This window comes from Camellia sinensis, chromosome 4 (genome assembly GCF_055761805.1).
Source record: "Camellia sinensis isolate YWXY chromosome 4, ASM5576180v1, whole genome shotgun sequence".
NCBI lineage: Eukaryota > Viridiplantae > Streptophyta > Magnoliopsida > Ericales > Theaceae > Camellia > Camellia sinensis.
The window spans coordinates 66,331,261-66,461,275 of NC_138964.1; the positions used below are offsets into that span (position 1 = coordinate 66,331,261).

A 130,015-nucleotide genomic window follows, 5' to 3' on the forward strand; every position below is an offset into this window, starting at 1 on the left:
ACTATGGTACCCCTGTATATATATATATATATATATATGTGTGTGTGTGTGTGTGTGTGTGTGTGTTTTCTCTCTTACTTTTCTCATTTCAGGGTTGGAGACACTAAGACACACAGACATCTCACTCTCTCTCCTCCTCTACGTCGCTCGGTCGCCTCTACTCCGTCGCTTGGTCTCTCCCTGCTCCGTCGTCTCCTCCTCACCGTCGTGACCTCCTCCTCTTCCTTCTCCTTCGTCGCCTCCTCCTTCGGCAGATCTGAGTAGATCCCCGTCGCCTCCTCCTCCTTCTTCGTCATCTCCTACTTCGGCAGATCTAAGCAGATACCCGTCTCATCCTCCTCATCCTCCTCCGTCGCTTTCTCTTCTGAAAGATCTGAGCAAAAATCAAGTTTTTCTCCTTTTCATTTTCCTGTTTCTATTTATTTTTCAATTTGATATGTTTTTTTCTTAATGGAGTTCTAGAGATTATTAGTGGAATTAAAGGCCTTCAAGGCTCCTATTGGATGTAACTTGGATTTTGTGATGTTTTGAAAAGACTGCTCATAAGAAGTTTTCAACATACCATTTTTTGGGAGTCCTTAGTATTTGTTCTGATTCTGCTTTCTATTTGAGAACTTTCCATCAAATGTAAGGGATAGGTTGAACAAATGGTTGTGGAACAAGGATTTCTTTGATTCTGATTCTGATTTCTTTGTTGTTGATATAATCTGTGTCTATGTTTTGGTCGGGGAATTTTTGGGTTTGGGAAAACTCGATCGTCGTTAGGGGACGGGGGCGAAGATGGTGATAGGTTTCCCTCGGGGATCGGGGTCGGGGACGGGGACATTTTTACCATCGGGGATCGGGGATCGGGGACGGGGAGTACGATCCCCGGCCCCGACCCGGCTAGTTGCCATTCCTATACATAAGGCTTCCTTCCTAGAGAAGAAATACAATTAGTGGAAGAAGTGTAACCCTCCGTTTGGGAAGTGGGTTGACTTTTTGGCTTTTTGACTTTTTTGGCGATTTTAGCTTGGGTTAAAAAGTTTGGTTTGGGAAAGGCTATTTAACTTTTTGACTTTTTTGTGAGAAAAGAGTGTAATGATTATAGGTTGGATGTGATGTTTTGTTTGTTGTGACTAAAATAACCTATTTTGTCTTTTGTGATTAAAATAGCCCCAAACTTCCTTGCCAAACGGAGCTTAACTATCCTTTTTCTTCAATCACATTAATTGTGTATCTTGTGCTATCATTTGCCAATTTCCTACTTCCTGACTAAGCCAATTATCATCATTTTATTCTTTCGTTTTTGCCAATGTTATGATCAAATAAAATTTGAAAAAAAGTAAACACATTTTTATTAAGGGCCATTTTAGAAGAGCAAAACAAGCAGATTTTTTATTTTTTTGAAAATAAGCAAAAAGCTACTTATTTAGTTTTTTTTTTTTTTTGAGGGGGGAAGACCAAATAAGCCAGGACACAAATTTGCCAAAATATCCCAAAGAAAAACAATAAAAAATTTGTCACTAAACAAGGAGGGTAAAATGGTAATTTTCAGCATGTGCAAGAGGATATTATGAGAATTTCACAACATTCAGAAATGACGTGACACCATATTTTAATAATTTATAAAAAGCAAACAAAAATAATAAAACAACACTTCACAAATGAGATATGATTAATGATTGAGGCCTCAAATTTTTTGGCTTAAATTTGGCTTAAATTTGATTTTTTTTTTGTTTTTTTTTTTGTTTTTTTTTTTTGCTAGGTTGATGCTTTGCTTGTTATTATTATTATTATTATTATTATTTATTTTTTTTGTAATGTATTAGCCTAGAAAAAAAAAAAATTTGCATTCGAGGCAATTTCGAGCCTCATTTTCGAGGCCTCAATCACAGCTCATGAGATATATAGCGGCAATTTGGAAACTTGCTAAAAAAGTTATTTTTTTGTTTTTTAACTTTTTTACAAAAAAAACACCAGAAAGCCAAAAAAATCGTAAAATTTAGTATTTTACCAACTTCTCAAAACACTACTTCTAGATAATGGCCTTTTTAAAACTTATTTTTTGATTCGTTTAAGATGTGAGTTGACTTTTTAACTATTTTAGCTTGGAGTTAAAAAAATCTTGTTTGAAATAGACTTTTTTAACTTTTGTGAAAGAAAAAAATAAAATAATTATGGTTTGAATTTGATATTTTTTAGACTAAAAAATTTATTTTACCTTTTTGTGGCTAAAAAATCTATGTCAAACCAGTGCTTAAACGTCCTAAAAATATATATATTTATATTTAAATTATTTTCACTTCATATCAGATACGGTAAGAATAAATATGATATATTCAAACCGAATTGCAAAATATTGCCAAAGCCTTAAGCTAAAAGCGCCACTATAACCTCAAGGGGTTGGCAAAGCAATTTGAGACATGGGGTTTTGGGGTTTGCTTCCTTTAAATCTCAGGTTCAATTCTCCCAATTAATATAAAATTCTTGAGGCTACACACTGCAGAAAAAATCTATTTTGGAAGGCTTATTTAGACTATAACAACTGAGTTTGGTGCGTGAAAGTTTACCTAGTATATCCTACATAACAACAAAAAAATGTATATATATATTAAAAATTAAAAAAAAAAATCACTATCTTAATTATTTGCTATTAATTGCATTTATTTATCTCTGGAAAAGTCAAAGGGACTTTTCCCAAACTAAGCCAATCCACTAAGGCCTCGTTTGGGGAGTGGTTATTTTAGTCAAAAAGTCAAAAAATTACTAAAAGTTGTCACATTATCTCTCTATTTTTCTGCACATCTTTTCGTAAAAAGTCAAACGAGGCCTTAAGCTTTTTTCCCAAAAGCCTAATTTGGCGGAAATTCTCAGAATAAACTGAAGCGTGTTTACAAAACACGCTTTCAACATGTTTTTGGCAGAAATTCTCAGAATAAGCTGAAGCGTGTTTACAAAACACGCTTTCAACATGTTTTTGACCCAGGCGCACAAAATGAATAAAATTGTAAAAATGTGGTTACGAAACACGCTTTTAATTAAGAAAACGCTATTTCTATTAGCGTTTTCAAACATGAAAACGTGTTTTGAAAACACGTTTTCAATAAAAAATAAAACCACATCAGGCACTCACACTCTTCTCTCTCTCTCTCACACACACACACACTCACATCAAACATATATAATTTTTAATATATATAAATTTTATTTTATAAAATTGAGACCAATATTAAATATATATAATAATAATAATTTATAATAGCAAATAATAATTAACTATATAAAAATGATTACTTTTTTACTTTAATTCTTAAAATTTATTTTTTTTATTTTAAGGTTTAAGATTTAGGGTTTAATTCTTATTTTTTATTTTATTTTAGGGTTTAGGGTTTAATTCTTAAAATTTATTTATTTTTATTTTAGGGTTTAGGATTTAGGGTTTAACAAACATATATAAATTTTATTTTATAAAATTGAGACCAATATTAAATATATATTAGAATAATTTATAAATAAAATAAAAATCAACTATGTAAAATGATTACTTTTTTACTTTAATTCTTAAAATTTATTTTTTTATTTTAAGTTTTAAGATTTAGGGTTTAATTCTTAATTTTTTTTATTTTAGTGTTTAGGGATAAAATTTATTTTTTTTATTTTAGGGTATAGGGTTTAATTCTTAAAATTTATTTATTTTTATTTTAGGGTTTAGGATTTATAAAAAATAAATAAATTTTAAGAATTAAACCCTAAATTCTAAACCCTAAATCCTAAACCCTAAAATAAAAATAAATAAATTTTAAGAATTAAACCCTAAACCCTAAAATAAAATAAAAAATAAGAATTAAACCCTAAATCTTAAACCTTAAAATAAAAAAAATAAATTTTAAGAATTAAAGTAAAAAAGTAATCATTTTTATATAGTTGATTATTATTTGCTATTATAAATTATTATTATATATATTTAATATTGGTCTCAATTTTATAAAATAAAATTTATATATATTAAAAATTATATATGTTTGATGTGAGTGTGTGTGAGTGATGTGTGTTTGTGTCCGAGAGAGAGAGAAGAGAGTGTGAGTGCATGCCACGTTTTCATGTTGTGCTATTATTTAAGCTTGAAAACGCTAATAGAAACAGCATTTTCTTAATTAAAAGCGTATTTCGTAACCACGCTTTTACAATTTTATTCATTTTGTGCGTCTGGGTCAAAAATATGTTGAAAGCGTGTTTTGTAAACACGCTTCAACTTATTCTGAAAATTTCGGCAAACTAGGCTTAGTTTGGGAAAAAGCTTAGTGAATAGGCTTAGTTTAGGAAAAACCTCAAAGCCGAAACTCGTGTTATCTGTATCTCATTTACTTTGAGGAGGTACACCCATCTCTCTCTTCTTCACCATTTTACAATTTTTATATTGATTGCATTTATCTATTAGAAAGTTGATACCATTTGAGAAAGAATTATAGTAGGAATCTCAAATAATCTATCAAATTTTTTACTAAAGCTCTTATATAGGTGTGGGACCCACACAAAGGTGTTTGTGCGGTTTGTGTAGATCCCACATCCATGTAAAAATTTTGATAAAAGATTTAGTAAATTATTTGAAATTTATAACATTTTCCAAAAATGCACAACCTCTCTCTCTCTCCTTCATTTATGATTTACCTCTATACATCTCATTTACTTTTGGGAAAAAATTCAGAAGACACCCATCTCTCTTTTCATCATTTATGATTTCATTGTGGAAATAAAACTAAATCTTCAATCCTCAAAACGGTCATGACATCGGAGAAGACCAATTGAGAAAGATGATACTCAATTTGCTTTGCCTAAGCCCTCTACAAGTGCAAAACCCTTTGCTTTGCCTGCTACCTTGTCTCGTCCTTCCCCCTCACTTCTGTTTCTAAACACCCCCTCTATAAGTCCACATGTTATTTGATTTTTGGGTTTTGAACATTTTATTGAAGTTTGAACGGTCCTTTTTTTTCTTTGTTCTTGAAAGATCTTTTAGGATTGAAAGATGATTTTTTGGATTTTGAAAGGTGTTTTGGTTCTTAAATGATGCTAAAGGAATTGGGAAAAAAGATGAGTGGTCGGTTTTAACCACCGACCGAAAAAAATTCAACCCCATTTGTTCGAATTCGTTGACATTAGTTGCCTTCTTCATCCCAAGGTGATCGATTCGATTAACGGTTGTGCAGCAAATCATACTCGACTCAATGTGTGAACACCCCTACAACAAAGTGCAGACCAAAAAAAATAACATACAAGCTAATTGAGCCATTCTAAATTTTCAAATTCAAATTGACACATCAACGTGAAGATTGGAAAATCAATCTTGTAATCCAGAAGGAAAAGAATATGGATATTATTTTTACAATCATATGTTTCCTCTTTGGGGAGGGAGAGAGGTGGGTAATGTTAACATTTACTATATGAAAGTGAAATTTGAAAATATGAAAATATTAAATGGCATCCCAAAATTATGTTGAAACAATGCATTGCTGCAAAGGCTATGAATTCTTTTGTGAAACACACCCCTTCACAACCAGCCTTGACCAGAATAGCTCGCGTCTCTTCACCTCATCCCTCGCATAATTCATTTACACAGATTAGAAGATAACCCACTTGACTTGCTTGATATGTGTAACTACATTAAATAAATACTCGAAACTATTTAAGAGAGTTTTATAAATAAATACTCATTGGAACCAGTGTTGGGTGATCTATGATTGAATTTTCAATGTCCAGTCCAAATTATAAGAACAATAATCCACACCAGAATCTGGAAATCATTGGAATGCACCCAGTTACAATAATGCCAATTGCTTCTGTAAATATGATGATCACAGCATGTTGATGTATCAAAATATTTCAAACTTCAAAAGGTACAGCAGAGTCGAGCTTCACACGATTCAGTCGAACAGTTCCAAGAATGTACTCAGGGAGCTCCGCCTCTTCTTTGGCCTAAAAATATAGCTGTTGTCAATACAAAGCTCTGTATGGCACACATGCTTTCATGGCTAAGAATTGGAAAGCAATTGAAATCAAGTACATCAATCAAAAATGGGAAAAACACATTTCTACAAAAATAAAAAAGAATGAAAAAAGAACTAAACTATTTTCGATCAATTTTGCAAGTAAACTATTTTAAGAATGAATCATGCTGTTCCAAATTAAAGAATGATAAAATCTATTAACTATTGTTAACAAGTATGGAACTTTAAACTTCCTTGTTTTACCATTTTGAGATTAATATTGAACATTTTCCATTAAGCTTTTACCAAGCATGATTTGTCAAATTCACCCAAAAAAAAAAAAAGCATGATTTTCAATTACAAAATTTGCAGACAAGATTCCTTTCACAATGTAGAGCCATTTAAAAATTAAAAGTTGCAATTAGATAGATTTGAACAGATTAAAAAATAAATAAAATACTATTGTTTGAATCTTGTGCATTCACTACACTATGAGTTAGCTTTGCACAGTTGAATAAATGACTTAATAGGCTATATTAAAGCAGATGCCTAACTAAGGTGGAAAGCATTTTGTCTTAGTTAACAGTTAGCAACAATATTAATGTCCTAAAGTTCAATAAAAATGGTATTACAAAATATGACTAGACAAAAACTAAGTGAAAAAATCAATCAATAAATAAATATATAAATAAAAATATTCACAGTAGCAATTGACATCCACATAAAATCCTCATTGTTTGCATGTGAGCTGGCTACCCAGAAACATATATATGAACTATAGACTTCTGTATGAATTTATAGATGCCTTGGAAACAAATGCAAAAGCTGCAAGACTTCTGTCCCTTCATTAAAATGCCATTAGAGCCCAAAAAATAAAATAAAATAATATTAAAAAGAAGCTAAGGCTGCATATTTAAACACCATGAAGATAAAATCCTTCATTTTAATCTAAGACAACAGATGAGTAGTCCTCTATCCTTTGCTCATTTATTATTATTATTATTATTTAATGTTTTTTGGGTTCCCCAAATGGCATCAGAAACCAATCTTAAACTTTCACATAACAATTTCTGAAATTTTATGAAGCATGGTCATCTACTATTTTATTAAAATTGTTGGTGATGAATTTCCTTTTCTGAAATTCTCTAATTTGTGAACGTGTACTTATCTAGATGATGATTAACTGCTTCAAAATTCTTCATGAAAAAGTAAAGCACTTACATATATGAACTTAAGAATACAAGAAGGCAAAAAAAAGTGATATTCCCATAAAATATCATATAATTGACCAATTAGTGGAGTAATGTAGATCTGCGGTACATAAATTGAACAATAGAAGGCCAGAGACACCCGGTAACTAAACAAACAGAACAGGAAGAAAGTCATCATTTTAAGCTGGTGGTAGGATAAAGTTCTGAAAGTGGCTGACACCACTTACCACCACACTTATCAACAAAAAAAGCGGGAAAAACAACACTATTACCAACAAACCTTAAATTACACCATTTTTCTTTGCCTTACATACTTCCATTAAAGTTTGAACAATTTTTAACTCATACATTCATAAATTAAGAGACACCTCTAAATCTTAATATTTAGGTTCATGCCAAGAATTATCTAAACTACTTTAACAGTATTTATAATAGCTCCCTAACTTAGGAGTAATATTGTACTTGGTAAAGAACAAATGGGGCAATATAATAATATAATAACTGATATGCATGGAACGAAAAGTAAAGTATGCTGAAAAATTTCAGACACTCCCCTTTTTAACCAGGCCTCACAAGTAAACTTCTTTTTCTTTTTTCCATTAGGTACTGCTTATATCATTTTTAAAGCACCCAATATCTTATTGTCCATGTCACATTGGAACCAGAAAATCATCAAAGAGAAATGGAAGATGTTTTTTGAACACAACATAATGCACCACATAATTTTGAAGCTAAGATATAACAAACTCAAAAGATCAACAAAGTCTCAACAAAATCCACAGCTTAAGGAGAATATTACTTGCACTTGCACATAATATTGGAATGAAAAGCACAAACCTCAATTAGAATTGCAAGATCAACAACAATGCTCGTCACATATCCAAGGACAAGAGTAATGACACTCCTTGCAACGGATGATGAGCCAATGTCCACATCAATCTGCAAAGTAGAAGCTCATAACAAAATCTTATTGACCTGATGATGCACATGTAAGAAGCAGCTAAATAAGCAAAGAGCATTTACAATGCTCACTAGCTTTTGAAGGCATTTTGTGTAGAATCGAAAACTAGACCAAAAAAAAAAGGTAAAGTGACTTTAAAATAGTGGAAGATTTGCCCTCAGATTATCAGGTCCATGTTTTGGAAGATTTGCCCCTTTTTACCTATTTCAAAATAAGACATGACTTTAATATAGTGTATTCATAAACCCTATTCACATTGCTCTGTGAATTTCTCCTTTTGGGACGTCAACTAAATATGGTGAATGTGATCTATAACAACCATGTTTACCTACAAATATATCAACGCAAGAAAATGTAAAATATATGTGAAGTATTTTTTTTTTATAAAAAAAACCACTTAAAGACAAAAAAAAAAAAAGAGACAAAAAAAAAAAAAACACGAAAATGTGCTGTGTTTTTTTTTTTTTGTTATTTAGGGGTAAGTGAGAGGGGGAGAGAGGAGGGGCCTTGGTTTTTTGGGGTTACTTTTTGATTTTGAAAAAATGGCACAAAATGATGAAATTGTCAAAGGAAAAGTTAGACATCATTCCAATATGGATCAAATTATATAATATACCTATGGAATATTGGGATGAGGAAGGTCTTAGTAGAATTGCAAGTTCTGTGGGAGAGCCCCTCTATATGGATAAACTCACTGCACAAGGCAATACTAAAATCTGTGTGGAGATCAAAGTAGACTCACCTCTCCCTACTGATTTCATAATCAAATGTGACGATGAGGTTATGGAAGTGAGGGTTTAGAACTAATAAAATGCATATATATGCCATTTAGCCAGCCAGCGAGGGAAGCAAGGGTGCAGAGAGAGTACTATTAGTGAGTCAGTGAGTTAGTGGTTAGGATATGTATGTATAGTATAGGAAGGAGGGGGTGCGGAATGTGAAGGCAGCATCAGTGGTGCAGGCAGTGTGTCGGGAAGTAGTAGTGGTGGGTAACGGACATTTAGCCAGACAGCCCTAACGAAATCTAACAACAGTTCCCCCTTTAAAGGCGTTTTGTGTAGAATCTAAACTAGACCCAAAAAAAAAGGGTAAAGTGACTTTAAAATAGTGGAAGATTTGCCCTCAGATTATCAGGTCCATGTTTTGGAAGATTTGCCCCTTTTTACCTATTTCAAAACAAGACATGACTTTAATATAGTGTTTTCATAAACCCTATTCACATTGCGCTGTGAACTTCCCCTTTTGGAATTACGTCAACTAAATAAGATGAATGCGATCTATAACAACCATGTTTACCTACAAATATATCAACACACCATTGTATGACATAATTAGTAACCAAAGGTATCTGCTGTTAGCCATTCATGTTGCATCAACACTGATTATCAAATACAAAAATCCTAGCCATTACAAATATTTGGTGATGAAATTATATATTTCACTAGTGATGTTCCTATCAGCTCAACATCTTCCATGTCCTAGGCGAGACTCCAAATTGCTACATGCCACCTTATGCATAGATATTAGATACAGTCATCTTTTCTTCTAATGACGACAAATTGCAGCATGTCATCTTTTCATCTAGGAACTCACAAGAAGTTGGCATTGGAGGTATTATGAGATATAATAGAGATTACAGCTCTTTTGGGAAAATATTAATTCTCTTGAAAGGCATTTGGGTTGCTACTCATAAAACAGTTTCCAGCAGTGTTTTGAGGGAGATGTAGATGCTATTGTAGGACGGTTAAGACATCAAATCCTAAATTCTTGGCATTACGAATCATTTTACTAGTAATTGATTTTGGATATTGTCATGGTTTTATGGCACAGAGGTCAAAATGGAACCTAGATCAGCCAATGAGGGAGCTGATTACTTCAGTGAGAAGCAAATATCCATGCCCACATCACAATTAGGGGTCAATTTTACTCCCCTGAGCTTCCCTTGTGGTTGTTTAAAATTACAAGAGTCTAATTGGAATTCACAGGGCTTTCAGGTTGAAATTTTATATTCCATCATGATGATGGTGATGGTGCTAAGGATGCAATGGTTGGTCCAGTCAGTGGTAAAAAATTGGGCTGCCAAGCATGAGAAGATGAGTTCAAATCTAAGAGCAGCCAATTTGTAAAACCTTAAATTCATATAAACATGACCATATATAAAACTAAATTGTAATGAAGGATTGCCTTCAAATGCATATTTCAATTTTAAAACTCAACACCTTCTAGATAGCAGATATAATGATTCCGGTTTAGACCCGACCCATTTATTGTTTTGGACCCGGGATCCCTTGTCTTGAATGGTTATTCATGTCCTTATTTATCTTATTCCTTGTTGAGTTGGTCATTTGAATATTGTTGTTGCGTTTGGAACAGGTTAGGAGTTGGTTTTTCAAAAGAGTTATTGCCCAGGTTTTGGCATGTTCGCTCGAGCAGTCTTTGAGATCTCCGAGTATTTTTGCAGGTTTGCAAACCTTCTGGGAGCGTGGTGTTCTTCGCTCGAGCGGTCTTTCTTGAGCTCGAGCGGTTTACTTTTGTCTACAAAACTTTTAGGAGGGTGTCATTGTGCGCTCGAACGGTTACTTTGTTCGCTCTAGTGGTGTCACTTATTGTGTTTGGTCGCTCAAACGGTCTGCATGTATATCAGTTATGAAAAGAGACTTTTTAGATCACTTTTTCACTCCTCTCTCTCTAAGCATTTCAAAAACCCTAAACTCATCTCTCTCTCTCTCTCGTTCTTGATTTCAAGTCCCAAATACACCATCATCCGTTGATTCCTCCACCATTGTCCTTTGGAAAAAAACGTAGAGCTCACCTAGAGCTTCATTTTAATCGGAGCAAAGTTCGTTTTCGGCTTCGTCAAAGTTTCATCCTTACTTCCCTTGTCTTCTAGCTTTGAGGTAGGGATTTCTTCGACCTTTAGTATGATTTTTACCTTGGTTATTTGTTTATATAAAGAATCTAGTGATTTGAGGATTTTGGGTAAAACCTAGGGTTTGATTTTGAAATTTAAAAAAGGAGTTTTCAAATGGATTAATGGAAATAGTTGTGGGAATGTATTTATAGTTGAGCTATGTTAAAGTGGTGGATTTTATCATTCAAAAATCGATTTTGGAAAAAAAGGGTTTTGTTCTAAAACCATGGGTATTTGGCTTGTGAAAGGAAAATGGAAAATGATGCTGGATTTGTAAGATTGGATCGAATGTGATGTTGATGAGAATGGTGGACTTGTATATGTAATATCACTCCCATTTGAAAATGATGAAATTATGTTTTATTCGGAAATTATCTATTGATTAGAAATATCTGTTTTGGGCTATCGGTGGATGATAACTTTGATTGTAGTAGAAACTGCATAAGGATTAGATGTATTGAAACTAATTTCTTATCCATATTGCACTAAGCATTGTTGCATACTTAAAAATTAAAAATGTATTTATTTGAGAAAAATGGGTGAACACCTTGGTGAATTTGGGTAGGAGCGTAGTTGTGGTTATTATGTTGGTCTGTGTGTTCTTGGTAAAAGTTTAGAAACCCGCACAGTTAGGTGCCGATCTTTCCGATTAATACCGATAAAATGGCTTTGGTAGTGCTTGTATAGCATACTAGCAGACACGTATCTAAAGATTTCCAGTGCTTTGTATCCATTGCACTGTTTTCTGTTATAAAAAATTTATTTTCATGAATTGGTATATAATCTGGCATTGCACGGTTTTGAGATGAAAATATAAAATGTTTTGGCAAATGACATGCATGTGCATTCACCTTATGACTTCGTCAAGATTCATACACAAGTATTTTTACTGGGCTTTGACTCACCCTATGTGGAAAACAACTTTCAGGTATTGATGACATGCCTCCACCAAGGTCATAGTTTGGAAGAATTTGGAGCTAAGAGCTTCCTTTTGTTGATTTTGATGCAATTATTTTGTACAAGCCTAAGGCTTAAACTGTATTGAGTTAAACTCATTTTGTTGTAACCAAGTGTGGTCTTGGAAAGGTGTAGCCATTAAGGCATTAATTTACTTATCCTTTCATTTTCTCTCTCTCATATGTGGTATATGCTATAGATTCAATATCTAGGATTTATGAATTTATATTCGCATATGTCATCTTTTGTACATTGCACTTATATAAATGAAAGGTTATCATATTGAACGTGTTGTTATTTATTAAATGTCGTGAGATGGTTTATTGTTATTATTTCGGGGCATTACAGTGGATCCCTTAAGATAAGGATATTTAAAAAAACAAAAAAAAACCCAAAAAAAAAAAAAAAAAACAAAACAAAACAAAGATGAGGATATTTTAAGGGAAATAGAAAATACAACAAAATATTTATTATGGGACCATTAAGAGTGACACTGCTGAATCTCTTGGTTGTGTTGGATAGCTTGATATATATTGTTTGACCCATTTCCAAATAGCTTACGCTTTTGGGACACTTGGTGACTTAACATGGTATTGACTCATTTTGCATTCTTTATTCTCTCTTGATGTTTGCATCTCCACATGTAAGATGGGGTTGCATGTGAAGGAGTGAGTTGGATAGATTGATAGATATACATTGTCGGGTCCATTTCCTAATAACTTAAGTTTTGGGGGCTATTGGCAACTTAACAGATTGAACACTAACTACAAAAGAGAAATGCAGATTTAACCATTGGTAAAAATTATAGACAGGTAAGAAAAAAAGGAACAAAGATGGACCAAAACGAGAGGAAGATAGTGAAACAAGGAAGGGAAGAAACAGTCTAATCACTTCTCCCTTCTACTTACTCTACTAATTAAAACATTCATTATATAAGTTCACATTTGACTTGATGTGATTCCAATACGAGACATACAAGATAACTTTTGTATTAAGATCATCACTGTATCTAACAAAAGGGTGATAAACATTCAAGGATGCCGGAATTGAATCTTATTACCTCTAGGAAATTGTCTTGTCTAAGGTATTCACAGGTAACTGCTTTCCCTAATATGCAAGCTTTTGTTCCAACAGCACGCTTTACCATCCAATATCCCTGTCAATACCATTTGTTACTCAAAAACAAGACAAGATAAGCTCGCTAAATTACACATGGTCTTGATACTGGAAAAAAAGTTCGTACCTCAACAATTCTTGGAATTAGTTTAAATCTTGAATCACGAAACATATCGGACCCATCAACAAATTTACCCAACAAAGAATTTTTATTTACAGGCCTATCAGCAGCATAGTATAGAACCATGCTGTAGTTAGGTCTTGCTGGAACCTGAAACAATGAAACACCATAGTTCCTAAATTGTTGATTTAATATTTTTAGCACGAGAAAAATACAAAATGCAAAATGATAGTATTTCACATTGTGATTGACGATTATAAGTAAAGGGCTGTGTGATACCCTAACGTAATGTTTGTTTAAAACTGAATAGTGAATACTGTTGAATGTTTAGAAGAAGTTGAAGAGAGAGAGAGAGAGAGAGAGAGAGAGAGAGAGAGAGAGAGAACGAGAACGGCTGCTGAAATAATATTGAACAAAAACTTAGGGTTCACCCCTTACACACAACTATTTATAATAATAATAGGAAGACACAAATTACATAACTACCCTAACACTTAACACTCCCCCTCAACTTGGTGCAAAGATGTCACTCATGCCCAACTTGCAACAAATGGGGTGAAAGACATTACTACTAAGACCCTTAGTAAACATATCCACCAACTGATTTTCAGAGTGGACAAAAGGCATACATATCAAACCCTTATTCAATTTCTACTTAATGCAATGTCTGTCGATCTCAATATGCTTAGTCCTGTCATGTTGAATAAGATTGTGAGCAATACTTATGGCAACTTTGTTGTCACAGTACAGAATCATGGGTTCACTACATTCAAGCCCTATATCACTTAGCAAGGATTGAAGCCATATCAGTTCGCATGTACTATGTGCCATAGCTTTGTATTCTGCGTCAACACTAGATCTAGATACCATTGCCTGCTTCTTCCTAAGCCGTGTGACCAAATTTCCCCCTACAAAACCACAGTAACTGGAGGTAGATCGTCAGACATGTATAGAGCCTGCCCAATCTGCATCTGTGAAGTGACCATGATTAGAAAACAAAATTCTTTTTCCAAGAACGGATTTAAGATACCTCAAAATGCGTTACATTGCATCCAAATGGGTCGCATGAGGATCATGCATAAATTGACTCATTATCCCAACTGCATAGGCAATATCTGGATGAGTATGTGATAGATATATAATTCTTCCCACAAGTCTTTGGCATGGTTATCAGAATCCCGATCCGGATCCGGATCTTACGATCCTACGATCTTACGATCCATTTGAGTACAATCGATCCGGATCGTGTAAAAAACTCCTTATAGGTAGGATCTTTCGATCCTGGTAATGGGATCTTATAGGATCGCGGAATCCCGATCCGAATCCGATCCTATCCGATCCAATTTACAAGCCTTGTTTTGTATTGTATGACATATTTTATTGTAAATTTTATGTTTGTTGTCTAAATACCAATTTGTGTGGTCAAAATAAAATAATAAAAATTAAGTAGTATTGAATCAAATAGACTAAGAAAAACAAACTAGGAAACAAATATTCAAATATTGCGGTAATTTAAAAAAATTAAATAATCGAAAAAACAAACTTAGCTTTAGCGGAGTCTAAGGAGGGTAAGATGATTGCAAATTTATCTTAATTTTTGGAGAGATTATTTTTGTGACTTGAATCCACTCCACCAGGGATGCTAACGACAAACTTTATCATTCGGTTAAGTTATTCTTTTGAGTTCTTAATCTATTTTTATATCAACTTTGTTAAATATTTTTTCTTCACTTTTTGTGCATCATTGTAGATTGTAAAGTATTTTGTTGTAGAATTCTTCTTCTTCTTCATCTTCTTTTTTGATGAAATACAATACTTTTAGCATCGAGTTTTCTATTGTATAATATTATATGTACATTTTACATGGAGTATTATATTTTTCACAATATCTTCACTTCTTTTTAATAGAATATAAACTCATTTTGTGTATGCTTTATAAGAAATATTAATTTAAATTAAATTATTATGTAATCTGTCTTTTTCAGTAGGATCTTACGATTCTCGATCCGATTCCACGATCCGATCTTATAAACACCTCTAACGATCCAACGTAGGATCCCGATTTTAACAACCTTGGTCTTTGGTACCTTTCCTTTGTTAGAATGTGTTAGAATATTTCTTATTTTATTCTGATGAATATTTAGTATATTCTTATTTTATGCCTTATGGCACTTCTGTAATTATGATGATGATTTAATATAAAAGGGGATGAGATACCACTCATACCTCTAATTTTTCCTTGCTAAAAATAATATGCTATCAGAGCCACTCTAAAACCTAGGAATCACAACCCTACAGCCACCTTCGCACCACCACCAGAACACCACACCAGACGCCATTCCCCTAGGGTTCCAACAGGATCAATCACAGTCTCCTAGGGCCCCGACAGGCTTTGTCGCACTCTTCTAGGACTTTGGCAGCCCTAGCCACAGCCTCCTAGGGCTTCACCGGCACCCTAGGGCTCGTCAGAGCCCCCTGTTTTTCACCCAGGTCTGTCGACAAGCTTGGAGTTCAGTCGGGTGGGTTTTCCTCCCTCCTCAGGCTGTCGACAGCCACTCAGGACCTCTCTGCTTTAGTCGGCTCTCTAGTTCACATCGATCCTCTCATCTCTTTGGTTGAGTCAACTCTCTATCCTAGTCAACTGTGTCGGCTCTGTCTTGGGTCTAGGTTGAAGTCGTTATTCAGTGATTTAATGTAATTTTCCTTCTCTCTCCTTTGTTTTTCCCTTTTCCTTTCTGTCTTCACAAAAAAAAAAAAAAAAAAAAACCTTAAAAAAAAAAAAAAAATGTTCTGTTTGGTATATTTCCCATCTTCCGGGTTTGTGATTAGACCAGTGTTTGTTGTGAGAGTTCCTTAGTAGCATATTCATGGCAGAATTGACTAGTGAGTCTACTACTTCGCATACTCCTCAGGGCCCGAGTCCTTGTTTGCCTACTACTATGGCTGATTCCCTCAACCCTGGCCAAAAAATCACCACCTCTCTCTTTAATGGTCAAAATTATTAAGCGTGGTCACAGAGTTTGACTATTTTTTTGAAAAGCAAAGGGAAGATGGGATATGTTGATGGGCGCGTTCAAGCCCCCAGTTCCACAGATCCAGGTTATGATCAGTGGGAGATTACCAATTCTCTTATCATGGGCTGGTTGATACATTCTATGGTTTCGGAGATTGGTGAAGGATACTGGTCTATGGACACAACACAGGATATTTGGGAGGCTGTGGCCACTACGTATTCCCGCAAAGGCAATTTTTTCCAGACTTTTGAGTTGCGACGCTCCATTGACCGGTCCGTCCAGGGTGAGATGACTATCCTCGAGTATTTTACATTCCTTAGCAATGGGTGGAAGAGACTTGATCATCTTCAGGACTACAAGCCTGTGTGTCCCACTGATTCTGCTGGGTACTGGAAATTTGTTGAACAAGTGCGGGTCTTCAAGTTTTTGGAAGGTCTGAATATGGAGTTTGATCCTGTTAGGAGTCATCTGCTGGGTATGGATGTGCTTCCTTCTCTCCAAGAAGCATTTGCTTATGTGCAGAATGAGGAGAGTCGACGTTCTGCTATGCTTCCGCCTGCCTCTTCTGATCGATCTGCCCTGGTTTCTACACCCTCTTGAGATGGGGATCGTGGTTCTCGTCCTCCTTCTGAGAAGGATACCCTTTTCTGTGACTATTGTCGTCGTCCTCGCCACACTCGTAAGACTTGTTGGAAGTTGCATGGGCCGTCATCTAGGGGTCGTGGAGATCGTTTTGGGTCCCGCGGGGGTCACTTGGGTCACTCTAGAGGCCAAGGGCCCAATGCCCGAACTCATCATTCTGATACAGTTGAGCCTTTGTCCCCCGCTCCGGCTGTTTCCTCGGCTGATATTTCTGGGTTTTCTACTTCTGAGTTATTAGAGGTTGCTCTTCGCTACTTGTTAGACCGTCGGGCATCTAGTTCATTTTCAGGTAACTTTGCCCATTCAGGTAACTTGGCTTCTTCTACAAGTGCTTTCCTATCTCATCAAATGTTGCCTTGGATTATCGATTCTGGTGCTTCCGATCATATGTCTGGGTCGTCTGATTTGTTCTCCGCTTACACCCCTTCTTCAGGACAAGATAAAGTTAGAATTGCTGATGGTACCATTTCTTCTGTGTCAGGAAAATGTGTAATTCATGCCACTGCTTCCCTTCCTTTGTCTTTTGTATTACATGTTCTCCATTTTAGTGTTAATCTTTTATCTTTGAGTCGTATTACGCGGGACTTGAATTGTAGTGTAACCTTTTTTCCTGATCATTGTCTGTTTCAAGACCTTGTCACGAGGAAGATGATTGGCAGTGGTAGCAACGAGAATGGTCTCTATATCCTGGATCAAGCAGACAAGCGGGCTCATACATCCATCCAGTTACCATCTACAAAGGAAGACCTATGGTTGTGGCATCATCGTCTTGGGCATCCATCTTTTTTGTTACTTAAGCATCTTTTTCCTTCTGTTTTTTTGAAAAATAATGTTTCTAAGTTTCAATGTGAGTCGTGTCAACTTGGAAAACAACACCGAACTTCTTTTGCTCCTTCTATTAATAAAAGTTTAGTTCCTTTTTCATTGATTCATTCTGTTGTATGGGGTTCCTCTCGTTTTGTGTCTTTAAAAGGTCACCGATGGTTTGTCACCTTTATTGATGATTGTTCTCGGACCACCTGGGTATATCTTCTGAAGGACAAATGTGAGGTTTTTTCTGTGTTCCAAAATTTTCATAAAATGATTTGCGCTCAATTTGGGGCGGTTGTCAAAATTTTGCGTTCTGACAATGGAGGGGGATACATCGACTCTGGCCTTGCCCGTTATTTTGCCACTCATGGTATTATTCACCAAACTTCGTGTACCAATACCCCTTAACAGAATGGTGTTGCAGAGCGCAAAAACCGTCATCTTCTTGATATTACGCGTTGTCTATCCTTTGAAATGCGTGTTCCTAGATCATATTGGGGGGAAACTATTCTTACTGCAGCCTTCCTTATCAATCGTTTGCCTACCCAAGTCCTCAACATACACACTCCTCTTCAGGTTTTGTTAGGGTCCCACTCGTCTGGTTTCTCCATTCCTCCCAAAATTTTTGGGTGTGTGCTTTGTTCATAACCATTCTCCTTCCCGTGGTAAGTTGGATCCTAGGTCTCTTCGGTGTGTCTTCCTGGATTACTCTGCCACACAAAAGGGCTACAAGTGTTATCATCCCCCCTCTCGAAAATGGTTTGTCTCTGTGGATGTGTCTTTCTTTAAGTCTCAGTCCTACTTCTTGCCCTCTTCGGTGTCCCAGTGCTCCCTTTAGGGGGAGCCTTGGTGTGAAGTGATTCCTGTGTCACTACCATCGGTGATTGAGCAGGTTGAGAATGTTACTGGTGACCCCGCTATTGATATTGAGAATGTTGAGTCTGAATCCACAGTGAAAGATGGCAAAGTTTATGTCAGGGACAAGGATAGAAAACAAGTTACTTGGGTACAAGAGACCCATTCGGATTCTCCACTGCTATCTTCTTCTTCCGATGAGTGTCCAGAATCTTCTTCTTCTGATGAAACTCCAGGTAACTCTATTATTTCTGATCTAGATGTTCCTATTGCTAAAAGGAAGGGGGTTAGATCTTGTACTCAACATCATATTTCTCATTTTGTCTCCTACACTAATCTGTCTTCTTCCTATAAAGCTTTTCTGTCTAAAGTGTCTTCTGTGAGTCTTCCTTCTAATTTTTAGGATACTCTTTCTACTCCTGAGTGGAAGCATGCCATGATAGAGGAGATGAGAGCCCTGGCAAAAAATGGCACTTGGGAATTGGCTGAGTTGCCTAAGGGCAAACGACCTGTTGGATGTAAGTGGGTGTACACAGTGAAGCACAAAGCCGATGGTTCTATTGAACGTTACAAGGCAAGATTGGTGGCCAAAGGCTTTACGCAGACTTATGGAGTAGACTACTAGGAGACATTTGCTCCTGTTGCTAAGATGAACTCTGTCAGAGTCCTCTCTCTTACCTCTAATCTTGATTGGCCTCTCCACCAATTTGATGTGAAGAATGCCTTCCTTCATGGAGATTTGGAAAAAGAAGTGTACATGGATATTCCCCCAGGCTTTGAGGATGTTAAAACTAAAGGAAAAGTATGCCGACTACCCAAGTCACTTTATGGACTCAAACAGTCACCTAGGGCTTGGTTTGAGAGATTTACTCAGGCTATGCTGCGATATGGTTTCAAACAGAGTCAAGCTGATCATACTTTGTTTGTGAAACACTCCTTACATGGTAAGACGACAGCTCTTATTGTTTATGTAGATGATATTGTACTCAAAGGGGATGATATTGAGGAGGTTCCTCGGTTAAAGGAGTATTTGGCTAATGAGTTTGAAATCAAAGACTTAGGTAGCTTGAAGTACTTTCTAGGTATTGAAGTTGCTATGTCCAAAGAGGTCATCTTCATATGTCAAAGAAAGTATGTGCTGGGTTTGCTAAAAGAAACTGGGATGCTTGGAAGTAAAGCCTGTGATACACCACTAGAGCTTGGACTGAAGCTTAGTGACGATCACACAGGCGAGCCTGTAGACAAAGGGAGATATCAGCGGCTAGTGGGTAAGCTTATCTCCTTATCCCATTCGCGTCCTGACATTGCTATCGCAGTGAGTATGGTTAGTCAATTTATGCATGCTCCACGTGCAATTCACTTAGAGGCAGTTATGAGGATTCTAAGGTACTTGAAGTCTTCTCCGGGAAAAGATCTCTATTTCTCTAACCATGGTCATCTTAGTACAGAGGCATATACAGATGCTGATTGGGCTGGGTCAGTCACTGATAGAAGGTCAACCTCTGGCTATTGTACCTTTGTTGGAGGAAATCTAGTTACTTGGAGAAGCAAGAAACAGAATGTAGTTGCAAGGTCTAGTGCAGAGGTTGAATTCAAGGCTATGGCTCAGGGTGTGTGTGCGCTATTATGGATTAGACTACTTTTGAGGGATTTGGGGATTCATCAGACAGATTCTATGCGGTTATACTGTGACAATACAGCAGCCATCAATATAGCTCATAATCCAGTTCAGCATGACAGGACCAAGCATGTGGAGATTGATAGGCATTTTATCAAAGAAAAGCTCACTAGTGGCGCTATATGTACGCCATTCGTGAGATCTAAAGATCAACTAGCTGATGTTCTCACCAAAGGATTAGGGAATAAACCATTCCGTGACATTCTTAACAAGCTGGGCATGAGAGATATCTTTGCATCAGCTTGAGGGGGAGTGTTAGAATGTGTTAGAATATTTCCTATTTTATTCTGATGAATATTTAGTATATTCTTATTTTATGCCTTATGGCACTTCTGTAATTATGATGATGATTTAATATAAAAGGGGATGAGATACCACTCATACCTCTAATTTTTCCTTGCTAAAAATAATATCCTTCTCCACAAGATCACCAACACCACTGCAAATATGATGATTAGTCTCAATCAACGAATCAACTAGTTTGTAGCCCAACATGCCAGTTTTCTCAAGAGAATCTAGAATGTACTTCCTTCAAGAAATAAAGACGCTTTTGTTAGACCTGGCAACTTCAATCCGAAGAAAGTAGTACCTCTACGGGCCAAGGTCTTTGATCTCAAATTCCTTGGCTAACTGCATCTTGGGATGTGTCACTTTCTCCTTATCATTACTTGTTATAACTATGTCATCCACATATACAATAAGCACTATTATCTTATTTGCATTGCGTTTGACAAACATGGTGTGATCTATATTGCTTTGTTTATACCCAAACCCCAACATAGCTTTTAGAAATCTGCCAAACCAGACTCGAGAAGATTGTTTCAAACCATATAAAGCCTTCTTCAACCTACAAACTTTTCCAACTGTAGACTGAGATGAGAATCCTGGAGGTACATCCATATATACCTCCTCCTCCAACTCACCATGAAGAAAGGCATTCTTCATATCTAGTTGTTGTAAAGGCCATCCCAAGTTAGTAGCACATAAAAGAATAGCTCGAATGGAATTCATCTTCGTTACAAAGGCAAAAGTTTCTTGATAGTCAATTCCATATGTTTGGGTAAATCCCTTAGCCACTAGTCTTGTTTTGTGCCATTCAATCATCCCATCTGTTTCTTGCCTAATCATGAACACCCACTTACACCCTATTGATTTTTTTTTTCCATTAGGAAGAGAAACCAACTCCCAAGTGTTATTCTTGTTCAGAGCTTGCAACTCTTCTACCATAGCTACTTTCCACTTAGGATCACTAATGGCTTCTTTCCAACACTATGGGATACACAGAAGACAGAGACAAAAAAAAGGCTTGATATGTAAAAAACAATGAATCATACGACACAAATTTAGAAATGAGTTGTTGTTCATGCTCTAATCCCCTTTCTAAGAGCAATAAGGAGACTCAAATCATCAACAATAGGACTATCAACAACTGGTGAAAAATTAGGCCGAGGATCATTACCTGTAGATTCAGTGGAAATTAGATGTAGAACTAGCATGAGGGATGATGATTAACTTGGTGGTGCAAAAGAAATCTACTCTTTTTGATGCTAGGAATAAGTCTTAAGATCAACCCGGTCCGATGTCAGGTTCTTCATCAATAGAACTCTTAGGCACCACCTCACCACAAATAACAGCCCGTTGAGTAGGAAGGAAAAAGGACAACTCATGCTGATATAACATTGCCTCATCCGCAATCTCATCTGTAATACTCTCCCGCCGAGGAGATAGCGGTGGACAAATAAAAAAAGAATCAAATTCACAAAAGGTGACATCCATACTAACATACACCTTACGAGTGTGAGGGTTATAGCAATTGTAACTCTTTTGAGTAGCATAATAGCCAATAAAGACACAACGGATAGCCTTCGGATCAAGCTTCCCACGAGTAGGAGATTGTAGATGAACAAAACAGACACTCCCAAAAACCCGAAGAGGAAGAGAAGCAGTGGGATAAGTCACAGGAAGAAGTTCAAGAGAAATTTGGAAGTGGAGGATACTAGAGGGCATACGGTTAATAAGGTAAGCAATGTTAAGAACAACATCCCCCCCAAAAGACTTAGAAACTTTCATGGTAAATAAAAGGGAGCGAGCAACTTCAAGGAACTGGCCATTCTTGCGTTTAACGACTCTATTATGCTCAGGAGTGCCAACACAACTAGTCTGATAAAGAATGCCATGCTCCTCAAGGTATGCTCAGAAAGCTCTATCAACATACTCAGTCCCATTATCACTCTGAAGAATTTTGATGGTAACATGAAAGAGATTGGACAATATTTTATGAAAAATTTGGAAGCACAAGAAAACCTCATTTTTAGTTTGAAATAAATAAACCCAAGTCACACAAGAATAACAATCAATAAAAGTAACAAACCACCGATAACTAGAAGTAGAAACCATAGGGGCAGGCCCTCTCCCCCCCCCCCCCCAAACATCGGTACGAATAAGTATAAAAAGAAAATTACTTCTTTTATTAATTGAAGGATAACAAGTATGTTTATGCTTAGCAAGCTCACAAGCATCACAAACAAAATTATTCCTAGGACAATCTCGAACAGATGAAGGAAAAAGCTTCTCTAAAATACTAAAGAACGGATGACCCAAACGACAATGCCATTGATGAAGGAGATGAAGAGAGGAGCTGGTAATGCATTGAAGAGCCTGACAGGACAAAGATAATGCAAGAGGAACAACATCTAGAGAGTATAGTCCACCTTGTGCTTTACCACTACCAATCATTTTTTCTGTAGCTAGTTTTGGAAAGACATAATGAGTAGGAAAAAAAGGTTACAGAGCAATTAAGAGTAGTAGTAAGGCTACTAACAGAAAGTAAGTTAGTGAAAAAGTTAGGGACATGAAGAATAGATGAAAGAGAAAGTAAAGAGGAATAATGAACTGAACCCCGGCTGGAGATAGAGGACAAAGTGCCATCGGTCATCCTAACCTTATCTCACCTAGAACATCGAGAATAAGAATAGAAAAGACTAGAGGCACTTGTCATGTGATTAATAGCACCGAAATTAACAATCCAAGGAGACAACGAAGATGTACTAAGTGCACTAGCAGAAATACCTGTGTGGGCAAAGTTGGAAGAAGCAGAGGAAGAAGGAGCTAAGGTAGATGAAGAATCAAGCCGAAACGTCTGAGAGTGTGGAGCTCATCCTGGGTAATAGGACCAATACCACCGGGGGCACTAGCAGTAATCTAGGAAACATGAGCTTGAGAACGAACACTTCTACCACGACCACGGCCTCGAGTAGGAGAACCATGCAACTTCCAACAGTGGTCCCTATCATGTTTGTCTCTTCCATAATAATCATACTTCAACCGATCTCGATCAACCAAGGAGCCCTTACTACCAACCTGTGGTTAACTAAGCTGAGTATCGCATGACTTAGGAGCTGCAACCAACGTAGGCCAATCTTGGATAGGGGTATGCACCATAGTACTACGTCGACTCTCCTCCTGCTGAACAAGAGCATAAGCCTCGTGCAAGGTGGGAAACGGAGAGCGGCCCAACACTTGAACACGAATCTGATCATACTCCAAATTCAGGCCAGCAAGAAAGTCATAAATACGCTCTTTCTCCACGGACTGCTGAAACATAATGGCATCCTTGGAACAAATAGCTTGGTAACTCTTGTAGTAATCAAGTTCCTGCCCCAAGCCACTCAACTCAGCATAGTATACCGCAAGAGAATGATCCTTCTGATCCAAGCCCCTAATCTTCTTTCTCAACTCATGGGCCTCTGCATCATTACCCTTTTGAGAATACATCTAAGCTGTAGCTGTCCAAATCTTGTGAGTAGAATCCAATAAGAGAAAAGTCCGACTAATGGTAGGCTCCATAGAGTTGATCAGCCAGGTCATAATTAAAGCATTCTCAGAAATCCATTGAATGGAGAAAGCTTCATCTGCATCAAGTTGCTTGATGCTATAGGTAATACAGCCAGTCAAACAACGGGTGGCGATAGAAAGACTACAGGAACGGGACCAAATCAAGTAATTGGTACCATTAAGCTTGACAAGGCTAATTTAGAGAGGACTATCACCAAGAGTCATACCACGACTCAGCCCACTCTCCTCCTTGCCCTTAGATGCCTGATCCTCGCTTTCAGCCATGTGATAAGAGAAAGAAGGTGCAAAAACACAAGTTGGATATCAAACAAATCTAGAAAACACCCAACCAACACAGCAACTCACCTTCAGAGGCTGAAACAGTGGAAGATTACCCCAGAACAAAGGAACCAGATCAACTTGAAGCAAGAAAACCAAAGCAGACCATTCAAAACTTAGAAAAATTCAAATTAAGTACCAAAAAATCTCAAAACATGGACAGCAAACCCCTATAGGGTTCCACTTGGCTCCCAAGGAAGAGAGGGGGAGGGAAAAATCTAGCCAAAAGGAGCTCAAGTAAAGACTTTCCAAAAATCACCCAGTTTTGATGAAAATTTGAAAAAATTAAAACACAAATCAAGCAATGAGCAAAAAATTAAAAGAAAATTATAGGGTATAAACCCATTAAATTTCGAAAGGAGGAATATGTTGCTCGAATACCATGTTGAATGCATAAAAGAAGTTAAACAACGAGAGAGAGAGAGAGAGAGAGCGGCTGCTAAAATAATATTGAACAAAAACTTAGGGTTCACCCCTTACACACAACTATTTATAATAATAATAGGAAGACACAAATTACATAACTACCCTGACACTTTACAAATACACTTCAATGGAAAATGAATCAAGTGTGTTTAATAATTACAATTTATACCACCACTACCCCACTATCACCATCAGCACCATCTCGTTGCCACCAACACCACTTTGCCACCACCACCAACATTACCCATACCCTACCACCACTACCACTGATCTGCAGCCACCACCATCCCATCATCACACAACCACCATTGCCACCAACATCACTCGTACCTTGCCACTGGTCTGCCACCACCATCCTACCATCACGCATGTTAAGTTATGTACTTGAGGGTATTAGTGTTATTGTACTTATTCTCTTATTATTATAAATACAAGTGTTTAGTGAGGTAAGAAACCTAATTAGGTTTTGTGCCTCCTCTTCCAGCAAATCTCTCTCTCTCTCTCTCAATTATTATGCTACAATTTCTCTCAACTATTATGCTACAGTTTTAACTTGATATCAGAGCAGGTTTTGATTTTTTGTTCTTTTATTTTTTTTTTTCCCTTTATTTTTTTACTCCTTCTGTTCTTGTTCCATTCCTGTTGCATAATGTTAAAAAAAAAAAAAAAAAAAATCCCTACCATGATTCACTAGGGTAGAGGAGTTCTCAGAAAAATTTTCAAAATTTTTTGGTCTTGGGTGCCTAGTTTTTCCAATTTTGCTTTATTTCTTGGAAAAACAGGCCTATTTTTCAATTTCTACCTTTTGGTTGTTTTTGCTACAATCCAACCCTTGGGCTGCCTTCTCTAGCAATAGACTGGGGGAGGAAGGCCCTCGGCAGGACCTGGAGAAGCCTGCCGAGGGGAAGAGAAGAAGAAGGAAGGGCTCTCGGCGCTGGTGGTGAGCTGTAGGGAGGCTGTCGGCATTGATGGTGTGGTGTAATGGGGTTGTCAGCTCTGGTGGGGCAGAGGGGCTGTCGGTTTGGCTGGGTGAGTTACAAGTTTTTTTGGAGCACTAGGGAGGCAAACAGGAACAGTTGTGTGGGATGGGTAGGGAAGAGGAAGAGAGAGCTTAGGTATGGCTTTGATACTATGTAAGTTTAGAGAAGAGAAAGAGATAGGGAATGAATGAGACCCCATCCCCTTTTATATTGATAATAATATGTAATTACAGGAGTGCCATTAGGTATAAATTATGGGCCAACCCATTACATCAATCAAGGGAAATTAAATCAAATAAGAATACAATATAACAAATATTATTTTCTATTCTAACACTATTGAAGATAGAAGGTCTACCACTGGCTATTGTACATTTGTAAGGGGGAATTTGGTAACTTGGCAGAGTAAGAAGCAGTCAATTGTAGCTAGATCGAGTGCGGAAGCGAAGTATTGTGCCATGGCACGTGGCATTTGTGAGTTGATGTGGCTTAAAATTTTACTGTCTGATCTCGGGTTGTTGAGTGATGATCCTATGTGACTGTATTGTGATAATAAGGCCGCTATTAACAGTGCTCATAATCCAGTTCAGTAGGATAGTACTAAGCACATCGAGATTGATCAACATTTTATTACGGAGAGTATCTAGTGGCATCATTTGTTTATTTTTTGTCACATTGTTTATTTTTTGTCACATCCAAAAATCAGTTAGGTGATGTGTTTACCAAGGGGTTGGGGAGTAATATGTTTCATCCTATTGTATGCAAGTTGGGTATGCGGGACATTTATGCACCAACTTGAGGGTGAGTGTTAAGTTATGTACTTGAGGGTATTAGTGTCATTGTACTTATTCTCTTATTATTATAAATACAAGTGCTTAGTGAGGTAACAAACCTAATTAGGTTTTGTGCCTCCTCTTCCAGTAATCTCTCTCTCTCTCTCTCTCTCACTCACAACTATTATGCTACAGTTTTAACTACGCAACCACCACTGCCGCTATCACCAATACACGACCACCCCCTTTGCCACGTCTACCCCACTAAAACACAACCACTACCACAACTATCACCACCACTCCACCAACAATATGGAGAGTGGAAGAGAAAATTGAAAATAAATAAATCACACCTCAAGTTTTAATGCTTAAATTATAGTACATATCAAACAGTTTTTCATATTAAAAATTCAGCATTCGATTTTCAGTGCTTAATTTACAGTATTCAATTCTATCAAATGGCACTAAAGAGGATGTAGACTTTATGTTATTTCATTAAAGGTATTCCTGTAATTTCTCAGACTATTTAATATAAATACATAGGTCGAGGGATGAGTGAGTGTAACTCATTCTAAAACCCTATTTTTGTATTACGTTCTTTTTCCCATCTTTTCTTTTCTACTTGCAACTTGGTATCCGAGCCTCTGATTGAGTCTAATCATCTTCATATGCACTAAAACTTCATATATATATATATATATATCAGAGCCAATTGTACTGCTAAAGTCAGCAACAGAGGGCTGAGGTAGACATCATCCTGACGCCATGCTGACATTAGCACGAACTTGACGTCATTGATTCCAGCTTATACCATTGGATTCACTTTCTCATCTAGGTATCATGTATTTTTTATGGAATTTTTTGAAGCCACTGGTAGGTTTTTTTTTTTTTTGGGGGATTTTTGCATCTTTTTTCAATTTACCTGCTGGAGAGTTTTTTGGAGGATTGATCACATCACACAGAATATATTAGTGTATATATTGCACATATTTGAGATTGTGTAAATATTCCGTGTAATTTAGCATTATTCGCATTTCCTTTTTAGTCTTAGGGTTAGAGTTCTATATAAGATGTTGTACTCTTTGCATCACAATTACAATTGAATATACAAAAATCATTCGGAAATCTTACACCCACCTCTACCTTACGTGTCGACTTTAACTTCAGGAGTCTAGAGGCTTTTCTAATGGTTTCGATTGACGCCCATGTGTTTTGGTATCAGTACACTTCTCTAAGGGTTTTTGGTAGGTTGTTTTCGCTTGGTAGTATGTCTTTGGCTCTATTTCTGATCTATGCCTAGCTCTATTGGTTGGTACAAGTTCTGGGTTAATTCTTGCTCAAAGTGTGTTTAGCCTGTGAAGTTGCTTTTTGGGTTCACTGTTTTTTGTTGGCTATTTTCTGTGAATATACATTGTGGTTGTGTTATCCCTGATTTGTAGACATGTCAAAAACGAGTACTAGTGTTACTAGTGTTGAATTGGGTTGGGACTGTTCCTGATAACCCCTCTTCAAATTAGTCCTTTTAATTTGGATGGCAACAAATACTTATCTTGATCAAGGTCTTGTGGTTTATTGATTTCTGCTTGAGGCCTCACTGGATATATTACAAGGGAAATGATGGAGCCGGAAACAGATGGCCCTTTGCATAGTCAATGGCGTTAAGAGAATTCATTGGTTATGTCATGGTTATTTACTTCTACACAACCATATATTACTCGTGATTTTTACTTCTTGATACAGCATGTCAGATTTGGAATGTTGTTTGCTCAGACTTATTCAGAAGTGGGTAATGATGCTTAAGTCTATGAACTACGAAAGGTTCATGAAATGAAACAACGGGATATGAAAGTTACCCAGTACTATGTAGAGCTTAATAGTCTTTTAGCAAGAGTTAGATTATTATCAGGATTTTCAAGCAAATTGTCCATCTGATGCTATCAGGTTTCAAAAATTAATTGATAAGGAGAAGTTTTATGATATATTGAACGTCTCAAGAATGCACAAAATAATGTTTCCATCTTGCAAAATCATTTGACGACTCCATTTGAGTTTTCACTGACTTAAATACTTAGTCCTATTTTTTGAGCCAAACTGTCTTCTAAAACATGTGCAGTTCTTTAGATATGCAAATCTATCTACACAATCGCTAGCTCAAGTGTGGGCTTTTTTTTTTTTGTAACTCTGCTAAATTTTGTAAGGAGATGAATTAGGGAGTTATCAAATGAAAAATTAGGATTACTACTTCATATTGTAAAAACCAAACAAATTAATTCATAGGACATGCATAGAATCTCATTAAACACAAATTAAGTAAAAGGAGAATAAAAAAGACGTACTTATACATACCTCAAGATTTAGAATGAGAATGAATGGGAGTTTTTTCCCAGCTTCTGACTGGAATTGAAGAAACAATGTTAGATACAAACAAAAACCATCCAAAACTTGATTTCTCAAATGAAGTACACGATTTCTCAAATCAAATTGGACCATTTTTCATGATGTAAGAAAACTTGTGTCTATACTTTCAAGATTAATAAACTATAGTTTGGAGATTCTTTGGTACTAAAGAAAAGTATATTAGAATTGGACTTTATAGTTAATGTGAACTAAAGGTAGTTTAGAAATTAAAATAATGCCAAAACTTTTATTGAATTTGATCTATTATTCTACGAATAAGTTATGAATTAATTTTATTAATTTCATTTAATAATTGTTTTCATAGGTGCTAACATAATGCCAATATTTCCTGGTTAATAGATAATTTGATAGTTAAGCACTTTTCTTAATGTATCAAATCTTAGATAAATATCTATAAATTTTGGTGTAGAGTAAATATAACAATAATTATTAAACCTTTACATCAAATAATACAACCACAAAATTATAAAGTATTAATTTATTATAATTACTATATAATAACGTAAGGAGGGGGAGAAAATGGTTCTAGGCCTCTTGCTTAGTGGGGGAGGTATTCACTTAAAAAATAACATTAATTCTCTGGATAAATAAAGTTAAAAAGGAGTCAAATAATAGTTACAAATATTTGTCAAAATAATAGTAATTAATAATAATAGCGACAACAATGATAGAAAAAGGACAAGAACAAGAAATTGAAAGGGCAAAAAAAAAAAAAAAAAAAAAAAAGAAGAAAGCAACGTGTTAAAAGTGGGACCATTTACATTTATACTAAGACATATATACCTCATTAAATAAATGAATGAAATAAAAAGGAGAAGAAAACAAAAGAAGTGAAGCGTGTCACACGAAGTTCAGAATGAGAGACGAAGAGAGCAAGTGTGACTGATTAAGGGTTTCAGTCTTCTGGTAAAGCATAAAGAAAGGAAGAAAAAAGAAAAATGCACCTAATAAGGACATGAACACCAGCACCAAGCCCTCAAGCTTTGATCTAAAAAAATCCTTTTTTGTCTTTTATCTTGTAAATCTAAGCTTTTAGTGAATCCAATTGTCATGTCAATCCTATCAAAAAGTTTCAACCAAAAGGAAGTTATTTATGTCGAAACAAACTGATGTTACTTGGAGCACAGATCTTTATAATAGTGAAACAAGAAAAAGAATGTGGTATGATAGGGGTAAACTTGTATAGATTACACTATTTGAATTTGAGGTACATCTAGAACAATTTTATTATAATAATTAGACATCGAATAATATAGTTTTTTTTTATTTAAAAAATAAATAAATAATCATGAACAAACACATCTTAAGAGCATTATAGACTATTTTTTTTAATTTTGTCCTTCCAAAACTCCACTCTCCCTTTGAAGGGGATAACTTTTCCTTCAGTTGCATGGGGTTGTTCTATACAACCAATTTATTTTTAAAAAAATCCATAAAAAGAAAAAAGAGGCCAATCTAATCATCACCAGTTATAAACTACTTCTCTTTTCATAGAAATTACCCCTCGAAGAGAAACAACAAATTCTGCTCAGAGTAGAACAAAAATTAGCAAGAGTGTCTTCGCCATATTCAAAGTCACAAAAGAAAATAAACACTGAAATCTACAGTTTCATTTACAAGTTCAAGTTTCCAAAAAAAAAAAAATAATAATAGTAATAATGATGATAATAACAAAATAAATGAAATAATTGAAAAAGAAGGAAGAAATACAAGAAGAGAAATGCATATATAAGGTGTTAGATATTGTCCTTAGAAGTCATAGGGTTTTGGAGTCCCTCCATGTGAATTTGCGATTTTATTACCCTACAACATCAGCAAAACTTGGCTTCTTCTGAAAATTGGAATAAGTTTGTAGTAGTATGGATACCAGTATTTGAATGACATGGCATATGAAGAAATTATTCCAGAATCTCACCTATCATACGAGCAAACTGGAAATTAGAAAATCTATCCCTTACCTGAACAAGAGAGCTGGGATGCAATGCAACCTTACTGATGCAATTTTCAACTTTAAACCAGTCAACTGCTATGAGCTTTAGAAGCGGATCTCCTCCCATAACCTGAAAAGGTCAGATACAATGCTATCAATTTCAGCAAAAGTGATTTTTGACCAAATCCCCAGAAGCTTTATTCTTCAAAGTGAAGAAAAAAAGAAAAAAAAGCACTTCCAACTGTAAAATTTACTGGAATCCAAATAAGACAACCTTTTTTCTAAGTCGTAAAATATTATAAAAATAATCATAGCATCATTGGCTATCTCAAGATTTTTCACATTTAACAAGATGCCCAAGAATTCAAATTTGGTCATGCTCTTATGCATAGCAATGACGAAGAAAAAGAATGCATCAGGGAAATGCAGGCCTTTTGGGGCCCATGATAGAAACTAAATATGAGAAATTTTCAAAAAAGAAAAAGATAATGCATCTCAGAGTGACAATATATTGAAACTACTTATTCGTCTCTGGACTACATTCAAACAAATGCAATCATTCTGAAGTACAAAAAAATACCCACCTTCGAATTATCTTTCAGATATGTCTTCCCTCTGATCATAAATCCTGTACCACTTGGAGATGTCCAACAATTAGTATCGGTCTCATCCTTCCCTTGGCACATGGACCCATGATAGTTGGTTGGATCAAGAATGATCGGAGGTACAGTTGTATCCAATTCCTTTTTCAAACCTGGAGCTGTATCCAAGGATAAGTAAAATGTTCCATAAACAGGTTAAGTCTAAGGGATAAGAAATGACATATGCATTAATACTTGAAGCTTTATGTTACAAGCATGGCACATAAGCCGGAACACAGAAATATCATCTGAGAAAATTATAAACGGCAACCATAAGATCAAGAATCACATGAGAATACCCAATTGTATATTAATTCAATTGTTTTCAAAATTACAAAGAAATCATATTAGGTAAATGATGAAATGATAAATAAAGCATGTGTTTGAGTAAACTACCAGAATGACCACTCCCTATATTCCATGCATAAGCTGTCAAGTGTCAACAGTCAAGTTGGACATAAGAAATCAAGAGAGTTTATGCATTAATACTCCCATCTATTGCAGCATATTTGCTTGTGACATAAATATGAATAGAACAGTCAATAAAAACACTTGTATAAATAACATAAACTAGTGTGACAAAATAGAAGTGGCAAAACTGGTTGATGTGCAATTTTATAAAATGTTTAATGAAGAGAAGGGGACCTGAAGTTCGCTTCAAAGCCAAGCCCACAATAGCCCATGAGATGTTTTTCAGCTTCATCTTTTTGTCCTGATAAAGAACATTAAATAGATTCAAACCAAAAGGCCTTCAATATAAACATCACTTAATGAATATGCATTAATCAAAAACTGACAGTATCCAATCTACAACAAAAAGAAAGCAGAAAGAACACAAACCTTATTGTCAGCTTCTTCTTCATTGTCACCATCTTCATCATCAGACGATGAATCATCAGCAATTGCATCATAGAACTCATCAGCAACTTCTGAATCCTCATATTCACTATTAGATGAAGAAAAATCGGAAATTTTTGAATGGACAAATGTGGTCGAAGATTCAGAAATGAGTGATGGATTTCCTCCGATATATTCTTTTAAACCTGGCAGATCACAACCCAAAAAACATCATTTCAAGTGTGATAAAACAGTTTTGCTATTGTACAGCTTACAAAGTATCATGGATATTATCCAGCAATTCCACAACATGATCTAGTAATGCATATATTGATGCTAAAAATCAGTTTATCCCATGAACCCATTCTTGTTATTCTGACTCAACATGATCTTCATTGATCCTTGATAGGGAACAATGTTCCTTTATATTTTGTATGAATTTTCAGGCTAAGAAGCATAGACATGGACACGCCGACACGTTAATTTTCAAAAAATGCAGGACATGACACGTGTGGGACACGCATAAAATATATAATTTTATATATTTATTATATGTTATATATATAAATATATCATTCAAAGATAATAAAAAATGCAATATGACACTAATTACTATAAATTTATATGTGTTTTGTTTTATTATCGTATCTTAAGTTGTTTTGTTCAAACTTATAATTAATTTCACATGTATCTAATCGATAGACACGTGTGTTTAAGCGATTGACATGTGTGTCCTCCAAGTGTCCAAAGAGTGTCCGGGTCTTTAAAAAAACTTTAAAAATATGACACGTTTTGAAGAGTGTCGGACACGTGTCTTAAGAGTGTCCAAAGAGCGTCGGTGTCCGACACCGACACGACACGGATACGTTACCTTCTTAGAAGTGTCTGTGCTTCTTAGTTTTCAGGTATAAACTTTAAAGGTCGTGAAATATTTTAGCATACAAGTATAATACAGCATTACTGACTCAATAGGGCGGAGAAATTAAACTCACTATCTTGTTCTTTCTTTCTTTCACTCCTTTCACTCACTTTTTAGTAGTCCCTATGAGAATATTGTAGATATTTTCTAGATAATATTCTATAGATATTGTAGATATTCTGGAGATTATGAGAATTGTTAGAATAATATTTTGTTTTATACTTATTCTATTTTAGCTGTCATTCGTTGTAGTTTCCTTATTATGTTTTTTCCTTATCTATGCCTCGAGGCTTTCATTGTAAGCTACATAATATCAATATAAAAGCGGATGATTGTCTCATCATTCCCTAAGTTAGTTTTCTCCCAAACAAACATGGTGTATCAGAGCCATAACTTCAAAGCACCGAGCACCATTGATCCTGGTTATGACCAATGGGAGACTACAAATTCGTTGATTATGGGATGGTTTATTCATTCCATGGTTCCTGATATTGGTGAGGGGTACTTGTCCATGGATACTGCTCAGGATATTTGGAAAGTTGTTGCCACCATGTATTCACGCAAAGAAAATTTCTCATAGACATTTGAGTTGCGTCGTTCTATTGAGCGATTAGTACATGGGGAGATAACTGTCCTTCAATACTTTACTTTCCTTACCAATGGCTGGAAACGTCTTGATCATCTACAGGATTATAAGGCTGTTTGCACAACTGATTCAATGGGTTACCGAAAGTTTATTGAACAAGAAAGGGTCTTCAAATTTTTGGAAGGTCTCCACATAGATTTTGATGCTATTAGGAGTTGTGTCGTTGGTATGGATGTTCTTTCTTCCCTTCAGGAGGCTTTTGCTTATGTACAGAATGAGGAGAGTTGTCGTTTTGCTATGCTGCCACCTACCTCTACAGAGCGCTCAACCTTACTTTCTGCTCCTCCTAGGGATGGTACTAGTCTGTCTTGTACTTCACCTAGTCCTTCAAAGAAGGATACACTGTTCTGTGATTATTGCGGCCAGTCGAGACATACCTGTGAGACTTGTTGGAAGCTTCATGGGATTCCTTCTAATGGTCGTGGTGACCATTCTGGTAGTCGTGGGGGTTGCTCCGGACGGTCTCGAGGGCACGGGTTTAATCCACATGCACATCATACCAATGCAGTAGATACTCCTAACGCCTTTTCAGTTGCTCCTCCTAGTGGTGATATATCTGGTATGTCTTCTTTTGAGTTAGAGGATGCTTTGCGCCACCTGTTGGATTGTCATTATTCTACTACTCCATCAAGTACATCCCCTTTGTATTTTGCCCATTCAAGTAACTTAGCCACTTCTCCGAGTGCTTTCCTAACTCATCAGTCTTTACCTTAGATTATTAATTATGGTGTCTTAGATTAGATGTCTGGGTCTTTCGATCTGTTCTCAAAATATAAGCCTTCTTTAGATCAGAACAAAGTTAGGATTGTTAATGGTACTATTTTTTCTATTTCTGAGAAAGGTTTAATCTATGCCACTCTTTCTCTACCATTATCTTCTGCTTTGCATGTCCTCAATTTCTCTATTAACCTTTTGTCATTGAGTCGTCTTACTCATAACCAAAACTGTAGTAAGACTTTATTTCCTGATCATTATCTGTTTCAAGACCTTATCACGAGGAAGATGATTGGCAGTGGTAGAGTAGAACATGGCCTCTATATCCTAGATCAGGCAGACAAGCTAGCACATCCTCCCATCAAGTTGGCCCATCATTCCATCAAGTTTCCAACCACCAAGGAAGACCTGTGGCTGTGGCATCAGTGTCTTGGGCACCTATTGTTTCTATTACTTAAGCATTTATTTCCCTCTGTTTTTACAAACAATAATATCTCTGAGTTTCATTGTGAGTCTTGTCAACTTGGGAAACAACACAGAGCTTCTTTTACGCCAAGTTTTAATAAAAATTTAGTACCTTTTTCCTTAATTCATTCTGATGTTTGGAGTCCATCTCGTGTTGTGTCTTTAAAATATCATAGATGGTTTGTTACTTTTATTGATGTTTTTTCTCGTGCTACTTGGGTATATCTTATGAAAAACAAAAATGAAATTTTTTCTGTGTTTCGTAACTTCCATCAAATGATTTGTACTCAATTTGGAGCAGTTGTCAAAATATTATGTTCAGATAATGGGGGTGAGTATATTGATTCCGGTCTAGTGAGCTATTTTTCCACCCATGGCATTATTCATCAGACTTCTTGCACCAACACCCCTCAACAAAATGGAGTTGCGGAACACAAGAATCATCATCTTCTTGACGTGGCTCGTTGCATGTCTTTTTCTATGCATATGCCTCAGTCTTACTGGGGGGACGCCGTTCTCACTACTGCCTACCTCATCAACCATCTTCCAACCTAGGTGTCGCACAAAAAATCTCCTCTCCAAGTTCTTTTAGATTTTGAGTCTGTGTTCTCTATTCCCCCCCTACCAAAGTCTTTGGTTGTGTCTATTTTGTCCACAATCATGCTCCTTCTCGTGGTAAGTTTGATCCCCGCTCTCTGAAGTGTGTCTTTCTGGATTACTATCCTACGCAAAAGGGTTATAAGTGTTACTGTTAACTTTAGAGAGGAAGAAGAAGAAGAAGAGTGAGAGAGAAAGAGAGAAACAACTGTCAAAATATTATTATTCAATCACAAGGTTTTACATCATAAGCACATATATTTATACTAATGAACACTATAAGTACCAAACTACCCTCACATAACACTTAACACTCCCCCTCAAGTTGGTGCAAATATATCTCTCAGGCCCAACTTGCAACAAATAGGGTGAAAGACCTTATGACTAAGACCTTTAGTAAATATATTACCCAATTGATCTTCGGACTTCACATAATGCATACATATCAAAACCTTATTTAGTTTCTCCTTAATGAAATGTCTATCGATTTCAAAATGCTTAGTCCTATTATGCTGAACAGGATGGTGAGCAATACTGATGGTTGCTTTGTTGTCACAATACAATGTCATGGGCTCACCACCAATGATTTCGATATTACCCAACAAGGACTGAAGCCATGTAAGTTCACATGTACCATGTGCCATAGCTCTATATTTTGCTTCTGCACTAGACCTAGATACCACTCCCCGCTTTTTACTAAACCAGATGACTAGATTTCCCCCCACAAAAGCACAGTAATCAGAGGTAGATACTCTGTCATCTATAGAGCCTGCCCAATCCGCATCTGTGAATACTTCTAGCCTTAAGTGACCATGATTAGCAAACAAAATCCCTTTGCCTGGGGCTGATTTAAGTTACCTCAAAATGTGATGCACATCATCCAAATGAGTGGCACAAGGCTTGTGCATAAATTGACTCACTATCTCGACCGCCGAGTGTTGGATAGATAAATCAGTCTTCCCACAAGTCTCTGGTACCTGTCCTTCTCCACAAGTTTACCAGTACCATTACAAAGATGATAATTAGCCTCAATGGGCGAATTAGCTGGTTTGCAGCCCAACATGCCAATTTCCCCAAGAAGATCTAAAATGTACTTCCTTTGAGAAATAAAGATGCGTTTGTCAGATTTGGCAACTTCAATTCCAAGAAAGTATCTCAATGCGCCGAGGCCTTTGATCTCAAATTCCTTGGCCAATTGCATCTTAAGATGTGTCTGTCACAACTATGTCATCCACATATACCATAAGCACAGTTATCTTATTTGCATTGTGTCTGACAAACATAGTGTGATCTGCATTGCTTTGCTTATACCCAAATCTCAACATAGCCTTTAAAAATTTGTCAAACCAAGTTCGAGGAGACTGTTTCAAGCCATATAAAGCCTTATTCAACCTGCAAACTTTGCCAACTATAGACTGAGATAAGAATCCTGGTGGTATATCCATATACACCTCCTCCTCTAAATCACCATGAAGAAATGCATTCTTCACATCCGATTGTTGTAAAGGTCATCCCAAATTAGTAGCACATGAAAGAAGAGCTCGAATGGAATTCATCTTTGCTACAGGAGCAAAGGTTTCTTGATAATCAATTCCATATGTCTAGGTAAATCCTTTGGCCACTAGTCGTGCTTTGTACCGTTCAATTGTCCCATCTGCGTTATGCTTAATTGTCAACACCCACTTATATCCAACTGGTCTTTTTCTACTAGGAAGGGGAACTAGCTCCCAAGTGTTATTCTTGCTTAGAGCTTATATCTCCTCTACCATGTCTACTTTCCACTTAGGATCATTAATAGCTTCTTTCCAACCCTGTGGGATGCACACAGAAGACAAAGATGACACACAAGCATGATATGTAGGAGACAATGAATCATATGACACAAATTTAGAAATGGGGTGTTGGGCACAAGCCCTAACCCCCTTTCTAAGAGCAATAAGGAGACTTAAATTATCAGCAATAGGACTATTAACTACCAGTGGAGAAATAGATTGAGAATCATTACTTGTAGGATCAATTGAAACAGGATGTAGAGCTGGTATAAGGGATGATCAATGACCTGGTGGCACAAGCAAAGTCTACTCTTTCTGACGCCGTGAATAAGTCTTAAGCTCAGCTCTGTCCAAACGGCCACCAATGTTAGGCTCCACATCATGTGAACTATTAGGCTCCTCCTCACCACAAATAACAATCTTCCGACTAGGAAGAAAAAAAGATAACTCATGCTGATATGACTGCTGATAGGACTCATCCGCATTCTCATTCGGGACACGCTCCCCCTAAGGAGATAGCAGAGAAGACATAAAAAATGACTCAGATTCATGGAAGGTGACATCCATACTAACATACACTTTACGAGTGTGAGGATCATAACATTTGTAACCCTTCTGAGTAGCAGAATAGCCAATAAAAACACACCAAACAGCCTTAGGATCAAGTTTCCCATGAGCACAAGATTACAGATAAACGAAACAGACACACACAAAGACTTGAGGAGGAAGAGACAAGGTAGAATAAGTCACACAAAGAAGCTCAAGAGGAATTTGGAACTACAGAATACTAGAAGGCATGCGATTGATAAGGTAAGCAGCAATAAGGACGGCATCACCCCAAAAAGACTTAGGATCATGCATGGTAAACAAGAGGGAGCGAGCAACGTCAAAAAGATGACCGTTCTTGCTTTCAGCAACTCCATTCTGTTCATAAGTGTCAACACAACTAGTTTGGTAAAGAATATCATGCTCCTCAAGGTAGGCCCAAAAAGTGCCATCAACATACACAGTCCCATTATCACTCCGAAGAATTTTTAGAGTGGCATTAAAAAGATTGGTCACCATTTGATGAAAAATTTGAAAACAAGAGAAAACTTTACTTTTAGTTCGAAGTAAGTAAATCCAAGTCACACGAGAATAACAATCAATAAAAGTAACAAACCGCCGATACCCAGAAGTAGAAACCATAAGAGAAGGCCCCCATACATCGGTATGAATAAGCATGAAAGGAAAAATACTTCTTTTATTATGCTTAGCAAGTTCGCAAGCATCACAAACAAAATTATTCCTAGGACAATGTAAGAAATTATGTATTATTGATTGATTGATATCTTACAAGATTGATAAATTACAATTCCTATACAATCTATATATTATGTATTATTGATTGATTGATATCTTACAAGATTGATAAATTACAATTCCTATACAATCTATATATAGAAGAAAATGTGGTAGTAGGTGTAGTGGAGGTGATAGTGGGTTAGGTGAAGTGGAGTGTGTGGTGAAGTGGAGGTAGGTGAAGTGGAGTGTGTAGTGGAGTAGGTGAAGGTAAAGATGGGAAATTCTAACAGCCCCCCGCAAACTCAAGGAGGAGAGAAACTAACCAACTTGAGTTTGGAGAGAGTAACAAAACAAGAAAATACATAAAAATAAAATAAAGATAGGAGACACTGTATGGTCGTGTCAGACCGTTGGTGAAGACACTGAAAGGTGGTGCCATAACGTGGTAGAGGACACTGGATGGTGGTGTCATAACGTTGTAGAGGACACTGTATGGTGGTGTCATAACCATGTAGAGGACACTGGATGGTGGTGTCATAACGGTGTAGAGAACACTGTATGGGGGTGTCATAACGTTGTAGAGGACACTGGATGGCGGTGTCAGACCGATGTAGAAGACAGTTTATGGGGTCATGTCGGACCGTTGTAGAAGACAGTTCATGTTGTGACAGTTTACAAAGTCTTGTCGGACCCATGAAGGAGCTAACCGGAATCAATGTCGGGACAGTTTACAGAGTCTTGTCGGACCCTTATAGAAACTAACCGGAATCAATGTCGGGACAGTTTACAGAGTCTTGTCGGACCCTTGTAGAAACTAACCGGAATCTATGTCGGGACAGTTTACAGAGTCTTGTCGGACCCTTGTAGAAACTAACCGGAATCTATGTCGGGACAGTTTACAGAGTCTTGTCGGACCCATAAAGGAGCTAACCGGAATCAATGTCGGGACAGTTTACAGAGTCTTGTCGGACCCTGTAAACTGTCCCGACATTGATTCCGGTTAGCTCCTTTATGGGTCCGACAAGACTCTGTAAACTGTCCCGACATAGATTCCGGTTAGTTTCTACAAGGGTCCGACAAGACTCTGTAAACTGTCCCGACATAGATTCCGGTTAGTTTCTACAAGGGTCCGACAAGACTCTGTAAACTGTCCCGACATTGATTCCGGTTAGTTTCTATAAGGTCCGACAAGACTCTGTAAACTGTCCCGACATTGATTCCGGTTAGCTCCTTCATGGGTCCGACAAGACTTTGTAAACTGTCACAACAACTGTCACAACATGAACTGTCTTCTACAACGGTCCGACATGACCCCATAAACTGTCTTCTACATCGGTCTGACACCGCCATCCAGTGTCCTCTACAACGTTATGACACCCCCATACAGTGTTCTCTACACCGTTATGACACCACCATCCAGTGTCCTCTACATGGTTATGACACCACCATACAGTGTCCTCTACAACGTTATGACACCACCATCCAGTGTCCTCTACCACGTTATGGCACCACCTTTCAGTGTTTTCACCAACGGTCTGACACGACCATACAGTGTCTCCTATCTTTATTTTATTTTTATGTATTTTCTTGTTTTGTTACTCTCTCCAAACTCAAGTTGGTTAGTTTCTCTCCTCCTTGAGTTTTCGGGGGGCTGAGGCTGAGGCTGAGGCAAAAAAACCTACGAGAGATATTCTGAGAGAGATTTTGGAGAGAGATTCTGTAACACTCTGTTTTCTGAGAGAGAGTTCTGAGAGAGATACTGTGTAACACTCTGGTGCCTAGAAAATGGCTTCATCGTCTTCCCGTGGGCTGCTCACCCTCTTTCCCGACCTCAACGAGTCAACAAGAGAGAGAACTGGTGCGGTGGCACTGGAATCTCAACCAAGCGCCCCGGAGTTTGCTCCGTTGAACTTTCCGATGCGGTCGGTGGAGCAAAAAATGGCGATGCAAACTGATATTGAGGCTAATCAGTATACTCTGAAGTCATGCGTGGAAACCATGACGGCGGTCACAAATTTGTCGAACCGGCTGCAGAGTAGGACAAATGAGGTACAGCATGTAAACTCCCAGCTGGCTCTGCTCCAACGCATGTATAAGGATGCGCGAGCAGAGATAAGCGTGCTAAGGGCAGAAAACAAGGAGCTGAAGCGGAAAGCCACCGTGATGTTCCGATTTGGAGGGCCGCCATATGCTGCAGTGGAGGAGTATGGGGGAGTGAACGTGCTCGGCGGCGTGGAAAATACGGAGGCAGCACCGTCAAGGGCCACTCAGGACGGAGGCAAGAAGAAAAGGCCGGCGGAATAGGCGAAGAAGTGATGGCGGTGGGTGGCCGTCTGCAGAAAAGAAAACAAAGCTTTCGGTGTTGTCTTTTGGTTTTTTTTTTTTTTTTTTTTTATGTAAAATTGTGATCGGGGTGGATCCCTGAGAGAAATAAAATATGGGCGGTTGTGCAAATGTGTAAAATGTTTTTTTTTTTTTTTTTTTTTTTTTGAAAGATATAATAATAATAATAATAATAATAATAATAATAATAATAAGAATAATAATAATACAAAGAATGGGTCAAAGTGGGAGGATGGAAAGAAATATTATTTTAGAGGATGGTGGAAATATATTGGTGGAAAGATATTATAATAAAAATATATATACATATTAAAAGAAAAGAAAAGTGGGAAAGAACGTGGGTGTGTGTGAACCTGGTCCCTCGGCTGCTGCAGTGTGGTGATATGTTGTTATTTTATTTTATGAGGGTGGCCTTGAGTGGAGATAAACAGAGGTGCTTCAGATGAAAGCAAAAACATCCCAAAAAGAAAAGCAAAAGCAAACCAAACACGCCATCACCCAACTCTCTCTCTCTCTCTCGCTCAAAATATTTGATCTGAGCCCTCTGTTTTTTTTTTTTATTTCAGAAGTGTCTCTTCTTGTTCAGAACTCAACTAGAGACACAAACCCACACCACAAACATCACTGTTTGTTTTTGAGGTTTCTAAAAAAGCTTGAATCTTTGTGGGTTGTGTCTGAAAAAAAAAAAAAAAGGTCCTCTCTCTCTCTCTCAAAAGTAGACCAAACTCTCTAAACTTATGGAAGAAGATGGAGAAGACTTGACGCCATTTTGGCTTCAAAGCTCCACCAATCGCCGGCGCCGCCGATGACTTGGGAGGCGGTTTGGAGGCAGCGGAGGAAGGGGGAGACGAAGACACGGTGGAGCGGCAACCGTGGCGGCCCCAGATGCGGCCGGACCACCAAGACCTGGAGTTGGAATCTTCACCCAGTCCAGGGCGTGATCGCGAGTGCCGAAGAGAGGATAGAGAGAAAGCAGAGAAGTGAAAATTTGAGAAAGATCGGTTTCGAACTCTTCGTCACTGCCATTGAAGAAGAAATTAGGAAAATTTGGGTTTGTCCAGCGGGCGGCCAAGGCGAGATTGCCGCCCGCCGGGGAAGCGAAAAATATTAGGTTCTAAACCTGCTCTGATACCATGTAAGAAATTATGTATTATTGATTGATTGATATCTTACAAGATTGATAAATTACAATTCCTATACAATCTATATATAGAAGAAAATGTGGTAGTAGGTGTAGTGGAGGTGATAGTGGGTTAGGTGAAGTGGAGTGTGTGGTGAAGTGGAGGTAGGTGAAGTGGAGTGTGTAGTGGAGTAGGTGAAGGTAAAGATGGGAAATTCTAACAGACAATCTCGAACTAATAAAGGAAAAAGCTTGTCTAAAATACTAAATGAAAGATGACCCAAACAACAATGCCACTGATGAAGGAGCTGGAGAGAGGAGCCAGTAGTGCACTAAAGAGCTTGAGAGACAAAGGTAAGGCAGGAAGAACATCATCCAACAAGTACAGACCACCTTGGGCTCTTCCACTGCCAAGCATTTTCCCCGTAACCAGTTCTTGAAAGACACAATGAGTAGGGAAAAAGGTCACCAAGCAATTAAGAGAAGTAGTAAGACTACTAACCGAGGTTTTAAAAAGCGGCCGCAACCGTTACATAACGGTTTTGGTGGTTACCGCCACCCGTTACGGTCGCTTTTGCAATGTGATTGAGATTCACAGGTGTGTCGGCCGTTGCGGCTGCCATAACGGTCGTAATGGTGTTGTAACAGCCGTAACAGCCTGTTATGCACCGTTACGTAACGGTTCCGAATTGTTTCTTTCGAAAAAACACACAAAAAAAAGCTGAAAATGGGAGGAAAATGGATAGAGAGAAGAGGGAAGATAAAGAGAGAAGATGGAGGAGCAAGAGATAGAGAAAGAGAAAAGGGAAGATGAAGAACATGTTATTGATTTGTTGAAACTGTAAAACCTATGCTATTCTATTCAGCTACTATCACTCAACCATTTTGTTTGTGTGCGTCTATTTATATATTGTTTAATAATAATAATAAACGTGGTCATTATCTATTTGCCTTAGTTAAAATATGTATATATATAAATTTAGGCTCTTATTTATTCTCTTACTTTTGCCATTGTATATCTTATATATAATAGTTAGTGATTGATTTTTTGTTTAATATAAAGTTATTAATTATTAAAATAAAATGTAAAAAACTCAGTTTATAGTGATTTAAAAGTATAAAATATATTGGATCATACTTAAAAAATTACAAAAATTGATCAATAGTTATTTTAAACCCAATAAATATGACCATGGAAAAAAAATATGCGTATCAGTAAGTTTTTTCAAATTATGCAAAAAATAAAAAAAATTCACAGTTCCGGTTACCGCAACCGTTACGTTACAACCTTTACACCCCGCAACCGCAACCGCGCCACCGCCACCGTTACGGCGACCGCAACCGCTTTTCTGAAGCTTGCTACTAACAAATAGTAAGTTGGTGGAAAAATTAGGAACATGAAGCACAAATGAAAGGGAAAGTAAAGAGGAACAATGAACTGAACCCTTGCCAGATGCAGAGGATACAGTGCTATCTGCCACTTTAACCTTATCTCGCCCAAAACAAGAAAAATTAAGAATAGAAAAGACTAGAGGCACCTATCATATGGTTGGTAGCACCGGAATCAATAATACAAGGAAATGATGAGGATCAGGATGAGTGCACTAGTAGGAATACCCGTATGAGCAAAGTTGGAAGAAGCAGTGGAAAAAGGAGCTATGGTAGGTGAAGAATCTAGCCAAGCCATCAAATGTCTAAGAGTGGATAGCTCATCCTGAGAAATAGGACTAATATCAACAGAGGTGCTAGCAGTAATCTCAGACACATGTGCTTGGGGACGATTGCCACCACCGCGACCACGACCCCTAGTGGGATGACCATTCAATTTCCAACAATGCTCCTTATCATGTCTGTCCTTCCCACAATAATCACACTTCAAGCAATCCCGATCAATCAAAGAACCTTAACCACCAAGCGGAGGTGGACTGGGCTTAGTGTCTTGGGGAGAAGGAGCAACAAGCAAAGCAGAACGATTCGGAAAAAAGGGGGGTGTGCACCTTCGCACTACACAAACTCGCCTCTTGCTGAATGAGAGCATAAGCCTCACGTAGGGTGAGAAACGGAGAACGACCCAATACTTGAACACGAATCGGATCAAACTCCAAATTAAGACTAGCCAGAAAATCATAAACACGCTCCTCCACGATCTGTTGAAACAAAGAAGCATCCTTAGAGCACACAGCCTGGAAGCTCTGATATTAATCCAGTTCTTGCCACAAGCTACACAACTCAGCATAATATACCGCCGGAGGGCAATCCTTCAGATGTAAGCCCCGAACCTTCTTCCTTAACTCATAAGCCTGTGCATCATTGCCTTTTTGAGAGTACATTTGTGCCGCAGCGGTCCAAATCTTATGAGCATTGTCGAACAAAAGGAAGGTTCAACTAATAGAAGGCTGCGTGGAGTTGATCAACCAGGTCATTAACAAAGCATTTTCTGAAATCCATTGGGTACACAAATCACCATCATCAACAGGTTGTGGATGGGTACCATCAATATAGCTAGTCAAATGACGAGCAGCAATAGCAAAACTGCAAGAGTGGGACCAAATCAAGTAATTAGTACCATCAAGCTTTTTGAAGAAAGGGACTATCACCAAGAGTCATAACACAACTCAGTCCACTCATGACCCATAGATACCTGACTATCACCTTCAGCCATATGATGAGAGAAGTAGAGTGCAGAATCACACACATGATATAAAAAAATAACTGAAAACAACTCCAATTGGAGACAGCAACCCACCACTAGAGGAGGAAACAATGCAAAGCAACAACAAAATACATCAAAACCAGCACCTAGAGACAGAGCACATGAAGAACTCTATGCCAAATCACTGGTAAACGCGAACAAGCCTCAAAAACTTTCAAACCCAGGCCACCCAACCCCTCTACAGGGAATTTCGGCTCCCAAGGAGAAGCACCGAAGTGAGAAATCAAAGCAAAACAGGGCCACAAATGGACTTCTAGAAAATCAGCCAATTTTTCCCAAAAATCAACAAAAAATGGTAACACAACCAACCAATGATCACAAAATTAAAAGAAAAATTTGGATCCCATCAAATTTCGTTCATGTGGGAATTTTATTTTATTTTATTATGGGTGATAGAAACTGGAAGTTACAAACATTACAGGAATTGAAAAACAAGGAAAAAAAGGATCCAATCTTCGAGGAGGAAGATAAGGTCTAATACCATGTCAACTTTAGAGAGGAAGAAGAAGAAGAAGAAGAAGAAGAAGAGTGAGAGAGAGAGATAAATGCCTATCAAAATATTATTATTCAATCGTAGGGTTTCACATCATAAGCACATATATTTATACTAATAAACACTAACACAAAGTACCAAAGTACCCTCACATAACACTTAACAGTTACCATCCTCCATCTCAAAAATGGTTTGTATCCATCGATGTCACATTCTTTAAGTCCCAGTCTTATTTCTTGTCCTCCTTGATGTCCTAGTCCTGCCTTTAGGGGGAGCCATTGTGTGAAAAGATTCTTGGGTCTTTATTAGTTCCTGGCTTATCATCAATGGTTGAGAATACAGAGGGTGAACTAGCTACTAGTGGTGGAAATACAAAATCTAATGAATTAAAGGAGGGAAAAGCCTATGTCAGGAACAAAGACAGATAGAAAGTTACTTGGATACAAGAGACCATTTCTAATCCTTCACTGCTATCTTCTTCTTCTGATGAGAGTCTAGGTAACTCGAAAACTCTTATTCCTCCCGAGTATACTGATCTTGATATTCTTATTGCTCAACGAACGGGAGTGAGGTCTTGTACTCGGCATCCTACTTCTAAATTTGTGTCCTACTTTAATTTGTCTCCTTCTTATAGAGCATTTGTGTCCAAAGTTTCTTCTGTTAGTGCATCCAATCATTTTTAGGATGCTCTTGCTATTCCTGAGTGGAAACATGCCATGATAGATGAAATGAAAGCATTTCGTAAGAATGGTACTTGGGAATTACTATCAAGAAATTTTTGCACCAATGGCTAAGATGAATTTAGTCTGAGTACTTCTTTCTCTTGCGGATGAATTCAGTCTGAGTACTTCTTTCTCTTGCAGCCAATAGATTGGCTGCAAGAGAAAGAAGTACTTTGACTGAATTTATCTTAGCCACTGATGCAAAAGTCTCTTAATAGTCTACTCTATAAGTTTGAGTAAGCCTTTTGCCATAAGTCGAGCCTCGTAACGCTCAATTGAACCATCCGCTTTGTGTTTCACAGTATACACCCATTTGCATCTCATAGGTCTTTTGCCCTTAGGTAACGTAACTTAGTTAATTCCCAATTGACATTCTTATGAAGTGCTTTCATTTCGTCTATCATGGCATGTTTCCACTTAGGAATAGCAAGAGCATCCGGAAAATAATTGGGTACACTAACAGAAGAAACTTTGGACACAAAGGCTCTATAAGGAGACAAATTAGAGTAGGACACAAAGAAATAGGATGCTTAGTACAAGACCTCACACCCTTTCGTTGAGCAATAAAAATATCAAGATCAGTATACTCAGAAGGAATAAGAGTTTTAGAATTTCCGAGTTACCTAGACTCTCATATGAAGAAGAAGAAGATAGCAGTGGAGGTAGGAATGGCAATGGGCCGGGGCGGGGGCGGGGCCGGGGCCGGGGATTACACTCCCCATCCTCTATCCCCTAAGGTAAAAAAATCCCCGTCCTCGCCCCCTCCCCCGATCCCTGGTGAGGAACCCATCACCGCCCCCGCCCCCGCCCCCGCCCCCTACCCCTAATGGGGATCGGGTTTCCCTGACCCGGGAAAATCCCCGACCCTTTTTTTTTTTTTTTGAATTTTGTTCAACACAAGAACAATGATAAATTTAATATGTTTTTAGTATGTTTCATCATCATCATCATCATCAACAACAATCATCAACAGCTTAAAAACAAAAAAAATCTGAAATTGTTACGCGTGCGTGCGTGCGCGCGCGCACACACACACACACATATATATATATGTATGTATCTATTAGATCTAAGAAAACCCAACAAAAAAAAATTAGATTTGAGAAAGCCTTAACAAAAAAAGTTATTATGCAAACCTTAACAAAAAAAAAATAAAAATTGAGTTGTTCTTACAGATCAAATCACAGAGAGAGAGAGAGAGATCATCGTTGAAACTTTAGATCAGGTCTTCAAAACTTCAGATCTCACGGCCGATGGTGGTGGTGGTGGTGGTGGTGGTGGTGGATCAGGATCTTGTGGTTGAGCCGGCTATGAAGGTTCGGTTGGTGGTGAGAGAGATCATCGTTGTCGAAGTCAAAGGTAGACATCAGAGACTAAGCCGCCATCAATAAGGCAGTAGACGGAGGTGATGGAATAGAAAGAAGAGGAGGAGAAGAAAGATAAAGGGTATGAGATGAGAAGAGAGAGGGAGAGAGAGAGAGATGAGAACGGTCTGAGGCTTGTGTAAGTGTGTGAGGTGTGTTAGGGTTTGATTTATATATATATACAGAGGGGTATAATAGTAATTTCAGTTCCAGGGAAATAGGGACGAGGACAAGGACAAGGACGGGCCGGGGCGGGGCCATGGTTGGGGAACATATCACCGTCCTCGGCCCAAAAATTTTCAGGGATTCATTTTCGAATACCATCCCTAGCCCGTCGGGGGTATTTTTCGGGAAAAAATCGTTCTAATCGAGGTCGGGGAGTCAGGTCCTCGTCAAGTCGGGTTCAAATTGCCATCTCTAAGTAGAGGGTCAGAGATGGTCTCTTGTATCCAAGTAACTTTATGTCTATCTTTGTCCCTGACATAGACTTTTCTCCTTCAATTCAATAGCTTTTGTATTTCCATTAGATTCTGTATTTCCACCACTAGTAGCTGGTTCACCTTTTGTATTCTCAACCACCGGTGATGAGCCAGGAACTGATAAAGACCTAGGAATCTCTTCACACCATTGTTTGATGTAAAAAAATGCTTTCTTACATGGTGATCTAGAAGATCAGACATATGTAGACATTCCTCCTGGTTTTGAGGACCATCACACAAACAGTAAAGTATGCTGACTTCGGAAGTCGTTATATGGTCTCAAACAATCTTCAAGGGCTTGATTTGAGAGATTCACTTAAGCTATGCTCAAATATGGCTTCAAATAGAGTCGGGCTGATCACACTTTGTTTCTGAAACATTCCTCACACGGTAAGACTATAACTCACATTGTTTATATGGATAACATAGTACTTATAGGAAATGATAGTGAGGAATAATCCCGTTGAAGAAATATTTGGCAAGAGAATTTGAAATAAAAGACTTAGGGAATCTGAAGTATTTCCTAGGTATTGAGGTTGCCCGGTCCAAGGATGAAATTTTCATCTGCCAGAGGAAATACGTCCTCGACCTGTTGAAAGAAACCGAGATGCTTGGGACTAAAGCTTGTGATACACCACTAGAGCCAAACCAGAGACCTAGTGATGATAGTGGAGCAGCCATGGTTGACAAGGGAAGTTATCAGAGACTAGTGGGTAAGCTCATTTACTTATCACATTCTCGTCCTGACATCGCTGTTGCAATTAATGTGGTTAGCCAATTCATGCATACTTCTCATGAGACACACTTGGCTGCGATAATGAGGATTCTTAGATACTTAAAATCTTCTCTAGGGAAGGGTCTCTGTTTTTCCAAACATGATCATCTTAGGGCGGAAGCTCATACAGATTCTGATTGGATAGGATCAGTAATTGATAGAAGATCCACATCTGGTTATTGTACCTTTGTTGGAGGTAGTTTAGTTACTTAGAGAAGCAATAAACCAAATGTAGTCGCCTGGTCTAGTGCAGAGATCGAGTTTAGAGCCATGGTACCAGGTGTGTGTGAACTCTTGTGAATCAAGTTGCTATTAAATGAACTAGAAATTAGTCAGACTGATTCCATACGGTTGTACTATGTTAATAAGGCTGCAATTAACATGGCTCACAATCCAGTTCAACATGACCGAATGAAACATGTGAAATTGATCGTCAATTCATTAATGAGAAACTCACCAGTGACACCATATGTACTCCTTTTGTGAAGTCAGGTGAACAGCTGACAGATATTCTCACCAAGGGAATTGAAAACAAATCATTTCATGATGTACTTGGCAAGCTGGGTATGAGAGACATCTTTATTCCAGCTTAAGGGAGAATGTTAGAATGGTATTTTGCTTTATTCTTATTTTCTATTTTAGCTGTAGTTTCCTTATTATGTTTTTACCTTATCTGTGCCTCAAGGCTTTCATTGTAAGCTACATATTATCAATATAGAAGGGGATGATTGTCTCATCATTCCCTAAGTTAGTTTTCTCCCAAACAAACAAGAATGTTGTAGATATTCTCTAGATATTATGTATATTCTGTAGATATCGTAGATATTCTGTAGAAATACTGTGTAGATATTATTTATGTGTAATATTCTAAAAATTATTTCCTTTTCTATTTTAGAGTTAGCCTAAGCTATAAATACTGTTGTAATTCTTCTGTATTTGATACAATGGAATATACATCTTCTCTTTTCCTCCGAAACTTTCAGTCTAACCTACAAAAAAACTTATTTATCTTTTCCTACCTAATAATTAATACATTTTAACACTGAAAGATAGATTTATTTGCTTCTAGTTAGTACAACTAGAGGGCTCATATTAAAAATAGAATCTCTGTCAAATTTCCCACTAAAGACACCAATCCTTGGAACCAAATTTTTAGAAGAGTCTTCTTCTTTCTAAATGGAATCTTTGTAAAATTGACCACTTTGGCCAATGAAGACATCAAACCAACATTTTTTTTTTTTTTTTTGATCAGCAACAAAAAAGATAAATTTTATTAAGGCCCAAGGCCAAAGAGAAGAGAGGATAAGGCATCCTCCACAATGAAGAAGAAAAAATACATCCAAAAAGACAACCACACCAAAAAAACAACCAAAACTACACAACTATACATCACAAACCGACACCCAATTTGAATCAATCAAAAAAAAAGGAATCCCTCGGAACACAGGACTTGCCGAGGCCCAAAAAGACGCCAAATAACACACTCTATCCCATAAATAATCTATATCCCTAGTTCCTCCTTCAAAAATACATCCATTCCTCTCCAACCAAATGACCCAAGAGATTGCAAAGACTACACTACTCCAAAGAACTTTAGCCCTCTTCGACCTTCCAAAGACTTGAAAATCAAATAATAGCATTTGAGCAAACCCTCTAGGAGCCACCCACTGTACATTGCCCAAACTAAACACCCTATTCCACAAAAAGTCCCGCCACCGAACAATGCAAAAAAAAATGATCCAAAGATTCTCCACTTTTGCAACACATTTTGCACCATTGAGGATTAAGATACCATGAAGGTCTCCTCTTTTGCAATGAATCATTTGTCAAAGTTCCCCCATGAACCAAAATCCACATGAAAACTTTCACCTTAAGAGGAGCACATGCCTTCCAGATCTTTTTGTGAAACAAAAACTGAGGTACATGCGGAATATCAATGATTTTGTCTAGAAAGGATTTACAAGTAAAAGAGCCCAACGAATGAATATTCCAAAACCAACGATCCTCCAAAATTAGAGACAAAGAAACATTTTCAAGCCTTGACAATAAAGATATCAACTCGGGAACTTCCCTATCATGAAGATTTCGGTAAAAATTAAAATTCCATGAACAAGGAGCCAACGAAGAGACAGCCACGGATGCAATAGAACAATTATAAGATTGAGAAGCTCTATACAAAAGTGGATAAGACTCAGCAAAGGACGAAGAACTCACCCAAACATCCTCCCAAAACCTTACTGTGTCCCCCCTCCCCACCCTCACAGAAATAAATTGGGACCAAATTGGATAAATATGAGAAATTGACTTCCATGGAGAACATCCATTACCCCTAGAAACCACCTGAGAGTCCCTACCATTAACATGCAACCCATATTTACTTTTGATAACTGCAAGCCATAATGAACCATGCTCAATTGGGAATCTCCATAACCACTTGCCCAGCAAAGTCATGTTTCTAGCCAATATATTACCAACTGCCAAGCCCCCTTTCTCCTTTGGTAATGACACCGTTTCCCATTTCACCAAATGGTCTTTTCTTCCTTCTTCCTTTCCTTCCCACAGAAAATCCCTCATTAGCTTTTCTATGGATTTTGCTACCTTGACCAGAATCTTGAACAAAGACATGAAATAAATAGGGATCCCACTCAGCACTGTCTTAACCAAAGTGTATCTACCCCCACGGGACAAAAGAGCCCTACTCCACCCATCTAACCTCTTACCTATCCTTTCCACCACTGGATTCCAAAACATTTCACCTCTTGGGTTACCTCCCAGTGGGAGGCCTAAATACTTCATAGGAAATGTCTCAATCCCACATCCAAGTAATTCAGCCACCCTTTGAATCAAACTTGAATCAGCATTAATACCCGCTACCCTACTCTTTTCTAAGTTAACCTTAAGCCCTGAAATTGCCCCAAAAAGCCTTACTACTGAAAAAAGGTTTGCCATTTGGCACTCATCCCCCATAGAGAAGAAAATAGTGTCATCCGCAAATTGCAAATGCGACACACTAACCCTATCTCTACCAACCTGTAAACCTTCAAACAGGCCTACCTCTTTAGCTTTGTCAACCATCCTACCTAACACATCGACAACCAAAATGAATAGGAAAGGAGATAAAGGGTCTCCCTATCTCAAACCTCGCGAGATCTTAAAACATTTCCTTGATTTACCATTAACTATCACTGACATATTACAAGGCGCCAAACAACCCCTAATCCAAGCTCTCCATCTCGTGCCATACCCTTTCTTGTTTATCACGAAATCCAAAAAGCGCCAGTCTACATGATTATACGCTTTCTCAAAATCTTCCTTAAATACAATGCCTACCTTCCCCGACTTCCGACACTCCTATACCACCTCATTTGCCACCAGAACCACATCTAGAATCTGCCTACCTTGCACAAAAGCCCCTTGTGTCTGAGAGATTGTATCTCCTAAAGAACATCTCAACCTTTTTGAACCTTACCCAAAATCTTGTAAAGTGATGTAATCAAACTAATGGGCCTAAATTCTCCCATTCTAATGGCTCCATCCCTCTTAGGAATCAAACATATAAAGGTGGCATTTGTACATAAATTGACCACCCCTGTCTCGTAGAATTCCATGAAAACTCTAACCAGATCCTCTTTCACCACCTCCTAGCAATCTTGAAAAACAGCCATAGAAAAACCGTCTGGACCCGGAGCCTTGTCCCTTTCACACTAAAAAAACTGCTTCCCGAATCTCATATTCCTCAAAAAGTCGCTCTAACCACATCGCACTCTCTTAATCTATAGGCTGCCATTCAAGTCCATCTATCCCAGGCCTGACAATATCATCCGCCGAAAACAAGTTAGAATAAAAATCAAAAACCCCCTGAACTATTTGCTCCTCTCTATCCACCACTACACCTGGCCTTACTTCCAATCGCTTAATTAGTTTCTTCTTCCTTTTCCCATCCGCAATTCTATGAAAAAATTTTGAACTAACATCCCCTTCTTTTAGCCATTTCACCTTTGCTTTTTGTGCCCAAAAGATTTGCTCCCTAAGAGTCAACTCTTCCAATTTCAAACCTAACTCCCTCCTCTCTCCCCTCAATGCCTCAATTTCACTCCCCTGCATGTCTAAAGTATCTATCTCCTCAATCCTTCGCAAAACCTGACACTTAGTTGATTCCAAATTCCCGAAAATCTCCCTATTCCACTGTTTCACATTCTCTTTAATCACTTTCAACTTTCTCATGAATTTATAACCCTCCCACCCCCTGATATGTAGCAGCATTTCACCACTCCTCGAAGGCCTCATTAAAAGAAAGATGTTCCAACCACATATTCTCAAATCTAAATGGAGCTGGACCCCACCTAAAAGGACAACTCTCACACATCACTGGACAATGATCAGATACCAATCTTGGTAATGCCTCCTGCCTGACATTGGGGAAAATCCCCTCCCACCCCAAAGAAAATAAAAATCCATCCAATCGACAACAGACCCGCCTTTCCCTTAAATTTGACCATGTGAATCTGGCATTAAAAAGAGGAGGGTCAACCAACTCACACCCTCTAATAAAACCATCAAAGTCTCTCATACTCCTATTGATTCCGTTCCCATTAAGCTTTTCTAAAACCTTCCTAACCACATTGAAATCCCCTCTTAAACACCAATTAGGATAACATAACCCAGATAAACCATATAACTCATCCCACCATTCCTTTCCTAGAAGGGCAATTTGGACCATATACCCCCGACAACCACCACTCACTGAGATCTAGATTCCTAAACCTAATTGACAGTGAAAACTCACCAACTATTGTTTCACACTCTGACACAACCCTCTCATCCCAAATAGTTAAAATACCTCATGACCTTCCCACTGATGACACAAAGGCCCACCTTTTATGCCTAGCTCCCCAAATACTCTTAATAAGAAATCTATCACAAACCTCTACTTTAGTTTCTCGAAAAATGACAATGTCAGGTTGATGTTTCCCCAAAAAATCCCTAATGATCCCCCTCTTCTTCCGGGATCCCAAACATTTTAGAACATTCTTGTTGTTCCAGTATAATGCTAAAAAAGGTGGGAGATTGTTGAGAACCTTGCTGAACAGAAAACTTTGGTACTTTCATAAAATCACTTTGGTTGTTTCTCAAACTTCCCTTCCAGTTGAAGAATCAATCAATAAGTGAAAAATAAACCTGACAACACATGAAACCTTCATACAAAGTTCATTTTGGAAAAACGAGGGTCAAGAAATTTAAAGTTCCTCAGATCTGACCACCAGAGCAAGCAATTTAGCCAATATGGCATCAACCATGTGTGTGATAACCTAAGAAAGAAATTGTAACGCCCTCAAAATAATAACAATAAACCCATCAATAAGACATGCGTTTACATTTAAACCAACTGCATTCCTTTCATTCATTAGATTACCAAGACATAAGTATTACATGTTAACCTCATAACAAAATGCCCTACGTGCTTACAGCTTTCCAAGTTAACACTTGGTTACAACAAAGAGTTCTAACTCGTTTACACATTAAGCCCTTGGCTTGAAATTACATGTAATACATCAAAAGTAAAACGACAGAACTATGCCCGCCACTAGCCTCCCAGCTATGTCCTTGGAGGTGGCATGCTTCCTGCACCTGAAAATGATATTCCCATATAGGGTGAGCCACAGCCCAGTAGAAATACACTAAACCAACCATGGACAATGACTAAAACGTTAGCAATTGATAGTTGGTCAACACTGATACAATCACATAAATTACATATTTATGTCACGACTTACAAGTCCCAATTACTTTTCATTTTCCCTTTTTCAACAAATAAGCATGCTAGCTCTATTATCATTTCCACAGATATGTATAAAAACTATATCTCACATTCAGATAAGCATAAAAGCTATATCCACATTCTCAACAGATATGTATATCAACAATATCCACAGATAAGCATACAAGCTGTATCCACACTCTACAACAGATATGTATAACCACAATATCCACAGATAAGCATATAAGCTATATCCACACTTCACAAAGATAAGCATATGAGCTCTATCTTCACTTCTCTAGACAAGCATATGAGCTCTGTCTACGGAGTTCATCCCCTATCTCCTCCCAATACCTATCCGGTTTAGAGGTACATCCCCTATCTTCCCCTAAACCGCGGAGTACATCCCCTATCTCCTCCTCTACACATAACGTATATAAACACATTGGTTCTATATACAATCACACAATACATACAATTAATGTATTCTATCAACCGTCAAGTTCCATGACACATTCCATTGATTAGTTTCCGTTTACCTAATCATCATGCATTGTCTACAACAATCTCGACTATCCTCCACCGATAGCCCAAAGCAGTTATTTCTAAAACAGAAAATAAATGCACAAATGGATATTCAATCAACATTTTATTTCCTCATTTCTCACCAATTAATTATCCCAATTAATTAAACAATGTAATTAGGCCATTTTCCATAATTACTATTTCAACCCTTAGGTCCCATTTTCATCAATGATTCAACAATCATTCCATTTTCTATGCCAAACATGCATCTAGGTTTATTATGAATAAAACCCCAACTTTTGTAAAATTACACAAAAGCCCCAAACTTTCACAAATTTACCAAACCAAGCCCAACATCTCAAAATACCAAAATTTAAAGACAAAACCCATAGAGAGGAGTAGGTTATCCCTACCTCAAATTCGGAGTCCCAAAGTAGAAGACGACAAAACCCAACGTGCTCCAAAACCCGAGATTTTCAGATTAAAATGAAGCCCTCGACGATCAACAACTTTTTTGTAAAGGCCAAAGGTGAGTAAATCACTCCTACTAGATCAAAACCTAGAGAGAAGGTAGAGTCTAGAGTGAGAGGCTCAACAATGGTGATTTTGGAAAAGTAAGAGAGAGAAGAGAAAGTGAAAAAGTGATTTAAAGAGTCACAAATTCGGGACTTTAACCCAGGTCTCCGCTCGAGCGTAAAACACCCCGCTCGAGCGTCCACTCACAGACTTCCGCTCGAGCGGCCAACCTCCCGCTCGAGCGCAGAATGCACTCGCTCAGCACTTTCGCAGAACCAGACCTCCGCTCGAGCTCCCAACCCTACGCTCGAGCTCACAACACTGCACAACAAGATACTGGATGGGTGTATTACCCGCTCGAGCGCCAACACCTCCGCTCGAGCGTACAGGCCAAAAATCTGGGCAACTAGTTTTGGTTTCTAAACTCAACCAACCTGTAACAAACCCGCCCAACACATCCTATAACTCAAATACGAAGTAAAAAGGATGTAAACAAGATAATAGACAACTACCAACATCCACGGACACATGTCCGGATCACTGTACAACAAGGGTAAACCCGGGATCGCTATAGAAATTTATTCCATGAAGATCATAGTTTTAATAGGTTGCAATCACCTATCTCTGGAGGTATTGGAACTGTCTGATTTGAACCAGTTATACAGAAGTCGAGCAAGAAATGACAACTATACTCAACCTGCCAATTCGTTCTAAAATGCAAAAATAACCACAGGAGATTGGTTCCACCAATCCGGTATCAACCATGTTTATGAAAATCTTTACAAAAAACTAAGTCTTCCATAAAGATCACAGTTTAATTGTTCAAAGCCACCTACTTAGTGGCTTCAGAATAGTCCCGCTTTCAACTCATTCACACAGAATTGGTGTTCAAAGCCACCTACTTAGTGGCTTCAGAATAGTCCCACTTTCAACTCATTCACACAGAATTGGTGTAAGTAGACCCACCTGCCACTTGGCTCAACATTGCATAAGGAACAGTCTTTTCTAACTTTGACCATCGAATATTCTTCCACCTGCGCCAGCCAACAGAGTGTATCTCTAGTATTTGTGTTACAAGACATCTTGTAAAATTTGAAGCAGGAGATGTGTTCAAACTTCTGATCTCCCATGTTGAAGCTGCAAAAAAATATCATACACATCAGCAGCAACCAACTATTTAATTAGAAAATACAGTACACACACTCGTTAGACCATATCCAACGCTTACTCAAATGTTTCATCAAATTTGAATTTGATGAAAAATGTCAACTTTTTCCACTCCAACCGTTTCATCAACCTCATATCAAATGAAGGCAAGGGCATATTTTTCATCAAATCAAGGGAGCTTTTATCCTTTCATCAAATAGGTGACCATTGGTGAACGACCAAGTGGATGACTAGCCAGACGACCGGCCGGATTTGATGAAAAGTTCCGCTCACCATTGGAGTGCATCATATCAGATCAAGCTTTGCATCAAATTTTTACTTACATTTGATGAAAATTTTGAGTAAGCGTTGAAGACGCTCTTATGCATTCAAATTATCAGTATGATTTTATGAGAGTACTTGTGACGTAGTACATGAATTGACAGCTCTACTAGAAGGAAGCAGGAAATACCATTAAGCGGAAAAAAAAATAGAAAATTGGTCTAAGATATGAATTCGATTTTAAAACATCGGAGCAGGGGAGAAACAATATGCTGGTAAACTGTAAAAGCACACAGTTTTTCATTTTTCAGATGCAATTTCAAAGGGTTTCTGAATCAATCATCGACATGTCTCATGATAATCAGTCTACTAGGTATGTCACTCATAAGCCAATAGTCTGTGAGAGAACCAATCATGTAATGGTAAGACTATCACCTTGAAACAGAGGTGGTGATTTAAAAGAAGATAGTTACAGCATAAATTAAATTTGTAGATTGACTAAATTGTATTGTACAAAACTTTTTTTTAAAAAAAAGTTCTTCCTTGGTTGGTAATAATTTGAGCATGGTAGATAGCTATGCTCTAGCTTAGGGAAGCAGTGTCAAGAGTAATTTTATGAAACTAGGGTAAATTTTAGTTCCCCCATCTAAAATAGGAATAGAAAAGCTATCACTCCTGAATCCTGACGGCTCTCTCACTAGAAAACAAAAACAAGGATCAGCAAAATCTGAAATTAAAAAAAAAAATCTGCATGACTATCCTTTGAGAGTCCTTTTACTTTAGGAAACATACACAACTATGCAGTGGAAATGTCACTTAATGATGACAACAGCTCAAACTGATTCCAGAAGACAAAAGTTAGGCAAACTTTAAGCAGCAGTTGAAAGCATTGAGTACTTGAGGATAGTATTATATTTATATATGATATAAACATTAAGATAGAGTACAAGGGAGCTTCTTACGGTTAATTTCTGTTCGTCGATATCCTGATTTTGGAGGGTACTTTTTGTGTACAGTTGGAAACTGCAATATCGCTGCATCAATAAATGCATACTACTGTCAGTCAACATACATGTAAAATATCTTCATTCTTTTTAACAGAAATTGAAATAATTTTTTGGGTGTCATCGTGCGTAAAAGAAAATTGAATTTTAGCATGTTCAACCAAAACCATTATTGAGGCCAATACCAAATTTCAAGATACATAATAGCAATATGTGAACTATGATAGAATCCTCAATAACATGAATCTTACAAATAGAACAGGCTGGGCTTTTTGGCAACTAAGACACCAAAAAACAGAAGAAAAAAAAAAATGAAGGAAAATGAAGCAGGTACAATAAAGAATTTTGTTCTGCATTCGAGGAACAACCAGCAATTACCAGAAGTGCTAGAATGTGGAAACAAATCACAAATATGACTCAATTTTTTAATCCAGACTAAAAATACTATACTACAGGAAGAAAATGCAAGCATTAAGGTACTACTGACCAACAAATTCTAAAGTAGGCACCATAGCTTGTTCTACTACTAAGCACCTTGATCAAATCAAGACACCTTGAGACCTTCCTAGTATAGATACAAAGTGCCAAGATTTCTTCCAACGTTCTACGAGTGGAAGGCAGCTCGTTGAAGATTCATAAAATTCAAATTTTGATTAAAAGAAAGAAAATTCTTCTGAATTGGTGTTACATGCAATGCATATAATTAGCCATAGCAGTCATGTAACATTTTCCCTTTAACTTAGTAGGACTCCTACAAACACACAACACCCCTAATGGATTTTCATTTCATTCACAATGCTCCAAGTCTATGAGCCACATTTTCCTCAATATCCCTCCCTCAAGAATGATTCATCGAAGATATTGTGATAATCACTTAAGAATCACTGGTCATCAAGTTTTACTCTATCTTCATTTTTGCTTTTAGTTTTGCTAAATTTACACTCAATATACTTTGTCTTTATCCTACTTAACCTAAAACCATGCACGTCTAAAGAATACTTGCATAGTTCTAACTTAGATTTCACTCCTATCCTTATTTAATTAACTAAAAATTATAATGTTTGAAAAGAACATACATCAAGGGATGTCTTCTTGAATGTTCTAGTAAGTTTATCCATAACTAATGTTAAATCAATAAAAATCTACTGGAATTGGATGAATAGGTGCATTAACCAGTCCCACTTTAAGACCACCAATTGCAAAAGTCCACAAGCCCCAACTCAACTGCTTACCGAAGACTCAACTCCACCACCATCTCTAACCTCTAAGAGCCACCGTTTATTACCTAGACAATAATGCTGCCACCACACTTCATAGTAACCTGCCTATTTGCCTCCAAAACCTGTCTCCATAAAGAAACTTGTGACAAGTATCTCATGAATATGATATCCATACCCAACAAAGCTTCATCGCCATGCCAGCCATACTATATAGAGAGAGGATGGAGGAAGTGATGGTGAGGGAACTTTGAGCCTACCTCATTGAAAGTAATCATATTGCTCCACATACACAAGATGCGACAAATTTTTGAACTTACCTTTATCCCACTAACACAAAAAACCTTGCATAAGATTGATACTTTCACCTGGTCCAAAGCCTCATGATGAGAATAAAATGCGAAGGAGAAAGGGTATTTCCTAGACACAACCTTCTAGAGGATCTAAAAAGACCAAAGGAAGAAGCACAAATTAGAAATCAAGACTGAGGATCAGATGTTGGAGATAACCAAGAAACTACTCTCTCTCTCTCTCTCTCTCTCTCTCTCTCTCTCTCACACACACACACACACACACACACATCTATTCAGGAACCCCTTCTTGCCAAGTAAACAGAGAAAAAATCAGTTCACATGACCCTCAGAAAATCTAAAGGTCATTGCCACTTTAGTCATCTGTCAACCAACTAAACCCAAGCATCCACGTCGTAGATCGGACCATTCTGATGTTAGTTTGTCCATGGCAACAGTATAATGGAGAAATGCAGCTATAAGCCTGTGATACATTGTGTATAAAAATGGCTATTGATAAATGTAATATTCGAATGGAGACTCTATTTTCCAATGTAGAAATAATAAAGGGAGAGACACTGCAGATAAAACGCACGTCATGATATCCATTGCATGTTGTTAAATGATCATACACAAAAGCAAACTTTATTACTGATTGATCTTTGTGGGGTGACACTACTTGTTCTCGATTGCTTTTGATTGATTTTATGAGCTTTGGCATTAGCAACAAAGCAAAAGTTTTATGGAAGAATAGTGCTTTACAAACACAAAGATTATACGGAATTATTATACAAAATGATGTGTCTTATTGTGATAGGTTCATTTAAAAAGATAAGGCTCATCATCATGAGCATAATTTACAAGTTTACCACTGCCACATCATTCTGGAAGTAAAATTTTGTATATGGTTGGAGCGCAATGGCAGGATTTTTTAGGATAAGTTTGATGATATTGACTCTTTATGTGATAGATTTTGTTATTTATCCTCTTTTTGGGCATCGATTTCTCCTCCTTTTAAGGGGATTCCATTATTTTTTCCTTCTATTGATTGGAGAGTGGAGTGTGACTTGACTTGTGGTTTGAGATTTTGATATGCTGGTTTTTGTTATTTTCTTTTGTTTTTGTCTTTGCTTATATGGACTCCCTGTCCCCTCTTTTTGTGCTTTTCTTTTCCTATTAATACTACTTTTGTTGCCGCCACCCCCCCCCCCCCCCAACAAAAAAAAAAAAGAAGAAAAAAAAAAAGAGTAAACATTCTTATGCATCATGCAATTGTTATTATACACATTCACATATAATAACTAGAATTCTAAAATCATGATCTCAATAGAAGTCTCTTACTATAAGTTCCATCTTGTCCTCGAAACCATTGCCTGGAGAAGACAAAATCCCTTTTAGATTGCCATCTGCAAAACATCTAGACCATAAGGTAGTGACAAAAGAAACAAGATAGAATTTAGAACAACTTTTACATGTTTAAGAAAAACTGATTTCCATAAATTAGTTCATTCGTATTCAAACACTCATTCTCATTCAAAGTAGGAAAAGAAGATATAACATGTGTGTTTACCAAGTCAAATTGCCTGTGAGCTCACAAAAGTTATGGACTCAGAATGGTAGGGCAGTTTGTCTTTTCATTTATTTGGAATTTCATTGTTTTGACAATTTCAATTAATTCAAATGGGGGTATTCCATTAATTACAAGTAATATTTAAGTAAATAGAAAGTTAACTGTGGGGTGTTAATAAAACCTGTGCCTTTAAACCTAGTTTGAAACAGGGTCGATTAGGCAACCCTAAAAGCCAACGTGTGAAGCATGCCAAGTGGCCAGTCGAGATGTTTTGTGTGGATTTTTAAAATTCCAGTACACAAAGAGACAATGATGAACTATCCCTGGCTTCCCTAGAGTCCTTAAGCACCTTAGAAACCTTGCTTACATATATTCATAGAATAATCTCATGATGATGAACTTTAATTTGTGAAAGCCTTCTGGTAGAATACTTATTTTTGTTCTTTTGTCCTCTTGTTAATATTTACGTAAGTTGAGGGTACGATGGTCATATTGCTATGTTAGGGTTTGTATATATATTTGGCTGATGTAAAGTTGAGAAACAATGATTATTCAATATATATAAAATTACTCTTTCTTCTTCTTCTTTTTCTTCCTCATAAATCCCAACCCTAAATTTCTTCATTTTAGAATCTAACTTGGTATCAGAGCAATCTATTCTTCTTCAAAAAGGTTTCTATAGACTCTGGAGTTCGATCTGAGATGACCGAGACGTGCTGATGTCATCAACCGTACGATGACATCGGCATGACGAAAGCACTATATGGACGGGTCTTTCACCCCTAGACTCAAAATTGCCTCCTGAGATTTATGGTGATTTTTGTAGAATTTTTTGATCATCCCTAATGTGAGTTTTCGATTTTTGAAAGTATTTCATGTTTTTTTAGACTTTTTCAAATCTGCTCTTAGGACTGTTTTTTGCTGAATCTACTTGCTGGAATTGTATCTCTAGGAGCCAACACTCCCTCCTTCAGTGTTATTTGCTATTATTTTGTTGATTTACTACTGTTGGGTTGATGTTTGATTCGTTTTTGGACTCTTTCGGGTACTATACATAATCGGCAGTGTTATTTTCCAACCTCTACCCACTGAAACTTACTGTATAGGGGCTGAAAATTATCTAGCAAGGTCTGGTTGATCTTAAAGTGTTGATTTGTGTTGGTGGGTTGACGTTTTTGGTTGAATTTGCGTCCAAATCTGTTTGGTAGACATAGGCTCTCCACTCATGCCTCTATATTCTTGGATTCTTGTTAATTGAACTATTTCCAGTGGCTATACTCATGGTTATAAGAGCTGATTGGTGTAGATAATTTCTATTTGCAAGATTTCTATTGCTTTCATACTCGTGTTGAGTATTTTGTGTGATTGATTGTCATGGCTGAAATTGAGAATAAGGCAATGGCCATGAGTAAAGATGATGACATGCCCAAATCTATTACTACCAAGAAGTTGCATGGTGCCAATTATTTAGCTTGGGTTCATGCTGTAAAAATTTTCTTACATGGTAAGAAGAAATCCCGCTTCATTAGCGAACTCCCTCCTACCACTTACGACAAAGCTTATGATGAATTGTGTAGTGATGATTCTTGTGTTATGGGTTGGATCTAGCATAGCTTGGAACCACAAGTTGCTACTACCGTGGAATTTTGTGATACCTCTAAGTAAATTTGAGACTTCCTTGCTGACTCCTTTTCGAATCAGAGTAATGTCTTTCGGATCTATGAGCTATATGAGCAAATTTTTGCTATGCGCCAATCTGGCCGGTCCCTTCCTGATTATTATAGCAGTCTCAAGACCTTGTGGGATCAGTTTTTGCAACATCAACCCTTCACTATTGATGTGAACAAACAGAAGCAACATTGGGAGGAGTTCATGATGGCTTCTTTACTCTCTGACTTAGATCTTGAATTGCGGGGGTTCAAGGATCAGATTCTTGCCAGTGAGACTTTACCTTCTGTTGCTAATGCCTATTCTCGACTGTTACGTTCTTCTTTGGGACAAGCACAATCTACCTCCGGGTCCTCTACCTTGTCATCTTCTGCATTAGTCTCAAGTAGTGTTGATCGTGGGTCTACTTGAAGGGGTTTTCTTGGCATATCTAGTCAACGGGGCTCTTATTCTGGTTCACGGGGTTCTCGTGGGCTGGTTCCCGTGGTGGTGGCTCCCGTGGTGGTTTCAGGGGTGGAGGTAGTAGTGGACCTAGTTCTCACACACGTGGTGATCGCAAGTGTACTCATTGTGGTTCCTAAGGTCATACTGAACCTTGGTGTTGGCAGAAGTATGGCAAACCTGACCATGTCCATCAGGTTATTGATGTTCCATCCTCACAGTCATCCTTGCTTTCCACTAGTTCTGTTGCTTCTCCAGTTGATAAACATGAGACACTCACTACTCAGATTAATGAGCTTACCGCTCTTGTCCAGTCTCTCCGACCTAGTCTACCTTCATCCTCTACCGCTACTATGGCTAGTTTAGGTAATATTGCATGTGTGGCTAAGTCCCCCCAGCCTTTGCTCCTAGACTCTGGTGCTAGTTCCCATGTTTCTGGTAATTCCTCTCTTTTTGATACTCTTAAATCTGTTGATCATACCATTATACTTGCTGATGGATCTTCTCGACCTGTCTGTGGTCAAGGTCCTCTTCATCCCACTCCATCCCACTCCATCCCTTTCCTTACCCTCTAGTCTTTATGTTCATAAGTTTCCATTTAATTTGCTTTATGTTAGCCAATTGACTCAAGCTCTCCATTGTTCGATAACATTTTCTCCTACATCATGTGTTTTGCAGGACCTCCAGACAAGAGGATAATTAGTTCGGGGCATGAGAAGGATGGCTTATACTTTTTGGACATTGAGACCTCTCTTCATCCTCCATCTGTTGTGTTGAGTGCTACTGTATCTCCTCTTCAGTGGCATTTTCGCTTGGGCCATCCCTCCTTGGCCAAGCTCAAGTTAGCTGTTCCGGGTTTGAGTCATGTTTCTCAGATTAAGTGTGAAGCCTGTCAATTTGGAAAGCATTACCGTAGTTCTTTCCCAGTCGTAGTGTTAGTTGTGTGTCTAAGTCGTTTGCTCCTGTCCATACAGATATTTGGGGTCCTTCTAGAACTCCCATTGTTAATGGTTTCTTTTATTTTGTTATTTTTGTGGATGATTACTCTCGGATGACTTCTTGTTCTTAATGAAACAAAGATCTGATTTGCCTTCCATCATCTCTACGTTTTATAATAAAATCTTCACTCAATTTGGCAAACATATTAAGATATTTCGGTCTAATAATGCCTTAGAATATGTACAATCTATTGTGACTACCTTTTGTGATACTCATGATATTATCCATCAAACTAGTTGTTCTCATACATCCCCTCAAAATGGTGTTGCAGAGCGAAAACATCGCCATTTGTTAGATGTTACTCGCACACTGATGTTTCATATACATGTCCCCAAACAGTTTTGGGGCGATGCAGTTCTCACCGCTTGTTTGCTTATCAATTGCATGCCGTCTAGTGTTATCCACCAATCTCCCTATTCTTTGTTACATCCCACAACATCTCCTTTTCCCTTGCCTCCTTGCACTTTTGGTTGTGTGGCCTTTGTCCATGTTCTTGACCCTGGTTTGGATAAGTAATCTCCTAGAGCACGCAAGTGTGTGTTCTTAGGCTATTCTTGCACTCAGAAAGGGTATCGTTGTTATCATCTTGAGTCACGTCGCTACTTTGTCAGTGTTGATGTTACCTTTTTAGTGTCTACTCCATTTTTTTCTTCCTCTGGGCAACAATTATCCACTGATCTTCTCTCTTATCATATGGGGGAGCCAGCCTCTCTCACTCCTACTCTTCCCACTTATGCTCCTTCCACATTCATTCCTATATCCTCTACCTCTCCTCTCGTTTCTACCCCTCCTTTGCAGGTTTATCACCGGTCTCAAGCTCGTCGCATTGTGTCTTATAACCCGACCAGTTCATCTCCTTCGTCTGAGGTCCCTGTTCCACCTATTGATATGCCATCGGATGACCTTCCTATTGCACTCTGCACAGGTAAACGAACTTGCACTCAACATCCTATTGCTAATTTCATTTCTTATGATCGCCTCTCTCCCGATCTTCACTTTTTTGCTTGTAGCTTGTCTAGTATTTCCATTCCCCACTCCTATCAGCAGGCTATGTCCATCTCTGGTTGGAAGCATGCCATGGATGAGGAAATGCATGCTCTTCATCAGAATCAGACGTGGGAACTTACCCCTCTGTTGTCTGGCAAATCTATTGTGGGTTGTCATTGGATTTATACTGTTAAGTATCTTCCTGATAGAACTATTGAGCGACTTAAGGCTCACCTGGTAGCTAAAGGCTACACCCAGACCTATGGTGTTGATTACTTGGAGACCTTCTCTCCTATGGCTCATCTTAACTCTGTTCGGATTCTTCTCTCTGTTGCAGTTAATAAGTCTTGGCCTTTATACTAACTTGATAGCAAGAATGCCTTTCTTCATGGTGATCTCCAAGAGGAGTTCTATATGGATCAGCCCCATGGCTATGTTGTTCTTGGCCAAGAGCATCTTGTTTGCTGATTGCGGAAGGCCTTGTATGGTCTTAAGCAGTCCCCTTGTGCCTGGTTTGATCGCTTCAGTGCTGTTTTGCTTGCCTATGGATTTCACCGTTCCACCTTCGATCACTCTGTTTTTGTTCATCACTCATCTACTGGGAGTATTGTTCTTATTGTCTATGTGGATGACATCATCATTTCAGGGAGTGACTCCAATGGTATTGCTGATTTGAAGTAGTATTTGGGACAACAATTTCACACCAAAGACTTGGGCCATCTTTTGTATTTTCTTGGGATAAAAGCTACCAGCTCTTCTCAAGGCTTGTTTCTTTCTCAACGGAAGTACGTTCTTGATCTTCTTACTAAGACTGGCCTCTTAGGCACTCGCCCCAATGATACTCCCATGGATTCTAGTGTCAAGCTTGATGGTGACACTGGAGACTTATTTCCCGATATTGGTCGTTATCATCGGTTGGTTGGGAAGTTAATCTATCTCACCGTCACTCGTCCCGATATTACCTATGCCATGGGTGTGGTCAGTCAATTTATGCATGCGCCAACCCCATTTTGTGATTGTGTGTCGTATCTTGCAATACTTGAAGAGTGCTCCAGGTCGGGGTTTGCTCTATCGCCCATCTTCCTCTATGTTTGTCACTGGCTTTAGTGATGCTGATTGGGCTGGTAATAAGACTGACCGACGTTCCACCTCGGGCTATTGCACTTTTGTTAATGGTAATCTTGTTACTTGGCGTAGCAAGAAACAGACTGTCGTTGCTCGTTCTAGTGCCGAGACTGAGTATCGTGCCATGGCTCATACTGTTTCTGAGATGCTTTTGGTTCAGTCTCTTTTCCAAGATTTTGGCTTTTTTGTTCCTACTCCTATGAGAATGTCTTGTGACAATCAGGCAGCTATCTTCGTTGCCAATAATCCCGTGTTTCATGAACGCACCAAACATATAGAAGTTAATTGCCATTTTATTCATGATCTCTTACTCCGAAAGCAACTTATGACCCCTTATGTTCGTTCTGCAAATCAATTGGGTGATATTCTAACCAAGCCGTTGGCTCAGTCTTCTTTTCATCGTTTATTCGTCAAACTGGACATGTTCGATCTCTATGCTCTAACTTGAGGGGGAGTGTTAGAATACTTATTTTTGTTCTTTTGTTCTCTTGTTAATATTTACGTAAGTTGAGGGTACGATGGTCATATTGCTATGTTAGGGTTTGCATATATATTTGGCTGATGTAAAGTTGAGAAACAATGATTATTCAATATATATAAAATTACTCTTTTTTCTTCTTCTTCTTCTTCCTCCTAAATCCCAACCCTAAATTCCTTCATTTTACAATCTAACTCCTTCTATGAGTGCTTCAACAAAAACCACAAATACGTCACTTAGGTCACTCTTCGTAGGGTTGAGCCAAAAAATTGAAAAATCACAAATTTATCCGATCCATGTCAAACTGCACAGTTTGATTTTCTCAATGCATGGTTGAATCCTGGTTCTTAAAATAGGCAAACCATACTTCACAGTTTGATTTAAATATTTATATATATGACACATAATAATTACTTATTTTTATATATGACATGATAATAAATACTATATTATATATTTTTCATGTGTCTCCCACGTGTTGTGTCCTACATTTTCCAAAAATTTTGCACGTCGATGTGTCCATGCCCATGTCCGTGCTTTAAGTTCTAAGCCATTTTTGTTTGTAAAATGATGGCATATTGCTTGATGTTTGGCATATTTTGTAATCATGCTGTGAATGATGACAAGATTTCTAAAAACCATAATTCCAAACTGAACCGACCTATGTTATACTGATTTGATTTGGTTCCAAATTTTATAGAACCGTAGGTAGTGGTAGTGGTAGTGGTAGTGTATCGGTCCTTGGTTTACTTCTAAAATGAAACAAACCAAACCATCTCACCCCTAACTCTTAGGTCCTACTTGGGAACCATGATTTTCAGCTAAAAAGCCAAAAAGCCACTACATGTTGTCACATCACTCTCTTTACTTTTTTGCACATATTTTCGTAAAAAACCAAAAAGTCAACTAAAATACCCACTTCCATTGGTTATTCCTACCAATTAATCGATTACTACTGAAACTACAAGAAGAGGAGATCTAGATAAGAGAAGGTGATCATATTTAAACCGTAGATAGACATGTTTGATTACTTTACCTTGAGAAATGTTGAGGATCATATGTACCATAGACAACATCATAGTGTCCATTCAACGAATCGATCGACTTTAAGTCACCAGTCAACATATCCCACCTGCAAAGATAATTGTTAGATTGGACAAATATAGTTATGCACCTCAAGAATTATGTGTGCAACTTACTCATATCTTTGATGTCGATCAACATTCAGAATCACCTCAAACACAATATCAGCATTTGCATTGACAACACCAACAGCCTTCACTAGAACACTTTTACCACTCTACCAAAAAATAAAAATAAAAAATAAAAAACTTTTGAAGCAAAAAGTAAAAATTTAACTGAGATTCTTCAAAATCTCTCCTATTCCAATTAAAGCAATATTATGATATCTAATCTCATTAAAACACAACAAAGTAGCTAGATGGAAAGATACTAACACAAAAAGCCCAATAAATTTCACAGACATTGACATGAGCTAGAAACAACGCATTTTGCATCTTAACATTTACCAACATATTAGGGGAAGATACATCATTTTACACAAACATTTCAGATCATTGAGGACAATACTTTAAAAAGAAGAAGAAAAAAAAAAAAAAAAGAAGCACAACTGAAACCCAAAAAGAATAATATTTTCTTCTACTCTGGCAACGAAAGTCGCTCTTCGTGTTCCTATTCCACATCATATTATACATGCTTAAAAAAATGTGGAGAATTTAAATGTTTCCTAAAAGGTGCAAATAAAAATAATTAAATAATCTTAGAATTAAATTTCATATCTGATAGCATGTCGTGCACAATGTTAAAAAACAAGAAGGGATAGAAGAGGTATAGAAAGTAATTGTAATAGCATAAGGGTTGTTAGATCACCACTAGTCCCAAAAGCTTAAGCAGTTAAAAAATGAACCCAACAATGCATATCAAGCTATCCACCACCCTCCCTCACATTCAACCCCATCATGGAGATGAAACATTCATTCATAGAGAGAACCATAATGCAAACGAAGAGACTTGAACCTAAGACCCTAGAAAGCACGGATACGGATACGATACGATACGGATACGGCGATACAGCAAAACCTAAAAAAGTAGGATACGGGTACGGGTACGGCTAGGATACGTTTGTAAAAAATAAAAAATAAAAAATAAATAAATTATTAGCAATGAGTTACACATAAGCACAAGAATGTTGAGAAATCATAGTAATTTTATAATGCAAAATACTAATCTTTAAGAATTGGGTATTAATTTAAGCTAATAGCTAGTTTAGTTTTTAAATTTTCAATAGGTCTTGCAAATATTTTATTTCAATATCAAGTCTAATATGTTGATATTATAATATCAAAACAATTCATAACTTGACCCTATGTTTTTTCCTTCTGCACTAGTCAAAAATATTCTATGCAAGTTTATTTTCTTATTTATTTATTGATATTTAATTTTACTATTGTTATATTATCTTATTAATCCTTACTTCTATGTAGTTATAGGGGACACGCATGATATAATGAAGATATGCCAATTTGATGACTTCTATTATTTGAGCTTACTATGTTATTTTTATAAAAAAAAAAAAACTAAGCTAAGTATTGTAAAAATATTCTATTTATTCTCACAATTATATTATATCATGATGTTATGCAAGAAATAATACAATTCTAATTTCGTAAAAGGAGTAATACATGACTTGGAAGATTTGATACTTCAAAATTAATTAAGAAGTATCCGATAATATGTGAGTCAGAGTATCCGATACTTCAAAACTAAGTATCCGATACTTCAAAATTAATGAAAAATTAATTAAGAAGTATCCGATACTTTTAATAAGTATCTGATACGTATCCGTAAGTATCCGAGGAGTATCGGTATCCGATACGGATACGTCTTCCTATTTGAAGTATCCGTGCTTCATAGCTAAGACCTTTCCAAGGGCCCAACCTAAGCTCAGATACCAAGTTAGATGACAACTAATCTCAAAACTTTAATGTACATCAAACTATCATATATGAGCAAAGGTAACATGACAATGTATATATTATAAATGTATGAGAAACATAACTTCCCGATTTTAAAAATGTTAATTAGGAGAAAACTAATTAACCTAAGTTACCCACCCAAAAAAAATTAACCTAAGTTTGATATTTTAATAGGAAATTTCTCCGGTGTGCAATGCAAACCGTATGCAACCTTACCACAAAATTACGTAAGTTTTCACGAACTTACATAAGTAATCTCACAAAAATGTGTAAGTTGAACACAAATTTGCGTAAACCTTAAGTTTTCACGAACTTATGCAATTTGTGTTCGACTTAGACATTTTTGTAAGATTATTTAATTAAATTCGTAAGAACTTACGTAATTTTGTGGTAGGGTTACATACAGTGTGCATTCCAAGCTACATGTCTAAAAGAAATTCCATCATCTAACACCGGAGGCTACTCCACTAAACTACGTAGTGTCGAAGGGTCTAACCTATAGATAGTGGCAATCATTATCTCCATTAAGCTTATCGGACCACAATATTGGCCGTAAGCCTACAACCTGGACCAAGCCCGTAAAATTGATCAATCATTTTTTTAAGCAAATACTTGGATGGAGTCGGTTTTGTTTAAGAATTTAAATCAACACACACACACACACACATATATATATATAGAGAGAGAGAGAGAGACGAGGAGGAGGAGGAGGAGGAGGAGGAGGAGGAGCGTGTCTCTCTAGAACTAGGGCCGGTGAAGGTGGTGGTGATGGGGTGGAGGCGAAGAGACTAGGGTTTGAAAGGTATGGGTGTAAGGAGAAGAGTCAATGGTAAGGATGAGAGTAAAACTGGTATTATGAAAATTGTAAAAAAATAAAATAAAATTTTAATATTTTAAGAGTGTAAGGAGATAGTTTTGTGGTGTAACTAGAATCACTCTTCTCAATATTCCTCTTTCTAGAAAATTTTACCAAATTGCCCCTATGGCTATAACATAGAATATACTCATAAGTGTAAAGTAACCATTTGTCACTAAGGACCAAAAAACCCCAAAGGGACCAAGTTACCATTTTACCCTTAGTTATCCCCAAGTTAATTTCTTACATGGAAAATTCAATAAAAAAAATACCAATGATATTCCCAAATGACCATTTTAACCCTAAAGGGCCAAAATTATCATTTTGCCCTCACAAGCCCCACATTCATTAAATATTCCAAATAGGCCATTTAAATAACTTAAAGCCTCTAAACATCATTAAAATATACATTTTAAGGAAACTAATAAGCAAAACTAACTTTAAAAAACATGTTAAAAATACCAAATCAACCTCATATCATGCCATCCTTTAAACTAGATCATATTAGCCCATGATTAAACTAACTACACCACTTTCTCCAAATTCTCTACACATTCTAGATTTACAAAAATCTCAAAGTTAGCTAAACAACATAATTTTTATAAAAAAAATATATAATATGCAGGGATAACAGTTTTTAAGGTTTAACCATGAAAAGCCCTAAGTTTATATTTTATGATTTTTCATATTTCATGATTTTATGATTTTAAGCAAAGCATGACAATATTCATATCAAAACTCATTAAATCTCATACCAAGAACACTTTTCAGGATTTCAACTCAAAATTACAACTCTAGCTCAAAATTAATAGAAATAGCATGGCATGAACATGTTCCCTTGATTTCATGATTAGGGTTTCAAAATAAAGAGATGGAAGCATGTGATTTCATGTATTAACCCAAACAAGGAATAAATACACAAATAAAGCATGCTAATCATCTTTTAATTAAGTCATGATCAACAAAATAAACTCTAATATGCTTCTAAGGTAAGAGAAGAGAGAACCCCTACTTGTAATGAACCTTTAATCAAGAAAATGAGAGAGATGAAATGGCAGGATGGTGAAGCTCCAAGAATACCAAGTTGTTCTGCAAGTAGTCTTCAAATCAAGCTCCAAAATGACAACCCAAGCACTCAAATCACCCACTAACTGGTGTAATATGGAGCCTAGCTCACTAATCTCTCACAACTCAACAATGTTGGACCAAAGCATAAAGATTCAAGCTTGAATTTGAATCTTAGAGAGAAGTTGAAACAAATTGTGAGAGAAAGAGGGAGGGGGGGGGGGGGGGGGGGAGACAATTTTGGTGGTGTGAAATGAAGGACAAAAGTCTTTTAGGTGGAAGACTACGGTTGTAATACTTTGGGTCTAAACCCGCCCCAAATTACCCGTATTCATTTGATGTTGGGCATGATCCTTTTACTCTTATGTTTAGATTGATTTGTTTGTGTCGTATCAAATACGTTGTTAATGTTTTTAATACAATGAATTGTTTCGAGAATTGAGAAAATGATGTTAGTTCTTGTGAATTGGAGAGTAGAAACCACACTTTTCTATGCAAGCAATCGATCGCCACACTTTCATTTTTGTTTTGACTAATTTTCAGTAGCTAGCAATTGATAGGCGATCGATCGCTTCGATTGTGTATATTTTAGACTTTCCAAACAGTAGTTAGCGATTGACAAGAGATCAATTGCGCAAGCGATTGCTTCTTGAGTAGAGACTAGCGATCGAGGGATCAATCAAAGCTTTCAAAATTTGAAAGCGATGAATCACACTTCAGTGGTGATCGATCGCCTGCTTGAAATATCTAGTTCTGCAACTTTATTTCCCTCTCTCTCATCATTTATTCTCTTTTCTCTCTATCTCTTTTTCCACTCTACCATAACTCACCATAAATCTCTAAGATTAGGAGCCTTAGAGTTAAAGAAGATCAAAAACCCGAGCATTAACATCATAAAGCTTGGTAGGGGTGCTCAGTGGATATATCGATTCACCCAAACTGACCGAAGCAAACCGATCCACTCCATTTTGGACGGATGCGTGATGACAAGCGGATGTATACAAATTGATTTTTCCCAATCCGCCTAGTTTTGGACGGATAGCAGATTGGAGGTTCCCTGGCTGCAATCGAACTGCAAGAACCCAACCAAATTCTATTTTTGAAATACTCACCTACTATTCTATTACTTTTTATTTATTTATCTTTCTTTTTTAACCTATACACAAATATAAATATATATATGTACACACCTGGGTATGTATGTATGTATATACTCTCTGCTTTTTGTAATTTGGACAGCTTCTCTCAAACAACTGCCAGGTAATCTCTTTTGGCTTTTCGCAGTCATTGTTAAGATAGAGGTTTGTTGGATTATTATCCATATTTGTAGTCATTATTTATAAGACAGATTGGATTGTTATCCAAAAAAAAATTTTTGTCGACATGTATCATGTTGAAAATCTGTCAAATGTAAACCGCTAAATCGATTTGTATCCATCCGTCAATCTGCCAATCCGACGATTGCGGATTGATTTTCTCCAATCTGCCTAATTTTGGACAAATGGCAAATTGGAGGTTCTCAGGCTACAACTAAACCGCACGCACCCCTAGAGCTTGGTGACTGCTTCACATCCATCATTCACGTTTCATCAATTTTCAAGTTTTTGCATTTCTCCTCTTCTCCATTTGAGGTAGCATTCTCTTTTATCTATGTAATATGGGTTCATATTTAGATATGTGGTAATTTCTTTACTCATCGGGAAATTTGTAGAGATTTAGAAATGTGCACGGTAGAGAATTAGAGTTTGACATTATTTGGTTACTTTTCTATATTTTCTTTACCAAACCTGTTTTCTTATTGTTTTATGGTGTGAGGGTACTCTAATTTGATAGAGCCTCAATTTTTTTGAAACCCTAATTTTAAGAAATTACTTAGTATTGGAAATGTTGCCTCTACTTTTGAAATTGAAATGTTAATGTTTCAAATTATGAGCTATTGTAGAGATTGAAATTGTGGGCAATTGGTGGAGAATTGCATTGTTGTAAAAATTACCAACCTAGGTGAATTGAAACTCATTTGGTAAATTGAATTGATTGAATTTTTTTATAAAGGAATACTCGTTGATGAATGGCGGTATTGTTTGCACGAGATGCATTGTGATCCGAAAACCCTTGTTTTAAATTAAATGTTTATAGTGAATTTGGGTAATATATAGAAATGAGATTAAGTTGATGAGAGAGTCCACGGTGAGAGACCAGAAACCCGCACAGAGTAAGTATCCATTTGTCCTTCCCATTAGTAACCGATAAAGTGGAAGTGTTTAGGTAGTCCTTAGCAATGGCCATTGGCAGTTACATTGACCTTGGAAGGATTCACCTGATTATGAAATAAATTATGATTTGAAATTCTTCATCAAAACATTGTTATCAATGAAAAATGGGATTTGAACATTGTGTATATATATAACAGCATCATGATCATACACATGTAGATTGATATTGGTAGATGTAAAGATTTCTCTGCTAGAGTATATGTTCACCCTACGTTTGTTGATGGCTTTTCAAGCAGGGCAAATTACACCGATGGTCCCTATATTTTATCCCTTATGTCATTTTGATCCCCACACTTTTAATTGACTCAATTTGGATCCTTAATTTTAGATTTTGTTTCAATTTAGTCCAATTACTAATATAATTAGTGTTTTTTGAGAAAAATTATCACTAAATTGATTAAAGTTAACTAAGTTGAGTTGAGTAAGTTTATAATTTTGCTCTCAAAAATATGGCGCATGACACTTATGTGCGTATTTGCCATAAAATATGCCAAGAGTTGTAATCAATTGGACCAATTGAGATAAAATCATAAATTCAAGGTCAAAATCGAGCCAATTGAAAGTACAGGGACTAAAATGACACAAGGGGTAAAGTACAGGGACCTATCGTCGTAATTTTCCCTTTCAAGTATTGATGATGTGCCACGACCTTAAGGTAGCATGTAGTATGTGCATGAGCCACAGAGAGAGCTCTGTTAATTGCCAACCTAGGGCCTTTATATTTTGTAGGTCGAGTGCCATATTTTTTTGTAAGGGTCAAGCCCTTTTTACTTGATGCAAGCCTGAGGGCATTTCTTTTGTAATTGAATGCTTGTTCTTTTGATTTACTTGTTGTATATTCACGCTACATAGATGTTGAATATAGAATACAAGTAATAAACAAACCTCATGTATTAAATCATTTATATATATATACACAAAGCGTAGCATTTGATTATCAATATTGTTGTCGTTTTTAAATATTCAAGAATATCCTCTTAGGTTCAAATCTTAGGAATCCGAGGTGTGACAAGGGTCAGAATTAGTTTAGGCATTAACCACCATTAGCCACTAATCTAATTTCTAATCCAAAGGCCCAAAACAAATCTTGAAATAAATACATCAATCACAACCCTCCAATTCAAACTTGATACGATTATTACACCATTATACATATGCAACCATGTTTACACAAAAGAAAGATAGCTTTTACCTTATTGGTGATATCTAAGATGGTATAAGAGATGGTGTAAGAAATAAAAGTCCACAATTTTGGAAAGAGGAGAGAGAAATGGGATTCAACTTTGGGGTCATTGTGGGCTCCAAAAAGTCTAAAAAAAGGCACTATAAGGATTTCCCCTTTTTCCCTCCAAAACCCTACACACTTTCTGTACAAAATTAATACAGTTAAAGTACGTTTTCTGTGTGATTAATTCACCATACTTACAAAATCATCTCAAGTAAATTAAACACAGATAATAACACATAAAAATATATGCCGGGCCCAGGGAGTCCATCTCTTAAATCTCAAACCGGATTAGGCCGTTGTGCACACAAACTGAGACGTTCTATACACCAATTTTCCAAATCACCAGAACGGCTCTAAATTAATAAATTATATTGTATTAACATTGTAACATAATATACCAGACCAAGAGAGTCCATCTCTCGAATCTTGAGCCAAATTGAGCTTGGGTGCATGCAAACGAGGTGATTGGCGCACTGCATTTCTAAAACAACTAAGGGAATTTAAATTTATTGGCATGCATCCTATTATCATTTAAACATCATCTACTGGGCACAGAGGGTCTGTCCCTCAGGTCTCAGGAATTAGTAAATGCAAACTGTGGCGACCGGTCGAGCAAAAAAATTAACCGACAGAGGTCTAGACATAAGTAACTAGAAAACTCTGGAGGTTTTATGATAATTATTCAAAGTTAATTAGGGTGTGTTATTGCAATAATTAGAATTTCAAATTTTTCCCAATCATTACAGGAATTGTTGGTCTATAATGGAAATAAAATTATTTCATTCCAGTAAAGAGTCCTTTCATGTTCTAAAAAACAATATATCAGACACCAACTCAAAAGAACATCCAAACACACTGATTGGGGTCAACCCCCTTAAAGAACGTGCTTAGAGAACAGATTCACATGTGCGCACACACAAAAGACAAGAAAGTTCATGTGGACATGATCATCAATGGCCTAACAAGTCTTTACTAAGAAGACACACGATCCACCAGTCTTGGATCAATTGCACAGATCCCACAAAGATTCTTGGTTGTTTTTACATCGAAAAATCATATTTATACATTATGTATTACAAATCATTCCTCAAATTAAGGATTTCTATATATTTATCCATGCTTTGGATTCAGCTCGGTGAATTTTCTGTTGATGCATTTTGTTTAGTTCTTTCCTAGTCTAGAGCTAATGGATCTTTATTATCTAGGAACCATTTTCTTACTCATATGCTATGCATTCTGCAAATTAAGAATTTCTATATATTTATCCATGCTTCGGATTCAGCTCGGTGAATTTTCTGTTGATACATTTTGTTTAGTTCTTTCTAGTCTAGAGCTAATGGATCTTTATTATCTAGGAACCCTTTTCTTACTCGTACTCTATGCATTCTGAAGTTTCATTTTTGGAGAATTGTGCCTCTTTAAAATTCCTATTGAGACCATTCAACAATTTTTCTGTAAATAAAGTTGCTCTGCAGATTTCTCAATTCTTCTATAATGAGACTACTATTTTTATGAGTTTGTCCTTCCTGTGGAGTCAATCTACAAGACCGTCATCCAGAAGGCAAGTAATTATAAGATTTAGCCTCTCTTTTTTCTTTTTACCATTCCCACTACAACAAAAACTTAACCAAAACCAAGGATAAATGGTTATCCTTAAAAACTTAAACCTATGATCCGAAAACTATCACCATATTTTACTGCTCTATAATTGCAGAAAACCTTCATTTTCAAGCAACAAAAAAGAGTTCACAAAAAATTGAAAAATTATTATGGTTTTTAGTCATATTTTCAGTTTGATGTAAGTGCATCATACTGGACCCATACTTTAAAAAAAAGAAAAAGCAAAAAAAAGAAGCTAAATATTCTATGACAATAATTGCACCTGATTACATAACCCAACTCGACTCAATAAAGCCTTCATTTTTTTTTATAACTTCACTCAATGAAACATTGTCCCAACATAGTGGAGTCGATCTCAATAATCCTGTTTGGCCATTCTGCGAGATTAAGGGCCACTTTACTTGAACAAAATCCTACAATGTGTTACCATTTGCCCTTAAATTATCTGCAACAAGAACAATATCACTTATACATTGGTTGTTTGGCAAAACTTGTTTGCAACTTTAAAAAAACATCTCAAACCCATCTTAGAAAAAAGTTAGTTGTTTGAGCTAAAACAACAGAATTTTAATTTTACGCTAAATTCAAAGTACAAATGTTTCACATTTTTTAGTTAAATAACCTACCCCCAATAAAAAATAAATAAATAAAATTCAAATGAGGCCTTCCAGATAACCAAAGCATACTTGTTTTTTTTTTTCTCATTTTATCTCTAATAACTTCTAGCATTTCTCGTTTTACCACACATCCGAGCATCAAAATTTCATCATCTGTATATTATGAGCAGATGGTTTATTGAGTTTTTTTTTTTTTTTTTTAAGATTCTAAAAACTCAAAACTATTTATCAAACTAACTTACTTTTAAAAAACGCAAGTTCAAAATATGACTTCATTATGAAATTGTATGTTCAAAATACAATTTCATGGTGAAATCACTTCTTCAAGATGCAATTTCATGTTGACATGACTTACTGGCTCTGTTATCATAATATTACGATTTGCGATTCAATTTACGATTCGATTCACAATTTTTGCAAAATCAATACAAATCTATGAGTAAATCTATAGTGAATCGCACAATTCACAATCGATTTACGATTTGATTCATTTTTTACAATTCATGCAATTCTTGAAATTATCATTTGATTCTTTTTTTCTCCATCTTTTTAGTGAAAATGACATAATACAACTTCTAATTGCGTTTACTACCAAAAGAACCAATATATATACATGATTTGTTGTTATCTTAGTGATTATTGAGTTTTTAATAGGATCCAATCAGATTCAATCAAACCCAACATATTTGTAACATTTCTTCTCATTTTTTTCGGTAGAAAAAATAATAATATTTCTTCTAAAGATGTTTAACATTAAAGTAACTTACACCAATTATCTATTACCGTTTTATTAAATTAAATATAATTAAATATTGCATGAGTGAGGTTAGTTATACATTTTAAAATGTTTTAAACTTTAAAATAAAAGATTCTAAATAATTCTTTCTTATTATATGGTCCTTGTTACTTGGAAAAGTATGTATGCTTATTGTCCAAATATCAATATTATTGTTAAATTATTGTTACTTCGAAAATTGAGAGTTTATCTTTGTTTATCGTCTTTTATTAAAAATGGTAGATAAGAAATATCTAAAAAAGGGAAGACGTAAGATGGTGATCTTACATAAGAACCTTTGTTATCTTGTTACCTATTAAGCTATGGGATCATCATTCAAAACAACATTGTTATTGATTTAAGCCTAAATATTTTATATTCATAAGATATATTTAACATCCAAGTGTGTAGATATATTTTTCTAAGTAATTTAGAAAAGTGACTGATTCTTTATGATTCACGATTCGATTCGCGATTCAGTACAAGGCAATTTCAATTTACGATTCGATTCATGATTTTTAACAACTATGCTTACTGGTGTGTAGATGTGGGTCATGTCAATATGAAATCATATTTTGAACCAACGATTTTAAAAAGTGAGGTAATTTGATAAATAGTTAGAAATTTTGGTTATTTATATAAATAGTTTAATTTGATTTTTTGGAATATCCCCACACACACACAAAAAAAAACCTTATGGTTTATTAACTACCAACATTTTGCCCCATAGAGTAGGTGATGCAAAACGTGTGTTCAGTAATTTCGTTATGGAGATTTTATAATTTAATATCTTTAATATTTATGTTTATTTATTTTTAGTTATAGTTTAATTAGGAGTCTTTGGTTTCCTATTCTATTAGGGTTTTAGTTTTCTATTTTGATTAAAGTTCTAATCTATAAATATTAAGTTTTTTGTACCGTCTTATTCAATGTTGATTAATAGATTTGGATTGATAAGGTTGTGGCCTTGTGCGATTAGGGTTGTAGCCCTTGTGTTCTTCTTGTCTCCCCTTTCTTCCTTTCTTTCTACATCATAAAGTTGATGTCACAACACAACCATTATTTTTTTCCCTCCAATTTCATATGTATAAACGTATCATGAAATAAAGCAAAAGTACTTTTCACTTAATCCATTCTAATTCTACTCCTTTTCAATGAGTACTATTACCGAAATCTCTCCAAGGCAGGGGAGGGAGACAAAGGTTCTCAAACTCTAAAGCATTGTGTAGAGTAAAACAAGGACTAATAATAATAAGATTTGTGTACAATAAACTTGACTAGCTATCTCACTTTAAATAATTGCATGTGATGTGACTCTCCAATAATTGACATAAAAATAAGGATGGTTTATTGTGGGACCTTTTCAAACTTTGGAATAATGAATAAAATAAAATAAGAAGGATCTAATATAATGTGATGAGTTGTGTATGATGAAGTCATTAGTTTCTTGTATCCAAAGAGATACATGTGACTTAATCAAATCCTAGAATCGAGAAAAGAAGTAGATAATTGAGTTCATTTAGTAACTTTTGGCCTAACTATCAAATTAACGGTCTCCAAAAAAACAAGTTGTTACTGTCCCCTACAGTAACTCGGTTCAAGAGTTGGGCCAAATTTGAAGTTTCTGGCCAACATATATTTGTTTTCAAAATGTCGAAAATAGTTCCTTTTCTCCTTATAGTTTGATGCATTGCATAAGATTAAATTTCAGAAAGTTAATACTTGATCTTATTTGATTTTATGTTTGAATTGAGTTGGGCACTTTATAATATGATCTTTAATCCTTTATTAATTAAAAAAGAAACCCAGATTGGACCCGCTGCCCAATGGGACCTTCCCCAACACCTTTTCTCCCCCCTCCCCATAATATAGTCCTTGCTCCACCTCTGTCTCCATCCCTTCATATAATCAAAGTCTAAATAGTAGAAATCATTCAATCTTTGGTAACTCAAAGCCTCCTGACACCCTCATTTGCAAATCTAGTTTTTATAAAGCTTCGTATATTAAGTTTCAGTCTCATCTTAAATTCTCTTTATTCTAGATCTTTTCTGTAGCTTCATCTCTAATTACAGAAAAATATTTTCCTCATAATAAACAACTAGCTTCTTCTTTTTCTTTTTTTTGGTGGTACCAAGGAGTCCTATTTCTCATATCTCAATAACCAGAAGCTTACGCAACAGATAAATAAAAAAACTCCTTTCCCTCTTGCCTTTTTCGATGTGCACCTAATTTTTTATTTCTCCCTATCTTCATTACACAATGTTTCTTTAATTATTCTTCAAAGAGAATATAAAGATATAAAAGACCACAAGGAGGTCAATACAAGTTATAAATTAATGAATTTTTTAGGTACCTTTGTGTTAGCCACATCCTCAAAGATTCTTACACCTGAAAACCAAAACAATGGAAGGTTAGCAGGCCAACACAGTAAATTTTCAAATACGGACATCCAAATTTTGTGCATAAAAGAAAGCAAAATATATACTCCCTTTGTCCCATTTTGTTAGTCCTTTTTGGAAGCTTTGATTTTTTTAGAGGACATGCAATCATTGCATTTGAATTCAAATTTGAAAACATTTATTCCAATATTGCCCTTGTCTTTGTGTTAAAATCCACCTACTCTCCACCTACTTCACCCACTTAGACCTACTCCACTAAACCTAACCCACTACACCACTACCACCTTACCTACTCCACTAAACCTAACCCACTACACCACTACCACCTCCACTTCACCTACTCCTTACCTACTACACACTCACCCTCTTCTATATATAGGAATCATGAATCATTGTAATAGATATCAATATAAATCAATCAATAATACAATTCTCTATTTCTCTTTATACATTAAATTTCTACATGGTATCAGAGCAAGGTTAAGCACTTAGTATTTTTCGTTTCACCGGCGGGCGGCAACCTCGCCTTGGCCGCCCGCCGGACCTCAACCTATTCCGCTTATTTTCTACACATACCTTCCCATCACTGCCTAAATCCTCTCTCTTGAGGCCAATGTGAATTCCTCTTCTTCATAATCTGCACTAACTGTGGCATCTTTTCCTGGGGCCAACTCTGCAACCCAACACTCAATCTATGCTTCTCCTCCATGCTCATTTGCCTCTTGTTAGGATCCTTCGCCTTCGGCTTTGGTTTGGGCTTCGCCACAGCCTTGAGCTTCACTGCAGCTTTCAGCTTCACGGCAGCCTTCGGTTTCACAGCAGCTTTTGGCTTCGCAGCTGGCTTGGCCTTTGCCGCTGGCTTGGGCTTCACAGCGGCTTTAGCTTTTGGCGCAGCAGCTTTTGTCTTAGCCGGAGCCTTCTTTTCCTTTTTCGCTTTTACAGCCTTCGGCTTTGCAGCAGCCTTCGGCTTTGCTTCCCTCTGGTGGCTCCCCAGGTTCCACCTGAGCTGCATGATTCATTTATAGCTGCAATTGATAAGGGAAGTATTAGAACAATGCCCAATAGAAGTATGCCAGCTGCTCCTTACCCTACTCTTAGAGCACTATTAATAGGTGATGCTTTCAACATGCGTCATCCTTTAACTGGTGGAGGAATGACTGGAGCCCTGTATAAGGTGTTTTGTGCATCTCCTGATCAAGCAAGGAAGGAAATGCGTGAAGCATGTTTTGATTATTTGAGCCTTGGAGGTGTGTGTTCAACAGGACCAGTGGCTTTACTCTCTGGTCTAAATCCTAGCCCATTGAGCTTGATACTCCATTTCTTTGCTATAGCCATATATGGTGTTGGCCGTCTCTTGCTACCATTTCCTTCCCCTAAGCGCCTGTGGATAGCAGCTAGATTATTTTTGGGTGCATCGGCTATCATTTTTCCCCTCTTTCTCTCACATGGGCTTGTCCCCTCTCTCTCCTCCGTTTGATTTCAAAATCCATTATTTTTATTTATTTTCTCCAAACCACTTTCCTTATTTCCCCCATCTTTCATTTTGATTTCAAATATATTTTTATTATTTCTTTCTTTATTTTTCTTTCACATTATTTTTTAATCTTTTTCCAATTCCATTCATACCATATAGCTTTGCACACCAAACCATCTTTTATTCATCTCAGGGATCAACCCCGATCACAATTTTAACAAAAAAAAAAAAAACAAAAAAAAAAAAAAAAACAACCACAACAACACAAACCACAACACCACAAGATTTGTTTTCTTTTCTGCAGACGGCCACCCACCGACCTCACTTTTTCGCCTATTCCGCCGGTCTTTTCTTCTTGCCCCCGTCCTGGGCGGCCCTTGACGGTGTTGCCTCCGTGTTTCCCACTCCACTGGGCACGATCACTCCACCCTGCTCCTCCACTACAGCATATGGCGGACCTCCAAATCGGAACATAATGGTGGCCTTCCGCTTCAGCTCCTTATTTTCCGCCTTTAGCACACTTATCTCTGCTCGCGCATCCTTATACATGCGTTGGAGCAGAGCCAGTTGGGCGTTTAACTGCTGCACCTCATTTGTCCTATTCTGCAGCCGGTGCGACAAGTTTGTGACCGCAGTCATAGTTTCAACACAGGACTTCAATGTATACTGATTAGCTTCAATATCCGTTTGCACTGCCATTTTTTGCTCCACCGACCGCATCGGAAAGTTCAACGGAGCAAAACCAGAGGTGTTTGGTTGAGGTTCACAGGCCACCGCACCAGTTATCTCTCTTGTTGACTCGTTGAGGTCGGGAAAGAGAGTGAGCAGACCACGGGAAGAAGAGGCTATGTTCTGGGTAGCTGAACGGGAAGAAGAAGCCATGTTTTTGGGTTGCTGAGTGTTTCAGAGAAGGGTTGGTTACAGAATGTTACAGAGAACGAAGAGGTTTCAACTGGTTTGTTATGCTTCCAAGCCTCAGACTTCGCTTTGGTTTATAAAGACAGAGACGACGAGGCCGAAACGCGCTCTGTCAATCACGTGCATCGCCGCGTGTCAGGCGCCCCTTTTGATGGCTCGACGCTTTCTGTCGGGCACGTCTTTTGATGAAGTGGGCGCGCCTTTTGATGGCACGCCTTTTGATGGCACGCCTTTTTATGGATTGGACACGCCTTTTGATGACACACCTTTTTATGGATTGGGCACGCCTTTTGATGGCACGCCTTTTGAAAGATTGGGCACACCTTTTGAGGGTGCGACTTTTTAAGGGTCCGACAAGACTCTGTAAACTGTCCCAACATTGATTCCGGTTAGCTCCTTCATGGGTCCGACAAGACTCTGTAAACTGTCCCGACATTGATTCCGGTTAGTTTCTACAAGAGTCCAGCAAGACTCCGTAAACTGTCACCACAACTTTCACAACATTGTCTGCTACAACGGTCCGACATGACCCCATAAACTGTCTTCTACATCGGTCTGACACCGCCATCCAGTGTCCTCTACACCGTTATGACACCACCATACAGTGTCCTCTACATGGTTATGACACCCCCATACAGTGTCCTCTACAACGTTATGACACCACCATCCAGTGTCTTCACCAATGGTCTGACACGACCATACAGTGTCTCTTATCCTCTTTTATTTTTTATGTATTTTCTTGTTTTGTTACTCTCTCCAAACTCAAGTTGGTTAGTTCCTATCCCCCTTGAGTTTGCGGGGGGCTGTTAAAATCCACCTACTCTCCACCTACTTCACCCACTTAGACCTACTCCACTAAACCTAACCCACTACACCACTACCACCTCACCTACTCCACTAAACCTAACCCACTACACCACTACCACCTCCACTTCACCTACTCCTTACCTACTACACACTCACCCTCTTCTATATATAGGAATCATGAATCATTGTAATAGATATCAATATAAATCAATCAATAATACAATTCTCTATTTCTCTTTATACATTAAATTTCTACACTTTGCATTTTTTAGTATATTTATAATCACTTAAAAGGTATAGTTTTGGAAAACAAAACACTTTTTACTTTTCAAATAGGACTAATATTTTGGGACATCCCAAAATGGAAAGTGACAAACAAAATGGGATCTAAAGCTCTAATACCAAATGATGCAATCAAATCTAAGGCTCCGCTTGATTAGAAAGAAATAATTTATGGAAAGTGAAAATGATAGAAAGTAAAGTGAAAGAAAAGAAAAGGAAAAGAAGATATCTTCTCACATGAATTTGATTATGATGAAAATTTTGTAAGAAAATAGGAATTCTAATTATAAGTTAACTACTTTTATAACAAATTTAAACTTTCTAGTATTTTCTTGCTTTTTTTTGCAAGAAACTGGAAGCTTAGTTACCATGCTATTATGAGTTGTACAAGAAAATTAATGTTCTTGTAACTTTCACCACTTTTATGCTAAACAAACTTAGAAAAATTTTGTTTTTTTCCATTTCTTTCACTTTCTACCATTTTCATCCTAATCAAATTGAGCCTTAAGGAGAACTGTCTAAAGAGAAAAATACCAAATTAGAATACAAAGAGCTAAAGCTCCTCTGAATATCACGATACCAAAATGTCATAAATTGATTATTAGGAGCCTAAACCACCTATTATAGGCTAAAGACACAACTAACCACTTAATACTGCTCATGTATAGTTGACCAACCTAAAAACACGCCAACACTCTAAATCTTATACATCAAGAAATTCCGGGCATGACAAGAAAAATCGTAGAACCTTTCAAAATGAAGAGAAGCCAATGTATGGATTGAAACTTGAAAGTTCTTTTTGGCTATTTCGTATAGGTAGTCAGTGCCATAGCCAGGATTGTAGTTTACTGGGTTTAGTTAAAAAGTATCATCAATATCATTATGATAGTATAAGTTCTACACAACCTATATCCAAATCAAATTTTACACTATAATTTTATATATTTTCAATCACATCGACAAAAGGTATTTTAAAAGTTGATACATTAATACTTCAAAAAAAATCAAGCAAAGATCTACACTTACACAATTGTTCACAAATTTTTATTTTTTGAATCATTATATATATGATAACCTTGCTAGTTATGCAATACATTTTTTTTTCAATATATGTGGCCAAATAATGATTGATTCAATCATTACTCTAAACAAAATAAAAAAATCATCACTAATGAGTTTTTTTTATAAATTGCATCAAAACTAAAGACCTTTTCACAATTGTAATTGTAATTGGTAGAATTAATGACCATGATAATTGTAGTTGTTATTTTCACTACAATGCTTTTGTAAATTTTCTCCAAAAATTGTATTCTAATGTGCATTAAGAATCATATATATGTAATTTTAAACAGCAAAGGCAATTTTTTAGAATGTATTTATAATAAAGTGAAATAAAAACAACAATTCTCTTTTGTTTCTTTAATGTCAATGGGTTCAATTGTTAAAATCCAAAATATTTTAGGTAAATTTAACATTTACTCTAAAAAAAATTCAAAGTTGAGTGGTGTCACTTGACACCACTCATTACACCATTGCTCCGCCTGTTTAGGTAGTTGTCAGGAGGGCTTGGCTGTCAAGGGCAATGATACTTGCCCTTGATCAATTTATGAATTTTGCTAATTTCTTCCAATTTTAATGAGTTGCATCCCCTTGACACCACTCATTACACCATAACTCTGCCTATGTAGGCAGTTGTCAGGAGGGCTTGGCTGTCAAGGGCAATGATACTTGCCCTTGATCAATTTATGAATTTTGCTAATTTCTTCCAATTTTAACAAGTTGCATCCCCTTTGATGCATCTTTTTGGTAGTGTTATATATATATATATATATATATATATATGTCATTTGCTTATCAAAAAATTGTATCATGTATATAGTAGATATTCTTACCATTAGCTTTCTTACTACATTATTCTTTTAACTTTATTTATATTTTTTCTTATGTTAAAAGTTGTCCATTGTATACTTTATTTTGGTCACACATAGTTTGTAATTCTTTTCAGAAGTTTAAGATAAATTTTGGGTGTATGAGCTGCATTTCCATACTATATTATTCCAATTAATAGATCCACCAAATAAGTTTGGCATAGATTTATTTATGCATAGATTGGAAGCAACTTTATTGCATATGCTTCATTTTTTGGATTACATGGAAGTTTTATGACTCAAAACTTTCTTTCATAGATTTCATGGGAGAGATTGACTTTGTAGATGAGTTTTGATTTTGTTTGTATAGATGTTGTGCTCAGAGGTTTTGCTCCTTCTAGCCTCTTCTATACGATATTTACTAATCAATTCTCACCCCCCCCCCCCCCCAACACACACACACACACAAAAAAAAAAAAAAAAGAAGCAGACAAAAAAACACTACATAGATCATGCCAAAGAGCTTCTGAGAAGTATTGTTGAAGTGCCAAGAAGTGTCACCCAAAGTTTCCATAATTTTAAATTTTCATTTTTAAATTAAGACAAAATCAATACTCAAGAGTGTTGGACACATTTCTAGGAGTATCTAAGAAGTGACATTGTCCGCCATGTGTCAGACATGGACACAACTCGCTAGAAGTATTTGTACTTCTTTAGCTACAAGAATGCCATAGTAATGAGAATATTGCCCTAAATTAGGTGTACTAATTTTTTATAAGATCCATAAACAACATTCCTACCCAACACAAAGTTAAGAGGGTTCAAATTGCTTATAAATGGGTCAACACACTTAACTCTTGTAACAAAAAAATAAAAATAAAAGGGTTAATACGTTTTATACCTCAACTTGTTTAACATAATTTATTCCATTTAATAAAACATTCATGTCAACCATTGTAGATAGCACCAACTTAACCAGGTAAAAATGAAAGGTTTAACCCATCAGATGTAAATGCATAAAAGGGTGAATTTATAAATAAAATAAAAAAATCCTTTCGTATTTTATTGAGTCTTAGAATTGGTAAATTATGGCATGAATAGGCTGTGAAGATTTGACAGCTCAGTAGATGGGGAAAATGTGTATTACAGCTGTGTATATGTCTGTGTATATGTTCTGTAATTAGAATGTTAATATCCCTGATTTATGGGGATTAGGTCTTAGGAGAGTTTCCTTTTATACTTTAGTTTGTTCCTATATATTTCTGTAAATTCTTTGGTTGAATATGAACGAGAGATTTCTCATATTCTGTCATTGAGAATTACGGACTAATTAATGTGTTGAACGGATCAAAAGCGATCATCTGGATTCACAAGTTAAGAATGTCAATCCTAGCAACACTCGTTTGTTAAATAGGTTATGAGGATTATATTATGTCAAACCATATCAAAGAAACTTCAGTCAGGGCTGAGTATTTGACACAATTAATTAATACTACCATGTTCAGATTGACCCAATTAACAAAAGCTTACCCTCATTGTATTTGTAAGCATCAAAAGCCTCCACATAAACAACCACAGTATCCATAACTTTCCCAACATAGGAGCACACTCACACTGTGTGGATGTTGACAATGCCACACAAGGGCATAAACTATGAAGTTAAAGACTAACAAGATAAAAAATGAAATCTAAAGACATAAATATATCAACGGAGAACATAAAATAGAGCCAAGTAACCATCTATTGAGATAAGATGAAAGGACAAAAAAAAAATTACCATTAACCATACTGACACATTTCCACTCATAAGCTTCTATTACATCTCCATCATCTCCTTGAAAGTATCCATCTGATCCAACATTTGTGGCCAAATTTGAAGATTTACGTAAAAGAGTCTCCGGCCCTGTGTATAACAAGGTTTTTTTTTTTTTTAAATCTAAAAATTCAAATGAAATTCGTGCATGTTTGATGCAATATCAAGATTAAACCAAAGTATTTATCAATATAAAATATATAAGATATTTATTTATGTTACATCGCACTATCTAGAATTGTATACAAAAGCACATTTGCAGCTGTTGAATAAATACAACCAACAGAATCTGTATTGGCCGAAACAGAGCACAAACAAAAATAACATGAAGCTAATGCAAAGAATCAAAATGTAACATAGGATACCAAAGGTGCAGATGCTTGGATTCTCCAATGTTGTAGCACCATAGCTAAGTGCATAGATGATAGGCTCAGTTAAATTAAATAAATTCATATCTTTTTTACGACCACATTCCATATCAGTTTAGGTCTTCCCCCCCCCCCCCCCCTTAACATTTCCATTTATGGTGATCATATCACTCTTCCTTACCCTTGCATCTATAGGTCTTTGTTGTACATCAAGCCATCTTAAGTTGTCATCTCTCAGCTTATCTTCAATTTGGTACTACTTCAGTCTTCCACCATTTTACAAATATATTTATTTCTAAATCTATCTTTCCTATTCATACCACACATCCATCTAAGGATTCTCATCTTAGCTATACTCTCATTTTCCAAAAAATGAGTGTAGAGGATGTTAAATTTAAAGTCAAAAAATTATTTGCAGCATTTAGACACTCTTGAAATGTAAAACATAAAGCAATTGAAATGATTTCTCAGATGGTTGTTGATAAGGGGTGGAAAACATTTCAGTTAGGACTTAGGATGGAAAACATTTGATTTGGCAGAAGAAGGGGCACACATAGGAAAAAGTAGACTCTAATCAAGAGAGGCACACAGCAAAAAAAAAAAAAAAATCAAGTAGGACAGAGGTTGTCAAAAAGCCATTTCTCTACACATTTGATTAGGTGGAAGAATGGGGAGCATAGAAGGAGTTGACTCTGATCAAGAGGAGCAAAGGTTTTGGAAGGGCCATTTCTCAACATTTTGATTAGCTGCGTTGTTGTGTGAGCAACTCTCAGAGACGTCATGGCAGAGCAGAGTTTTTCAAGCAATTTTTTGAGGGGGAGTCAAATGGTGTAGTGTAAAAGCCCAAGAAATTGGGGAGGGGGAGATTTTTTGAGTTAGAGGTATGAGGGCAATAAGAAGATTAGTTTTACAAAAGAAGGTGATCGTGTGGGATGGAAAGGCCTTTTCAGGACTATGCGAGTGTTTGCAATGAAGGAGAACCGACTTTCACTAAGAAGAGGGAGACTTTCTAGAGGTCACACTGCTGTAAAGACGGCCAGAATGCCCAATTAGGGTTCTGCAATAGGGAATTACAGAACCTACGTGAGTGGAGGTGGATCCCACATCATATGATGAGTTGACTGAGTTTCTACAGATGTTTTTGGTGGGCTGTTTTGGGAGTTTGGGTATGTCACGGCTAGACAAGGAGAAGGTTGGGTCTGGGTCAACAGAGACCATGGTGTCTGTCGAGGTTCATGTGAAAGAGCTTGATGGTGTTTTATACCTCTTTCTCCTTCTTTCCAAAGAGGCAAGAATGGCATTAGCTCAGAAAGACTAGTAGTTTGGAGAGCAACTTTGGATGCTATTTTGAATATGGAAGTGGGATCATTTCCTTCCTAAAAAAATGATGAAAGCATGTGTACAGGCCCAGGTACAAGTACGGGTACTTGTACGATATGGGTATGTCGATACGGTAAATCTACATAAAAAAAAAAATTAAAAAAAGGTATAGGTACTGACTGGTACGGGTGGGTACATTTATTAAAAAAAATATATTTATTTTTAATTTAGAGTAATGTAAAAATATTTATAAAGGTACAGGCCTTTCCAGGACTTTGCGAGTGTTTGCAATGAAGGAGAACCAACTTTCACTAAGGAGAGGGAGACTTTCTAGAGGTGGCACTGTTGTAAAGATGGCCAAAATGCCCAATTAGGGTTCTACAATAGGGAATTACAGAACCTACATGAGTGGAGGTGGATCCCACATCATATGATGAGTTGACTAAGTTTCTACAGATGTGTTTGGTGGGCTGTTTTGGGAAATCGGGTATGTCGCGGCTAGACAAGGAGAAGGTTGGGTCTGGGTCAACAGAGACTATGGTGTCTATCGAGGTACATGTGAAGGAGCTTGATGGTGTTTTATACCTCTTTCTCCTTCCTTCCAAAGTGCAAGAATGGCATTAGCTCAGAAAGACTAGTAGTTTGGAGAGCAACTTTGGATGCTATTTTGAATATGGAAGTGGGATCATCTCCTTCCTAAAAAAACGATGAAAGCATGTGTACAGGCACAGGTACAAGTACAAGTACGGGTACTTGTACGATATGGGTACATCAATACAGTAAAATCTATAAAAATAAAAAAGGTACAAGTACTAATTGGTACGGATGGGTACATTTATTAAAAAAAATATATTTATTTTTAATTTAGAGTAATGTAAAAATTAGTTTAATGATTTAGTTTGCTACGATCAAACTTACAATTCACATTTAATGCCAAAAGTAAATGCGTAAACCAAAATTAAATGTCATTATTAAATAACTTACAAACCATAGCTTAATTTTAAAAAAATGCTAAGTACAATAATAATTATAAAAAAAGTCTAATGAAACTAATTGTACCTTTGTATTAGAAAAAAACATATATATATATATATATATATTTCGAATACCAGGTATGTCTACGGTACAACAAAACTTAAGAAGAAAAATTTTAAGTACGTATTTCATGTATTCAGTACGTATACAGAAGTACCATACGAAGTACCAATACTCAGTAAGTAGCTGGTACGGGTACGACATGTTAATCAAAATACCCATACTTCATAGCTAAATGGAGTTTTGTGTGTTGCAAAGATGAGAATCGATGGACCACTTGCTTCTACATTGCAAGGTGACGAGAGAGCTTTGAGGTTGTCCTTTTACCATTTCTGGTGTTGCTTGGGATATCTCAGCCTCAAATTGGCTTTTCCTTCAATTTTGAGTGCAGGGTACCTTTTAACTTGGAAGGTGGTGGGTGCCCTTATGCTTGATGTGGAGTGTGTAGCGTAGTGTGAATGAAAGCATACTTTTGAGGAGATAAAGTTGTTCATACACAAATTAAAATTGTACTTAATGTAATTTTAGAGAATACCAAGATTAGGGAATGATTGTGATATCATCCCCTTTTTATATTAATGAAGATTAATAATTACAAGGGAGCCCTAAGGCATAGAATAATTACAATTGAATAATAACCAACTAATAATTGAATAATAATCTAACACTCCCCCTCAAGCTGGTGCGAAGATATCTCTCATGCTCAGTTTGACTAGGATGTCATACAGTGGCTTACTCCCAACTCCCTTAGTAAGGATGTCGGCGAGTTGTTCACTAGTCTGCACAAATGGAGTACATATTGTGCCACTAGTGAGTTTCTTCTTAATGAAGTGGTGATCAATCTCAACATGCTTTGTCCTGTCATGTTGAACCGGATTGTGAGCAATGTTAACCGCGGCCTTATTATCACAGTATAACCGCATGGAATCTGTCTGATCAATTCCTAGATCACTCAACAATAACTTGATCTATAAGAGCTCACACACTCCTTGTGCCATAGCTCTAAACTCAGCTTCTGCACTTGACCTGGCAACCACATTTTGTTTCTTACTCCTCCAAGTAACTAGGTTGCCTCCAACAAAGGTGCAATACCTTAAAGTTGATCTCCTATCAATTACTGATCTAGCCCAGTCAGCATCTATATAGGCTTCCACATGAAGATGATCATGCTTTGAAAAATAAAGACCCATACCAGGAGTAGACTTCAAGTACGTCAAAATTCTTATGATAATCTCGAAGTGAACCTAATGAGGAGCATGCATAAACTGGCTAACTACACTGACATCAACAGCAATATCAAGACAGGAGTGAGATAGCTAGATGAGCTTACCCACTAATCACTGATAGCTCCCCCTATCAACAGCTACTCCTTCATCATCTGCCAATTTCTGATTGGGTTTCAATGAAGTGTCACGGGCCTTACAGCCAAACATCCCAGTTTCCTTTAACAGGTCAAGCACATACTTCCTCTATGAGATAAATATCTCATCCTTGGAGCGAGCAACTTCAATTCCTAGAAAATACTTCAAGCTCCCCAAGTCTTTGATTTCAAACTCACTTGCTAAATATTTCTTTAACAAAGGTATTTCCTCACTATCATCACCTGTAAGAACTATGTCGTCCACATAAACAATGGGCGCTGTAGTCTTACCACATGAGGAATGTTTCACAAATAAGGTGTGATCTACTTGACTCTATTTGAAGCCATATTTAAGCATAGCCTAAGTGAATCTCTCAAACTAAGTCCTTGGAAACTGTTTGAGACTGTATAACAACTTCCGAAGCCGGCATACTTTACCCTCTATCTGATGATCCTCAAAACTAGGAAGAATGTCCATATATACCTGTTCTTCTAGGTCACCATAGAGAAAGGTATTCTTTACATCAATATGATGAAGTGGCCAATCTAGATTAGTTGCTAGAGAGAGAAGTGCTCTGATTGAATTTATCTTAGTCATGGGTGCAAAGGTCTCCTGATAGTCAACGCCATATGCCTGAATGAATCCTTTTACCACAAGTCTAGCCTTATAACACTCAATAGAACCATCCACTTTGTGTTTCACAGGGTACACCTATTTGCATCCCACAGGTTGTTTGCCCTTAGGTAACTCAATCAATTCCCAAGTGTCATTCTTCCTAAGTGCTTTCATTTCCTCAATCATGGCAAGTTTCCCCTCAGAGGTAGCAAGAGCATCCTGAAAATGGTTAGGAATGCTAACAAAGGAAATATTTAACACAAAAGCTCTATATGAGAACGACAAATGAGAGTAGGACACAAAATTTGAGATAGGATGTTGAGTATAAGATCTCACACCCTTTCTCTTGACAATAGAAACATCAAGATCAATAAGAGTATCAAGATCAGTAGACTCAAAAGATTCAAAGTTACTTGGACTCTTATCAGAAGTAGGAGATGGCAGTGGGTGAGCAAAAGTGGCCTCTTATATCCAGTTAACTTTCTGTCTATCTTTGTCCCTAACAATAACTTGCCCGTCCCTATCCTTAGTGACATTAGGTTCTGTAGTCCCAGTAAGAGGTGGTGGTGCAAGAACAACTGGTTCCACCATAGGAATCACATGAATCACTTCACACCAAGGCTCTCCCTGAAAGGAGGACTGTGACACCGAAGATGACAAGAAATAAGATTGGGACTGAAAGAATGTGACATCCATAAACACAAACCACTTACAAGAATGAGAGTGATACACCGAGCCATGTCAAGAAGATGACAATTTTTGCATTCCGCCACCCCATTTTGTTGAGGGGTATTGATGTAAGAGGTCTGATGGATAATGCCATAAACAGAAAAATATTGCCCTAACCCAAAATCTATGTATTCACCCCCCATTATCAGAACAGAAGATTTTAACAATGGCCCCAAACTGAGTACAAATCATCTCATGAAAACTGCAGAACACAGAGAAAACCTCACTCTTATTTTTCATGAGATACACCTAAGTAGTACGAGAAAAATCATCAATAAATCTAACAAACCATCTATGACCTTTCACAGACATAACACGAAAAGGACCCCAAACATTAGAATTAATGAAAAAGGAACTAAACTTTTATTAAAACTGATAGCAAAAGAAACTCTGTGTTGTTTTCCAAATTGACAAGACTTACAAAGAAACTCAGACACATTACTGTTTACAAAAACAGTAATCATGCTTAAGTAAATAAATGCTGAAGTAAATAAAAAGAAGGATGCCCAAGATGCTGATGCCAAAGCCATAAATCATCTTTGGTAGTAGGACTCGTGGTGGAAGAATAAGCAAGCTTGTCCGGTTAATCCAGGAAGTAGAGAACATTTTCTGCAAATCATTGCCAATCGTCCTCCTCGTGACAAGGTCCTGAAAAAGATAATGATCACAAAAAAATGTCACACTACAATCCAAATCCTTGGTAATACGACTAAAGGATAAGAGGTTAATAGAAAAATTGGAAACATGGAGTACAAAAGATAGAGGTATGGTAGGAGTGACATAGACTAAACTTTTACCAGAAATAGAAGAAACAGTACCATCTGCAATCCAAATTTTGTCCTGACCTGTAGAGGGCTTATAGGCAGAGAACAGATCAAAGAATCCAGACATATGATCTGAGGCACCAGAATCAATAATTCAGGGCAAAGACTTATGAGAAAGGAAAACACGAGGAAAATAGGCTAAGTAATCTGAGCGGGCAAACAACGAGAAAGATGTACTGAGAGCAGTAGAAGACCGGCGGTCTAGCAAGTGACACAGAACATCCTCAAGCTCATGAGTAGTAATGCCAGAGAGACCATCAGATGCCTAGCCAACGGAAACTGAAGTAGAATCAAGTGTATCAATGACACTAGACTGATGAGCCCGTGGATGAGAGTCATGTCCTCTAGATTGGCCTAACCGACCTCCTCTGGAACCAGACCAATCACCTCAACCCCCGAATGGAGTCCCATGAAGCTTTCAACACGTCTCACGAGTATGCCACGGCTTGCGACAGTAATCATAGAAGACGGACTCCTTGGCGGCAGACAAAAGAATGGAAGTCAGGCTGAGGCCATCTCTAGGGATAGACATTAATGCTAAGCGGTCAGTAGAGACAGGTGACACCATAGCAAACTGGCGACTCTCCTCATTCTATACATAGGCGAATGCCTCCTGAAGTGAAGGAAGAGTGGCCATATTTAGAACTCGACTCCGAATCAGATCATACTCCACATTGAGGCCTGCCAGAAACTTGAAGACCCTTTCCTATGCAATGAACTTACTATACCCGACTAAATAAGCAGTACAAACAGGCTTATAGTCTTGCAAGTAATCATGGCGTTTCCAACCGTTGGTGAGGAAAGTGAAGTACTGAAGAACAATCTGCTCCCCTTAAACAGAGCTCTCAATATAGCGGCGCAACTCAAATGCCTGTGAGAAATTCCATTTGCGGGAATAGGTGGCAGCCACAGCATCCCAAACATCCTAAGCAATCTCTATAGACAAGGAGCCCTCACCAATTTCTGGTACCATCGAATGAATAAGTCAATCCATAATCAAAGAGTTGGTAATATCCCAATGGTCATAACCCGAGTTAGTGGTGTTGGGTGTCCGTATCCTGCCATCAACATACCCCATCTTCCCTCTGCTCTTCAAAAAAATAGTCAAACTCTGCGACCACGCTAGACAGTTTTAACCATTAAATAGAGAGGTAGTGATTTTAAGACTAGCGCTGGGGTTATTAGTCATAGTAGTAGGTATAGTGTAACTCTCACTCCTAAATATCTGAGAAGTAGTAGACACACTGGTGAAATCTGCCATAGATACTGTACTACCGAACCCTTAACAAAACTGGTGCCAATCACAAACCCAGAAGGTGGGGTTGGAAAGAAAAACACAACTACTTAAAGATTTAAGAACTCAAACTCAAAGAGATTTTTTTTTTTTTTGGCGTAAATAAAAAAAAAAACAAAGAGAAACAGAGATGGGCTATCAGCGATCAATACAGCATCACGAAGAGAAACAGAGATGGGCTGACCTTCACGAAGCCGACAGACAACAGGGATTCAAACAACCAGATAGACGACACAGTAGAGGGACGCTAAAAAAGGAAGAAGAGTTGTCGACTGGGTCAGAGAAACCACCAGTGGCAGTCAGCAAGCTTGGGCATCCAGCACCAGTGGCCGATGAAGCTAGGAGGCCTGTCGGCAGTGGCTGACTAGGTTGGGAGAGCCCTTAACAATGCCGACTGGGTGTGGCGAGACTAAGAAGCCCTGCGGTAGTGGTTGTGTGGTGGTGTATGGGTTTAGGGTTGTGGCTCTAATACCATGTAATTTTAGAGAATACTAAGACTAGGGAATGAATGTGATATTATCCCCTTTCTATATTAATGAAGATTAATAATTACAAGGGAGCCCTAAGGCATAAAATAATTAGAATTGAATAATAACCCAACTAATAATTGAATAATAATCTAACATTTAATTCATAGTTTTCATTTTAGGCTTAAAAGAAATTTTTTTGCTCATGTAGATTTATTAGGAGATATCTCTTTTGGTTTATAGTTTGATTGTATACATTTGGTATACAGATGTTATGCCCTTCTGGCGTGTTTTTTAATATAGTTATCCAAAATAATAATAATTATAAATTTAAAAGCTAAAGCCTAAGGGAAAAGGTTGAGGTTAACTAGCACATGATAGACATAAGTTTTGATCACAAAATTAGACGACGTTCTAGGCTGTAATTAGTCACTTTAATATGCCCCATTAATTACACAATTCAAAAACAATTTCACTGTATCTTTATTAACACATATGGCATGAACAAGTAGCCATGACTTCGATATAAAAAACTACTCAAGAAGGGTCTAGGATTTAAGTCAAATTGACTTGACTTGGAAGTGAGCACTAGAAAGTTCATTGAATGTGGTTTTGAATTTCATCTTGAAGAACAAATTTATCATTAAATTTTCATTTTTAAAATTTCAGCTCTTAAAGATTGTAGAACCGATAAGACAGCACAAAAATCTTATTAGTCCTTAATTTTGTGACAAAGTGGAGAGCAAAATATACGCATGTATTGATTGTATCATAACCGAAGTCTGAAGTACAATATAAATAGGAAAACAATCGAAAACGTAAAAGCCTAATTACATATGATAAGACTAAACTACCCTTAATGACTAAACTAAATAACATAAACACAACATAGTTTACACCTCCACTCAAACTTAGGATGAGAGTGCAGAGAGCACCATGTGAATCTTTGTAAAGAAATTCGCCAACTAAAGAGAAGAGTCCTAGAATTTCATAGGAATCACCCCCTAAGTTTATGTTGCAACAACACACCCAACTCCCTAAGACTCAACTCACTACCATCGAAGCTTTCCTTTCAACCAAAAAGGCCCATTGAGTGCTGCACCCAAGGTATTGGTTTCACACTTCCAAAATGAGTATGTCTGTTCTAACTGCCCAATGGGTACTGCATCACAAAACTATAAGCTAAGATGCACACATAGAGACACAACACAATACGAACATGCTATGGACATGCTGACAACCATTTTTAAAAAACTACAGGACACAACACGCGTGGGATGTGCACAAAATGTATAGTTTTATATATTTATTTTGTGATATATTTAAATATATAGATATTACTTTTTTTTTTCTCAGCAACAAATAAAATATATGGATATTTCTTCCAAAGCTACTAAAAAGATACAACATAACAATAATTTCTGAAGTTTAAAGGATGGATTAATAAGTATAAATCTATATTGTTTCATTAATCATTGGATCCTAAATATTTTTATTCAAACTAGTAATGTGTTTCATGTGTCTAAGTCATGGACATATGTGTGTGCCTCAAATGTTCAAAATGTGCCAACATCTAAAAATATTTTTAAAAAATTAGGACACGTGTGGATGTGCGTCTGATGAGTGTCGATGTCTGAAACGGACAGGTCACCTTCTTAGAAGTGTCCATGCTTCTTCATCTACAAGTGCATGTCTAATACAGCAGCTAGGGACAGAAACAACCCGGGCATGGCTATTCCTAGGGAGGCATTGTCTTGGTTCAGTAAGTCTGTGGCAGGTTTTTTTTTTTTTTTTGGGTGAATTAAAAAAAACAAAAACTCATTGAACAAGATCAAGTATGTGGCAGGTTTTTCAGCTATAACGAGATCAAGTATGTGGTTTTCAAGCTCCATTTGTAATGTTTCAATGAATACCAAGCTGAACTAAACTCATTGAACTTATTTGCTCTCTCTCTCTCTCTCTGAAAAAGCAACCATTAACATGCACTCTATCCAAAAATTTAAAAACTAGTACTTAAGAATAAGTCCATGGAAATACTCCGCCCAAGACCTTCCAGAAATTATACCAAGTAGAAAAACACACCCACACAGAAAGAGAAACCATATTTAACGTGGTTCGGCCTTAAAGCCTACGTCCACGGGAGAGTAACCGGTTATCACTATAACAATGGAGAGATTACAGAAAGATTATAATAGGGGAGGAGCTCACACTCTCCTCACTCACCCACTCACCCGTCTCCCTCTCTCACACCGAGAGAGACGGTCTCTCCACCTCACATCTCTCACTCTCTTCTCTCTTGGTTCTCTCTTGTTGTCTACTCTCCTCTCAACCTCTATTTATACATATCATGAGGGAAGGTAGCTGGACAGCAATGGTGAGTGGATTGGTTAGTAGGGAGGTGCCACTCCCACTCTCTCTAAAGTGGTCTCCAACCACCCCACTCTCTCTAAGGTGGGTTAGCCACTCACATGGGATGATAATAACATAGCCAACAAATCACCCCCTCAACCCATGTGAGGTGATAAACTGCACACACTGCTGCTAATCTTGCCACGCCCAAATTTCAACAGAATCTTCATCTCCTCATTGAGACGCTACATCCCCTGAAGCTAGAGATAATACACCAGAGATACAAGAAGAGGAGGGAATCCTACATCCTCAACTCAACTTATACCACTCTCTGATTTGGAGAGAGCCTCTGCTCCTATCTCCCTCAGATCTCTTCTACGCTTCCTGTCTCGGATGTCTCCACTTGCTATGCTTGAACTTGCGCAACCAAGATATCTTGACACCCCCTGATTGGATGTCCTGCACCCCCTGCTCGGGATACCCTTGCATTACCGTGCAACTCCTTGCATTACCGTGCAACTCCTTGCATGATGAACACTGGAGCAACTAGAAAACTTCAGAGTTTGACACATCAACATCCTCAATTTTCCTTGCTCGGAGCTTATTTCTGAACAACCAGCCTTTGCTTTCTGCACTTCAGAACAACTTCCCAGCGATCTCATACGCCCGTTGTCTGTGCTGCAATCCCTGATGTTCGGTTCTGTCTCACTTGTACGTCCGTACTGATGTTTGACAGTTAGCCCTTCTGCCAAGACAACTTCCACCGCTTTGTACAAGTTACCACTATGCAACTCCGTGCATAGTGCTCGCACCCATGGCTTCTGGTCTCCCTGCGTCAAGCTTGCTTGAGAGATCTGCATCAACTCTATCATCTGCTGCCATGGAACTAAAGAAACCACCATAGAGAAATAAGACTTGCCACTCCTTGGCACGCACTCTTGCGTTTTACCTGTCTCAATTTCTCTGTCTGGAAGTTCCTATGAACTGTCAACAACCCGCTGCTGCACATTCTTCTCGCGCCTCTGTACGATACTCTAGCGTACCCTTGCACTGTTGCACGTCTGCAATTGTACTTCTGCGCTTAGTATGCTCCTCTGCAACTATTGTTCTACATGTCCACATACCATTAGTACCTACTCGTATACAGTAGCTCCAACAGCCACAGTATTTCCCTGAGCCTGTACTGGTTGCCAAATCATCTATCCGTCGATGAATGGTCTTCTCTTTTGATTGAACCAGATCCTCCGACGAACTCCGGAGATAATCATTTCTGCAATCCTCTGATTACTCCTGACCAATCTTGATCTCCCTCGATCTGCCATTTAATCAAGCCTGATCTCTTCTGGTCTTCAATGATCTATCTCAATCTGTATCTGGTTGTCCAATCTAGTCAGAATCTGTCCATTCTAACCTCTTCAGTGAATCCACAGCGTTCCACAATATCCGGCAACCTTCCTTTGACTATTGAAGATGACAAACACCCATGTTTTGACAATCTTCCCAAACCGTTCAGAATTTCACTATTCTGACCTCGCGGTTGCGTCCGGAGCGGTCCGTTTAGCTAGAACCAACCTTTGCTGCATTTCCGGGGACCTCACTGAAAACTATCCCCGAAAGCTGGGCCACACCACAATTTTCTGAAAATTCTAGGCCAAATTGCAATTTTCAGAAGTTCAGGGAATATTCCGTGTACCAACAGAATATTCCGTACACTGCCCCTGACGCCGTCTGCCACTTTAATCTGCCTTCCTTTTACAGAAACTCCGTCTCCAAAATCTGACCGTACGGATGTGTCCGGAATACTCCAAATAGTCGGAAACCACTATTGGATCACCAAAAACGGACTCCAAATGGCTTCGATCTAGCCAAAACATTTTGTACGCCTCAGATCTGCGGCTGTACCTTCGCCGCAAAGCACTGGATCCTTCCTCATGCGGCTGCACCATTGCCGCGTAGCACTGGATCCCTCCCTTGACGCTGACGTGGCAGATGACATGGCACAACCGTGCTGACGTGGTGCTGACCTGGCTGCCACGCGTCGATGACCTGGCTGCTGACGGGGCTGCCACGTGGATGACACGTGGCGCTGATGATGACACGTCGCTGCTGACGTGGGCTCGCATGGCCTGCGCGTGCCGTACACGCGCCATCCCCCACTCGTCTTCTTCCTTGGTCCGCGCGTGGGGCGCGTGAGAGGGACTGGGACCACGCGCCGGTTGCCTTAACGGCGCGTGGTGGCGCGTGGCGAGACTGGAATTCACGCGCCAACTTCTAGGGGCGCGTGACGGCGCGTCCGGCCTCCGTTGGGTGTCTGCTTTATATTTCTGGACTCCTCTTCTCGAGCCCTTGCTCCTGGTATGCTCAAAACCTGATTTTGAGCAACTTGATTTCTGGGCAGTTTCAAACAACACGTTGTTTTTCCGAAAAACGTACAACTTTAGAACCTAGTCATTCTGCTTCACCGGCGGGCGGTAGCCTCGCCTTTTTATGGATTGGGCACGCCTTTTGATGGCCCGTCTTTTGATGGCACACCTTTTTATGGATTGGGCACGCCTTTTGATGGCACGCCTTTTTTGACAGATTGGGCACACCTTTTGAGGGTATGACTTTTTTAGGGGTTCGACAAGACTCTGTAAACTGTCCCGACATTGATTCCGGTTAGCTCCTTCATGGGTCCGACAAGACTCTGTAAACTGTCCCGACATTGATTTCGGTTAGTTTCTACAAGGGTCCAACAAGACTCCGTAAACTGTCACAACATTGTCTGCTACAACGGTCCGACATGACCCCATAAACTGTCTTCTACATCGGTCTGACACCGCCATCCAGTGTCCTCTACACCGTTATGACACCACCATCCAGTGTCCTCTACACCGTTATGACACCACCATACAGTGTCCTCTACAACGTTATGACACCACCATACAGTGTCCTCTACAACGTTATGACACCACCATACAGTGTCTTCACCATCGGTCTGACACGACCATACAGTGTCTCCTATCCTCTTTTCTTTTATGTATTCGTCTATTTTCTTGTTTTGTTACTCTCTCCAAACTCAAGTTGGCTAGTTCCTATCCCCCTTGAGTTTGCGGGGGCTGTTAAAACCTATCACCTACTTCACCCACTTAAACCTACTCCACTAAACCTAACCCACTACACCACTATCACCTACTTCACCCACTTAAACCTACTCCACTAAACCTAACCCACTACACCACTACCACCTCACCTACTCCACTAAACCTAACCCACTACACCACTACCACCTCCACTTCACCTACTCCTTACCTACTACACACTCACCCTCTTCTATATATAGGAATCATGAATCATTGTAATAAATATAACATTATAGCAAACAATCAATAATACAATCATTTCTCTTTATACATTAAATTTCTTACACTATCAAACCATATGCATACCACCTCACCTTGTCCAATTCTTATTAGATTTCTCAAACCATGTGCATAACGCCTTGCCCTAGGTCGATGTCCTTCAAGATTGATCCTTCATAAAGAAAAAAACAAAAAAACAAATTGGAAGATAATTGATTGAAATATCGTCCATCATATAAAAAAATAAAAAAAAAAAATTGCAGGAAAGTGAATGGAATACTCTACTCCCTATATCGTTGCAAGTATGGGTGAGTATAAAATACATCTATTGACAAAAATTAATTAAAGAAAATCAAATGATATCAAACAATTGACGATTGATGCAGCCATTTGTTCCTATCCAAAGAAAGAAAGCATACTCAGTCTCCATGTTCAGTTTGTTTCTCGCGCCACCACCTCTTGAAAGTTCATATTCAGCCTACAAATAAAAAGAATTTGACATTGAGAAGATATATCTATACTGCCTCAAATCTCAAGTAATTTAATTTGGTAAATCCCCAGTGTAAGTAGAAAAAAATATCTTCATAATTGAGAAACAAAGTTGCACTTATAAAATAGCCAGAACACCAAAATATTTTAGTTTCTCATGGTGGAAGAAACTTTTACAAAATAAAATAAAAAAGAAAAGGAACACACAAATTAGCAAAAATAGAATTAAGACAATAATGTGTTATATGACAAACCTCAGATGTGGACACACAATGATAATGACAATATTTGCTTATGAAGTATAATGATAATGACAAAATTAGTAACTATATTATGTAGAGAACTTTAATATAATAGTGGCACTGCTGGGGTCAATTTTCTCGTACCTGTTGCTTGGCATGATCAAATGCCTCCATCCATTGATGGGCTTCTCCTGCTGTGGCACAAGCAATCTTGCAGCACCAGAATAATTAAATGTGAGAAGATGTAACATTTTTTTCCTGTAAGCATGAGAAGATCTAACACAAAAGTTTTTCCACTAAAACAAGAAGCATCTAAAAAATAATCAAACATAATAATAGTCTGACACAAATTCTTCCGAAACATAGTCAACTTAAACTCAATTAGCCAAGCAAATTCATATGTTCTATTAGAATTTCAAGACAGCTAATTGGGTAGAATATTAGAGTACAATATCAAGTGAAAAGATTTTTTTCTTGAAAATTGAAGGCCACTTAGTTAAGCCATCAATTGCCTTAAAATTTGCATCTCATCCTGGGAGAGAGCACCAATATTACCAGATGAACTTGCAGAAGTCTCATATATGTGAGCATGAGAATGCACAATACCACTCCGACCACTATCACACCCCCTGGTGGGGCTACCATTCAACTTCCAGCAATGATCAAAAACACGCACGCTTTTCCCGCAGTAAGTAATCACACTTTAGCTGGTCCTGATCATGTTCAACTGTGCCACCCTTGTTACTTGACTTGGATTGACTCAGTTTGCCATCCCCTGTAGAAGACGTGACAACTAAGGCAGAGCAATCCTAATTAGGAGCATGCACCATAGCATTGCATCAGCACTTCTCCCGCTAAACAAAAGCATAAGCATGTCTTAAGGCGGGAAAAGGACCACAGTCTAAAACATGAACCCGAATTTGATCATACTCCATATTGAGATGATCAAGAAATTCATAAGCACGCTCTTTCTCCACCATCTACTTAAAACATAGCTGCATCACCAGAACAAGCAGCCTAACAGCTTTGATAGTAAAACAGGACAGCTGCTAGCACCTTGACATTTGGGAGTTGGCGGCCTGACACTTGGTGGCACCTTGCACCTATGTCAGGCCTGGACCGCAGCATGAGAGAGGCATGCCAAGACAACAAGGTGGGGCAAACAATTGTGTCGTTCGGCGGCGGCATTCAACCCTTGGCCAAAGTATGGGCAGCATGGCACGTGCAAGGCATTAATATGACCTAAATGCTAGGCTGTAGCATACTTGGGGGTTTAACATAATCAGATGGCTTGACTTGGCTAAACAACAAGGCGTGGTGCACAACTTGGCAGACTAGCAAGGCAGCTAGACTTAACCAAGGCCAACAGATGGCACTCCGAGCTCTGTTTGGCTGGTGGCTTGCGAAATTCGAATTGTCTAAGGCAAGACAAAGGCTTCCTAAAATATAGGGGCAGTTGTGGGCTGTTATGCACAGAACCAAACATGCTAGCAAGGAACAAGGAAGGCTGAAATAAAGGAGCAGCTGGTGACAGTTATTTGTGTAGGCTTATTTCAAATCTGTCCTAACCCCTTGGTAGTTGGAGGTGTCAACTGCCATGCCAGATGGCATCTGTCCCTTATGTTTTGTAGCCTGTTTGAATTTCAAATATTCTGATTGTAGCCTATATATATGCATGGCCTTGCAAACTCGAATTCATCAAGTGTTTGAGAGTTGTGCATTGGGCTTTCCTTTGTAATTGTTGGTGCAATAATAAAGGTTGGGTTTTCTCGTAATTGTTGTGTTGCTTGACTTGTGTGCTTGACAAAACTTAACTTGTGTGTGTGAGTTGCATACATTGGCTGAGACTAAGTGTTGGGCCTTAGTGCCATCATTGGAAAATTTTACAGACTGAAAATTAGCCATGTGACAACAGCTTTACGAACTACTCAGCGCAGCTCTACATAGTACTCATCAAGAGACCTATATTTCTGATCCACCCATGAATCTTCTTCCCGAGTTCATAAGTCTATGCATCATTACCCTTCTAAGAGTATGTCTAAGCTATAGCAAACCAAATCTTATGAGTTGTGTCCAAGAACAAAACTACGACTGACTGTGGGTTGCATCGAATTACGCAACCAAAACATGATTACTGCATTTTTAAATGTTCATTGATTACGTGTAGGCCTATCCATGGTTGGCTCCTTGGAAACTTCAGTTATACAACCAGTCAGACCACTGGCGGCAATTGCCAAATTACAAGAACACGAACAAGTCAAATAATTTATGTCATCCAACTTAATGGGGCTAATGGGGCTATTTTGCAGAGATGCACTCAACCCACTCTCCTCGAAGCTATTAGAAATTTCACTAGTCTCTGACAAGTCCACAAATTAGGAATAACACAAAACCCAACAAATAACTGGCTGACACCCAAACAGAGTCAAAGTATACCACCGAAAAAATGATTTCCAAACACCTCTAGGGACTCAGCCACCTTTGCAATAAATAACCCAAGAAAAATTGTACCAAAAACTTGGGTAATGCTCCCTTCTTGGCCAGTCGGCACACTTAAGATCCCATGAAACCAAAAATTTCTCCAATCAAGGCCTGAACAACAGTTTCATATATATATATAAAGGCCACTTCCAAAAAACCACATAAAATTAGAGAGAGAGAGAGAGAGAGAGAGAGAGAGAGAGAGATAATAATAATAATAATAATAACAACTCAAATAAACTAGAAAAAAATGGATATCCAACACCTTCGTCGATCATCTGGTAAAAAATTCACTCCCATACAATTTTGTGGTTAATAGGGAAATGATGTTTGGTATACCCCAGGGACTACAATCACATTCACATCACAATCAAGATTCCATGGCTTGAGAATTTATAATTTTATTCATCTTCTGAACCAACAATTTGATTAAATACCATAATGTATAAAAAACTTTCTATGTCTTTTTTCTCTTTTCTATAGAGCTTATAAAGAGAAAATTAACAAAAAATATATAGTTTGTCTTTAATTGTTAGTGAACATAAAAAAATCGTATGCAAGTTGAGTCTTTGTCGTATTCATTACATCTTTTGTTTCAATAACTAAATGGCCTAGCATTGGTTTAGTGGCTGAAACTCGACCTATTAACCTTGAGATTGTGAGGTCTCAACTTGAGGGCAACCACTTTGTGCCAATATTGTCATATATTAGATCTGTACCCAATCTACTCTCCCAGTTGCCAATCCAACAGGGAATAAACTGGAGATATTATTTTTCACTAAATAGCCTAGCATATTATTGCTTAAGAAGGTAGAGCCAATAACACAAATCATAGAAACAAACTATCTACAAAAATTGTAATATTTAATACTAGAGAACAGTTAAGAATTGTAAGAATAAAAGGTTACAAAAATGCTACATACCCAAAACAAATCCCCAAAAAAGTTCCTCAATTTTGAAATGTGCGGATTATATTCATCCTTAGTGCCAGCCACGTCACATAAGTTTAAATATATACCATACATTCTAATTCTGGACACTTTTCTGTGAATTTATTTTGGGTAAATAGCATTCCTGTAAAAGCTAATATTAATTTCAAGCAACAATTTGCATTGAAAAAAAATGAATAAAGAGAATTGGACTTACTTCTCCTTTCTTTGTCTCATCCAACCGATTGTAAAACCGCAGAACATAAACATCCTAATAATTATAACAATAATTGAGGACCAAGGTTAACATTTGTTTATGCTTTAAAGCAAGAAAACACTAAGAATGAAATGTTCCTCACTAGAAGGCAGAATCAACCATAGAAGAAAAAGGTAGTAAACCAATACAACTGACATCTACAGTAAAAATACAAAAATAAAAAAAGAAATGCCTTTTAAAGGAACACAAATAGAGAAAACTTACACCATGATTGACCTTTCGACGTCCTAACTCTTCCACCATAAGTGTGTAGCCAACAACACCCCTCCTAATGGGTTTCTGCATGAAGAGAACGATGAGGACAAAACATTTGTTTAAAATTCAAGTGTAAATAGTCATAAATACCCAAAGACTTGGAAACTTTATTGTCTTTTTTAATTCTTTTACACGTATTCATGGACTGGGCAGTGTAGTATAGGACCCACGAGCAGAATCCATTTTAACTTCTTCAGCCAAAAAGAAAACAATAAATAGTGCTCAACAAAAATGTTAGATGTTAGATTTACATATGAAAAGAAGAAGAACAATAAGAAGAAAAGAAGAATAGAGAGAACTGCTGTGCTGCTGTTATATTAACACATGAAAAAATTAATTAGGGTTCTCCCCTCTTACACATGCATTTATAATATAAGACTAAAGACTAAAATGACACAGCTACCCTTAGACACTAACACTTAACACTTCCCCTCAAATTGGATGAAAGACCTTACTACTAAAACCTTTAGTAAACACATCAGCCAATTGATCTTCCGACTTCACAAAAGGCATACATATCAAACCCTTATTCAATTTCACCTTAATAAATTGTCGATCAATCTCAATATGCGTAGTCCTATCATGTTAAACAAGATTGTGAGCAATACTGATGGCAATTTTATTGTCACAGTACAGAGTCATAGGATCACCGCAAACAATTCCTATATCACTCAATAAGGATTGAAGCCACATGAGTTCACAAGTACCATGTGCCATAGCTAGGTATTCTGCCTCTGCACTAGCTCGAGACACCACTGTCTGCTTCTTACTTCGCCAAGTGACTAAATTTCCCCCTACAAAAGTGCAACAACCAGATGTAGACGTTCTGTCATCTACAGAACCTGCCCAATCTGCATCTGTAAATGCTTCCAACCTCAAGTGACCATAATTACAAAACAAAATCCCTTTTCCTGGGACAGATTTCAGATACCTCAAAATGTGTTGCACGAGGATCATGCATAAACTGACTTACTATCCCAACTGCATAAACAATATCTGGCCCAGTGTGAGATAGGTATATAAGCCGTCCCACAAGTCTTTGGTACCTCTCCTTCTCCACCGAGTTACCAACACCACTGCAAAAATGATGATTGACCTCAATAGGTGAATCAGCCGGTCTACAACCTAACATGTCTGTTTCTTCAAGAAGATCTAGAATGTACTTTCTCTGAGAAATAAAGATGCCTTTGTCAGATCTGGCAACTTCAATCCCAAGAAAGTACCTCAACGGACCAAGATCTTTGATCTTAAACTCCTTAGCCAACTGCATCTTCAAATATGTCAAATCCTCCTCATCATTCCCTGTCACAAATATATCGTCCACATATACAATAAGTACAATTACCTTGTTTGCGTTACGTTTAACAAACATTATATGATTTACATTGCCTTGCTTATACCCAAATCTCAACATGGCTTTCAGAAATCTGTCAAACCAAAGCCCGAGAAGACTGTTTCAAACCATATAAAGTTTTCTTCAACCTGCAGACTTTCCCAACTGTAGACTGAGTGAAGAATCCTGGTGGCACATCCATATAAACCTCGTCCTCTAAATCCCTGTGAAAAAATGCATTCTTCACATCTAGTTGTTGTAAAGGCCACCCCAATTAGCTACACATGAAAGAATGGCTCGAATAGAATTCAGCTTTGCTACAGGAGTAAAGGTTTCTTGATAATCAATTCCATATGTCTAGGTAAATCCCTTGGCCACTAGTCTTACTTTGTACCATCCAATTGTCCCATCTGCCTTCTGCTTCATGGTGAACACCCACTTACACCCCACTGGTTTTTTTCCACTTGGAAAAGGAACCAACTCCCAGGTATTATTCTTGCTCAGGGCTTGCATCTCTTCTACCATAGCTCCTTTCCACTTAGGATCATTAACAAGTTCTTTCTAACCCTATGGGATACACATAGAAGACAAAGACGAAACAAAAGCACGATATATAAGAGGCAATTAGTCATAGGACACAGAGTTAGAAATAGGATGTTGAGTAAAAGCCCCAACCCCTTTTCTAAAGAGGGATAGGAAGACTCAAATCATCAATAGCAGGACTGTCAAGTATTGGTGAAGGAATAGAATGAGGTGCATTACCTGTAGAATTAGTGGAAACAGGATTTGGAACCAGCACGAGGAATGATGATTGACTTGGTGGCACAAGGGATGACTGCTCTTTTTGACACCGTGAATAAGTCTTAAGATCAACCCTGTCCAAATAGCCCCCAATGTCTGGCTCATCACCAAAACCACTCTCAGGCTCTCCCCTCACCACAAATAACAACCCACTGACTGGGAATGAAAAAAGATAACTCATGTTGATATGACAGCATCTCATCCGCAATCTCATCCATAGCACTCTCCCCTCGAGGAGATGGCAGAGAAGAAGTAAAAAAGGACTCAGATTCAAAGAAGTTGACATCCATACTAACATACACTTTCCGGGTGTGAGGATCATAGCATTTGTAACCTTTCTGAGTAACGGAATAGCTAAGAAATACACAACGCACAGCTTTATGATTAAGCTTCCCACGAGTACGAGGTTGCAAATGAACAAAACAGACACACCCAAAAACCCGAAGAGGAAGAGAAAACATAGGATAAGCCATGGGAAGAAGTGCAAAAGGAATGTGGAATTGGAGGACACTAGAAGGCATGGCGTTGATGAGATAAGTAGCAGTAAGAACAACATCAAAAAGATTTAGGGACATTTCTGGGAAACAAAAGAGAACGAGCAACTTCAAGGAGATGGCTATTCTTACACTTGGCAACTCCATTCTACTAAGAAGTGCCAACACAACTGGTTTGGTAAAGAATGTCATGCTCCTCAAGATATGCCCGAAAATCACCATCAACATACTCAGTCCATTATCACTACGCATAATTTTAAAAAGTAGCATTGAAGAGATTGCTTACCATTTTATGGAAAAGGCGAAAACAAGAAAAAACCTCACTTTTAGTGCGAAGTAGATAAACCCAAGTCACACGAGAATAAGAATCAATAAAAGTGACAAACCAACAATAGCCAAAAGTAGACACCACAAGGAAAGGTCCCCATACATTAATATGAACAAGCATAAAAGGAAAAGTACTTCTTTTATTTACGTTTATGCTTAGCAAGTTCACAAGCATCACAAACAAAATTATTCCTAGAACAATCTTGAACTAATGAAGGGAAAAGCCTTTCTAAAATACTAAAGGACAGATGACCCAACCAACGATGCCACTGATGAAGTAGATAGAAAGAAGAGCCAGTAGTGCACTGAAGAGCCTAAGTGGAGGACAATGGTAATCTGGGAGGAACAGCATCCAAAAAGTACAGGCCACCATGTGCTTTACCACTGCTAATCATTTTTACCGTAGCCAATTCCTGAAAGACACAATGAGTAGGAAAAAATATCACCGAGCAATTTAAAGAGGTAGTAAGGCTACTCACAAAAGGTAAATTGGTAGAAAAATTAGGAACATGAAGCACAAAAGAAAGAGAAAGTAAAGATGAGCAATGAATAGAACCCTTGCTGGAGATGGAAGATAAAGTGTCATCAGCCACTCTAACCTTATCTCGCCTAGAACAAGGAGAATAAGAATAAAAAAGACTAGAGGCACATGTCATGTGGTCGGTTGCACCAGAATCAATAATCCAAGAAGGCAACGAGGATGTAGTAAGGGCACTAGCAGGAATATCTGTGCGGGTAATATTGGAAGAAGTGGAATGAACTGTGGTAAACGGAGAATCAGGCTGAGTCATCAAATGCCTTAGAGTGTGTAACTCATCTTAGGAAAGAGTACTGGGCTCACCAGAGGTACTAGTAGCAATCTCAAACACGTGTGCTTGTAGACGAGCTATACTACCACAACCACGACCCCGACCCCAACCCCGAGTAGGATGACTATTCAATTTCCTACGGTGCTCGCAATCATGCCAATCTTTCCCACAATAGTCACACTTCAATCGATCCCAATCAACCAGGGGGCCCTTGCTAGCAAACAAAACTGGACTAGACTTAGAATCACAGGTGGATGGAGCAACAACCAAATCAAAACGATCCTGAACAGAGGAATGAACCATAGCACTACAGCGACTTTACCCTTGCTGAACAAAAGCATAGACCTTGCGTAAGGTGGGGAAAGGGGAACGACCCAACACTTGAACGCGACTCTGATCATACTCCAAATTAAGGCCAACACGGAAGTCATACACGCGTTCTTTCTCCACAGTCTGCTGAAATAAGGTTGCATCCCAAGAACACAGCCTGAAAACTTTGATAATAATCCAGTTCCTGCCACAAGCTGCTTAACTTGCATAGTACACTGCAAGTGATCTGTCCTTCTGATCCAAACCTCAAAGCCTCTTTCTCAACTCATATGCTTGTGCATCATTACCCTATTGGGAGTACATCTGTGAGGCAACGGTCCAAATTTTATGAGCAGTATCTAGGAGAAGAAAAGACCGACTGATGGTGGGCTGCATTGAGTTAATGAGCCAAGTCATAACCAAAGCGTTCTTAGAAACCCATTGAGTACGCGAAGCGGCATCATTAGCAGGCTAGGGAAGGTCACCAATAATGTAGCCAATCAAACAGCGAGCAACAATAGTAAAGCTACAAGAACGGAACCAAATCAAATAATTGGAGCCATCAAGTTTCACAAGACTGATTTGAAGAGAGGGACTATTATTAAGAGTCATAACACGATGCACTCCGCCCTCTTCACTAACCTAGGGTATTAATCCTCAATTTCAGCCATTGAAAATCAATCCCCACAATAAATAACAGTCCAAGAAGCCAACAACAGTGCCAAAAACTCAACAAAGTACCAGGAAGATACCTTTACAGATTGAAACAGAGCCAAAAACGAGCCAAGAAAGCAAAAACCGAACAGAAATTGAGAGAAACCTCACCAATCCTTCAAAACAATGACTCTAGTGTCCTCTAATTATCCAGTCGGCTCCCAAGGAAAGAGAAGGAAGAGAAAAAAACAGCCCTAAAAAGGCTACAGCAATGGCTTCTGAAAAATAGCCATTTTTTCGAAAAACAAATCAACAAAAATTGGAAAAATCACCAAATAATTACCCAAAAATTAAAAGAAAATTATGGGGAAGAACCCCATGAAATTTCAAACCTGGGGGATTTTTTATTTTATTTTTTATTTTTTTGTGCAGAAAAACGAAGAAAAAAAAGAACAAGGAAAGACCACAATCTTCAAGGAGGAAGATATAGCTCTAATACCATGTTGGATGTTAGATTTACATATGAAAAGAAGAAGAACAATGAGAAGAAAAGAAGAATAGAGAGAACTGCTGTGCTGCTGTTATATTAACACAGGAAAAAATTAATTAGGGTTCTCCCCTCATACACATGCATTTATAATATAAGACTAAAGACTAAAATGACACAACTACCCATAGACACTAATGCTTAACAAAAAAATAAGAAGAAACAAAAAAGAAAAATGGAGATTATGGTGTAGGCCAAAAGCTAAGCACAATACAAATTGAAACAAAGCTATTTTGTACCAAACAAGGTTGTTAAAATAGGGATCCTAAGTGGGATCGTTGGAAAGGACTCGTGGATCAAATCGTAGAATCGGATCGAGAATTGTAAGATTCTACTTTTAATATAAAATAAAATGAAAAACTATCAATAATGATATATATGTTACGTAATTTAAAAAAGATTAAAGAAAAATAATAAATTTGATATAATGCACGTTCTATGTTAGAATAATACTATATGCACCAATCAGTGTACTAACTAATGTATCAATTGATGATGTGGCATAATTTAAGATGTTTTTGGTATTTGTAATTTGTATAATGAGTGGGGTCAATAATAATGTCATAACTAGTGTTGGTACACTAGTTAGTACACTAATTGGTGCATTTAGCACCACCATTTATATTAATATCAATTAAAATAGACATTTGAAAAAAGTGTTTATAGTCAAATTTTTTATAGAGATATACACATATAAATACATATATAAAAAACAAATAATGACAAAAAAAATTGTTAGGGTCGGGATTGTATTAGAATCGGCATCATATGCGATTCTACACGATTTTATGAATAGGACCGAAGTAACTTTAAGATCTTACTAAATTTAAGATCTTAGTGTGATCCAGATCATTTGGTCGAACCAAAATCATAGAATCGCAAGATCTTACGATCCGGATTAGCATTATGATAACCATGGTGCCAAAGCTAACATATACAAAGCCATAACTACATCATGCAGGAAAGGATCAAACCAAAAAAATTCAAGCATTAAAAAGGGAAATTTCTTTTGTTTTTCATTCAACATATACCCATATTGGGCCTTTAGTTGCAAAAATATTTCCAATAATAGTGTCTGCACTTCAGTAGATGAGATTAAGCATAAGCTAAGAAGACTTGTCATAATCAAGTGACTAAAGCAAGATCTTATTGCAAAACACCACAAAGGTGTACCCTTCATCTTTCAAGTAGTAGTCCTTTTGAGTAGGCTTCCATGTTCACTGCTTCCAAGAACTTCACTAAGAAGGATTAATCATAACTAATTATTCCCATGACCAACTATACAATAAGCTACAGACTTACATCTCAACAAGTGGACTGATCTCATGCCTCTAACGACTACCATGCCTCTGTTATAATAATACATCATCTAGCACACCATAAAACATAGCCATAGTCAATTCAGAGAAGTGTTTCTTCACCTAAACATTCAACCTATTAGATCTGAAATCATATATACGGTACATTAAAAATGACTTTATTATTTATATCCTCAACAATCAAGTCATGCTGAGGAATATCCAGAGTTGATCAATAGCACAGGTCTGAAGACAACATGCAACCAGCTTTTTGGTGATAGCAATACTAACTTCTGCTTTCTTAATCCATCAAACTGTCTCCTAGGTTTCAACCAGACAAGTTCCTAACAATTAAAGCGATGTAAAGATTTTCTTAACATAATATGTGTGGAACAAGATCATGCCTGAAGCTCTGATTGATTCAAAAAAAGATTATCATAGTATCAAAGAAGCTCATAGCTTGACAACTGACAGATTTGATAATTCAATGCAACTGCCTATGATTGATCTTCCAAAAGAGAGTTGGGAATTTATTAATTGACTACACATTCTATGAAGTCATATAAGATGATGCAACAAAGGTGAATGGTATCCAGGAACTTCAAATTTTTCAAGCTTGACTAATGACTATGAAGTATCATTGTTTATAGCTGCTACAGCAATTGCATTATTTAGCTTACTTTTTCAGGTTTCGATCTTATTTGAATTTCATCTTAGTTAATTGGAAGTACCAAACCAAACCAAGCCTTATGTCCCATCTAGTTAATTGGAAGTAATAGTACAAAATATCAATGTATCAGTAATTAATTTCCCATGCATCTCTAGCCATAATTAAATCCTACATGACTAAATTCCACAAATTTTCCACTCCTGATGTCAACTTTTACGCTTCATCTTTCAGGTAGTAGTACTATTGGGTAGAGTTCCATGTTCACTGTTTCCCAAAAACTTCACTGAGAAGGATTAATCATTCCCATAATTATACAACATGCTACAAACATACTGATGCCGGACTGATGGCAGAAAAAAAGATAACAACGAAATAATAATAAGGAGAAAAAAATAAAAAAATAAAAACCAATATTCTCAAATAAATTGCACTCAATAATAAATATCTCAAAATGTCTAATAACAATAAACCCAATATTTATAGACCAACTAAGAAAATAATAAATAAGGAAAGAAATAATAAATCCCAAAATTACATAATAGTTCCTTAAGTTAAAATGGCCTAAAACCAAGCTTAATTTAATCAGTTTCAATTCTTAATGGGATCAATGGTGGGCCTCATGTGATTCCCATCACTTGCTCTTCAAAAGATGGACCGACATGCTTCTATTACATTACCACTTTCAGCTAGCAAACCATAAAACATTAAGATAGTCATTCAGAGAAGTGATTCTTCAACTTAATTCAAAGTATTAGCTTTGAAATCATATATATGGAAAATTCAGAAATGATCTTTTAGCACTGCATTTATTCTATATTCACAACTCTTTGAGCTACCAATACATTATAATAAAAATAATTCCCCAAAAAAAACGGAAAATATAAAGTGAAACAAAAAAAATCCCTCTGTTTGGTTGCCAAGAAAACTCAGACAAATATGAGATGAACTGCACTGGTCATAGCAAGATTAGTCTCAATTGGAGCCTTTTCTCAAAAACCAAATAGGTTGAGAGGGAGGGAGAGATTTTGAACTTTATGATTCAAATTTAATGCAGTCTTTTATTAGCTTACATTTAAGTATAAATTAAACAAACTTACATTCAAGAACTTTGATCCGTTCCTCTGTTTCACAAACTTCCTCGCCAATACACCAAATTATATACATAGACAAACAACCCAACCCAAATTTACATACATGCATATATTGGCAACCAAAACCGATCACATCACACCACATCTACTATTTTCTATACTACTATATAAACCACACAAAATCATTTCCAATGTTCATAATGTTTTTTTATTTTCCCAAAATTACCCATATTGTTATGTCAGAAAATAACAGATAACAATTATCAAATTCAACCTATTTTCTCCATTCATCAAATCATCATCAAAATAAAAAAAAATAAAAAAAACTTAAATGTAAAACTGCACCCTAGAATATATTTATCAACAATGCTAGGTGGCCCAAAAATTCATGACTCAAAACACTCAAAACGATAAAACCATGTCGTTTTGATACATTTGAGCCATTCAAGTCATACAAATTTGGGCAGCCAAGCATTTTTCTATATTCATATGGCCTAGGTTTTCTCCAGTCCTAATCGGACCAGCCCACAGCTGAGTCCAAATCAATGATTCAAACCTCAATGGGTAGAACTCATCAAGTCCTTGATACTTACAAAAATCACATTGATGAATAGCTATCGGTTTGCATTTCTGTTAATAAAATTATTGACAAAAATGTGATCTAATCAAATTGTTAGTGATATCCAATGAAAGTAATTTTTTTTACAAGGATTTACTACTTTAACGATTCAGATTATCGAGACACATCCAAAATAGGTCCTAAATGTGCCGGACTGGACGGTCCAGTTGTTCTGCCCAACTGGAGACAATCCAGTCCCTATTTATATTTATAGAGTGCGTGCGTGCGTGTGTGTGTGTGTGTGTGTGTGTGTGAGAGAGAGAGAGAGAGATGCGTTACAATGCCGGGGTATTCGCGAGGGTCGCGCTTGTACATCTCGACATACTTGCCGCGAATGAAGAGAAAGCGGAGATGATAGTACTCGTGGCCGATGGAATTGACGCGAAAATGGTAGACCCAGCCGAAGAACTCGAACCTCCCTCTCTCTTCCGTCCCAGCTCCGCTCTCCGATGACCCTCCTTCGCTCCCAGTCTTCTTCAATGTCAACGCCGACGACGCCATCTCCCTCTCTCTCTCTCTAAAAAAATACTCTCTCTCTCTCTCTAGAAAAATGGAGACAATTCTGGTATTTATTGATTTTGGTGGCGTTGAGTGATTTTCCCCAAAATTTGAAGTGTTTTTGAAGGCGAGAATAGAAAGAAGAAAAGTACTTGGAAGTAGAGAGAGATAGAGATTGACATGGTGTTTACTTGGTGAGTCGCCTTAGGGGAGCTGAATAAATTATTAAACTTTTTATTAATTTTTTTATATGATAATTTGTATAAATTTTATATTTATACGAGAGATTTCATAAAAAAAAATTAATAATCTATTTAAAATTTATGGCAATTTTCTCACTGGTTGGCGTTTTGGTTTTGTTTGGCCAGCGAAGGAGTGGTAGTCGGAGGAAATAAATGGAGAGGGCGATGATGTAGACGTTGTAGATTGAAGGTCAAAATCAAATCATCAAATAAAAGACAAAAAAAAAAAAAAAATCAGAAAAGGATCCGGATCGTCTCCGGATAAGATTTGAAACAATTTGATCCAATTTGGCTCATTAAATCTACTTTTGTGCTTTTTTTTTATAATTTGAACTATTAATATTTAAGAATTTGTTTAGTATATTATTTCTATAAAAAATTATGTCGATCGGATAACAGATACTATGTATTCAATCACTTTTTTCTGAAAAAAATTTTCAATCACTTTTTTCTGAAAAAAATAAACGGTCAAAAAATTAACGATTCGTAAAAAAGTGATCTGAATACATAATATCCGTTTATCTGATCGACGTGATTTTTTACAGAGATAATGTATTCAACAAGCCTTAAAATATGAACGATTCGAATTACCAAAAATAAACTCAAAAATAAGCCTAATAAGCTGGATTGAACCCTATAATGATGGCGTTTGGTAAAACTTATTTTCAACTTAAAGCAGTTATATTTGTGTGTTTGGTACAACTTATGAGGGTAGATTATGGCTTAATTTAAGCCAAATTTCTGCTTAAATGGGAAGTTGCTCTTGGGGTGCTTAAGATTACAACTTATGCGCGCAGCTGGTTTGGAGAGGGGCAAAATGACTTAAATGCCCCTCATAATTTCAAATAATTACAAATGTACCATGTATATAAATCAAAAAAACTCTCATTTTTGTCTCTTTGATGAAGCTCTGGCGATTTCCGGCGACGTGTCCCTCTCTCTCTCTCTCTCTCTATCTCTCAATGAAGATGAAGATCTGGGTTGCTTGATCTGTCATCTCACTCGATCTGATGAAGATCTGGGTTGGCACTCGATCTGCAATCTCACTCTCACTTTCACTCTCACTGGATCTCATCTTTCTCACTCGATCTCGTCTCTCTCTCTCTGTTGCAGACCACCGGCTAGGGTTGCAGACCACTCGCTAGGGTTGTAGTCCATCGGCTAGGGTCGATCTCGGCTAGGGTTGCAGACCACCAACGACGGGTCGATCTCGGCTAGGGTTGCGGCGTACGAGTGGCTTAGGAAGGAAGTGAAGGGAAAAAAAATTAAATAAATTAAACAAAAATAATAATTAAAAACAAAATAATAAAAATAATATTGAACAAAATAAATTGAAATAAAAATAAAAAAATAAATTAAACAAAATAATAATAAAAATAATTTATTAATATTGAAATAAATTGTGCAATTCATATCCATTAAATAAATTACACAATTTAATTGTAATGAAAAAGAATAATAAATTAAAAAAGAATTATATTAACATTATAATAATTATATTAATATTAAAAAAATTATATTAATATTAATTTAATTGTAATGAAAAAGAATAATAAATTAAAAAATAATTATATTAAAATTATAATAATTATATTAATATTAAAAGAATTATATAGACATTATAACAATTTAATTGTAATTAGTATTAAAAAGAATTATATTAAAAAATAATAATAATTAGTATCAAATAATATTAATATTTTTTTATATTAATTACATTTTATCAAGTGTATCAATTTTTATATTAGTTGATACTAATTGATACTAATTATATTAACTTTTATTAATGAAATAATTTTTTTAAATTAAAATTGAAAAAAAAATGACAAAATTATGATTTTTATATCATATAAAGGCAAAAAAGTCAATTATACAGAAAAAGTTATTTTACAGCTTATTTACCAAACACTATTCTGTTACTTAAATTTATAATCTCACAGTTACACCAAACAGGTTACCAGCTTATGCTGTAAGTTATAATCTTTTAAGTTATAATCTATAATCACTTTATTACAGCTCTACCAAACGGGGCCAATCTAGATGGTAGACTGGAGACAAGCCCAGCCAAGCAAAAAGGTGTCCAATCCAATCCGTAAACCCAAGTTTTCTATGCCTCACTTTGCCAAATCCTTTTGTTTTGTTGTGGAGTTTGGATGCTAACAAAATATGTTTTTTTTCAAAAAGAAAAATAAAAATTGTGAATTTGAAAAAAATAATTCAAATCAGTGGTAATAAAGATTTTTTTATTGATTTAAAATGAAGATTTTTTTGATAAAAACATTACTAATGAAATTGTTTGGTAATAAAGATAAATTATTAATTTTTATTTTTATCTCATAGTTGGCAAGTTGCCCCTGATTGGTCACCAAAAAAATTATTGGAAAATTTGTCAAAGTTGGTTGGTGGCACTAGTAGTAATAACGGTGATATGGACATATAAATAAATTATGTGAATATATAAGTGCAACAAAGATAAATAAAGAATAACAGTAGATAAATAAGTGATGTGAATAGATAGGTGAACGGTAAACAAATAGACAAATAAATAAATAAAGGTAATATGATCTTTCAAATTATTTTTTCTTTCTAATTTTAAAAGATAAAAGAATAGAGCTTAAAACTATTGTCCCAAAAGTTTCAAAATTAGACTATTGGTTGAGTCCCGTAATATATTTTTAAGTAATGATATACAAATTAGAAAAATTTATTCCAAATTTTTATACATAATGATATCACCTAATGTATACTTTTCACTTTAAAACAAAATATGTTGGAAATGGTTAATTTTTCCTCAAGTTTGGTCTATTTTTTAGGTGGGCCCCGAGTGTCGATTTACTCGGGTCAAAGTGGTAACGCGTTCTATGCCGCGTTGTGATTCACGTGGTATATTTGGTTGCTCAAAACCATTACCGAGTGAATTAGAAATTGAAGCCAAAGTGTGCTCCATGGAAATGGAGTTTTGGTGGAAATTCCTTAAGGTTGTAAATTGGCTTGTCCCACATTGATTTGGTGGGAAGTTTTGAAAGGGTTTATAAGGCTTAGGGTGAGATACTTGGGGTGTGCCCCAAGGGGTACCCATGTGTTTTAGAGGGAGAGGTTATGGGCAAAATGGGCTAGACCCATTGGACCCAAAAATCACCACACGCGCGCCGCCGTCCGTCCGTCCGGTCGGGCGGGCTGGGTTGGGCTTCTAATCTTTTTGGGCCAAAAACATTTGAATTTAATTTTATTTTTTATTAAAATAAAATCCAGAATTCAAATTAAATTAGTTTGGATTTTTTGCCTTCCCGGTTTCAAACAGAAATAAATTGTTTTGGAATTAATGCACACCCAAACAGGGCCCTTCCCGTTTACTACCTGTTCAATTCAAAACCAAGAGCTACATACCTGTTTATTTCAAATCCTAGAGCCACCTTCACATCTATAAATAGGACCACCCTCATTTGATATTTTGCATTCAGAAATTTCGTATTTCACCTCTGTTAATTCTATTCTTCATCTTGTTGCATTTTATTTTCAAAAGAAAGAGTGTAAACACTTAGTGTGTTCGTAAGGCAAACAATTAGTAGTGCTGCTATTGTTTGTGGAAGATCATTTCATCCTGGGAGATAGACGTCCGAATTCTGAAAGCACCGTGGAGAGGACGAATCTGTCTTAAGGACACAGTGTTAAACACTGGACTTGATCAGAAAAATAATTCGAAGAAATTAAATCAAGTAAGTTATTTAATTACTTTCAGTGTTGTTTTTATTTGTTTATTTATTCAGATTTTAATTTTGTTTTTGTAACAAAATAAAATCTGTTTTTTTTTATTTATTTATTTTTATTTCGAGTTTGATTTTTGTAATCAAACATATTCTCTCCTTTTCTCTATTTCTTTTATTCTTGTTGTTGTTTTGTACACAACAGAATTAAATCTTTTTAAATACAGTGAAGATTGTCCTACAAAATATCCATCAAGATGAGTTTATTTATAATAATGACATTACCACATTATTTTCATAAAAAAAATTATATGAATAGAATCTTTGTATATTTTTTTCATATCACCCTGCTTCATAACTAGCCGGGATTAAATTAGCAATTTATTGGATGTCATTGCCATTCTTATGGCAATTGAGATTCACAATCCAATTTGATGGGATTAACGGTGAAAATAGCATTCTTATACCGTTAGGTTTCGCAATCTAATATGATGAAAGTATCATTTTATCTCAAATTTTACAAAAATTAACAAAATTGTTTTTAATATAATAATGACTTTTAAGTGAGTTTATATATTTAATTCAAACAAACTAATACCAAAATATTAATATACAAATAAATAAAATCTATCTTAAATTTTTTATGACCTTAATTTAATTCAGAAACTAAATATGGCCAGAATTTATAATTTTAAATTAATTAAATAGTGTGCATTAGTCAACTTTGGCAATGTATAAACAAAATTTTGGTTGGTTTGTTTATTTTTGGTCGGTGAGATAGAGAGCCCAACAGTTCACTCCACCACACGCTTGTCTGCCGTGTGGAGTCCGTGTGGAGTCTTTTTTTTGTCCGTTTCCTCCGACGAGTTAATTTTAATTCAATTATAGTGCGTCAAATTAATAAATAGAAAATGCGGGGACCCCAGTACGGGGCGACCCCCAGCCACGTGGTTGTGGGTGATTGGTAGGAAAGAAAGAAAAAAAGAAAAAACTGACGAATGGCGTTACGCCACGTCACTGGGGGTCGACCCCCAGTGGGGGTCTGTAGCAATGTTGTTAATAAATAATAATAAAATTTAAGTTCTCATTTTATCAAAGTTTGTTTTATTGAAAAAGTGAAAATATAAAATAAAGAAAATTATTGAAAATTTTAATTTAACAATTATATAAGATATTAGGTCCAATGAATATTTTTTTTATTAGGGACAAGTCTACGCTTTGTTTTCAATTTTACCCTTCTATCTGTTATTTTTTTATATGTTAAATTTTTTTTATTTTACCTGTTAAAAATATATCTGTATGAAATTTTAGTCCTATTTTTATTCTATCTGTTCAATTTTTCTATCTGTTCAAATTTGTATCTATCTGTTGAGATTTCTTTCTTTTTTTTACCTCTATCTAATGAAATTTTAGTAAGCCAATTTTTGCTATATGTTGAAATTGAATCTCTATCTATCAAAAATTGAATCTCTTTGTTTTTATCTGTTGAAAATCTAATTCATAACTTTTTTTTATCTATTGTGTCATAAGTTTTTTGTTTATTTGTTGCAATCGTCAAATCAACAACAACAATAATAACAATAACAATAACAATAACAAAAAGAGAAAAAATATCCGATCTTTTCAAACCTGATCATCATCATCAACAACAACAATAACAAAGAAGAAAAAAAAAAGATTTGATCTATCAAAACCAAACCAAATCAGATCTTCTACTCTAAAAATTAAAAAAAAAAAACAAAACAAAATAAAACAAAACAAAACAAAATAGAGCAAAACAGATCTAAGTTGATAACCCCTCAATTTTTGATAACTTCTTAGGGTTTGTCCTCTCTCTCTCTCTCTCTCTCTCTCTCTCTCTCTTTTCAGTTTTCAGCACCATCAATGGCTACTATGACCCTCAATCTAGGCCTAGCAAAGTGTAACAAATAAGGATATACGCGGTGCGGTTCGGACTGTTTGAGAGTAAAATTATAAATCGAATGGTAGATTAGAGGATTGACAAATTGCGGTTTGGGCAGTTTTTGACGGATTGAGTAATATTTTAATTAATTATCATACATTTGCTTAATATATAACACCAATTTGTATAATATTTTTAAATATATAACATAAAGTAATTTTACGTAATATGTTTCATATATATTACCTTGTTTGGCATATACTAAAAAAGTCAAAAAGTCACTATCCTAGTTAAGTCACATCATCTTATTTAAATCACATGACCTTTCTACCACATCACTTCAAACCCAACCCATATCCAACCTATATTTCATAAAAAGTCAAAAAGTGCATTTATTTAGAACATCCCAAACCACCCTTTAAATTTCATATCTTAAATCTCCCTCACACTCATTTTTACATTGATATTTCATTAAAGGTTAAAATATATACATAGCAGAGCGGAGCAATTTAGTTGGCAGATTATAAATTTTAAAATTTAAACCGCGGTTAGAGCGGTGCGGATCGGTACAGTTTTAGCAGATTGGGCAGTATTTTGCACAACCCTAGTAACAACCACCTCCGTAATTAATTAAGTTAATCATGTAATTTGCAATGATTAAGTGGTTATGTGTGAATTATGTGCCATAACAATGATAGAGAGCTCTAATTTTGGAGCTCTAAAAAACGCTCTAATGATGCGGCAGGAGAAAAAAATAAAAACATAGGCACACACATCACATCACATGTGGGCCCCACTCATTACCACATCACTAAAGCTCTCTTTAGAGCTCCAAATTAGAGCTCTCAATTTTTATTCTTATGTGCCATGTGATACTGTGAACATATACATGGATAATGAAAATTGAACCTGTCTGAATCAATAAACTATAAGATTAAAATTAAATATTTGGAATAGGAAATTAGAGCCTGATTCACAGTAATATGATTAAATTTAGTGTGAATTGAAGTGGTTTGAAAGGAGAATTGAATTAATTAAGTGAATTTGATTTATTAATCTAAATTTAAGATTAATTAGGACTTATAGAACTTATTAGTGACTAAGCAACTTATTAGTTCAAGTCAACAAAAAGAAAAAGGGAGATAGTGGACTTGGTAGAGACAATTATAGGAACAAAATAAGGAGAGTTCTAGGGAACTCAAGAAAGGAAAAGAGAAAGACGAAGGAAAAAAGAAAGATGAAGGAAAAAGAAGAAGAAAGGGGATTTGAGCAAATCTTCAACAATACAACCATCTAAAGTAAGAATTCTCTTCTAATTTCATGAATCTAAGTTGTATTGCCATGAAATCATAGCATGTTGGTTGATTTTATAAGTTGTGTGGTGTAAGTTGATGTTAAGAACCCTAAAGAGAAAAATTGTAAGAAATAGCTTAAGCTTTTGACGCACATAACATTCTTCATGTTCAATCACTTGTTTCTTGCATGAGTTTTACAAAAAAGAGGGAACTTCCATGAATTTTGAAGATTTGGAACTCAAATTTACATGAGTTGTGATTTTACTATTTTGATTCAAGCTTTTGATCTTGTGGGTGTTAAAATGGGTTTTATTTTAAAGTTATGATTTTGTTTGAAGTTAGGGTTATGAAATTGATGATGTTTTTAAGAGTTTTGAGCCTTGATTTTCATCAAATTCGAGTTGGTTTTTGTAAAGTGGAAAGTTCTATTTTTAGCAAATTTTCGGACTGGGTTTCAACTCAGACAGCTCGAACAGCCTAGGCTATTGCACAAGCGACCAACCTTGCTCTACTTCACTTTGCATTATGCTCACATGAGCAGTCAGGCCACCGCACGTGCGGTCAACAAGGCAGGCTCAGTTTTGTTTTCTTCCTATTTTTTTAACTTCCGGGCCTCTGTTTGCATGGTTTTCAAGTGTTTTTCATGTTCATATGCATCTCATGAACACGATGGAAATTAATGAATGAAAAGGAAAGAAATTAAAGAACGAATAGCTATAACTAGACGAATAAGTACCAAATGAATCGAATATACTTAAAATTGACTGAACGAATTGATTGTAATTTGAGATGTTGTGCTTAAACGTATTGTGTAGGTCGCTTACACGAAGAGTGTCATTTGGCCAAGCATTGTGAGTAATGTCTTTGTAAAGATATTTTCATATCTGAGTTACTTTGGAAATGACTATGTTATCCGATAAGTTGTGAAACCTCTATTTGTTATGAAATGTTGATATGATAAGTATTTGAACAAGAACTTTGGAACCATTAAGTTATGCTTGAAACTCTAAACTGTGTACAATACGATATATTTCCAAAAATGAGATTTTGAATAGAATGAATGAGATTCCCTTTTTGATTATTGAATGTGGCACCCATGAACACATGCTCGGATATGTGGAAATCTTCATTATGTGCATGTCAATCCATAGTGGTCGTTATGTCTACGTCAACCTATAATGGTTATTATGTCTAAGCCGATCAATTATGATCGTTATGTATATGTCGATGTGTTGTGATCGTTATGTATATGTCGATCTATTGTGATCGTTATGCCTATGTCCTCAATCTATTGTGATCGTTTTGCTCATATTTTGTTCAGCATTATTGGGTTATAGCATGAAATGTAAGTAACTTTGAACGGTTTGATAAACCTTATCAATTATATATATATATATAATAAATGCTTTGTTTTGCCGTAAACGTTCTGTGTAGTATTCCGTCAAGTTTTAATAAGACTATTGGGTACGCTGAAATATGTTAAGCTATGAAAAGTTTGATGATCCATATTTGTTATTATACGTTTTCGAAGTTTGTTTTAATTAAGTCAAGAACGTTACATTGTTTTAATTTTATAAGTTATGAATCTCATTCATTTCACCTCTTTACATTGAGATTATTCATTGGGCTCTAACTCATTGTTTATATATGTATGTAGGTGATCAAGTGCAAGTCCGAACCTAATGGCATCGACCTACCCTCTGTTTTGTGAAGCTAAGTGCTATGCCTCACTTCGAGGTTCCTACTGGTCAAACTCTAAGGCTTCTAGGTGGTGCGGAATTTACCTTTTTGACATTGTGATTAAGTGTAATAGTTTTGATTTAAGATCTTTTGTTTCATTTAATTTTGCTAATGGAAATTAGTTCCTTGGGTTATGTGAATGTGTTTGTACTTATGTATGAGATGGCTTATGTAAATATTTGTCTATTATACATAAAGTTGTTTTGTTCTATGTAAGTCCCACAGCTCATTGGACGATTTATTTTAATATTGGCTTCCGCTAGCCCCTATTATTGTTTACTATGACGCAGGCCTTTGGTAATCTCGAATTACTAGCTGGTTACGACACGAAACCTATCGGAGCGGGTTTGGGTCGTGACATAAAGAACTCACTGTTGAGGTCATGGACGGTGGAGCTTTCATTGATGACCAGGTTTCTCGATCTTCATTACCCAGGTCTTTGGCAAACTGACTACGACTCCCATCTAATCGCCGCCTCCACAGATCTATCATCACCTCACACACAGACCTATCTCTCTTAATCTCGGTCCGAAACATAGAAGCAATAGGGATGCGCCGTCATCGTTAGGGGTCTTCGCGGATCGGTTTTGTGCGGTTTGCGATTCGGTTTTGACCCACCCGCATCTCTGCGGTTTGAGAAAAAATCAACATGCAACCGCCCGCAGTGTGGTTTGCGGTTTGCACGGATAGGGTTTGCAGATGTGGGAGCGGTTTGCGGTTTACACTTTTTTTTAAAAAAAATATTTTTTGAGTTTTTTTTTCCTCATTGAATTTAGGCATCAGATTCATTTTATATACTTGTGATCATTTGACAACAATTTTCTGATGAGTTTACTAATTAAAATTGAATATCAATGCATTAAATGAAAGTACCCAAAACAAAGAGATCCTACACTAGCATTTTTGCTATAAAAAAATGTATATCAATGCATTAAAAAATGTATATCAATGCATTAAAGGTTATACTCAATTAGAATTGCCAGTTCAGTAATCAATAATCAAACTAGAAGCTCCATCGACCACTAGAAGGAAAATTTTATTAGGAAAAAATGGATGAGTCACCAATAAAAATCATATAAGAAACCAAGTTTAGGACTTGATAATTCTACGGCATTAAGAAAGTTGAGAAATACTTAAAAATAAGGATCCTAGTGTCATAGAGAACATAATGGTGCTCCTATTAAAGTTACAAAGTTGGTATATAAAAAATAATAATAATTAAAGTGTGGGCGGTTTTTGCGAGTTTAACTTGCGACCCGCTCGCAACCCGCAAATTTGTCATATTTCAAACTGCATCCGTTCGCATTATGTTTACGAAACCGCCCATTTATATATGGGTTGGGCGGTTTGAGCAGTTTGGATAAACCGTTGCCCACCTCTAGTCATCGTCAATAATCAGTATATACAACCATCGAAAGGAAAAAGAGCTGGTGATGAGATATTCGACAGAGGTGTCGTTGATGACGGGATCTTCGAGGATGAAGCAGATCTAGCCGCTTTGCCGTCATTGATACCACAGAGATCTTGAAGTTCGACGGAGGAAGGAGGTAGAGTGGTAGTGTGTGTGTGTGTGTGTGTGTATGTGTGTGTGTGAGGACTAGTAGAGAGAGATGACATTTAGGGTTTCAATCGAAAAGGTGTCGAACCTCCTACGAGAGATAACAATGGCTAGGATTCTAATAGAAAGACAAAGAAAGAGAAGATTGAGAGAAACAATCGGTAGAGAGAGACAAAGAGAGATAGATGATTTAGATAGAGAAAGAAAGAGAGAGAGAAAGAGAGAGATAGAGAGATAGATTTGATGTAAAATAGAAAGAGTTATGCTTTTAAATAGATAGGTAGTTCAATCATTGTGCAGAAATAATGTCTTTATGAACATAATAATTTTGCGCTAGGACTTTTAGACCAAAAAAAAAAAATTAGACTGCTAAATCGAGTGCCCTATAAAATATTGCAGAGAAAACTAATGATAAATCTAATTTGAAGGGTATCTAAAACATTTGGTCTACTGGATATTTTTTTATAGTGAGAAATCCACCATTTGTGAAATAGTTTGGAAGCTCTTTTTATTATTTCGAAGGACATTTTGTTTCGAATTTTATTCCTTAATTTATTTGTTGACTTTTCTTTATCTGTTTACTTTCGTTAACTATCTATTTAATTTTTTTTCCTATATGTTTAAATTTTTTACCCTATCTGTTTAATTTTTTAATCTTTTTAATTCAAATTTCCTTATCTGTTTAAATCTTTGTCCAAATAAAATTCTATCTAACTTTTTTGTCTATCTATTCGATTTTCCCCCTTATTTGTTCAATTTTCCCCCCCATCTGTTCAATTTTTTTTTTATCTTTTTAGTTCAACTTTTGTTCTTATTTGTTAAACCAACTCTATCAAATGTCAAAACTTTTCTATCTATTGAAGTTTTGTATCTATTTGTTGTAATTGATAGAGAAATGAGAGAGTTTTCTGGTGCAATACCAAGCCAAACCAAACATAAATGTTAAAAAAATATCCAGTGTGTTTGATTTCAATTTTCTGAATTCAATTTTTTGAAAACTGAGTATTTTGTTTTTCATGTTTTTTTTTATTTTTAGTGAATATTTTTAAAAGTTTAAGTATTTTTTTCTACTTTTTTAGATGCACTTTACTTAGATATATGTAAAAAGTAAAATATTTGTGAAAAAATATTTAAAAAATTAACAAATACGAAAAAATACAAAAATATAGTGAATTTTCATTTTTTTATATATATTTTTATATTTTTGGTATTTGGTGAATTTTTTAAATATGTGTTTCATGAAAATTATACTTTTTAAGTGTATTTATGTTAGGTGTGTCTAAAAGTTTTTTAAAAAAAAATTGCTTAAAATATTTTTAAAAATTTAGCAAAAAAAAATACGAAAAATAAAAAAGTAAAATTTTTTGAAATGTGTTTTCAAAAAACTGAAAACAAACATATTTTTTCTATCTATTAAAATCTCTCTCTCTCTCTCTCTCTCTCTCTCTCTCTCTCTTCTATCTATTCAACACAATAACAAAAAAAAGATGGTGCAATCTGTTTCATTTTCATCAACATCAACATCAACATTAAATGAAAATAATTACAACTACAACTATCTGTTAAAATCTTCTATCTATATCTACATACAACATCTGGTTTCTTACCCAAAAGTAGCAAACACAAAAGCAAAATCAGAGCTTCAACAAACTAGGAAAAAAATGTAATATCACAACCACTATAAGAGCACAACATTTGTGGAATCCTAACTTTAATCCAAAGTCATCCATTAAGTACCAAGCAAAACTGAACTTTTGGAGATAAAATAAAAAAATTAGAGCTTAGGTTAGAAACCAAAAAAACACATGTTAAGGGAAATTGCTAGCAACAACAACAACAAATAAGAAAAAAAATTTCAAAAAAAATAAATAATTTTACTACTAACTTTTTAAGATGTTTCATAATATGGATGATCATTGATCTCTCTCTCTCTCTCTCTCACTCACTCACTCGACAAATTCATGTATGTAATGCTTTAGTAGTATACTAGACAGAGATAGTCAGTCAATCATTGATTTGCAATGATCATGTTGTTGGGTTCATCACCGGTGATGCGCCTCTGAAGTTCTAAACCCAATAAAAAAAACCACTCATGCTTACATAAATATCTATATAATAAGACAGAAGAATTCTTGAAAATGTATCAAAATGTATCAGAGATATATTTCATTTGAATGACTGAGATGATTACTAATCAATATCTAACGATTGAGATCAATTATTTTCCCTTCCAAACACTCTCTACTCTCTCTATCTCTCCCACATCTGTCCAAACCCATTCTCTTCAACTCCTTTACATTCTCTGCTCTCTCTCTCTCTCTCTCACGTCTGCCCAAACTCGTTCTCTTCAACTCTCTCTCTATACGTTCTCTCCCACGTTTTCTCTTCCACTCCCTCTATGGTGGATCTTTCTCATCACCCATAATCTTCTTCAAGATTAGGGTTTCGAAATTCTTTCTCTTTTGAAATCGGCAACTAGAGATAGCAGATCAGAGAAAACTGAAGATAATTGATTCAAACAGAGACAGTGGTCTCAACAATGAAGAAATGACGGCACTTGACCAATAGAGAAAAAGTAGATACTGCCGCTCACCACCGCCGCCACTGTTCATCATCACCATTAATCACCATCAGTCCTCAAACTCGCAAGGTATTTTACATTCAGCTCTCATCATTAAGTATATGAACTGGTTTGAAATGAACTGATTGTGGTTTCCAATTTTCTCTTTCACTTTCTTAATTGCTGTTTTAGGTTGAATTTCCTTCGACTCCCTGCCATTCAAACCCCAAAATAGAGGTATTTTACATTGTCTCTTTATTTCTTCAGTTCTTTCTTTAGTTCTTTAGTTCTATTATTTTTATTTTTTTATTTTTGTTCAAATTTTATGTTATATTCATATATTGGAAATGACTTACCTAAAATAAGATATGGGTAACGATTGCTGGAGATAGAATTGTTTTACCAAATCAGTTGAGTATACTTTGTTGAATAGTGGTTTGTTGGTGTTTAGCCATTTAAATTTGCTCTCTCTGTCTCTGGTCCACTCATTATATATATATATATGCATATGCATATCTGTTTTACCTAACACAGGCCCTCTATCATTGCAATCCTTAATTAGAAATGAAAAGCAGAGTGGCAATAGGGGTGAAGAAAAGTATTGACATGTTGTCTATACTGCCATGGCCACAACATGTTTAATTGCCTATGAGAGACCTACCACAATAATCGAACACTGTTCTGCTCTGAGCTGTTGCTTCTCAATTGTCAAAATAACACACACACTTGGTCTAAAATACATGGCTAGATTTAAATTCGAGAGATACACACATATATGTGTATATGCATGTATGTGTGTTTACATAATTGGGAAGAAGCTAGGGCATGGTTATTCCAAATTGTGTAGAACATAATTGGGAAGAAGCTAGGGCGTGGTCATTCCAAATTGTGTAGAACACCAATGGGAGATTGATTTCAAGTCACTATGTGATTGATTTCAAGTCACTGTGTGATTTGCAAGCCCATATACAATTCTTAGACATGCTTGCCCCAAAGATTTTTTTAGCTAGTAAGGTATTTTGATTGTTGTGAAATAGAAGATTGGATTCTTTGATTCAGATTGAAAATTTGAGTTCAATTTGGTACAATAAGCTCCAAAATCAAGGGCTTTCAAATTGACTTAGTGTTGTTTGGTTTTATCAGTTGATACTCCTAATACTAATACAATTTGTTGTTGCTTTTTATCTTAGTGACTTAATTAATGCTTCATATCACTACTTCTAATTAACAGTTTTAATTATGTACAACCTTTTCCATACCATTGAGTTTTATTCTCTGCTTCTTTTCTTTTGTGTAGAACACCATTTATAACCAAGATGAGTTCAATTTGTTGTCAAATTGGAGTTGGTTTTTTGATTTATTGCTAC

General features: G+C 36.7%; 1 protein-coding gene and 1 long non-coding RNA gene across 6 annotated transcripts; both read right to left on the minus strand.

Moving 5' to 3' along the window:
- Positions 1-5,260: 5,260 nt before the first annotated feature.
- LOC114279999 (protein ENHANCED DISEASE RESISTANCE 2) lies at positions 5,261-116,023 on the minus strand. 5 transcript variants are annotated; one of them, XM_028222314.2, is made up of 22 exons: positions 115,428-116,023; positions 106,146-106,220; positions 105,882-105,935; positions 102,399-102,464; positions 101,943-102,001; positions 101,619-101,695; positions 87,785-87,910; positions 80,613-80,647; positions 68,029-68,129; positions 67,866-67,961; positions 60,903-60,967; positions 58,013-58,084; positions 56,589-56,759; positions 32,421-32,623; positions 32,226-32,292; positions 31,524-31,699; positions 30,968-31,069; positions 28,938-28,985; positions 13,247-13,390; positions 13,064-13,159; positions 8,012-8,113; positions 5,261-5,952 (listed from the first exon to the last, which is right to left on the minus strand). In XM_028222314.2, the coding sequence occupies exons 1-22, from the start codon at positions 115,647-115,649 to the stop codon at positions 5,860-5,862; spliced, it is 2,250 nt and encodes a 749-aa protein (XP_028078115.1). In that variant the 5' UTR covers positions 115,650-116,023; the 3' UTR covers positions 5,261-5,859. The 5 variants fall into 5 exon arrangements, with proteins under 5 accessions (XP_028078115.1, XP_028078116.1, XP_028078118.1 ...); XM_028222315.2 differs by having other exon boundaries at positions 31,524-31,693; positions 115,428-116,015; XM_028222317.2 differs by having other exon boundaries at positions 102,399-102,512; positions 115,428-115,809.
- On the minus strand, positions 101,213-101,520 carry LOC145824701 (uncharacterized). The gene is made up of 2 exons (XR_014366663.1): positions 101,415-101,520; positions 101,213-101,316 (listed from the first exon to the last, which is right to left on the minus strand). It is a non-coding gene; the product is annotated as an uncharacterized LOC145824701 (long non-coding RNA).
- Positions 116,024-130,015: the final 13,992 nt, after the last annotated feature.

Bases quoted from the DNA above. Each gene is read 5' to 3' on its own strand.
- LOC114279999 (XM_028222314.2), bottom strand. From the start codon at position 115,649: ATGGCGTCGTCGGCGTTGACATTGAAGAAGACTGGGAGCGAAGGAGGG. The intron at 101,696-101,942 runs GTATGCTTTCTT...TTCTTTATGAAG, and splicing joins AAACTGAACATGGAGACTGA to GATCAATCTTGAAGGACATC. The intron at 31,700-32,225 runs GTCCCCTTCTCT...CCTTGGATACAG, and splicing joins GGCTTTGAAGCGAACTTCAG to CTCCAGGTTTGAAAAAGGAA.